This window comes from Taudactylus pleione, unplaced genomic scaffold, assembly GCF_031769625.1.
Source record: "Taudactylus pleione unplaced genomic scaffold, aTauple2 ptg000555l, whole genome shotgun sequence".
NCBI lineage: Eukaryota > Metazoa > Chordata > Amphibia > Anura > Myobatrachidae > Taudactylus > Taudactylus pleione.
Window position 1 is genome coordinate 2,668,358 of NW_028284957.1, and position 139,143 is coordinate 2,807,500.

The 139,143-nt window shown below is 47.1% G+C and overlaps 2 protein-coding genes across 3 annotated transcripts; both read right to left on the reverse strand.

Annotated features, from left to right (window-relative positions):
• Positions 1-1,417: 1,417 nt before the first annotated feature.
• Positions 1,418-64,358, reverse strand: SYT13 (synaptotagmin 13). 2 transcript variants are annotated; one of them, XM_088452648.1, is made up of 6 exons: positions 64,054-64,358; positions 39,481-39,682; positions 26,014-26,148; positions 23,312-23,625; positions 3,846-3,972; positions 1,418-3,174 (listed from the first exon to the last, which is right to left on the reverse strand). In XM_088452648.1, exons 1-6 carry the CDS (start codon positions 64,225-64,227, stop codon positions 2,867-2,869), a joined length of 1,260 nt encoding a protein of 419 aa, XP_088308774.1. In that variant the 5' UTR covers positions 64,228-64,358; the 3' UTR covers positions 1,418-2,866. The 2 variants fall into 2 exon arrangements, with proteins under 2 accessions (XP_088308774.1, XP_088308773.1); XM_088452647.1 differs by having other exon boundaries at positions 3,846-3,987.
• A 6,939-nt stretch (positions 64,359-71,297) lies between these two features.
• LOC148482043 (embryonic protein UVS.2-like) lies at positions 71,298-91,387 on the reverse strand. The gene is made up of 9 exons (XM_088452649.1): positions 91,378-91,387; positions 88,963-89,103; positions 83,038-83,155; positions 81,205-81,383; positions 77,267-77,348; positions 76,525-76,652; positions 75,244-75,359; positions 73,642-73,867; positions 71,298-71,374 (listed from the first exon to the last, which is right to left on the reverse strand). The coding sequence occupies exons 1-9, from the start codon at positions 91,385-91,387 to the stop codon at positions 71,370-71,372; spliced, it is 1,005 nt and encodes a 334-aa protein (XP_088308775.1). The 3' UTR covers positions 71,298-71,369.
• Between the last annotated feature and the right edge of the window lie 47,756 nt (positions 91,388-139,143).

Genomic DNA, 139,143 nt, shown 5'->3' on the forward strand with positions numbered 1-139,143 from the left:
ACGGGTTTTGGGCCATTGGGGCCTGGTACTGCATACACAATTTTTCTGCCCTATCTGACAGATATAGCCGCCCCAGGCTGAGAATCGCATAGTGTGAACCCATCTTAAGGGGTCTATTTACTAAGCAGTGTTAGGAGAAAAGTGGTAAGAAAGTGATAAGGTACCAGCCAATTAGCTCCCAACTGTCATCTCACAGGCTGTGTTTGAAAAATGACAGTTGGGAGCTGATTGGCTGGCACCTTATCACTTTTCACTGTCTCCTAACACTGCTTAGTAACTAGACCCCTAAGTTTGCTACAAACGATGACTAGGAAATCTGGAAAATTCCTTATGCCAAGCGCATTCTGGTCAATAGATTCCATACCTGATATTTTAATCAGAAATTTGACCGTTAATGTTTAGTTTTATTTTAGTCCAAGGACCATCACTAAAGTAGAATAGGACAGAGCAGATGACAGGTAAGAACATTAGGTAAACGGAGGCTACACATGACCGCGATGTCAGCCCTGCAGACAGACCGCTGCGTTTGGTGAGAAAAGATAAGTATGAGGGATTGAACTAAACAATTGGTCAGCGTTTCTATAACTGTCAGGGTTTTGGAGCTGTAAATCAGTTCACGGAAGTCTAGCTGTAAATAAAATTTGTCTCACGCTTTTAAAGTACAGTACGTGCGCGGTACAAAAATAACAAAGTGACATCAGAAGTGACCATTTATACCCCTTAAAATTCATATTCAGACAATGGGGTTTTTTTTGTGCACCCAGTAATTAGATTTGTGACTGGACTTTCTGATAAAAATTAAACCATTAGCCCCATAACTGGGATCGCCCAGGGGACATGGATAAATCGAGCTGATAACTCTGAGCGCTTGATTTAGAGGTGCGCGCTTACTGCACGCACTGCCGATATGCACGCACTGCCGATATGCACGCAGTTGGCCGATGCTGAAGTACTGCAAGGGGGCCTATTTCTGAGTCAGTGCAAGTCTAAATCCAGGCCCATCCTGCGTTTATCGGCAGACTGCGTGCACTGCACTGTGCATACACTCTATAACGGAGGACACGAGCGGAAAGGTTGCTCCATGTGTGGCCACTTCTCTCCGCCTGTGAGATGAGCGTTTCTGGGTGGTTACTGTGCGGACAACACAGAACAGATCCATATCATGGGAGAGAGGTGGGTATGTAGCCTGATTAAGGTGCGTGTTCGAGGCACGGAGGTGGGACGCCTGTTTCAGATAGATTATTTGCATGATGTGGGTGCAAAAGCCGATACTGATGATGATAGCTGCGGACAGAAAAACAGTGGTCAAAGCCACAAGGACACCCACATCATAGGCAAACGCAGCGGGGTGGGGGGGGGGTTCTGGTTGCCTGGAAGCCCCCCTTCCCAGCCCACACCATAACCACAATAGAAATCGTAATATAATAGAATTTTACTAGTGCTGCATGTTCTTCTCAGTGTCACAAATGAAATTATTAGCACCACCTGTTGATCTTTTAACATGCGTCAGCCAGTATTAAATACACCTGTGCACCAACTAGGAGATCCGGAAAACATGCACTGTTAGGGGTGCATTGCTATAAACAAGTGGTTCTCAAACTCGGTCCTCAGGACCCCACACAGGTCACGTTTTCCAGGTCAACCAACAGGTGCACAGGTGTGTTCATTACTGGCTAATACATATTAAAAGATTCACAGGTGGGGCTAATTACGTTACTTGCGATTATGTGAGGAGACCTGGAAAACATGCACTGTGTGGGGTCCTGAGGACCGAGTTTGAGAACACGCGCTATAGAACATCAATAGGGTTAATTATTAATACTGTATAATACACTATTCAGTACATAAGGAGATCAATATGTACATATATGTCCAGGGCAGTGCTAGGTTCTTCTGCTGCGTCCCCAGACTCCCGGACTTGCTCCCATGCTCTGGAATGGTGCCCACATCTGACATAAATACATTCAGCTCAGGCTGGATGGCCCTACTGCCACATCTAATGGCTTACTGTGATCCTATATATGCTGGAATTATGACACACAATACACTCTGTATGACGCATATTAAGCAGGTTAAGTGCTACCTGTAATTATCTCTTTCATGGACTGGCCACACTCACTCTAAAATCAAGCATTTGGAAACCCCCTCAAAATCCTGCGTTTGCCACTGCAGATAGATACCTGCTTTAGCAATAACGCAGTTAATCTTGCAGCCGGGCTCAATCCAATTAGCCGCGATAATCTCGCAGATGCGAGTCATTGCGGCAACAGCTGCACTTTACGGCAGCCTGAACTCGTACAAAAGTGCTAACAGCCCGAAAGGGCTCAGAGCAAAAAATTGTGCAATTTTGAGCTCGGAGCGGGCTGCAATGTGTGCGAGTTCAGGTGCCTTTGCCGGCATTTTCATGCCGTGGCAACGGCAGCTCGCAGACCTTCGTGCATAATTGGATTGACCCGTTTGTGTCCAACATACACGTGAGAAACTGGAGTAGCCCATTAGTGTTGTCTGACAGGTCCAGGCTGGAGAAGATGGACTGTTCCCCAGCTGAAACCCGTGATCATCTTTAGTCTTCTCTAACTGCCTTAAAGTTGTCTGTGGACAAAATACTGATGACTTCTGGAATTTGTAGCCAACTTCTTGGTTGCCAGTCGCTGTGGACCATCTGACTCTAACTCCAGCTGGTTTCTCTGTCTCCATCTGAAGTTTTATGACATATGTTCTCTCGTTTCCTGATGGAACTTTTTTTTTTTTCTTTAGTAATGTGCTCCGAGGATCCATAAATAACTGACAGTGCTCTTAGCGGATGACCGTGACATAAACTGGTCCAGGTGTGCTCTGATGTTGCACACAAAGACATTGGCGCATCTCATGGGAGCAAGTGGTGCCACATTGCTGTTTGCCTCCTGGAATTATTGATCATTTCTTGCCAATGACTCTTTCCTGAACCAGTCCGATCAGACCCCAGGTAGCATGAACCTAGAACGTGACCTGGGCCCCCAGTCGGCTCTTGATACAGCATCTCTATCTGCATGCCGACATCTCGCAGTAGCTCTGGTGGCACCTCGAACATGATCATCTCATTCCAAACTGGGTTAATTTTGTGTTTTGCCCGTTTGCTTTGTTTCTTCTTGAGCCTCTGTGCCTGGTGCCGGAGCGTGACTTTCACGTAGAGATCTACCAAAAGGACACAAGTATTAATACATACTGTATAGTGCACACATACAATATACTGCACACAAAGGACGTGTAACTGTCATTATTTGCCAAATTTAAAACCTGGTCCCCATTATCACTGCAAAAGACAGCGAGGGCCGTATTAAGTCCAATTAATGGTTTTAGTAAGAGTTCCAGGTTTGCTTTCTTTAGCAAAAGTGCCAGGTTAGCCCCCATAAATGCCACCTGTCTATCAGCAAGAGGACCCCGCAGATTGTAGACCCAGAAGAGATGTCCAAGCAGGTCTCATGGACGACTAGGAAGCCCATGGGTCCTGGGTTGTTATAGCGTCTCACAGTTAAAACTCCTGTGATGTTTGGTCTTCCAATGATACAATAATGACTGAGGTGCTGATGTGATATCCATGTTCCAATGTTCTTCCTCCATTTCACTCCACCCAGTATTGCCAGGATCTCCAACTCAAAAGTGGCTAATGCCAGCGCTGCACAGAGCTACATGACCATGATAAGCAGGCATTAAAAATATTAACTATGAGGGTAGAGATAAATTTATTGCAGGAAAATGACCGAAAATGGATACTTTAGGGCAAGGAGTGATTGAGTTCATGGCCTCTTCAAAAACATTTCCATAGCTCCCACTAATTTCTAGTTAGGCCCCTGTAGAAAACATACCTTTCCCCAGAAGATCATTTCTTCCATCAGAATGTATATTTCTGGCTTTGATCAAGACCACGATGAGACGATTAGCAGCTGGGAGATAACTCATGGATAGGAGGACCTCAGCCGTGGAGTCTGCGTCCTGTGAACAATAAAACTAACTCTCGTAAGTTAATTACAACCTGGTCTTGGCCAGTTTATCACTGAATATTACTGCAAAAAAAAAAAACCCTACTATTGGTAATCTATTTTTGAAATTTTTATATTGTTGTTCTCGATTAAATGTTTTTGTCATAAAAAAAAAACATTTTCTAGTGAAAAAAAAACACCAAAATTATTTTAAAAGGACCCTTTTAAAGTTTTTAAGTCATTTTGGTAAATTGTTTATAACGATATAACTCACAAATACATCAAATATTTTGCCTGTTTTCTTTATAAAGTTGCTAAACCTACATACGACGGAGGCGGACATTTTATAGACTGAATTTATATTCACGAGAACGTAGTGTGTTAATGCATTAGGAACCGGTTCTTCAGGACGATTAATCATACAGGGCCTCAGCAGTGTCCGTGGTTTCCAGACAGTACATGAATAAGCTGCATTCAATTGCGTATAGGCCACAAGTGCTCTTTATAGGCCGTGTTTCACATATATAAATACTGTAAACCCGATGGTTTACGTACATATCCGCGCATGACCTGTTCTGTGCATGTGCAGAACGGTTCCTACGATCATGTTCGCAGTGCCCCCTGAGCTGTAGCCCAATTGACACTCTGCGACCGTTTTGGGGATGGGGCGGTGTTGGGCTGCGTTCCTGGAAACGGGGGCTCTACCAGTCCTATGACAGGTGCAGATTTTCCATCTGAGGACCCCATTTAATAATGAACCTAAACGCCAGTGGCATATTTTGTTTTGTATCACAGTGATACAAATGAATTAGGGGTGTGCACCGGCCACTTTTCGTGTTTTGTGTTTTGGTTTTGGATCTGGATCTTTCTTCGTGTTTTGGATCTGGATTGGTTTTGCCAAAACCACCCTTCCGTGTTTTGGGTTCTGGGTTTTGTGTTTTGGATCTGTATTTTTTTTAAAAAAAGCATAAAAACAGCTAAAATCACAGAATTTGTAGGTTTTTCTGCTCCTATGCTATTATTAACCTCAATAACCTTAATTTCCACTCATTTCCAGTCTATTCTGAACACCTCACACCTCACAATAGTGTTTTTATGTCCAAAACGTTGCACCGAGGTAGCTGGATGACTATGCTAAGCGACACGAGTGGGCGGCACAAACACGTGACCCATCTAGGCGTGAAACTGCAGTGGCAGACAGGATGGCAGTTTGAAAAACTAGGCCCCAAACTGTACATAATGCAAAGAAAAAAAAGAGGTGCAAGATGGAATTGTCCTTGGGCCCTCCCACCCACCCTTATGTTGTATAAACAGGACATGCACACTTTAACAAACCAATCATTTCAGCGCCAGGGTCTGCCACACAACTGTGGCTGAAATGATTGGTTCGTTTGGGCCCCCACAAAACAAGCTGGCAATTAATGTGTCCCTGCACAAACTGGCTCTATGGAGGCAAGATGTCAACCTCATCCTCCTCATCCACCGATTCCTCACCCTCTTCAGTGTGTACATCCTCATCCTCACAAAGTATTAACTCGTCCCCACTTGAATCCACCACCACAGGTCCCTCTGTACCTTCTGGAGGCTGGTCTCCCTGGAAGAGCTGATAATTCATTTTGATGAACATCATCTTCTCCACATTCTGTGGAAGCAACCTCCTACGCCTTTCGCTGACAAGGTTCCCGGCTGCACTAAACACTCTTTCGGAGTACACACTGGAGGGGGGGCAACTCAGGTAAAATAGAGCCAGTTTGTACAGGGGCCTCCAAATTGCCTCTTTTTCCTGCCAGTACAGGTATGGACTGTCTGCCATGCCTACTTGGATGCTGTAACCGATGTAATCCTCCACCATTCTGTCAATGGTGACAGTATCATATGCAGTGACAGTAGACATGTCAGAAATTGTTGCCAGGTCCTTCAGTCCGGACCAAATGCCCAAACTTGGTCCTGCCTGCCCTGCATCACCGCCAGCGGGTTGCTTAGGATACCTAAGTTTTTTCCTGGCAGCCCCAGTTGCAGGAGAAAATGAAGAAGGAGCCGTTGACGTGTCACGTTCCGCTTCAGCTGACAGTGTGTTCACCAGCAGGTCTTTGCACCTCTGCAGGCTTGTGTCGGCCGGAAAGAGAGACACCACATAGGCTTTAAACCTAGGATCGAGCACGGTGGCCAAAACGTAGTGGTCTGATTTCAACAGATTGACCACCCTGGAATCCTGGCAAAGCGAATGAAGGGCTTCATCCACAAGTCCCACATGCCGAGCGGAATCGCTCCGTCTTAGCTCCTCCTTCACTTTCTCCAGCTGCTTCTGCAAAAGCCTGATGAGGGGAATGACCTGACTCAAGCTGGCAGTGTCTGAACTGACTTCACGTGTGGCAAGTTCGAAGGGCTGGAGAACCTTGCACAACACGGAAATCATTCTCCACTGCGCTTGAGTCAGGTGCATACCCCCTCCTTTGCCTATGTCATAGGTGGATGTATAGGCTTGTATGGCCTTTTGCTGCTCCTCCATCCTCTGAAGCATATAGAGGGTTGAGTTCCACCGCGTCACAACCTCTTGCTTCAGGTGATGGCGGGGTAGGTTCAAGAGTGTTTGCTGGCGCTCCAGTCTTCGGCACGCAGTCGCTGAATGGCGAAAGTGGCCAGAAATTTTTCGGGCCACCCAAAGCGTCTCCTGCACGCCCCTGTCGCTTTTCAGAAAATTCTGCACCACCAAGTTTATTGTGTGAGCAAAACATGGGACGTGCTGGAATTTGCCCAGATGTAATGCCCGCACAATATTGGTGGCGTTGTCAGATATCACAAATCCCCAGGAGAGTCTAAGTGGGGTAAGCCACTGGGCGATGATTTCCCTCAGTTTCTCTAAGAGGTTGTCGGCGGTGTGCCTCTTACTGAAACCGGTGATACACAGCGTAGCCTGCCTTGTAACGAGCTGGCATTTCTGAGATGCTGCTACTGGTGACGCTGCTGCTGTTGCTGCGTAAGGTGATACATCTACCCAGTGGGCTGTCACAGTCATATAGTCCTTAGTCTGCCCTGTTCCACTTGTCCACATGTCCGTGGTTAAGTGGACATTGCGTACAACGGCATTTTTCAGGACACTGAGGACACTTTTTCTGACGTTTCTGTACAGTCTCGGTATCGCCTGCCTAGTGAAGTGGAATCTAGACGGGATTTGGAACCGGGGACACACTACCTCCATCAATTGTCTAAATCCCACTGCACTAATGGCGGATACCGGACGCACGTCTAACACCAACATAGCAGTCAAGGCCTCAGTTATACGTTTTGCTTCAGGATGACTGCTGTCGTACTTCATCCTCCTCGCTAAGGACTGTTGGAGGGTCAATTGTTTAGTAAAAGTAGTGGTGTTCCTACTTCCTCTCTGGGATGATGAACGACTCCCAGCAGCAGCAACAGCAGCAGCGGCAGCAGTAGGCGTAGCAATGCAGGATCCTCCAGAGGAATCCCGGATAGGAGAGTCAGTCATGCCAGTGACATGGCCTGCAGGACTACTTCCGATCCTGACTAAGGAGGAAATTGACGAGGAGGGAGTTGACGGTGTGGTTTGCAGGCGCTTGGATACAACAGGAAAACGGGATTTAGGTGTCCCTGGACTGCTTACGGTCTTAGCCAAAGTTTCTGAACTTGACAGTAACTTTTTATGAACGCGCTGCAGGTGCCGTATAAGGGAGGATGTTCCTAGGTGGTTGACGTCCCTACCCCTACTTATTTCACCTTTACATATGGTACATATGGCAAGACAGTTGTTGTCCGGATTTGGATAGAAATATTGCCAGACCAAAGAGGTGGAATGTTTGGTCTTCTGCCCAGGCATGACCGTGATGGGCTTTTTCATCCCACGGACAACAACTGTCTCCCCCGGAGCCTGATTTAAACAAACCACATCACCATCAGAATCCTCCTCGCCAACTTCCTCCTCAGCGCCAGCTACACCAGTATCCTCATCCTGTTGTACTTCAACAGTGACATCTTCAATTTGCATATCAGCAAGTGGACTGTGGGTGCTCCTTTCAGCACTTGCAGGGGGCGTGCAAATGGTGGAAAGAGCCACCTCTTCCCGTCCAGTGCTGGGAAGGTCAGGCATCGCAACCACCACCACACTTGGACTCTCCTTGGGGATTTGTGATATCTTCTTAGAAAGCACAGTTCTTCGCTGTGCTTTTGCCAGCTTAACTCTTTTGATTTTTTTAGTGGGAGGAGGGCTTCCATCGTCATGTGAAGCTGAACCACTAGTCATGAACATACTAGGGATCGACCTTAGCCGTTCCTTGCCACTCCGTGTCGTAAATGGCATATTGGCAAGTTTACGTTTCTCTTCAGCTGATTTAAATGTCTTTTTCAAGGTCATTTTCCTGAACTTTGCCATTTGGGATTGTATGTGCCCTCTACTATGACATTGGGCATCGGCCTTGGCAGACGACGTTGATGGCATGTTATCGTCTATGTCATGACTAGTGGCAGCAGCTTCAGCACTAGGAGGAAGTGGTTCTTGATCTTTCTCTATTTTATTTTTATCGGAGAAAGTTTGGTCCTCCATTTATGTTATATCGATTTGATATATACGTGCGGCTAAACACAGAAAATAATTTTTTTTTTGGTTTGGACTGGAGTGTACTTTCGGGGGTTACAGCACCCTTAACGGTCAAGCCAGCCGGCCCTTTACTTATGACACAGGCGCACGCTTGGCACTACTTTGTTGATGCACGTGCGGCTACTGCGCACACAATTCACAAACACAGAAAATAATTTTTTTTTTGGTTTGGACTGGAGTGTACTTTCGGAGGTTACAGCACCCTTAACGGTCAAGCCAGTCGGCCCTTTACTTATGACACAGGCGCACGCTTGGCACTACTTTGTTGATGCACGTGCGGCTACTGCGCACACAATTCACAAACACAGAAAATAATTTTTTTTTGGTTTGGACTGGAGTGTACTTTCGGGGGTTACAGCACCCTTTAACGGTCAAGCCAGCCGGCCCTTTACTTATGACACAGGCGCACGCTTGGCACTACTTTGTTGATGCACGTGCGGCTACTGCGCACACAATTCACAAACACAGAAAATAATTTTTTTTTGGTTTGGACTGGAGTGTACTTTCGGGGGTTACAGCACCCTTTAACGGTCAAGCCAGCCGGCCCTTTACTTATGACACAGGCGCACGCTTGGCACTACTTTGTTGATGCACGTGCGGCTACTGCGCACACAATTCACAAACACAGAAAATAATTTTTTTTTGGTTTGGACTGGAGTGTACTTTCGGGGGTTACAGCACCCTTAACGGTCAAGCCAGCCGGCCCTTTACTTATGACACAGGCGCACGCTTGGCACTACTTTGTTGATGCACGTGCGGCTACTGCGCACACAATTCACAAACACAGAAAATAATTTTTTTTTGGTTTGGACTGGAGTGTACTTTCGGGGGTTACAGCACCCTTTAACGGTCAAGCCAGCCGGCCCTTTACTTATGACACAGGCGCACGCTTGGCACTACTTTGTTGATGCACGTGCGGCTACTGCGCACACAATTCACAAACACAGAAAATAATTTTTTTTTGGTTTGGACTGGAGTGTACTTTCGGGGTTACAGCACCCTTTAACGGTCAAGCCAGCCGGCCCTTTACTTATGACACAGGCGCACGCTTGGCACTACTTTGTTGATGCACGTGCGGCTACTGCGCACACAATTCACAAACACAGAAAATTATTTTTTTTTGGTTTGGACTGGAGTGTACTTTCGGGGGTTACAGCACCCTTAACGGTCAAGCCAGCCGGCCCTTTACTTATGACACAGGCGCACGCTTGGCACTACTTTGTTGATGCACGTGCGGCTACTGCGCACACAATTCACAAACACAGAAAATAATTTTTTTTTGGTTTGGACTGGAGTGTACTTTCGGGGGTTACAGCACCCTTTAACGGTCAAGCCAGCCGGCCCTTTACTTATGACACAGGCGCACGCTTGGCACTACTTTGTTGATGCACGTGCGGCTACTGCGCACACAATTCACAAACACAGAAAATAATTTTTTTTTGGTTTGGACTGGAGTGTACTTTCGGGGTTACAGCACCCTTTAACGGTCAAGCCAGCCGGCCCTTTACTTATGACACAGGCGCACGCTTGGCACTACTTTGTTGATGCACGTGCGGCTACTGCGCACACAATTCACAAACACAGAAAATAATTTTTTTTTTGGTTTGGACTGGAGTGTACTTTGGGGGTTACAGCACCCTTTAACGGTCAAGCCAGCCGGCCCTTTACTTATGACACAGGCGCACGCTTGGCACTACTTTGTTGATGCACGTGCGGCTACTGCGCACACAATTCACAAACACAGAAAATAATTTTTTTTTTGGTTTGGACTGGAGTGTACTTTCTGGGGTTACAGCACCCTTAACGGTCAAGCCAGCCGGCCCTTTACTTATGACACAGGCGCACGCTTGGCACTACTTTGTTGATGCACGTGCGGCTACTGCGCACACAATTCACAAACACAGAAAATAATTTTTTTTTTGGTTTGGACTGGAGTGTACTTTTGGGGGTTACAGCACCCTTAACGGTCAAGCCAGTCGGCCCTTTACTTATGACACAGGCGCACGTTTGGCACTACTTTGTTGATGCACGTGCGGCTACTGCGCACACAATTCACAAACACAGAAAATAATTTTTTTTTGGTTTGGACTGGAGTGTACTTTCGGGGGTTACAGCACCCTTTAACGGTCAAGCCAGCCGGCCCTTTACTTATGACACAGGCGCACGCTTGGCACTACTTTGTTGATGCACGTGCGGCTACTGCGCACACAATTCACAAACACAGAAAATATATTATATTTTTAGCACTTGGGGGGAGCACCCCTGATGGACAGAGCACCCCCTGGACAACACTACAGCACCTCTTTAGGACTGGGACACTGCACAGGACTTTGGAGTGGACACAGCCCCTATGGAGAACTGACTGCACAACACAGTCCAGCCAGCCCCTATGGACTTTGAAGTAGTGGACACAGCCCCTATTAACAACAGCAGCACAGCACAACACAGCCAGCCCCTATGGACTTTGAAGTAGTGGACAACAGCAGCACTACACTACACTACACTACACAGCCCTAACTCCCACCCTCCCTCTTCACTGTCCAAAGCCGAGTGAGAAAATGGCGCCGACGTGGGTACCTTATATAGGATCCAAAGCCCGCGAGACTCGGAAGGCGGGAAGATGACGTTTTGCCTCGATTTCAGAATCCGAGTCAGGCGGGAAAAGTCGAGCCTGACTCGGATCGGACTCGGATCGGGGGGGCTCGGGGGGGTTCGGATTTCAGAAATCCGAACCCGCTCACCCCTAAAATGAATATGCTACTGATATACTTACCGCTTCGGCGAGGAACAGCGTCGTCCCCCTAGTCAACGGCGCACTCCGCTCAGCTGCTGGCTCCACTGTCTGCACGTGTACATGACTGTCTAAACCAGCGGGGACTTGGCCGTGCGTGGAAGGCTTTGCTGAAGCCGGAATGGGTGCTGCTGCCGGGTACCCATTGCCAGCAATAGGGGCTGTATTGCTCTCGAGAGCGATGCAGTGATATATTATATTATATTTATTATATTACTGTTGTTTGTTAAACATTGAAAGGAGGACATAACCCCTTTAGCGAGTTGTGAAATAAGGCCCTGAGTATGGCTTCCAATGTGAATGAGGAAGTGCCTGAGTATGTAAACACTTCAGTGACACGCCCATTACACGCCCATTACACGCCCATAAGATGGACCATCTCCATCCGTCATAATAGCCAGGGCCGCCATCAGGGGGGGGGGACTGCCGGGACTCCTCTACTGGGCCCGGAGAGGGAGGGGGCATGGCTGACAGCGGCGAGGAATGCACCGGGCGGTAGCAGGCAGGGAGAAAGCATCAGCGCTGGGGCATTTCAACTATGAACTGGAGCCGGCCGCGAGCTGTGATTGGCTCACGGAACGGCAGCCAATCACCAGCAGCAGCTCCTGATCAGCCAATCTGGAGCGTCTGCTCATGATTGACTGCCGTTCCACGAGCAGTGATTGGCTCGTGGACGGCTCCATAGTTCAAATACTGCAGCGCCGCTGATGCTCACGGCCGGCTCCAGTCCTCAATTGAATGCCACAGCGCTGATGCGCTTTCTTTCTCCCTGCCTGCCGCCCGGTGCATTCCTTGCCGCTGCCAGCCGGGCCCCATCTCTCTCAGGACAGGAGAACAATGAAGAAAGCAGGTCTGCTGACCCTGCCCTGTGCCCCCCTCTCTTGTCCAGCCAGCCTTCCCTGCACCCCAACCAGCCAGCTTTCCCTGACCATCTCCCAGTCCAGGCAGTCTTCCCTGCGCCCCCTCCTAATCCAGCCAGCTAGCCTGTCTTCCCTGCCCCAGTCCAGCCAGCCTTCCCTGCGTGCCCCCACCATGTCCAGCCAGCGTGCTTCTCTTCTCTGCCCCTCTCCTACCTCCCTTTGCCCCCCCAACCAGCCTTCCATGCCCTTTGCCACCCCAGTCCACACTTCCCAGCCCAGTGCCCCCCCCTTGTGCCACCCCCCATCCCCATACCTAGCCATTCCTGGTTTACGCACCAGTTGAGGCAACACCCCTGATATAGCTCCACCCACATTATCCACAGCTCCGCCCAGCTCTGCCCTATAACCAGTGGGGGTGGGCCCTGCCTATTTTGTTAGTACCAGGCCCCAGAATTTCTGATGGCAGCCCTGATAATAGCCACTTCCCAGTCACCGCCCAGGAACTTTTCCAAGACATTATTGATACCGTATGCCTGAATCACAGCTACACCTGTGTGCATGCGCCATACACATTTTTAGGGATTTTCCCTTACGCCCAGTAGCAAAAACTCTCTGAACTCCGTGAACAGGAGGGCGGGGTGCAGCCATCAAGCCCAGGGACTACGGTCTTCACTGGGGAAGCGTACGGATCCAAGAGGCTGGTGTTCTCTCTAGGGAGTCCGGGAGAGTGCTCCAAAATTCAGGAGTCTCCCCACCATCCCGAGAGAATAGGCAAGTACAAGTAGGGAGGATGATGAGTAAAAATATATGTGTGATTGGACAAATAATTATATTAGCATCATTAATATTTATATACAGTAGCAGGCTTCATTGCACTTTACAATTGGGAGCCGTACATAAAGATTAATGTGCGCTCTGCTTGTGGGAATGATACACGTATGTAGAGTGATCAGTAATGACGCAATATTCCTCTCCCCCCCCCCCCCCGCCTCCCGCTTACGCCTGATTCTTGCATCCAGGCCGTGCAGGAATAATTCTAAACATCTTTATGGAACAATATCTATCATTTTGTTTCCCTGCTCAGATTAGCTGCAATGTGGATAAATACAGGTGAGCTCGGCATTGGAATGCAGGATGTTACATCCTATCTGCAAAATCTCTGACACCAGGATATATAAATTGGGGAGGGACCTGGGGATGGCAGTGACAGCATGTGAGCAGTAACTATAAATAGTGACAGGAACCCCCCCCCCCCCCTTCCGTGTACAAGTGAATCAGGGATGCTCTGCACCAGCCGATTCCTCCAGAGTCCTTTATGACGCAGGCAGACATCTCTGTTCTAAACTAGGGCATGCAGCTATGGGGAGGCAGCCTGAGATCTGGGTTCAGTAACCGGTGACTGTATGCAGCCTTTATTACACACTCTGTCTATCATAGCTGCCCTGACATAACTGCTAATCACAAAGCGACCGCATGTTACATATCGGAGGCTTTTAACCTTTTTCACTCAATAGTCAGTAATAGGCAAACTGGTAATTTCGGGCCGTCTGTGTGGAACCCCCGAACCTTCAAATGGGTAGCACGTTCCCCTTCATCTCTGCAGTAAGCAGTGATAAGAGAGCTCCCTCTCAACCTTATCCCCATCGCGGGACGGTGGGGCAGTGCCCAAAAACGGGTCTGTCCCAGCAAAAATGGGATGATGGGTGGTATGTTTTTAATCAGTGGCTGAACTAGCCAGCGCTGGGCCTAGGTGCAAAAATATGCTTTGGGGTCCCGCATCTATTACCTCCTGACTATCACCTCACCAAAGCCATCTCTGAACTAAGGATGGCATTGACCATCGATAGTTAACAAACATCGATGGGTTACTACTGATGGTTGATGGTTTTGCCATCGATGGCAGAAATCCAATGGTTCACTGCCATCTTTGGCAAACCCGTACCCAATGCTTTTTTAAATTTCTGTCGGCATGGAGCTCAGGGGGCCCGCTGAGTCCCTTATTCTGATTGGCCCACGGCCCACCGTGACCCCAGCAGCGGTGGCTAGTGAGAGATGCAGACCATCAATGGTTTAGTGCCACTGTTGAACCATCAATGGCCATCTCTACATCGAACTCTGGGCCTGATTCAGACCTGCTCGCAAGCGCTATGCGCTCGCGAGCGGGTCGATGTTTGGCCACTGCACATGTGCACGCTCCGACGTGCGCATGCGCAAGACCCGGCTAGCGACGGGTCGGCTCCAACGTGCGCATGCGCAAGACCCGGCTAGCGACGGGCGCTCCGTCGCTCCGGGTCTCGCACCAAAAGGGGGCAGCTGTCAATTTTGATTGACAGCTGGCCCCGTTTTGGAGGTGGGCCGGGGGGCTGGATTGCCAAACGGAGGCGTTCCCGAATGAACGCCTGCCGTTTGGGGGCGGCCTCACTGACATCACGAGTGATGTCAGTGGGTGAGCTTCCGGCTCTAATAGAGCCGAAAGCTCACTGGGGCTTGCGGGAACGAGACCCTACCACAAGGGTCTCGTCGCAAGCCCTGATGGTTGCGATGGTCGAGACCATTGCGACCATCACCTGGCCGCTCACAACAGCTGTGGGTGGTCACCCATAGCTATGCGAGCAGCCCGGAGGCTGCACAAAAAAAAACAGAAAAACGCCCTGATTCAGAGCGAGCGCTCTTTCAGAGCGTCCAGCTCTGAATCAGGCCCCCTGGGCCTGATTCAGCAAGCAACGCACAGAAGAGAACGCATGCACTTGGCCAATAGTTTTGTACAGCACATGCTTATGCATCGCACAGCACGTGCGCAAACTAGCCAGTGCGGTCGGGTAAGTGTACGCAGAGTACACGCAGCATGCACGCAGACCCCTTCCGATATTGATTGACAGGAAGTGCTGTTTGTGGGTGGTGACGGAGGGTGGTCGGGTGAACGCAGGCGTGCCTCTGCGTTGGGATGCCGGTTTAGGGGTGTGCATAAATTAGCCACTGCTGTGCCGCACGCAATGATGAGACTCCGTGCACACAGGAAGTTGCCAAGATCCTGCGCTAGGTCTGGTCAACCACTATTATGCAAATGTGGTTGATGGTTCTCGATGTTACCGATGTGTACGCTATCTTGCGTGCTGATCAGGCTGTGAGTAAAGGGAGATGGGTGGTGTAATATGGGGCTGGGCGTCTGCATCTTGTGCTGTGGTCTCCGTGCGTATGCATTGATTAGCATATTCCCGCAGCGGCCGGGTGCGTGCGTCTGCTAGCGTGCGTTCCTTGCTGAATCAGGCCCTCTGTGCAGCAACTCCCCCTTTGATGAGTTAGATCGCAGCAATGTAGAGATCAGTCCGTCAGTAGGGGGGTTTCTCCTCCCGCTGGACCACCGGCTCCTTCTTCATCACAACCCGCGGCCGGCAGCAGAGTACTGTGAAATCAGTCAGTCTGACTCATTATCAGTACTGCTGATAATGACGCTGGCTGTAGGTCCCTTCATTGCCGCGCATCGGCTGCACCGCCAGTCATTTCCCAGCTGCTTTTAATGCTATATATGCAAGTGTTACAAGCTGTACCAAATAAACCTGACAGTGACCCAGATTCAAAGGTGGACACAATGCAGATGTTTGTGGAGTTGAGCGATTATTTTTGTACTCCGCACACGTCCCATTGGATTACCGACGGCGGATGCTGTGAGGATTTGGATGCAGAGTTATTGACCATCAACATTTATTATAGGTAATGTGGGTGGGGGGGTTAGTCAAATACAGGGGTGTCAGAGCAGGGGCCCCCTTCTCTCTCTGTGCGGGGCCCCCTTCTCTCTCCCCGGTGGCTGGCAGCCGACTGACGCGGCTGGCCAGCCACCAAAGTGTGATACCCCATAAGGACCCCCAAATTCTTGGACTTTTATATGCTGCCCAGTGCTGGGGAATGTTCTGGAAGTGCAATAAGCAGGGACTCTAGACCCAGGAGACCGGGCAGTGTGTGCTTAGTGCAGAGCTGAAAGTGAAACTAGGATATAGAGGCTGGAGGCAGGAGACCGGGCAGTGTGAGAGAGCTGCAGGAACGTGGTCTGTAGCTATCAGCAGCTGAGTGAGGAGGCTTTGAGCTGGGACACCTTGCAAAGGGACAGACTAGGGAGCTGCACTGCTAGTACCTGGGGTAAGCCAGGAGAGAGGCACAGTGAGCGCCAGTCTGTGATAGACAGCCCAGATAGATCTAGTCCAGCCATCTATAATAAGAAGTGCAACATATCTGTGGTGAGATCTGAACCCCAGCACTCTGCTTTGTTACAAGACAGCACTCAGTGATGATATAGCATTGGTCCCCTATAGTACATGGACATACTGCCCCATTACCACTCTGTGTAGTTGACATTTCACAAGTTAAATTGCCAACATGGTATCACTTGAACATTCTCTCAAGTAAGGAGGATTACAGTGTGCTTACATCTCAGTGTATGACAATTCCTTCAGTCTCCTTATACCACATGTGCACCAACGACAGCCTGCACAGGACGAATAGGAACATTGGCCCTCATTCAGAGCCGTACGCTCTGAGCAGAGCGCACGCTCTGAATGAGGGCCGCCCCCCCAAAAAAATGGAGCGTCCTCCTGGACGCTCGTATAGCTGTGGGTCACCACCCACAGCCTATACGAGCGTGCATTTTGATGGCCGCGATGGTCGTGACCATCGCGACCATCGAAACTGCGAGCCGGAGCCTGCGGTTGAGGTTTTCAACCGCAAGCTCCGGAGTGATTTTGGCTCTATCAGAGCCAAAATCACTCCCACTGACATCACTAGTGATGTCAGTGGGCCGGCTTCTGACGGAGGCGTTCCCGTGGGAACGCCCCCGTCAGGGAGGCATGCCCCCGGCACGCCCACCAAAGGGGGCGTGCTGTCAATCAACATCGACAGCACGCCCCCTTTGATCAGACACAACGAGCGAAGGACTTTCCTTCGCTCGTCGCGTCTGGCGCATGCGCACGACGGAGCTCCCTCCGTCGTGCGCATGCTCAGTGAAGAACATCGACCCACTTGCGAGCGGACAGCCGCTCGCGAGTGGGTCTGAATCAGGCCCATTGTGCTCTATAGTGATAATTTGCAAATAATGCTATATACTGAAACACTTGTGTGTGAGACATATTGCCATGCATAGAAAGTTTATTTGTTAGTTGACTTTAAGGTACTTATTTATCATTTAGTAAACGAGAAGCAAGTATTGTAATATATTACTGTGATGACTATAGTATGCATTCATGAGTGTTTGAAGACAATTCTAGTTAGTATGTAATGGTTATTGAATGATTCGTGCATGTCCAAACTTATTCACTACCAGTGTGACAAAGTGTTCCTGCACAATAAAACTAACTTCATTTTCAAAGTGTGTGATTACTGTGCTGGGTTCTGGGGGTCTCCTGTCTCTCTGCTAAGATAGGAGGAGCCTGAAAGAGGAACTGCACTGATCCATGCCCAAGCAGGTTCCAGAAGAAAACCAGGTACGATCCACTCAGTGACATCCCACCAAATTGGGGGTGTTACAAAAGCATTAGTAGACTCCGGGCACTAGAGTGTGTCCGAAGTCTACTGCGCATGCGCAGAACACCGGCAAAATGGCCACGGCCGCCATTTTCCGATGTTCTGCACACACGCACAGTAGACTGCGGGTACACTCCAGTGCCCGGAGTCCACTGCGCATGGCAGAACACCGGAAATATGGCCACGGCGGCCATTTTGCCAGTGTTCTGAACAGCAGTGACACCCGAGCCGGGACCACGGACAGGTAAGTTTAAAAAAAATATGGGTGCAGTGTGTGCGGTGCGGGGCCCCCTTGGACCCAGGGGCCCGTGTGCCCCGCACACGCTGCAACCATTATAGATATGCCACTGTGCCAGAGGATCAATGTGCTACCAATGGTACGTATTTGTACGCAAGCTGTGGATTAGAGATGCCACTGATGGGCGTCTCTGTACACGTCCCCGGAGCGAGCGCAGCGCAAAGGCACACAAGAAACGCCTGTAAAACGAACTCGCCTTCAACTCCGCATTGGCCCCAATATAACACCCCCCTGTTTCTGGGAACACAGGCCAGCAGCACCCCCTCCTCGACCCCAAGCTACCACAGCATGTCAATCATGCTGCAGCTTGGGTGCACTGTACGCTAACACGCAGGTCTCGTTCTTGCATGCGCAGGTCAGGTATATTATGCGAAAAACAAAAAGGAAAACAAATTTAGTGAAAAATACCCCGAGAAATGCGGGGAGAGGATTCGCAGGGACAGAGCATCCTCGCAAGCTCTGCCCACGCATACGATATTTGATACATCCTTGCAATGTATTCAAATATCGCATTGCGAATCCTGGCGATTTTATCCCATCCAATGTCATAAATAAGGCCCTAAAACACTTTGATTCGAAAGGGAAATTCATCCCACCCACATTTAATGGCAGCCTAATTTTTCTGGTGTGTCCCCTGCGTTAAGCATCCCTTGGACTATTCTCCTTTCAGAACTCACCAAACCGTGTCTAGATTTACAGAATGGATTGCAGGCAGCACAGCAGGACGGATAGAAATAGCAGGGCCAGTGCTTGGAGTGAGCAGATGGGTTGTGACGTCAGATACTATATATAGCCGGCATCAAATGAGATTATTTTTTCATGAGTTTTTCGTTTATATAGAATTCCATTTTCATTACAGCACGGAATTGTCAGCTCTCCCTCATCCGTGATCATTACGCACAGCGTGCCGTAGGCATTTAGCACAGAACAGCATTCGTCATCCCAGCCATACGATGGTGTTACATGGTAACACATACTACAGAGAAAACGTGAAAAATAAAGGGCCTGATTCAACAAGGATCGCGGTTGCAGTCGCGTACACAAGCCTGCTGCGAGAGTATGCTAAAGCTTGCAATCGCAAAGCACTCGCACGGACAGCATGCAGACACCCACTTCCCCTCTCGCACATCCGTAATACCTTGGAATCCAGCCATAACATCGGTAACATCGAGTAACATCTGAGCCACTCGCACAAGTTGCTAAAAAGTCGCACGGAAAATGCGTCCCACGGCGTGAGCGTACAGAGTCACAGGACCAATTGAGATGCACGGTCTCAGAGGTATATGGGAATTGTATTGGGCATTCCTGGGTGGCGGTTATGGGTCGCATAATTGTAAACTTAGAAGCCTAATTGCCTACGATGGCGGCCAGATTCTAACGCAGATTCTGAACCTAGCATGGCGCTGGTGCAAGTTTCGATGTTGCACCTAAAGAGGCGCTGTAGCGTCTAAAGATGCAGGAAGTGGGCGTCTTAGTCTGTGCATAGTCAGACGCATGCGTGTAAGTCCACGGGGGGTGATGGGAGGGATCTGATTGGATCCCTCTCAGAAAAGGCGTCCCGAAAATGAAGCCCATAGGCTTCTATTGGGTAACGACACCTGAAGATGGCGTAACCCATCGGGGTATGCGGTAAATCCCCGAAAACTGCATTTTTGAGAATTTTAGCGAATTTTCCCCTTTAGTACACCATGCCCTTTGTGAGGTTAAATTGGGTATTGAATTAACAAAATGGGGTATAAGGTTAGGGCAGTAGTTTCCAAACTCGGTCATCAATGCACCATAACAGTCCAGGTTTTAAGGCTATCCATGGCTGAGCACAGATGGTTAAATCAAATTGACTGAGGCACTAATTTATACAGTTTTTCCACATAAGTCCAAGATCTGACCCGAGATTTGGAACACAGGGCCTGATTCAGAGCAGGCTTGCCGACATTTAGCTCCCTCCTTCCGGGAGGGAGCTGTCGGGCTTTCAGGGCTGGGGGCGTGACGCGGCCAAAGGGGGCGGGGCCCGGCACATGACGTTGCGTTAGGGCTGGAGCATGGGGCATGATAGCGCAATCGCGTCATTGTGGCTCCGCCCCCTCTTCACAATGCCGTGATTAATGGCATTGTGCAGCCGGGGGCGGAGCCACGATGACGCGATTCAGCGCGAATTGCGTCACCGGCCCCCCTGCTGCCGGGGATTTTACGCGGGGGAGTGCGGACACTTCGCCGGGGCCGGGAGGATTACCTGCCTTCCCGGGAGGTTGGGAGCGAGAGACTCCCGACCAAATCGGGAGGGTAGGCAAGTATGATTCAGAGCGAGCGCTCTGTCAGAACGTCCGGCTCTGAATCGGCCACAGTACCAAAACGGGTCAGACCCTGTAAATACTCCTTTTCCCCTGCGGCACCGATCCAGGTTAGTCCCGGATCGGTGGCGTTCACACTGCACATAGGTGCAATGGAACACTTCTCCGACTGCTTGGAGATGACATCATCTACAAGCGCCGAAAAAACCCGGAAGACCCCATGCAGTAAACGGGACCCGGATTACCCACTTACACTGCAGGGTTTCACGGGTCGTTCCCATGTTAAATAAACCCTGCAAGTCACTCGGGGTGGATTGCAGGGTCACTCGACACAAGAACCAACCCTGGACCCTTTTACACCTAGCAGCAACCCGGCTGATGCCTGCAATAACCCAAGCGTAAAAGGGGTATTAGTCACCTGTGGCCAAGCATTGTTATCCTTAAAACCTGTACTGTTAGGGTGCCTCAAGGACCGAGTTTGGGAACCTCTGTGTTAGGATTCTCACATGTCCCTATTTTTCCAGTGAAGTCCCATTTTTTATGCTTAATCAGACAAGCACTTTCATGATATTTTCTCCTCTTAGCAAAATTCCATAAAATCAACATTTTGCTTTGCCTTGCGGTTACCACGTGTCACTAACCACAGACAGCAGGTGCGTGTGCAGAGATCAATGATCCCTCAGCCTGCAGGTCGCTTCAGAGCACTTTTCTGGCTATGGCCCTCATTCAGAGCCGTACGCTCTGAGCAGAGCGCACGCTCTGCATGAGGCCGGGCTCCATTTTCATGGAGCGTCCTCCTGGACGCTCGTATAGCTGTGGGTCACCACCCACAGGCTATACGAGCGTGCCTTTTGATGGCCGCGATGGTCGTGACCATCGCGACCATCGAAATTGCGAGCCGGAGCCTGCGGTTGAGGTTTTCAACCGCAAGCTCCGGAGTGATTTTGGCTCTATCAGAGCCAAAATCACTCCCACTGACATCACTAGTGATGTCAGTGGGCCGGCTTCTGACGGGAGGCGTTCCCGTGGGAACGCCCCCGTCAGGGAGGCACGCCCCCGGCACGCCCACCAAAGGGGGCGTGCTGTCAATCAACATTGACAGCACGCCCCCTTTGATCGGACACAACGAGCGAAGGAAAGTCCTTCGCTCGTCGTGTCTGGCGCATGCGCACGACGGAGCTCCCTCCGTCGTGCGCATGCTCAGTGCAGACCATCGACCCACTTGCGAGCGGACAGCCGCTCGCGAGTGGGTCTGAATCAGGCCCTATGTGCCTTATCTGGGGTTTAGGGTGAGAGAACAGTTTGCAGGTGCCCGGTACACAGTGATTGCCCTATAATCCAGCCTATTTATCCTGCAAGTCTTTCAGCTCAATGAAGTCAACTCCATTGTCTCAGTCGTTAATTTTCCTGCCTGTGATTCATTCCATTCACCCCCTGCCCCAGAAAGAAAGCAAATCCTCCTGTATTGTCTGTACACCGGGCACAGCCTCCAGACTCTATCAGCTGGGGTCTGGCAAAGCTCTGTACTTGGCCCTGCTGCTGTTCTCTCTTTACTTCTTCTCTTGCTAAACTAAAGTGCTGCTTTGTCTGCCACTATTACCTCTGTGCTGACAACTTACAAATCTGTCACCCCCTTATCTTCCTCAGGGGGAGATGTATCAAACCTTGGAGAGTGATAAAGTGGAGAGAATTAAAGTACCAACCAATCAGCTCCAAACTGTAATTTTTCAAACACAGTCTGTAAAGTGAGGGCAGCTGATTGGTTGGTACTTTATCTCTCTCCAAGTCCACTGGGGGGCCTATGTATCAAAGCTTGAGGTGAGATAAAAGTGTGAGATATATATCACCAACCAATCAGCTTCTAACTTACATTTTGCAGGCTGTTAGACTGAAATGATAGTTTGGAGCTGATTGGTTGTTGATATATAGCTCACAATTTTATCTCACAGCAACAGTGCTCCACCCAATCAGCTCCTGTTATTTTTCAATCACATGACAGTTAGAGAGCTAATTGGTTGGAGCACCATTTAAGATTAGTATCCCACAGCTGTTTCTCCCCCATCCCAATGTTACCTCAGCTGAACATGTCCAAACTGAGCTAATCATCTTCTTTCCTCCTAGTGTCACTAATCACTACTCACCATTGGTGACATCAACCTCTCCCCATTTCCCCCATGCCTTGGTGTCGTCATTGACCCTGCTCTCAGTTCAGTCTCTCACATTGACATGTCTCCTCCATTTTATGAACTTTGCCAGAATACACACCTTTCCCTAACGCAAGACGTTACCAAAACCCCTATCTACTCTCTCATTATCTACTGCCTGACTACTTCAGCCTCCCCGTATCTGGCCTTTCCCCACACCCATCTACCTCCGCTATTGTCCACCCTGCCCCACTTTTTGAGTACAACCATTCTAAAGACTGATCTTCCTCTCTTGCCACTTCACTAGTCCCTACACTGGCTCCCCATAGCCTCCAGAATACAATTCAGGCTGCCCATCCTCAAAGCCCTCGCCAACATACGTCTCTGACATTAACATGGGATATTCTCTCTCACAACACCTTAGATCGGTCACTGAGCTGTATCTTGCCTCATCTCTCATGACCACATTTCACCTTCACTGACCAGACTTCTCCCGTGCTGCCCCCCATTCCCTGCCTGACCAGACTCTCCCAACCTCCTTTCATATGCTCCTATATATAGCTTATATTGTTAGCATTGCCCATTCCCTTGCAAGGCCATTCCTTACCCTCCGTTTCATGTCTGTACCTTCTACGTCAACCTCTTGTGGACTATTTTTATATTTGTGTGACTTGTCATACCCATTGTCAGGTGCTTCATAGTTTTGCTATGTATTATACTTTATTTTATATTATAACTCTTGTTGGAGCTACATTATATGTTACCTTTATACATTTTTGCTGTTCCTGCCCCTGGAACTTGTGCTCAAAAAAAGGGTGATTTACTGTAAGCAATGATCTAGTACCCACCTTTTCAGGAGCCCTGAGATCTACCCAACGTGCTGTGCCAAAAGGAATGCCAACATTGGCCAGGCTCAGGGTGATATCTCCAGCCACCTGGTGACGGGAGAAGCGGTCACAGTTTCGCAGAGTGAGGGTCAGCGTGGCCTCGGCTCTATCCGCTTCCTGCAGGGGGAACAACAGAGCTTCCTCCCATACCGTGTGCGCTGTCCTCTTTGTCAGCGCTGTTTGCGCCTCCGTCTGGCCATGGTGAGTATTTAGTGTGCCCAGGACATAGCAGTGGCTCCCAGTGTCCTCCTCACCCAGCAGCGTGACACCTACAGCTTAATTAGAGAAATAAACTTTGATCACTCATCAGTCCACGTCAAGCATCTTGTAGGGGCGGTCTCACCCTAGAATGAGAAGCCCTCCTGGAGGCAGATAAATATTTCAATGCTTATGATAGGATCTGTAAAAGATATTGCTTGGAGAAAAACTGTAGGGGCCTCTCTCATCCCTTATACAGTCTACTACAAACATTTGATTATGAGATATGAGCACATAAAACAACGTATTGTACTATTCTACCAGCAAGGTAAATATAGGGGTAAATTTACTAAAGTGAGAGTTTTTAGAAGTGAGTTTTAAAAGTGATGTTGCCCATAGCAACCAATCAGATTCTACTTAACATTTAAATAGCACCTTCTAGAAGATAGCTAGAATCTGATTGGTCGCTATGGGCAACGTCACTTTTAAAACTCACTTCTAAAAACTCTCACTTTAGTAAATCTACCACCAATAATTTAGACTTTCGCACTAAAAAAAATATTTTATACCAATTCACTCCGTTTTCGAAGCCCTGAAAAAAACTTTCAGCGTGTCTTGGGCACGGCGCGCATCTAGAATCCCTCTTCCTTTGCCCACACTCCTTGAGATAATAGGGGTGGTCAGTGGTCCTGATTTATTACGGATCGCTGTTGCGATCTCAGCTGCAATTACACCCGCAGGTCTGCTGCCAAAATATGGTAATGACTGCGATAGCAAAGCTATTAGAAAGACGCCCAAAGCCAGCATAGAGACGCCCACTACCGCTATCTCACATCCGTAATACAAAGTTGCAGCAGTGCGTATACATCGGGAATGTCGAGTAACATCGGCCCCTCACGCACAAATACAACAGGTCTGATCTTACTCAGAAATTGCATAACCTCGTCGCACGCAGTGAGCACTCATGCTGTGTATGCCGTCGCAGTGGCTAATTTATGCACGCCCATGCCACGGCGTTCAAACGGACAGACACGCCTGCGTTTCTCTTACCACTCCCCTTGTCACCACCCCCAAAGCCGACGCCTCTGTCCCTCTTCTGCGATGGGTTTGTATCTGCGTGAGTGATCGCAGAGCAATCGCAATGCTAACTCGTGCATGTGAAGTATGCAACAATCGGCCTTCTGCGTGCGTAATCGCAATAGCGATCCGTAATGAACTAGGCCCAATGTTAGGATATTTCCTGCTTCCTGGCAGCTATATGGCCATCAGCGCGCTTTGAGCCTATGAACAGTGACGTTCGAGTTGGTCGCATGTCTGCTTATTCTGCGTAAGATACAGGTGGACTTACTGCGCATACGCACCAAGCTTGTACCCGTCCATAGAGAGAAGCTTTTCATTCACTTGTGTCTTCTTAAGCCTGAATATGTGAAATTCCGATGGACAAGGGTGCGCAAGCGTAGGCAGAAACCACTAAGGGCGTGATCATGTGATCCAATTAGATGAACACATATCAGCGACTTACCTCCAATCTCCGCTCTACTAATCCCAGTCCCAAAAAATTCAGGGGGCGATTCAGACCCGGACGCTAAGCTGCGCTCTCTCGCAGCTAAAAGGGGCCAGGTATGCAAATTCCACGATCGCCCTGTCTGGTGTAAGGACGCCCTCTATGTTTTAGAGAGCGACGGCAGACCAAACGCACGCCGGTATAAAGACGACCACTTTTCTTTCTTAACACACGCCATCTCCAGGAAGTGTATGATTAATCAGTAACATCGAGAGCCATCGGAGCTGCACGCAACCCTTGAGGTCGACCCTACCCCACCGCAAGCACTGCGATCACAACAGACTGAAATACAACCAAGAGACGTGTACAATGACGCTACTTTGCTAATTATGCACACCCATAAGATGCTGTTTTGACGCCCACACACGCCTGCGTTCGCAGAACCACTCCCACGTTCACAAGCACCTTCCCCTGTTACCACCCGCAAACGGCGCTATCTGTCACTCAAAATAGCGTCCAGTCTGTGTACTACGAGCGCACGATTCCCGGACTCAATGAGTGGTTCGCGCGTGTGCATTTTGACGCATGCGCAGACGGGCGACAATCGTCCATAGCGTGCATCCGCGGCTTAGCGTCCGTGTCTGAATCAGGCCCTTAGTGTTGTGAAATGAATCTAGGGGGAATGGGAGGAGAAGTGCAGGGAGTGGGAGCACCTAATCAGTGACGCCCCCCCCTGTGCTTGATACCGCAATACACAGCCCAGCAATGTAGGGGGAGAGGGACCAAATGACACCATTTGCCAGCCCCCCCACTGTGGCCATCGCCATCTCTCCTCCGGAAGAATGAAATGTTGGCAAGCATGACTAGATATTAATTATGTGTAAAGACATCCATCCATCTCTCATGTTTCTTAACGTACATATAAGTAAGTAATGCACATGAGATTATTACTGAGATTTACCTTCAAGGAAAGATACACACAGCTCCGCTGTCTGGCGGTCATACCCCAGGGAGTAGCGCAGTTTCGGAACCTGATGCGAACTGTTCAGTTTTTCCATATCTTCATTATTAGATGGAGGCTCGTTCACAAACTGATCTGTTAATGATGTCCAAAATACTCAGTAGAACAGACAGGTAGATACAGACATCGGTATGTATCAATTAACTGCCATTTTCATAGGTTTATCGCAATACATGTTTCCCCAAATGTATTAAAATGGTGTGCAGCAGAAATTAGAGATATCCACCACTGCAGACCACCGGCACAGCAGTCCCTGTAGACTACTATGGGGCTACGATGTGCCTAGAATTATATGCATCAAGCTGCAGACAGAGTAACTTTCTGGAGCTTGTGCCCTATACTCAGGAGCAGCACAGTCATAAACCCAAAGTCAGTACTTTGTCGGGTCAGCTCTACATCGGAAGAGCTGTCTCGGACGATAAGAAATCATGCATAGGAGTATGCATACCAAACTCTGGTATGCATACCATGCACACCAAACTCTGGTATGCATATCATGCATACCAAACTCTGGTATGCATGTGGTAGGGGCTAGATGTATTGCATAGTATATGTGATACTTGTTACATCCTGCTCAGATAGAAAGAGTTAGGGGTGGGACATCGAAAGAAAACATTGGCCATAAAACATTATGTACTCCTAAGAACTGATTCAGGAACAACAATGTTTTTTTTTACTTGTTTAAAGTAAACTAGCTACTTAATAACTCTCCAAGCAAGGGATTTGAACACCAAACTTCCTATACCATAGTCATAAACTTAACTTGTGAGCTCTAAGTAATAGTGTGATTGATATCTACTTTGTCATTCAGGTAAACCCCTCTGTGTTTAAATCACATATCGCTCAGCATGAAGTGCAGGGGACTTGAACATGCATCCTCATGTACCGCAGTCAGACACGTAACACATGGAGCTATTTGCTCCTACGTATGACGCTCTGCAACTCTGGAGTTGGCCATACACCTAAAGATGATCTTTCCAACAATCCAACTAGTTCTCTGGTTGGAAAGAATATCTGGTAATGTATGGGAGCAAATAGCTATCAACCATTTTCTCCCCAACTCTGGAAAACAGATGTCAATGGTCGTTCAGACAAATTGATTAAATCCATTTGATTTAATCAGTTTGTCTGAACTACCATTTTTATTCGTTTTCTGGTGCTTTGGAGCAAACGGCCGATTGTTGGCTGGTTGGAATGATAATCTTTAGATTTGTGACCAGCTGTAGTGTGCCCAGGACTGGATTTAAGAAGCAATGGCCCTCATTCAGAGCCGGACGCAATAGGGGTGGCTATTCAAATGAACCGTTCGCTGTTTGCGGTCTGTTCACGCCTCTAGGTCTGAGCGAGCGAACAAAACTTGCGGTAGTTTTTTGGGAAACTACGCCCCCTGGCCGCTCGCATCCTACGTCATGTCCGCTATTTATTAGATTAATCGAGTACATCGAACAGGGTATGAACTGCTCGCTATTCTTGTGGTCGGTTTTTGCTACCACAATTTTGCGAGCAGTTCTGGCTATAAAATAAACCCAGTGACGTGGTCAATGACGCTGCTGTTTTAATTATGCACACCCATAAAACGCCCGTTTTGACCTTTAAGCACGCCTGCGTTCTGATTTCCACTCCCCGTTTTCAAGCACCTTCCCCTGTTACCACCCACATACGCCTCATTCTGTCACTCAAATTATCAGGCATTCGCTATTTTGCGAGCACATGAATTTTGACCGCACTGACTGGTTCGCGCATGCGTATAACGATCCGTATGCATGCGCAGTTGGCCAAACATCGCTCGGAGCGAACGAGCTGCTGCTTACGAGTGGCTCTGAATCAGGCCCAATGTTTTTAACCATTGCAGCTACTGTAGGCAGAAGCATGTTGTGTGCAGAGATAGATAGATGTGAGCTAGATAGACAGATAGACATCCTTGATTAGATCCCCAAAAATAAATATCTTTAGTATCTTTTTTTATGGAAGATCAAATTTGTATATAATTGAGGAAAGATAAGATTGCTGGTTTCTGCTGGGTGTTTGTGTTGATGACAGCCTTGTTGCTGGGTAAATGTGTGCATGTCAGTTGGTGGGATTATCCTATTGGATTTGTTGGAAGGAGGAGCTAAATTGGGTCTATTTAAAGGCTGCCAGAGCTCAGCCCAGTCTCTTTGTAGTGGATCTTCTTAATAGCTAAGTATCGTATGCTGTTGTAGTTTTTCATTTCTGTGCATATCACTGCTATTCCTTTTCCCATTGATTTAGCATGTCTCGTCCACGTCACGAAGCTCTCCCACCCCGCAGGCTGTTGGAGTTTGCCTGCCCGCTGCGGGCGTCCCAGCCCGTCCTTTATCTCCCATCCCCCCGTCCTCCCCACTCATTTTGTCCCCGGGTAGACCCATCTCCCCCCTTGCAGTTCCCCAGCGGTCACGTACTCTGCTTACACAGGGGCACTCGCTCCCTTCCCAGGCGTTCTCCCCTCCGGACTTGCCCCCCCTTTACCTTCTCCTGATTCCTATCATACCGTCACTCCTATTGTGTGACAGTTCCCGTCTCCCTGCACCGCTGTTCCCCACCCCGCTACTCACAGTTCCCCTTCCGTCCAGGCGCCTGCCCCGCTTCACCAGGGGATTCCCCCGCTCCCGACTCATCAAGCTTCCCCACCTCAGCGTGTGGGAGCCGCTAGCCCGGGCTGAACGGCTGCTCCGTCCACCTCCGGGGGTACAGGTCACATGACGGCAGCCTCCTCCTGGCCTTACGCTGGGTCGGAGGTTGTGTTTGCAATCCCGCTCTCCTTGTCCTCTGCTGCATTGGTTCAGGGTGGTCCCGTCAGCCTGGCTCATGCGGCGGGCCCGGTGGCCATCTCACAACAAGCGGCCATTTTAGGGGCCGGATCTCCCTATTTCTCGGGCGCTCATAGTCAGGTTCACAGGGGTTTAGCTCCACCCATAGTAACTCTTACCTGGCACTCTTCCCAGAATGCAGGGGTTCCTTTAAGTTACATGGCACCAGCTGCTATTCAGCCCCCATGTTACACATCAGCCAGCAGCCATGCGAGCACATTTAATACGCCAGCACCCCTGTCAATGGCCGGCCCGACTTGGTGTCAGACATCATGGAGCTCAGGCGTGGCGCCGCCTGTTTTAGCTTCATCTGCGGTGGTCCCTTCTGCCCCCTTTTATTCTCCCCATTTCGCGTCCTCTGCCATTTCCTATTCTCCCGCTTTTCACCATCCTCAATTCCAGTACCCTTACCTTCCGCCGTGGCAATTTTACTCCCCCAGCCACTTCGGCAACCCCGCCTCAACCCCCGGCTCCAATTCATAACACGCACATTGTTCCATTGACCTCGGCTGCCCCTGAGATCAGCCGGGCATTGCCTACTAAGTCCCCGCCCACTCCACCATCAATTGTTGCCCCGGCTCCTCCTCCCTGGCTGCTGTTTCTATGACCAATTTGGCGGCACCTCACCCGTCTTCTATAGTTACAGGTTCCAATGTTGCGGGTGGTAGTGGTGTAGAAGTTTCGGTAGTCCCCTCGATTCCTGTTCCAGGACAAGAAGAATTGGACTCTGCAATTGGGACAGCGTTGTCGTCAAAAGAAAAGCCTGGCGAGTCTGCTCATGTCCCTTCCGGTGCCGGTGAGTATGATACTGCAATGTCTTCTTCTTCTGATTCCTCTTCTGGCTCCTCACTCTTCTGGTTCCCCTGCACGTCCCTGAAAGATTGCTAAAATGGTGGTGCGGCGTCTGGCTAAAAAGTAAAGTAGCACTGTTAGGAAGGATGATGAGACAGGGGTTAAGGCGTAGGGAGCATTGGCAGACACTGTACACTGTGCGAGTACTGCTGTACTTTGCGGTTTGCGTAAAAGTGTCAAGGGCAGGATTCATAGGGGTAAATTTGTAGACATGTTCTCGCTCACTGATGAAATGAAAAAAGGTCTAGCTCAGGCTAAGAAGTCGGGGGGCATTGGTGAAGATGCCTTTTGCAACTTTAATACATGGTTGAAGGGCATGCTCATATTCGCGACATGTTATTTGGAGACCAGGGCGGTAGAGCATGTAAACATTATCAGATATTTATTTTTGGTTCTTGACATGTTCGTTCGGTCTCGTAATTTGGCGTGGCGCGAATAAGACTCGCAATTCAGGAAAAAACATGACGGTGCTCTTGTCATTCCTTTTGGGGTTAAAGATGTAGAGGTATGGCTGGAAGTATCCCAGCAGCGTCGTCCTCCTTTGGACGGGATGCCTCCTCGTAAGAACTATGCGACCAACAGGCAAGGGACGGCAGGAGGGGGGAAAGGTAAATGTTTCACCTATAATGACTCCAAGTGTACGAGGGGGTCTGGCTGTCATTTTCGCCACTCCTGTCGTCTCTGCGAGGGTGAACACCCTGCCAAGGAAGGTCGACATGGAGCAGGAAACGTTTCCCAGGATAGAGGCGAGGGCCGCAAGGGAATTGGTTAACGCTAGTTCTCCAGTATGTTTGACTTCTCTTACTAGATGGTTAAGGTTATATCTATGAAGGGAAGATGCTTTGTTTTTGTTAGAAGGTTTTTCAGTTCGTTTTCGTTTACCTATAATCGGGCCATTGCTTATTAGGTCATCGCAGAACTTGCGCTCCGCCAGGGATTTTCCGGGGAAGTTGAAGGATAAAGTTGATGCGGAGGTTTTGCGGGGGAGGATGGCGGGTCCCTTTCCCTGTCCTCCTTTACATAACCTTTGTATATCCCCGGTGGGAGTGGTCCCTAAGAAAGTCCCGGGTAAGTTCCGTTTGATACAACATCTCTCCTATCCTCAGGGCAGTTCCGTAAACGACGCCATACCTGAGAGTTGTTGCAGGGTTGTGTATCAATATTTTGATGATACTTTAGGCTTAGTTCGCAGTTTTGGGCGTGGCGCTTTGATGGCGAAGCTAGACATAGAATCTGCATTTCGTTTGTTGCCGATGCATCCCGAAGCGATGTAATTCATCGGTTTTCGGCTGGATTCAGGTTACTTTGTAGATAAATGTTTGCCTATGGGTTGCGCGGTTTCCTGTGCCTATTTTGAGAAATTCAGCTCCTTTCTTCAATGGTGTCTTCATGCCGGTACAGGTCAGAAGGGCATTGCACACTATCTGGATGATTTTCTGTTCATAGGCCCAGGAGAGAGCGAGGTTTGTTCTGATCTCCTTTTTTCTGCGCAGGCGTTGTTTAAAGTTTTAGGAGTTCCTATTGCCCAAGAGAAGACGGAGGGTCCGGTATCTTGTTTATCATATTTAGGAATCGAGATAGACACGGCGGCAGGTTGATGTAGACTACCACGTGGCAAGGTTGAAAAATTGCTGGAACTTATTGCAGTTTGCTTAGCAGCGGACTCAGGTTACGCAGAGTTCAATCACTTCTAGGTTCCTTAAATTTTGCTTGTCGGATCATTCCCATGGGTTGAGTGTTTTGCAGAAAATTGGAGAGGTCCACGGTCGGGTCAACACGGCCGCATCAGCATGTTCACCTGTCAGCTGAGATCAAGGAGGACCTTCGAAATTGGAGCAGGTTTTTGTTACACTTCAATGGCGAACGTATTTGGCCATCACCTCCTTTGACAAACAGCATACTGCAACTTTTTACCGATGCGGCTGGGTCGTCCGGTTTTGGGGCCTTTTTCAATGGGGAATGGTGTGCTGCTCCATGGCCACTTGATTGGTGCGAGGAAGGCTTGATGAGCAACTTGCTGTTGTTGGAACTGTTCCCAATTGTCATAGCGGTTGAACTCTGGTTCGTGCGACTGAGTAATTGCCATGTAGTATTTTGGTGCGACAATCTGGGTGTGGTTCACGCCATCAACAACCAGTGTTCATCCTTACCTTTTGTGTTGCGTTTGTTTCGGAATTTAGTTTTGCGCTGCCTCGAGGCTAATATCAGATTTAGAGCTAGGCATGTACCAGGTATATTTAATGAGATTGCTGATGCTTTGTCTCGCTTTCAATTTGCGCGCTTCCGAGCGATTGTCCGTCGGCTTCTGACGTTGGTTTGGTGTGCCCCTCATTTGTGTGGCAGATCATCAGGCCGGCTTAGAGGGTTTGGCATTACAATCGCTTGCCCCATCGACTTTCAAGGCTTACTCGGCCGCTTGGCGGGATTGGTGCACACATGGTGCACTTCTAGAGAAGGAGGGTAATTGGCTGGATGAGTTGATTTCTTCCTTTGTTTGGGAAAGATATCAACAGGGTAGGTCCAGGGCCTCCATGGGGTCTGCGCTTGCCGGGGTTTCCTTTTTTTGCAGACTAAAGGGTTTACACGACACTACCAGGTCTTTTGTACTAGTGAAGGCTATGAGGGGTTGGCTAAGGGGTTGCCCGCTCGCGCTGATTCCCGTCGAATGGTAGATTTGCAGATTTTGTCAGGTTTGTTAACTGTTATGGGGAAGGTAGCTTCCTATAGGTTTGAGGCTTCTCTGTTTCGCCTCGCCTTTGCAGCGGCGTTCTTTGGAGCGTTTAGGGTTAGTGAGTTGGTAGCTTCTAGTAAAGCATCTAGTTCCTCTGGGCTTTTGTTAAAGGACATCGTTTTTAGGGACTCGGCTGTACTTTGCAAGCTTCAATTCTCCAAAACCGGTCAAACTGGCAGGGGCAAGTGGGTTACTTTAAATCAGCAGCAGGACGAGATTATTTGTCCTGTTCATTTAGCTTCACAGTACATGAAGTTATGCCCTCCTGGGGGATCACAATGGTTTCTACATGCGGACCACACACCCCTCACTAAGTACCAATTTGCAGCGGTCTTTAAGAAAGGCTTACTGGAGTTAGGGTCAAATCCTGCAGAGTATGGTGCCCATTCATTTCGCATTGGTGCTGCTACTTGCGCTGCTCTATCAGGGGCGTCTGCGGAATCTATTCAGCAAGTAGGGCGCTGCAAGTCGGCTGATTTCAAGAAATCCGTGTGTTGCGAGAAGTTATAGATGCGCACCTTGCGTTAACCTGAAAATGTTGCTTTCCCGCCAATTGTTCAACAGCTAGTGTTGAGCAATTGGGGATGTTAAGGGATTTTTTAATTTTTCCTCCCGTTAGCCATGATCTGGCCCAATTTGGTTCACGGGTAGGTTTTTTGGGTTTTCTTCTTCACTCGGGTTCCTGTTTTCCCACATATATGTATCCCTGCTAGTTAGGTGCTATGTGTTGGTTAAGTTGTGTTGTTGGATTTGGGTATGGTGCGGTTCTCACGGTTAAGGTTTTCTCTTATTTCACAGAATTGGCAAAGGAAGATGGATAGGTGTGGCTTGTGGGCCACTCTTATATCTTTTGGGCGGAAAAACATGTGTTGTCTGAGAGTCAGGCCTTGTGGCCTAGTGGTTTTAGTATTCAATGGATAGGTGTGAGAGGTTTGCGGGTTGAGTCGGCATTGGTATTGATTGTGTCATCAGTGTTGAAATGGGGAATACCAAAATTCTTGGTGTTGCATGTTCGAGGGAATGATGTGGGTCAGTTGAAAGGGGTCGAGCTGATTGTGAGGCTTTGTGAAGTTTTGGATGAGATTTGTTTAAAATGGCCGTCTGTTCGGATTGTATGGTCGGAAATGATGCCGTGTTTGAAATGGAGAGGGGTGCGTAAACATGGTGCGTTGGAGAGGGCTCGGAAGAAAGTGAATGTAGTGGTTACAAGGCATGTTGAGTCCATTGATGGAGTGGTGATTAGTCATGGTTTCCTTGTAGGTGAGCTTGGACTAGTTTTTCTTTGGGTGGCGGGCCAGTCTCTCTTAGGGCCTGGCTTTGGCGGGCGTACACTGCAACTCAGTGGCTTTAGGGGCGTAAGACAACTTTGTGGGGGCACTGACCTTCGTTACCCCAGGCGAATTTGTCCTTCTCTGCGCGGGAGAACCCAGGTGCTGGCTGTATGGTAGCACCTCGGATTGGCCCAAGAGGGAAGTGAGACTCTCACATCGTTAGTACGTCTAGAGGGGGGACTTTTAAGTCGTCCTCCGAGTATTTGATCAAGGTGAAAGCTAGAACTGAGTTTGCAACGTCTCTTGGCCACCCTGGTTAGGTTGATTGATTAATTTATAAATAAAAAGCTGTGACCTTTTTAGCCAAGCTCTGGTGTCCGTGTCTTTATTTATTTATATATTAAGTTAAGTAAGCTATTAAGGTGATAAGGTATATTGAAAGATCAAATTTGTATAGAATTGAGGAAAGATAAGATTGCTGGTTTCTGCTGGGTGTTTGGTTGATGACAGCCTTGTTGCTGGGTAAATGTGTGTATGTCAGTTGGTGGGATTATCCTATTGGATTTGTTGGAAGGAGGAGCTAGATTGGGTCTATTTAAGGGCTGCCAGAGCTCAGCCCAGTCTCTTTGTAGTGGATCTTCTTAACCCACCATCCCACCCATTTTGTTACGTTGTGTACACTCATTTTTCTTTTCCCAATTCAGGAGAGGCACAGCATGGCGGGAGTATGCTGCAACTCAGTGGCTTTAGGGGCGTAAGACAACTTTGTGGGGGCATTGACCATCGTTGCCCCCGGCGAATTTGTCCTTCTCTGCACGGGGGGGACCCAGGTGCTGGCTAGGGGGACTTTTAAGTCGTCCTCTGAGTATTTGATCAATGTGAAAGCTAGAACTGAGTTTGCAGCGTCTCTTGGCCACCCTGGTTAGGTTGATTGATTCATTTATAAATAAATAGCTGTGACCTTTTTAGCCAAGCTCTGGTGTCCGTGTCATTATTTATTTATATATTAAGTTAAGTAAGCTATCAAGATGATAAGGTATATTGAAGCAGTAAACCAATGTAGATCTTATGATTGAATTAGGTCAATAATATCTATTTATAACTTATCCAACACAAATTTCTAAAAAAAATAAAATATAAATAATATATATATATATGTTTTAAGTTTATAACAAGCAATAATATTGATGTTAATATCGACCAGCAATATATCGGACCATTGATGTTCAGGTCATCACGACATTGCAGCTTTGCATTTTCCCGCTACTACTCCTCTCTGCAGCCGCCAGGCAAGTGGTTAAGAAGATTCAATCCACTTTCCTTACAGCATGAGCTGACACAGTGGTCTAGTGCAATGTTTCCCAAACTCAGTCCTCAGGGAGTACTAACAGTGCATGTTTTTCAGGTCTCCTCACTTAGTCAATTAGCTCCACCTGTGGATCTTTTAAAATGTGTCAGTCAGTAATGAATACACCTGTGCACCCAATAGGAACAACGGAGACCATGCACTGTAAGTGCTCCCTGAGGAATGAGTTTGGGAGACACTGGTGTATAGCATTACTATAAACTGTTAATTGAGGAATCTATGGTTTGAACCCCATGGGAAGCTGTTTTTTTTTATTACACTGGATTTTGGACCTGGATGATTGATGACACTTAGACACTGGAGTAAAGCCTAAGATGGCTTCATCAACTAGAAACCATGGGGTCTACCGGAAGTGCTGCTAGAGGTATTTGTTCAGAAGTCACGTAGTGGCCTTAGATGATGCACAAGGTTGGTTGTTGAATGTGATATAAATATTTCCTCTTGCATAAAGAATAAGGTGGCCCCTGCTTCCTTTCTCATCAGAGATGGTGGTGAGCGTGGCTTGGGTCACTGACAGTTATGGTTGGGGTCTTGGTGCTTTGCTTAATGACATCGACAACATGTTTGACGATTGTCAAGAACCTGCTCTAGCTTAATGGTCTAATGGTCAGTGGCGCTCTGCTCACAGTCACGTAGCGGGCCTTGGTTTGAACCCCAGGCATTACTGCTTTTAGTAATTAGGAAGCTGGTTGATGAAATGAAAAGTCTCCCTTCTTACCTAAGTTATGAGCTGTCAGAGTGGTACAGTGGAGTAGTAGGCTGGCAGTGTTGTTGGAGACCATGGTTTGAATCCCAAGGCAGGGAGTGTCACAGTGGCTGGCAGTGTTGTTGGCAACCATGGTTTGAATCCCAAGGCACGGAGTGGCACAGTGGCTGGCAGTGTTGTTGGAGACCATAGTTTGAATTTCAAGGCAGGTTTCTTTTATTGTATATTGTCTGCACAAGGATGATTGATAATATTGAGAAAAATATTTTAGCCTTTTGTAGGACTATTGAGGCTCAGTCAGTAAATGACTAGTGATGTTGATGTTTTGGGTTCAAGTAGCCTGATTGCCTTTTGTTTAGGACCTTGACCTTTTGTTTAGGACCTTGATGTTGTCTTTAGAAAGGTTACTTTTTCGCATTTAGAATGTGGAGTAGTTTGGAGGGTGGTTCCACACTGTAACTGGAAATCTTAGGTTGGTGGGGTTTCATTTTGGGTTCCGATGTGATGATTGTTGAGGGGAGGGGGAGGTTTCTTGATGGCATGGTCATCATTTGGCTGGCTTCTGCTGGCCTGATCTGGTGTTTGCTGTTGGTGGGGATTCTTTTCTTGGTGACATTGAGTGGTAGGTTGCAAAATGTTGGGTGCTGTGAAGGACCTATCTATGGATTTGAAACTGGGCCTCTGCCTATTGGTGCATCTGTCATGTGGTCCAATAGGCCAACTGTGGTTTTAGATGTGGTACTTTTCCTCAATTGTATAAACGAGCCTCGTGCAACAACCAAGGCACTAAAAGAAGCCTAATGAACCTAGTTAATCGAAGCAAGACCTCCACCACAACTTCCATTAGCGTACTGAGCCAGTTTTGCTGTGCTGGAAGCTGGCAGGTATTTCAGAATGTCCTTAATCAGCCTAGTTTAATATTCAAATTACTATAAGGGAACCTGGGATTCAAACCCAGACCTGTACCATCCCTGTCTGCTGAAGCCATTGTTACTAGTTGCTGGTACCAGCCCATTTGCTGCTTAAGAGGAGAAGATTTTTAATAGTATCACCACACAGCCTTGAGCAACATCCAAGTTACTAAAAACAAGGAATCCTAACAGGCCATGTGAGCCAGGACTCCCAGATACACTGTAGAGTAAAGCGGTTTATTAGGCAACAAAGCCAATTTACCCATTAGGTGGGAATGAAAGTGTTCTCAATGCCAACAATCAACATGGTGCTACATGATGACGGGATCCTACAAAGATGGTTGGTGCTGTATTTGAACCAGGACACGCACTACTGTTACTACCAGAGAAGAGAGCACACAGAGTTCATGGTTTGAATCCTAAGTCAAGATTATTTTATTGTATATTGGAATCTGCACAAGGATGATTGATAACACTGAGACAAATATTTTAGCTTTCTGAAGGTCTATTGTGGCTCAATCAGTAAATGACCTGTGTGTAATGCTGGTGTCTTGGGTTCAAGCCATCTAGTTCCCATTCGTTTAGGATCATGATGTTGACCTTCAAGAAAAGTTGAATTTCTCATTTAAATTGTGGGGTAGCCTGGTGGGTGGTGGAGATATTGGGTTGGTGGGGTTTCTTCTGGGTGCCTTGGGCTGTGCACCAGGCTGATTGTTGATAATTGGGGAGAGGGGTTTCTTGGTGGCATGGTCATCTTGTGGCTGGTTTCTGCTCTGGTTAGGGGTGCTGTGGTCTGCTTTGGGGTTTGCTGTTGGTGGGGAGTCTGCTTTCTTGTGTGTGGTGGTTTGGGAAAATGGGGATTCTTTTCTTGGTGATATTGGGTGGTGGGTTGCAAAATCCTGGATGCACTGGACCTGTTTGTGGATTTGAACTTGGGCTTCTGCCTAGTGGTGCATCTGGACCAACTGAGGGTTCAGAAAGCTGTGGTACTTTTTCTTAATTTTATCAAAACATCTGGTGCAATATCCAAGGAGCTAAAAGAAGCCTAATGTACCCAGGTATTCGATGCAAGACCTCCACCACAACATCCATTATTAGAGTATATACTAAGAGAATATAATTAGGGCAGGCAGGGGTGTCCATAGCTGCCACAGGCCTTGGTACTGAGGGGTGTTGCCAAATCCTATGGAGGCATGACCACACCCCTCAAAATAAAAGAAATAAAAAGTTTCCCCAGCGCCGATGGTTGCACAGGTGGAAGGGGAGGGGGGGTGCACCAGTAGCCACCTAGGGGGATAATGTCCTCTATAGCAGCTGTGTCAGGCCCCTCCAACAAGTCACTGCCTGGGTAATGAGTACCTTCCCCACCCCCCTCTCAGTGCCCCTGAGGGCAGGCACTGAAGTCAATGATTAAGCATTGTCTGTAAACCACTGTGCAATATGTTGGCGCTATCTAAATAGAAGATAAATAAATAATTATAGGAAACATTTATTACAGAAGACAGAAATCCCAGTAAAGGACTTATAGACCAAGGTCTACTTATCAAAAGGTGAAAAACAGAGCTAGGTGTGGAGATGCATTGTGCCATGATTACAGGGACCGGCGCGTGCCTTTTGCACTCTGACAAGGCCAGACAAGATTGTCTGCAGTCAGACTGTTCTATGTTTGCCCACACTTCGGAAACTTTAGTGGCAGGGGCCCTCGTAAAATGATCTGTCCTTGAGTCCCCACTATTGTTAGTCTTGCCTTGGATTTGGAGCATGCTGACTATTCTGTATGAGGATAAAGAATCAGAGAAGCTTTCTCATACAGCATGCCTGTGACTGCGACTCTACAAGGAACAAGTTATTCTGGTTTAGCCTTTTAAAATGTAAAACATCCTGATTCCTGCGGCTCCTCAGGGCAATGCCTGGTCATACATGTGCAAGGGTAGAAAAGTTTAATTGAGTCATACACAATGCTATCCAAGTCATCTGAGCAGGAATGTTGGATATAACTTTCCTTTCTCGCAATGGGCCTGATTTAGAGATTTATGCTACTCTGTTATTTACGCACTGAAGTGATAATTGGCAAACGTTGCGTGCATCAAGGTACATTATCGTAGACACTCACAGCAACTTTCCCTGCAGTGTGATTAACAGGTGGGAAGTGTTTGGGGGAGGTAACGCACAGTGGCAGCATATGGGCTTCTTTCCGGGATGCATATGAACTTCTTTCCAGGACCAGCCCCAGAGAGGGATCCCTCTCCTTCCCCCCGCGACTTACGCAGCATGTATGCGCAATAGGACACCAAGGCCATAAACACGGAATTCAAAACTTCATCAGGGCAGCTTTATAATCAGAAGAGCTGTCCCGCGAGGTAAGTATTCACGCATACCGGAGTTATTAAACGTTGATAAGCAAATGCGAGAGGAAGCAGATTGTGTGGTCTAGTATATACTGTACTCGATTCATCCCGCACAGCGTGTGTTGCACCATGGGGACATACCAATTGAGTTACACTATGTTACTCATTCAAGGTAACCAATCAGCTCCTGTTACAGGTTGTGTTTAAAAAATGACAGTTAGGAGCTGATTGGTTAGTACTTCATCTATCCAGTTTATCTGTCTGCATGGGTTAGTACATCGCCGACTTTATCTCTCTCCACTTTATCTCTCTTCAAGATTTGATACAAAGGCACAGTGGCACCAGTCGCTGTTGGATTAGCATAGTATAATAAATAGAAGTGAAGACATAGTACCTGAGACCAACCCTCCTGAGATTGTGTCCACAGGCGTGCGTTCTGCGGCCTCATCTGCATTCTTCTGATCGCTCTCTGTCGCCTTCAAAGCATGGTCTTTGTAATTAACGATCTCCAGAGACATCTGCTTGGTGGGCATGATGTGATGGAAGCGAAACTCAGCCTGCGGCTTGACCGGTTCAGTAAATTTGTAAACGTTCATCTATGGGAGAAATTGGAGGAAGGATGAGGAACGGACGTTAGATAATAGTAAGATAATATGAAGTTATGAATAACAAAGTGCCCTCTTACAGAGGACATGAAACATTATGATGTATATTGGTCAAGCCAATCACAATCAGAATTCATCTATTTTCCTCCAGTTTTACAGTAAGTGGGAAGATTTTTGAGAACCTTGAGGAATAAGAATCTAGGTTGAGTTGATCTTAAAGATGTCTATTAAGCTAAACTGTAAGTATAATAGGGATCATTGAAAGATTTCCACCAACGGGGCCAAGGATGACATTTAAGGCCTGATATATACGTTTTCACACATTATATATTTTTCTGGGCTATTTTTTACAGTGGAGCTATCAGCTAAAGTAGTTTTATGTCAGAATCTTGGGAGGTCCAGACCATTTGGAATAACAATCCATATGAGGCAAACCTAGTGTCTTTGTCCCGGTACATTGATGATGTATTTTTTATTTAGAAAGGTGGGAAGGAGCTTTTAGAGGTTTTCTGCAATTTTAAAAACAATAACTATAAAAATAGTAAATTCATTTTTGATATTCTAAAAGAAAGTATTAATTTTCTTGATTTGACGATTTATGTTGAAGGTGGGGCTATACAGACTAAAACCTACCAAAAACCTACACACTCCAAAATGTATATCCACCTAGATAGTTGCCATCATACAAAATGGCTGAATTCTGTACCAGGCTGTCAATTTAAGAGGCTTAGGAGGAATTGTAGTGATTTAAAGGTTTTTAATGAACAGTTCTTAGAAATTAGAGCATCTTTTTTTGGCCTGCGGCTATAAAAAAGAGAGAATTATGGAAGATCTAGATACTGTTTGTAAAGCAGATAGAAGTAAATTACTCAAACCTAAATCAAAAGCTCCAAAATTTTTTTAATTTCAGTGGGTATTTATTTCCAATTCAGTTCATAACATAAAGGCATAGAATCCATTTTAAATAAACACTGGCTAAATCTACAGAGGGATCCATTTATAGGGAAAGTTATCCCCATAGATGTGGGCTTTGTATTGGATGTAAAAACATAAAGAAGAGTTTCAATACAAAAAAAATGGAAGTGTTGAACATCAATGGTAAAAAATTTAAAATACAGGCGTTTATAACATGCAACATGAAAAATTTGATTTATGCAGTGGAATGTAGTTGTGGGAAACATTATAGTGGAAGGACAACTACAAATCTAAAAATATGTATTGGGAAACATCTCAACTTTCGAAAGGGTCTGTAATCCCACTCACTTTCAGCAGACTTCAGCAATACATAATTGCTCAACCAAGGAGATAAAGATTTTTTAAGGGATTAAAGCAGTAACATTTTCTGAAATATGTAATGACAATTTATTTTGAGTCTATTAGCAAGGGAATAAATTAAATTTATTTTTAATTCCGAAACTCTAGTTCCTACGGGTCTAAACTCAGATTCTGAACTTAAGTGGTTTTAATAAATTCCTTTTATCCTTTACAACAACTTTTTATCTTTGTAATTCTAGATTTATTATTACATATACAGTACATACTATATATAATTTTCCACTTCTTTTAGGCTCCCACAATCTATTACCTTGTTTTACTGTTGTATTTTTATTGTTTATTTATTTGATATATTTATATTATTAGTGTATGGATTGTTAATCCATATCATTTATGAAAGACCATTTAATTCCAATTTGACCAAAACACTTTTGAAGGACACAAATAAGAATTTATTTTTGGACTACCGGGATGCTTTGTTGAATCTGTAACCACGGAAATGTGGCCTTCAAAGCAAAGGAGGTTACCTCCAGGGAAAACTCATAGAAGATGGAAAAAGCATCCCATGTAACCATGGAGATAGAAGACGCTATATGCATATCACTTCCAAAATTCGGGGTCTGTCCAGGGATTACATCACTTCTGGTAGCGGACCGGAAGTCGCTGCACGGACTTGTTAGCTACCAGGGTAATGAGGGAGTATATCATGTGTTGTGGAAAGGGCGGTTTATTAGATGGCAATTAAGACCTCATTAAGAGTGGTATATATAGAAGAGACCTAATGTCATCCCCTGTACCCTGATAAAGATTTTAAGAAATCGAAACACATCAGAGAAGGGGATACAGATTCTTCTGGATGTAATTTTTCCGGACTTTCATGGACAATTATACACGGAAACCTCTACGTGTTTATTCCTTTCCACTATATTGTGAGTGGGCTACCTTTCTTTAGGCTTTTATACAGAAACACTAATATTAAATATAAATACTGTATCTGTGTGAGGTTCTGGTTTTGTTGTGGGCCCGGGGTGGTGATAGGAGCAGACACTGAAGCAGATTTACATGAAAATGTGGAATTTATAATGAGAGTTTTGATAGACATGAATATGACAAAAGCTAAAGTCCAGATATAGCACTAAGTGCACTTGGGAGCTGTGGTTAAGCAATGGGAGAAAGTCCAGTTAGTGACCGGAAATGGAAAATGTCCAGATAGTGACTGGTTAATAGAGAATGTTCAGGTAGTGGCAGGCAGGGGAAATCAGGTGTAGTGGTTGAAATGAAGAGTGCAGGCTTAGGAAGAATCATCCAGCAGAGTGTCAGTGGAGGCAAGGTGCAGGGTGAACAGCAGACTCAGGTACTCAGGTGAGGGGAAGGTAATGGAGGATGCAGGGTAGTCTAGCGGGGTTGGAGTAGACAAGCAGGCAGGCAGGTAGCGTTTCACAGGAACAGGTGGTGAGCACAGGGAACTCTCTTTCAGCTGTGCTGAGAAACACGTTGCACTGGCAATGAAGTGAGGCTCTGAACCTCCCTAAATACCAAGTGCTGTGCCGTGACTGGCCAGAGAGAGCATGTGACAACCTAGGATTGGGCGATTAGGTCACGTGACCGGAGGCAAGATGGCGGCGCCCATGCCGGAGCGGAACGGAAGCACCACCAGGCCTCACCAGCCCAAAGTGACAACATGCCCGCACAGAACCATGCACAGCCAACGCCCCTAGCCAAACACCAGCGCCACCGCCAGACGCCCCCCGCCATAGTGACCTCACTGGTAATACCCGTCGACCACCATGCCGAGAAACTCTGGTCATGACAATCTGCCTCTGTTTCTTCTTTTTTATGGTCTGTTTTATACATATGAATTTGGGAAGAACTGTCGTCTAATATAGAATTGGAGGAGGATTAAGGACCTCATTCAGAGGCTGTCGCTCGGGAGCGATAGGTCGCACCCAAAGTGATCGAGAATATGCAAAACGAGCGCTCAGTCGCAACGCACATCATAAGCGCAGAAACACCCACAACAATGAAAGCACACCTCCTATCTCTAAGGCCTAATTCAGAGTCGGTCGCAGGTGGCAACCTACGTCAGCACGATTAACACCTGTTACATTGTTAATTGCCTACAAACATCGGTTGAGGCAGAAACCATCGCCTGCACTCATAATGCTTAAGGTAGACCCTGGGCTACCCTTAGCTCTGCGAGCAGTAGCGTCGTTATTGCAACGTGATGACGCGTGTGATGACTCGCTCAGTAATATATGCACGCCCTTAAAACACCCTTTTTAAGGTCAACCACGCCTGCGTCCGCACCACCACACCCCCGTTCACAAGCACCTTCCCCCGTCACCACCCACAGACGGCACGAAATGTGAATCACAGCTACGACCTCGTAGTGACTAGCGAGCAAGAGGACTGCAGTTGGGAAGACAGGCTTGCGCACGCGCAGTGCCATGTACACGCATGCGCAGTTGAAAAAAACATCGCTCGCTACAACAAATCGCTCCGTGCGAACGCCTCTGAATGAGGTCCAAATACTGTTTCAGAATATTGGATATCGGTTTTTAAAGGATGGAGGGCTCTATTTATTAACATTATTTTTACTAAAATAATGTGAAAAAAGGTGTTTTCACAGTCTTTTCACATTATTTTAGTATCACCTACAGTTACTAAAGGGCAATTGGAGTAGAATTCGTAAAATTCTACTCCAACCCCTAAGTATCACTTATTTTTAGTAATCAGATCGCATAATTGTAATGGAAATGTGATCTGTGTGCAAGTTACTAAGGGTTCTATTTACTACAATCCGCATATTGAATGCAGATTGTAGTGTGATATTACCGACTGAATTCCCATTGCGAATTCAGGCAATATCACAGGCATTTACTACAAATCCCTTGCAGGGACAGAGCTTGCGATAAAGCTCTGTCCCTGCGAATCCCCTCCGGAGCCTTATCACGGTGTTTTCGCAAAAAATACAGTGACAAGTGCCCCGCGCATGCGCTGACCGGCCGCCGCTGCTACCCCCCCGGCGCTAAGGTAATATCACACTACAATCTGCATTCAATATGCGGATTGTAGTAAATAGAGCCCTAAGTATTTTCATATTTTATCTATTATTAATTATTTATTACTATTTTCTTATATAGCACAACATATTCCTGTTGCTCTTCACAATTGGAAACCTTAATAGAACAAAACTGGGAAATAATAACAGACAGACATAGAGGTAGGAAGGCCCTGCTTGCAAACTTATAATCTACAATCTATTTATATAAACTAATATTACCAGCGCCATCTCACTCCCAGGGGTTTTTGTGTACTTAAGTAACTGATCTGTGCGCTGCCTGAGTAAGAGGCACGATTAGTGCGGCAGGTGAACGATTTTTACTTAGCTGCAAAATTAATGTGTTATTATATTGCAGAAAAACCGTTACATGATAGAGCTATTCAGGCAACAGTTGGTGCACATTAGTGAAGTAACGTGCACCGACAAAATTTAGCATCGCCATGTTACAGCAAAAAATTAGTATAACATATATGTATAGGTATCATGAAAATAAAGTATAGCAAAGAAAATACCATAAATGCCCTATCGGCAGATGTCAGATTGAATTTCCACAATTGCGGTACACGACTTAACCACTAAAAATATATAACTAAAATAACATATTTTATTTAAAGCTTCACATTATCTAATGGTGGCAGAAAGAACGGCGAGTAATAGGGTCTCCACACTTGCAGGGCCAATTTTCCTTCTTAACGAGAATTAAATAGGGTCTCTAATACCCAAATCAATACACCATATGCCACCCAGCCTGTCACCCGTTGCTGCTGACCCCAGTAGGGTAAATACAGCCTACCCAGCGTATTTAAGTGCAGCGCACCCAGATATAATTTCAGTAAAACAGCCTAGCACGAGAGTAAAAACAGAACTCCCCCCCCTCAAATACTTCTCCAACCCTACTATAGGCTAGACAAAAACACAACAGATTAACCCATAAGTTACCTGTCACTAAGTTTATGTACCTTCCTGTACATAAAGCGCAGTCTCTCCTCCTGTACATCCAGGGTTGGACTGGCCCACAGGGGAACAGGGGAAATCCCCGGTGGGCCACACTGCCTGAGGGCCCACCCCCTCCTCTAGGTGTCAGGTTCCAGACCTCAAATCATCCATTGTCACTTTTAGATGGTCAGTTACCTGGTGGAGTAGTACCACTGATCAACATGGGTTAGCCAAGTGTCTGAGTGGGTGGCCACACCCCCTCTGGTGGCTGGCCACACCCTTTAAGCATGGGCCACTACCACTGCATTCCCCCGGTGGGCCGATCATGCCCCAGACCGACACTGTGTACATCAGACATAACCGCCCCTTGCAGCTCTGTAACTACAACTGTGGCAGCCCATCTGGATATTGTAGGGCGTAGTGGAGCCTGGCAATATGTATAGGTCATTACTTTGTTCTCTTGAGCACGTGCTGGATGCCAAGCTCAGAAGAGGAGAGCGGGGGTACTTGAAGCTTTAAGAAAATACACATTGCTTGTCCCCATATGGGGCCTGGTGGCTGCAAGTTATACCCCTTGGCCATTCATGAGTCTCCAGATAGTCTCCCAGTAGGATAAGGCAAATTCCAGTAGTCATCCAATTCGTTCCTGTCTCTCCTTCAGAGTGTGTGGACATGGGGTGATAGGGGGTAGGAACGAACACAGACTAAATGGCTTCCCAATATCACCCCAAAAAATGCTAATAAGAGAGGCTGACTGTGGGCCTGATTCAGAGCCGCTCGTAAGCGGCCGCTCGTTCGCTCTGAGCGATGTTCGCACAACTGCGCATGCGCAAACCAGTCATTGCGGTCGGAAATCGAGCGCTCGCAAAACAGGGAGGGGCTGCTAATTTGATTGACAGAATGTACCATTTGTGTGTGGTAACAGGGGAAGGTGCTTGAAAACGTGGGAGTGGAGATCCGAACGCAGTCGTGCCTAACGGACAAAAGGGTGTTTAATGAGTGTGCATAATTAGCAAAGCAGCGTCATCGACCACGTCACTTGGTTGTCTTTTAGCCTGACCTGCTTGCAGTGATAGCGGTAAGAAAATCCTACCACAACCACTGCGAGCAGTTCAGATGCCTTTCGATGTTCCCGATTAATCTAATAAATACCGGAGATGACGTGTGATGCGAATGGCAAAGGGGCGTCTTTACAAAATAGCGAGCGCATTTTTTGAACGCTCGCTCAGACATAGAGGCGTCAATACACCGCAAAGAGCGAGCGCTCAATTTAAATATCCGGCTCCTTTTTTAGAACGACCGTCCGCAAATAGCATCTGGCTCTGAATCAGGTCCTGTGTCCATTGTAAGAGAGTTGTAGAAAATGGAACAAAACTGTCAGTCTTGATGGAACGGTGAGAGCATGCAGGTAAGTAGTAATGTAGTGCCTCATGCCTCACTGTTCTAGTGAATTGATAGGTTCCATTCTGTTATTGCTCCAACAGGAGTGATTCCAGACACAGCTTATCCTACATGCCTCCAGTTATCGCTTCCTTATGCAGAGTAAACTGATTTTATGGTAGAGAAGTGCGCAGATCCCCGTGTTTTGGTTTTAGCAAAATCACCATCAAATGTTATGGTTTAGGTTTTGGCAAAACCATCCTCAAGTGTTTAGGTTCAATTTTGGCTTTGGATTTCTTTAAAAATGATAAAAAAAAAATTGCTAAAACATGTAATTGGGACCTATTTACAATTGACATGCAAGATACTAAGTTACGGGTATACCCGAGCTGGGACTCAGGGCCTGATTCAGAGCCGCTCGTAAGCGGCCGCTCGTTCGCTCTGAGCGATGTTTGCACAACTGCGCATGCGTATGGGTCGTAATGCGCATGCGCAAACCAGTCATTGCGGTCGGAAATCAAGCGCTCGCAAAACAGCGAGGGGCTGCTAATTTGAGTGACAGGATGAGGCGTTTGTGGGTGGTAACAGGGGAAGGTGCTTGAAAACGGGGAGTGGGTATCCGAACACAGGCGTGCCTAACGGTCAAAATGGGTGTTTAATGGGAGTGCATAATTAACAAAGCAGCGTCATCGACCACGTCACCTGGTTGTCTTTTAGCCTGAACTGCTCGCAGTGATTGCGGTAGGAAAAAGCTACCACAAGCACTGCGAGCAGTTCAGATGCCTTTCGATGTTCCCGATTAATCAAATAAATACCGGAGATGACGTAGGATGCGAATGGTAAAGGGGCGTCTTTACAAAATAGTGAGCGCATTTTTCGTTCACTCACTCAGATATAGAGGCGTCAACAAACCGCAATGAGCGAGCGCACAATTTAAATAGCTGGCCCCTTTATTTGAACGACCGTCTGCATATAGCGTCCGGGTCTGAATCAGGCCCTCAGTTCTACTCGGAACCCCAAAAGTGACCTGGGCTGGGACTCGGTTGGACTTAAACCCCCAAAGTTTGGGGGTGTTCGTTTTTCAATAAAAACCGAACCGTTCATCTTTATTTTATTGCAGTTAATATGAAACTGGTCTGTAAGTGACATTTTAGGATTGCACCTTCTGATAGCTTAACAGATCCACAAACTTGTGCGGTCTAATCACTTTCACCTCACACGGACTCCTCTACTCTCTCACAACTTAATCTGCGCTCTTATCTATTCTAACTAGGGGTGAGCGGGTTCAGATTTCTGAAATCCGAACCCCCCCGAGCCCCCCCGATCCGAGTCCGATCCGAATCAGGCTCGACTTTTCCCACCTGACTCGGATCTGAAATCGAGGCAAAACGTCATCATCCCGCCTTCCGAGTCTCGCGGGTTTTGGATCCTATATAAGGTACCCGCGTCGGCGCCATTTTCTCACTCGGCTGTGGACAGTGAAGAGGGAGGGTGGGAGTTAGGGCTGTGTAGTGTAGTGTAGTGTAGTGCTGCTGTTGTCCACTACTTCAAAGTCCATAGGGGCTGGCTGTGTTGTGCTGTGCTGCTGTTGTTAATAGGGGCTGTGTCCACTACTTCAAAGTCCATATGGGCTGGCTGGACTGTGTTGTGCAGTCAGTTCTCCATAGGGGCTGTGTCCACTCCAAAGTCCTGTGCAGTGTCCCAGTCCTAAAGGGGTGCTGTAGTGTTGTCCAGGGGGTGCTCTGTCCATCAGGGGTGCTCCCCCCAAGTGCTAAAAAAATAATATATTTTCTGTGTTTGTGAATTGTGTGCGCAGTAGCCGCACGTGCATCAACAAAGTAGTGCCAAGCGTGCGCCTGTGTCATAAGTAAAGGGCCGGCTGGCTTGACCATTAAAGGGTGCCGTAACCCCTGAAAGTACACTCCAGTCCAAACCAAAAAAAAAATAATTTTCTGTGTTTGTGAATTGTGTGCGCAGTAGCCGCACGTGCAGCAACAAAGTAGTGCCAAGCGTGCGCCTGTGTCATAAGTAAAGGGCCGGCTGGCTTGACCGTTAAAGGGTGCTGTAACCCCCAAAGTACACTCCAGTCCAAACCAAAAAAAAAATGATTTTCTGTGTTTGTGAATTGTGTGCGCAGTAGCCGCACGTGCATCAACAAAGTAGTGCCAAGCGTGCGCCTGTGTCATAAGTAAAGGGCCGGCTGGCTTGACCGTTAAAGGGTGCTGTAACCCCCGAAAGTACACTCCAGTCCAAACCAAAAAAAAAATTATTTTCTGTGTTTGTGAATTGTGTGCGCAGTAGCCGCACGTGCATCAACAAAGTAGTGCCAAGCGTGCGCCTGTGTCATAAGTAAAGGGCCGGCTGGCTTGACCGTTAAAGGGTGCTGTAACCCCCAAAGTACACTCCAGTCCAAACCAAAAAAAAAATAATTTTTTGTGTTTGTGAATTGTGTGCGCAGTAGCTGCACGTGCATCAACAAAGTAGTGCCAAGCGTGCGCCTGTGTCATAAGTAAAGGGCCGGCTGGCTTGACCGTTAAAGGGTGCTGTAACCGCCGAAAGTACACTCCAGTCCAAACCAAAGAAAAAATTATTTTCTGTGTTTGTGAATTGTGTGCGCAGTAGCCGCACGTGCATCAACAAAGTAGTGCCAAGCGTGCGCCTGTGTCATAAGTAAAGGGCCGGCTGGCTTGACCGTTAAAGGGTGCTGTAACCCCCGAAAGTACACTCCAGTCCAAACCAAAAAAAAAATTATTTTCTGTGTTTGTGAATTGTGTGCGCAGTAGCCGTACGTGCATCAACAAAGTAGTGCCAAGCGTGCGCCTGTGTCATAAGTAAAGGGCCGGCTGGCTTGACCGTTAAAGGGTGCTGTAACCCCCAAAGTACACTCCAGTCCAAACCAAAAAAAAAATTATTTTCTGTGTTTGTGAATTGTGTGCGCAGTAGCCGCACATGCATCAACAAAGTAGTGCCAAGCGTGCGCCTGTGTCATAAGTAAAGGGCCGGCTGGCTTGACCGTTAAAGGGTTCTGTAACCCCCAAAGTACACTCCAAACCAAAAAAATATATATTTTCTGTGTTTGTGACTTGTGTGCACTGTGGCTGCACGTGCATCAACAAAGGAGCAGCTCCAAGCGTGCGCCTGTGTCCCATAAGTAAAGAGCCGGCTGGCTCATTTCTTAAAGGGTGGTGTAACCCACAAAGTGCACTACTCTCCAGCAAAAATAAAAAAATATTTTCTGTGTTTGTGTGCGCTTTAGCCGCACGTATATATCAATATAACATAAATGGAGGACCAAACTTTCTCCGATAAAAATAAAATAGGGAAAGATCAAGAACCACTTCCTCCTAGTGCTGTTGCTGCTGCTGGGAGTTGTTCATCATCCCAGAGAGGAAGTAGGAACATCACTACTTTTACTAAACAATTGACCCTCCAACAGTCCCTAGCGATGAGGATGAAGTACGACAGCAGTCATCCTGAAGCAAAACGTATAACTGAGGCCTTGACTGCTATGTTGGTGTTAGACGTGCGTCCGGTATCCGCCATTAGTGCAGTGGGATTTAGACAATTGATGGAGGTAGTGTGTCCTCGGTTCCAAATCCCATCTAGATTCCACCTGCATCCTCAAAGCAGCAGCGACAAGCATGCATCTGTCAGTTAAAGGGTGGTGACACCCTCAAAGTGTGCTACACAAACAATTAAAATATTGTTCTTTTTTTTTCTGTCTTTGTGAATTGTGTGGGCTGTAGCCGCACTTGCATCCTCAAAGCAGCAGCGACAAGCGTGCGTCTGTCAGTTAAAGGGTGTTGTAACTCTCAAAGTGCTCCAAAAAATATATATATTTTTTTAATGTGTTTGTGACTTGTGTGCGATGTAGCCGCACTTGCATCCTCAAAGCAGCAGCGACAAGCGTGCGTCTGTCTGTTAAAGGGTGTTGTAACTCTCAAAGTGCTCCAAAAAATAATTTTTTTTTTTAATGTGTTTGTGACTTGTGTGCGATGTAGCCGCACTTGGATCCTCAAAGCAGCAGCGACAAACGTGCGTCTGTCTGTTAAAGGGTGGTGACACCCTCAAAGTGTGCTACACAAACAATAAAAATATTCTTCTTCTTTTTTCTGTCTTTGTGAATTGTGTGGGCTGTAGCCGCACCTGCATCCTTAAAGCAGCAGCAACAAGCGTGCGTCTGTCTGTTAAAGGGTGGTGACACCCTCAAAGTGTGCTACACAAACAATAAAAATATTCTTCTTTTTTCTGTCTTTGTGAATTGTGTGGGCTGTAGCCGCACCTGCATCCTTAAAGCAGCAGCGACGAGCGTGCGTCTGTCTGTTAAAGGTTGGTGACACCCTCAAAGTGTGCTACACAAACAATAAAAATATTCTTCTTTTTTCTGTCTTTGTGAATTGTGTGGGCTGTAGCCGCACCTGCATCCTTAAAGCAGCAGCGACAAGCGTGCGTCTGTCTGTTAAAGGGTGGTGACACCCTCAAAGTGTGCTACACAAACAAATAAAATATTGTTCTTTTTTTTTCGGTCTTTGTGAAATGTGTGGGCTGTAGCCGCACCTGCATCCTTAAAGCAGCAGCGACAAGCGTGCGTCTGTCTGTTAAAGGGTGGTGTAACTCTCAAAGTGCTCCAAAAAATAAAAAACTATTTTTTTAATGTGTTTGTGACTTGTGTGCGATGTAACTGCACTTGCATCCTCAAAGCAGCAGCGACAAGCGTGCGTCTGTCTGTTAAAGGGTGGTGACACCCTCAAAGTGTGCTACACAAACAATAAAAATATTCTTCTTCTTTTTTCTGTCTTTGTGAATTGTGTGGGCTGTAGCCGCACCTGCATCCTTAAAGCAGCAGCAACAAGCGTGCGTCTGTCTGTTAAAGGGTGGTGACACCCTCAAAGTGTGCTACACAAACAATAAAAATATTCTTCTTTTTTCTGTCTTTGTGAATTGTGTGGGCTGTAGCCACACCTGCATCCTTAAAGCAGCAGCGACGAGCGTGCGTCTGTCTGTTAAAGGGTGGTGACACCCTCAAAGTGTGCTACACAAACAATAAAAATATTCTTCTTTTTTCTGTCTTTGTGAATTGTGTGGGCTGTAGCCGCACCTGCATCCTTAAAGCAGCAGCGACAAGCGCGCGTCTGTCTGTTAAAGGGTGGTGACACCCTCAAAGTGTGCTACACAAACAATTTAAATATTGTTCTTTTTTTTTCTGTCTTTGTGAATTGTGTGGGCTGTAGCCGCACTTGCATCCTCAAAGCAGCAGCGACAAGCGTGCATCTGTCTGTTAAAGGGTGTTGTAACTCTCAAAGTGCTCCAAAAAATAAAAAATTTTTTTTAATGTGTTTGTGACTTGTGTGCGATGTAGCCGCACTTGCATCCTCAAAGCAGCAGCGACAAGCGTGCGTCTGTCTGTTAAAGGGTGGTGACACCCTCAAAGTGTGCTACACAAACAATAAAAATATTCTTCTTCTTTTTTCTGTCTTTGTGAATTGTGTGGGCTGTAGCCGCACCTGCATCCTTAAAGCAGCAGCGACGAGCGTGCGTCTGTCTGTTAAAGGGTGGTGACACCCTCAAAGTGTGCTACACAAACAATAAAAATATTCTTCTTTTTTCTGTCTTTGTGAATTGTGTGGGCTGTAGCCGCACCTGCATCCTTAAAGCAGCAGCGACAAGCGTGCGTCTGTCTGTTAAAGGGTGGTGACACCCTCAAAGTGTGCTACACAAACAATTAAAATATTGTTCTTTTTTTTTCGGTCTTTGTGAAATGTGTGGGCTGTAGCCGCAGCTGCATCCTTAAAGCAGCAGCGACAAGCGTGCGTCTGTCTGTTAAAGGGTGGTGTAACTCTCAAAGTGCTCCAAAAAATAAAAAACTATTTTTTTAATGTGTTTGTGACTTGTGTGCGATGTAGCCGCACTTGCATCCTCAAAGCAGCAGCGACAAGCGTGCGTCTGTCTGTTAAAGGGTGGTGACACCCTCAAAGTGTGCTACACAAACAATAAAAATATTCTTCTTTTTTCTGTCTTTGTGAATTGTGTGGGCTGTAGCCGCACCTGCATCCTTAAAGCAGCAGCAACAAGCGTGCGTCTGTCTGTTAAAAGGTGGTGACACCCTCAAAGTGTGCTACACAAACAATAAAAATATTCTTCTTCTTTTTTCTGTCTTTGTGAATTGTGTGGGCTGTAGCCGCACCTGCATCCTTAAAGCAGCAGCGACGAGCGTGCGTCTGTCTGTTAAAGGGTGGTGACACCCTCAAAGTGTGCTACACAAACAATAAAAATATTCTTCTTTTTTCTGTCTTTGTGAATTGTGTGGGCTGTAGCCGCACCTGCATCCTTAAAGCAGCAGCGACAAGCGTGCGTCTGTCTGTTAAAGGGTGGTGACACCCTCAAAGTGTGCTACACAAACAATTAAAATATTGTTCTTTTTTTTTCGGTCTTTGTGAAATGTGTGGGCTGTAGCCGCAGCTGCATCCTTAAAGCAGCAGCGACAAGCGTGCGTCTGTCTGTTAAAGGGTGGTGTAACTCTCAAAGTGCTCCAAAAAATAAAAAACTATTTTTTTAATGTGTTTGTGACTTGTGTGCGATGTAGCCGCACTTGCATCCTCAAAGCAGCAGCGACAAGCGTGCGTCTGTCTGTTAAAGGGTGGTGACACCCTCAAAGTGTGCTACACAAACAATAAAAATATTCTTCTTTTTTCTGTCTTTGTGAATTGTGTGGGCTGTAGCCGCACCTGCATCCTTAAAGCAGCAGCGACAAGCGTGCGTCTGTCTGTTAAAGGGTGGTGACACCCTCAAAGTGTGCTACACAAACAATTAAAATATTGTTCTTTTTTTTTCGGTCTTTGTGAATTGTGTGGGCTGTAGCCGCACTTGCATCCTCAAAGCAGCAGCGACAAGCGTGCGTCTGTCTCTTAAAGGGTGGTGTAACCCTCAAAGTGCGCTCCACAAACAATAAAAATATATATATTTTTTTCTGTCTTTGTGAATTGTGTGGGCTGTAGTCGCACTTGCATCCTCAAAGCAGCAGCGACAAGCGTGCGTCTGTCTGTTAAAGGATTACATCGGTGACAGCATCCAAGTAGGCATGTCAGACAGTCCGTACCTGTACTGGCTGGAAAAAGAAGCAATTTGGAGGTCCCTGTACAAACTGGCTCTATTTTACCTGAGTTGCCCCCCCTCCAGTGTGTACTCCGAAAGAGTGTTTAGTGCAGCCGGGAACCTTGTCAGCGAAAGGCGTAGGAGGTTGCTTCCACAAAATGTGGAGAAGATGATGTTCATAAAATGAATTATCAACTCTTCCAGGGAGACCAGCCTCCAGAACGTACAGAGGGACCTGTGGTTCCAGCAGGGATGAATTAATACTCTGTGAGGATGAGGATGTACACACTGAAGAGGGTGAGGAATCGGTGGATGAGGAGGATGAGGATGACATCTTGCCTCCGTAGAGCCAGTTTGTGCAGGGACAGATTAATTGCCAGCTTGTTTTGTGGGGGCCCAAACGAACCAATCATTTCAGCCACAGTTGTGTGGCAGACCCTGGCGCTGAAATGATTGGTTTGTTAAAGTGTGCATGTCCTGTTTATACAACATAAGGGTGGGTGGGAGGGCCCAAGGACAATTCCATCTTGCACCTCTTTTTTTTCTTTGCATTATGTACAGTTTGGGGCCTAGTTTTTCTAACTGCCATCCTGTCTGCCACTGCAGTTTCACGCCTAGATGGGTCACGTGTTTGTGCCGCCCACTCGTGTCGCTTAGCATAGTCATCCAGCTACCTCGGTGCAACCTTTTGGACATAAAAACACTATTGTGAGGTGTGAGGTATTCAGAATAGACTGGAAATGAGTGGAAATTAAGGTTATTGAGGTTAATAATAGCATAGGAGCAGAAAAACCTACAAATTCTGTGATTTTAGCTGTTTTTATGCTTTTTTTCAAAAAAATCCAGATCCAAAACACAAAACCCAGAACCCAAAACACGGAAGGGTGGTTTTGGCAAAACCAATCCAGATCCAAAACACGAAGAAAGATCCAGATCCAAAACCAAAACACAAAACACGAAAAGTGGCCGGTGCACACCCCTAATTCTAACTATGCAGCTTAAAGAGGACATCTGATTGGGCTGCTGCATACACGGTTTTCCTGTCGCAATTCAGAGCGCTACCCCTTGTGACCAGCTGGAACGTGGCTGCAGATGTCTGGACATAAAAATGTGTTCAACTTCAGATATGTAATAATTGATTATAAAGCTATAAGGGGTTTATGTAACTGGCGCACCGCATACAGCCGAGAGATGTCGGCGATTTAGCTGGTAGATTTAAAGCCGCAGAAAACCAGGATGATTTTGCCTGTAAGAAATTGAAGCTTTAAATTTAGCCGCTAAATCGCCGACAACTTGTGGCTGTCTGAAACTCTCAGGTTATTACATATACCCATAAGACTTTGCTTTACCTTGTGATTTACTCATGTAACAATGAATAACATCCTTCATATAACAGTGGTCATGGGATGTAAACACCTTGGTTCTTCTGTACAGTTCCGTGTACTTATTTTTGTTTGCAGAATATATATATATATGTCTGCATTGAGATTACAAGGGTGGTTCAATAAATAAGGGTTCAAGACCTCTCATTGCGTAAATGTATTCAACTTGTAGATATTTGTGTGATCGCAGTCACTACGCAGACCCATCACAGAGTAACTGATAGGAAGTGCCATTTGTGGGTGGTAACGGGGGGGACGGGGTAGTTGGACAAATGCAGGCCAGTGTGTTTGGAATGCCGTTATGGGAGCGTGCATAAATTAGCCACTGCGATGCCATTCGCAGCCTGAGGCTTCTTAGCGTGCGGGGAAGTTAGCAATTTCTGAGTAAGGTCAGAGCTTGTGCAAGTGTGCGTGAGGCTGCGATGGTACTCGATGCTACCGATGGTTTCGCAGTCTTGCTAAGGATTATGGATGTGTGTAAGGTAAGGTGGGCGTCCTTATATGTAGTGCAGAGGCGGCATTACGATCGCAATGATATAACATACTATCGCAGTTTAACTGCGTGCGTATTCGCTATTGCATTCGCAGTTGCGTTCCGTAGTGAATCAGGCCCTTTTTACAGCTTATTTTCCCACATACTGTAGTCCCATACTTGTCTAAGTATTTGTCCCAATGCTACACCAAGGCATCTATCACGGTATAGAAGAAATCAATGTCAAGTGCCTGAAGCCAAGACATGACGACTGCTGAACTTCACCGTTAGTTGCCCATTTCAATGGGATCAAAGAGATGGAAATCACGGTACTTCCGTATCTTTGCGGCCCCTAGTTACGTTACTTGCGTATCTTCACTATTCAGTGAAGATACGGAAGTAGCGTAAACTTCAGGAAATACTATTCGGACACTTGCGGGCACGGTGGCTCGCTTTGCTCGCCACATGGATTTATTCCCCCTCCATGCCCACTTGGATGGTAGGGAATGACGTTGGACACTAGCTTATAAGCTTGTGTCAAACGTCATTCCCTACCATCCAAGTGGGCATGTAGGGGGAATAAATCCATGTGGCGAGCGAAGCGAGCCACCGTGCCCGCAGCGTGGCAAGCGCAGCGTGCCCGCAAGGGTCTGAATAGTATTTCCTGAAGTTTATGCTACTTCTGTATCTTCAACACACATCCAGCAGGGGGCTGCAAAGATACGGAAGGACCGAAATCACTTGGTGCCAGGTCCGGTGCTGCAGGGAGTATGGTCCGGTACATCCCAATGTTGGTGCCGACACAAACCCACGAGTGCAGTTAGGGGTGTCGGAATGATTTTATGTCGGGGGCAACATAAAATCATTCCCGCGCCCGTCCCCCCCTCCTCTCTTTTATGTGATCAGCAGCCTTGGACGGTCAGGGGCTGTGTTTTATAGCAATAAGCTATTGCTGTCCGCTGCTTCTTTCACATGTTTGGGGGGGGGGTGTGTGTGCCGCCCCCTTGCCCCCCCCATTCCGAATGCCGTTATCAAAGGCAGTGCCCCAAACCTGTTTCCGTGACGTTATCACAGTACTCCTCAACAAATTGGTGATGAATTTCAGCTGCCGATGTGAGTTTTAGACGCAGAAATCTGATCGCACTACACACCTCAATGTTTGAACATGTTTCCGTCAGCCCGGCCATCTTACAGCTGATGTTAGGACAGTTTGACTGATATGAGGCGCAGTCTAATGGCCGTGAGCGGAATCGGTGGTCTACCTGCTCTGGCCTGGTGGGAAATTAGAATGAAATAGAGATCATTACACAAGTGAGAGGTCCTGTTACCTCACTTATTGTACCACCCTCGTACATACACTTAAGTTTCTATGCAGGGTCGGCCTCATCTTCCACTCACACCTATATACGCGCAGAGGTGCGGAATGGGGAGAGAAGGGGCGGGCAAGCAAACGGCATGTACTGTACATTGAGGGGTTACTTCAAATAGCATGTGCCATTGTGATCGCGTATGAATGCCGGCAATGGAAACCAAAATCGCCTTACAACACCACTTAGATGGCATCCCAAAAAGGAGTGCGTATTAAAATGTACAAATTAAGCCTCCCATGTATTTCTGCGCAGGGCACCAGGGACTTTCCCGTGGAGCAGCCACTCAGGGGCACCACCCCATAACGGACACTGGGCCTGATTCAGAGTCGGACGCTATTTGCACTCGCTCGTTCAGAAAAAGGGGCCGGCTATTTAAATTGAGCGCTCGCTCTTTGCGGTCTGTTGACGCCTCTATGTCTGAGTGAGCGAACGAAACATGCGCTCGCTATTTTGTAAAGACGCCCCCTGGCCGCTCGCATCCTACGTCATCTCCGCTATTTATTTGATTAATCGAGTACATCGAAAGGCGTCTGAACTGCTCGCAGTGCTTGTGGTTGGATTTTCCTACCGCAATCATGCGAACAGTTCAGGCTAAGAGACAACCAAGTGACGTGGTCGATGACGCTGCTTTGTTAATTATGCACACCCTTAAAACGCCCGTTTTGACCATTGGCACGCCTGCGTTCGGATCTCCACTCCCCGTTTTCAAGCACCTTCCCCTGTTACCACCCACAAACGCCTCATCCTGTCACTCAAATTAGCAGGCACTTGCTATTTTGCGAGCGCTCGATTTCCGACCGCACTGCCTGGTTGGCACATGCGCATTACGACCCATACGCATGCGCAGATGTGCAAACATCGCTCAGAGCGAACGAGTGGCCGCTTACGAGCGGCTCTGAATCAGGCCCACAGTGTGGCGGCAGCCCCTACACTAAACCTTCTGGCTCGGGCAGTGCTGGATTCATCTTTTGGCTCAGACACTGCCTGTGCCATGACCCTTATTTGGCGCCGCGGCTGAGTAACATCATGGAGGTGACGCAGCCCATTGACAGCAGGCAGGAAGTTCGAGAGGGACGACGAGTACACACAGTGAAGGACTGCCTGAGTGTCCCCCCCTTTACATCACATACCTCAGCATCTCATGCTGTACAGCTCTGGCAGACTCCAGCCCACCCCCTGAGACTGTGCACTCGGAGAGGAGCAGCAGGAAGTAGCAGTGAGTAGAGCTGGCCATCGGTATGGTTACCATCGGTGGCAAAATAGCAGTTGGCAATCGATGGTAACCAACTATGCAATGGATGACCATCGATGTCTTCACCAAACCGATGGGGCGTGGATTTGTGGGTGGGTGTCAGGAAGTGAAGCTATGCTCAGTGTTCTGATACCTTGCAAAAAAAAAAAAAAAGAATCAGTTATGTTCTTCCATCGATGGAGGGAAACCATCTGGTTCTCCTCCATTGATGGGAAAAACATTCGACATCGGCCATGAACCATCGATGATTATGAATCATCAGTGGTCAATAGCCATCCCTAGCAGTGAGGGTGTAAAGAAACTAGAGGTGAGTCAGCGAATGGGAGTGTGATAAATCTGCGTATTATTAAAAAAAAAAATGTTGTGGTTTCTACAACAAATGTTTTGTTCTGCATTTATTAAAGATTTTCTTTATCATTTACCTCCTACTTTAAAAGGCTTAAGGGACTATTTATTAAGCTTCGTTTCCATAAAATTGGATATAAACTGCAGACCCAGACACAGTCCCCATTAACATCAATGGGTACTACTGTCTGACCCCTAGGTACCAAACTCCGAAAAGCAAAACTTCTTTGAGTTTGGCCCTGTCGGATTACGCCATCCGCAGATGGAGCAAACCGATTTATGCCTATGGAGGCATTCCCACAGAAGAGGGATATTATGATCCGTCTCCTGTGGCCTCCGGCCGGCTCTTGTATGTGACATAGGGCCTTATTCAGCTTTGGGAATAGAGGGCCTGATTCAGCAAGGAACGCACGCTAGCAGAGGAACGCACACGTCCGCTGCGAGAATATGCTAATCAATGCATACGCACAGAGACTGCAGCACAAGATGAAGACAGGCCCAGGCCCAGATTAAGCTACCCATCTCCCTTTACTCACAGCCTGATAAGCACGCAAGATAGCGTAAAGATCGGTAACATCGAGAACCGTCAGACCTATTAGCACAATAGTGGGTGGCCTGACCTGCCGCAGGATTTTGGCCGCTTTCTGTATGGCTTAAGCTATGACTGTGTATGCCAGTGCACTGCCTTAATGATGCACGCCCCTATAACGCCGTAATAACACCTGCGTTCGCCTGACCACTCCCCGTCACCACCCACAAACTGCACTACCTGTCAATCAATATCAGAGAGGTCTGCGTACACACTGAGGGCCTGATTCAGACCCGCTCGCGAGCGCTGAGCGCTCGCAAGCGGGTCGATGTTGCCCAAGTGCGCATGTGCACGAGGGAGCCGGCTCCGTCGTGCGCATACGCGAGACCCGGATAGCGACGGGCAAGCCGTCGCTCCGGGTCTTGTACCAAAGGGGACGTGCTGCCGATGCTGAGTGACAGCACGCCCCCTTTGGTGGGTGGGCTGGGGGCGTGGCTGCCCAGACGGAGACGTTCCCATGGGAACGCCTACCGTCTGGGGCCAGCCCCACTGACATCACAAGTGCTGTCAGTGGGAGTGCTTTCGGCTCTGATAGAGCCAAAAGCACTCCAGGTCTTGCGGCAGCGAGACCCTACCGCAGGGTCTCGTCGCAAGCCCGATGGTCGCGTTGGTCTTCACCATCGCGACCATCATTTTGGACGCTCGCTATAGCTGTGGGTGGTCACCCACAGCTATTCGAGCGGCCAGGAGACTGCTCCAAAAAGTAGCAGGGACGGCCCTGATTCAGAGCGAGCGCTCTGTCAAAGATGGGAAAACGGCATCCGCACCATTTTCCTGGTGACTTACGTGTGCGCTGTAGCCTCTGGGCACAGACTAGTGCCCAGAGTTTACTGCTCTGTGGTGATGCGGTTGGCTGCCGGGGAGAGAGGAGGGGGCCCCAAATGGGGAAAGCACACGGGCCCCATCCTCTCGTAAGGCGCCTCTGGCAGGTTCCCAGTTACTTGCTATATCTTACTCTATTCCCAAAGCTGAATGGTAATGGGCTGGCAGTTTGTCTCCCATTTAGAAGGTCGGTGTGAGTATACAGTTGCAGATCTTGCATTGTGGGGATGTTCTGCGTCACCATACTGTACTTTGTCTGTCTTTCTTCTTCTATTAGTTATTTCAGTTACATATAAAATAGGATATCCAGACTATAGATAGACAGTTAAAAGGTCGATAAAGTCTAGATAGACACCAGATGTTAGACAGGCAATAGGTCGACAGGTACAAATGGTCGAACCGAAAATGGTCGGCACACAAATGTCGACATTTAGTGTATCAACCTTTTGTCCCAGTCGATCTATTGCGTGCTTTGCAGTGGATTACCCTGGACCTCGCACACAGTGATACCTCTACTTCCCACAGGTATAACTAAAACTTTACTTTCACGTTCTAGATTATAGACGCTGCCGACTGTAGAGTACATAGTGATCTGTATACTGGATGCAATTCTCAGTGTCTGTCCTTATCTATTCTTACTCTCTGTACGTGGACACCTGTACAGTATTGCTTATGCATTGTATTTTAATACGAAGGAGATCACTTACAACGTGCAACACGCCAAGATGTGCATAAGACGTCACGAGTTTCGATTTGTATTGGTGCACTAAAGCTGCCCACACACATAGCGATATTTTACCCGATCTGGCCGATTCCGACACATTGGAACGACAGATCGTGTAAAATATGGCCAAATCCTGAGTAAATCGTCCCCACTCACGATCACGATGCGATGCTCGTCCCATCTGGTCGCACATCGCATCGTCAGATCTGCCGTGCAGTAGGGCAGATCTGACAATCTAGGACACGATGCACTGGAAAAAGTCTGGATGCAGGAGAGATCGTATGAAGATTGGACACCAAATCGTTTGCAGATCGTGTGCAGAGCTTTCGGGGAGTGTTTCAAGGGAAATCGTACACATCGGCTGATCGTGAACACGTCGCTAAGTCTGTGGGCACCTTTAGATTTATGGAAAAACTTGCAGGAGTGTGCCAAGCAAGATGGTGAGGTTTTTCTAAAAGCAGCAGCTTGCACTGGCCACTGGGAGGAGATGGGTGATGGGATGGCATGTTTTGCAGGGTAAGGGGTAGGTGCATAGAAAGGGGTGAATCAGTGAAGCCCCATAGCAAGATTTGGGCCCTGATTCGGAGCCGCTCGTAAGCGGCCGCTCGTTCGCTCCGAGCGATGTTTGCCCAACTGCGCATGCGTATGGATCGTTATACACATGCGCGAACCCGTCAGTGCGGTTGAAATTCATGTGCTCGCAAAATAGCGAATGCCTGATAATTTGAGTGACAGGAGTAGGCGTATGTGGGTGGTAACGGGGGAAGGTGCTTGAAAACGGGGAGTGGAGATCCGAACGCAGGCGTGCTTAAAGGTCAAAACGGGCGTTTTATGGGTGTGCATAATTAAAACAGCAGCGTCATTGACCACGTCACTGGGTTATTTTATAGCCAGAACTGCTCGCAAAATTGTGGTAGCAAAATCCAACCCCAAGAATAGCGAGCAGTTCATACCCTGGTCGATGTACTCAATTAATCTAATAAATAGCGGACATGACGTAGGATGCGAGCGGCCAGGGGGTGTATTTCTTCAAAAAACGACCGCAAGTTTTGTTCGCTCGTTCATACCTAGAGGCGTGAACAGACCGCAAAGAGCGAACGGTTGATTTGAATAGCCACCCCTATTTTCTGGACGAGCGAGCGCTAAATGCGTCCGGCTCTGAATCAGGCCCTTGGTTAGGAGCCCAGCAATGCTCTGCTGAATATGCATGACCAGGCAAGTGCATAGCAGGAGATCTGGGAGAGGAGGATGGCATCAGACATAAGGGGGCTCCCCATCTTCGGTCCAGGGACGTCTTAGGAGAGGAGGATGGCATCAGACATAGGGGGGCTCCCCTCATCTTCAGTCTCTGTAACAGTCACATCTCCTCCACTCCTGTAGTTCCCCCCACTGTGCAGTTATACATAGTTTGTGAAGCAGCGCAACAACAAGATCTCATTTTGTAAAACAAGATTCTGTAAGTGAGATGGGGCTGTTGGGGGGGGGGAGGTTCTACCCTGTGTTGATTACAAAATAGTATTCTACCAGCTCTGAGCTGATGGATATTGGTTAATGGGTTTGTGAAGGATTAACAGGCTCAGACTTGGGAGTACCCACATTTTCTTTAATGAAAGAATAATGCAGAACATGTGTCACTTAAGTAACAGGGCCGTAACTAAGGTGGTGCGGCTGATGCCTTGGCACAGGGCACCGCCGGTCAGGGGGCGCTGTTTGGGCCTGTCAATTTTTTGTTTATTAACATTATCACTTGTAGCTTCCTCTTATTTCATCCCCAGCATCTCCTGGCCTCTCCTATCTCTTCCCTGGCCCTTCCCCATGAGGCCATTCCCCTTTTTTAGGTGCATTATGTCCCTTTGAAAAATGGGTGGGGGCACCAATGCTCTTTCTGGCACAGGGCACCAAAAAGTCTAGTTACGGCTCTGTTAAGTAACAATACGATTTTCCAATATAATATAGACCTAATATTGTTGTGATATCTATTTCACACCCAGGAGGAGCTGTTAATCGGACCCAATAGCAATAAACAAGAGACATTGGACCTCATTCAGACCCGCTCGCAAACGGGTCGATGTTTAGGCCCTGCGCACGCGCAGCGGCCGCGCTGCGCGTGCGCAAAACCCGGAGCGAGAGAGAAATTCTCTCGCTCCGAAGCTCACTACAAAAGGGGCGGCTGTCGATGTTGATCAACAGCTCGCCCCGTTTTGTAGGTGTGGCGGAGGGGTGGTTTCACAAGCGGAGGGATTTCTTAAGAAACGCCTGCCGTTTTGTGGGCGGCCGCACTGACATCAGCAGGGCTTGCGACGAGACCCTAAGGTTGGATCCCGGCAAACGCAAGCCCCGATGGTCGCGATGGTCTTGACCATCGCGACCATCAACATGGTCGGTCGCTAAAGCTGTGTGTGGTAACCCACAGCTTAGCTAGCGACCAGTAGGCCGCACTTGAAAAGACAAGCGCCCGCCCTCATTCAGAGCGAGCGCTACACAAGGAGGACAGTGTAAAGATTTTCTTGCAAAAAAACCAACAACTTTATTTTTAAGCTTGATAATGCTTGACGGTTATTGTATCCAAGAGGTTCTGTAGCAGCCGAAAGCATTTTGTGCAAGAAAACAGGGGCCCTAATCTCTGCATAACCCACAAGAATGTTGATTTCTAAGCTGATAAAAGCAACACAAAGATTCTGACTGTTTTTTTTTTTTTACCTTATCCCTGACAGGGAAGCAGCACAGGAATAAGATGTAATAAATTCTTCTTGCAGAGAACCATAATAACCGTGCCTCAGATCAACAGATTATTACCTCAGCATAAAGAACGTAGCCTATCGCTCATTTCATGTGGTGCCCAGAGACTTGCTCTCGTATCCATAACAATGTGTCAGACTGTATTTCCATCCAATTGTAGAAATCTTTTACTATCATTCTATAATTATTATGGTCATTATTTCTTGCTACACCTGCTGAAAGTCGTTACACCTGCTGAAATTATCGTTTTGCAGCCCTAATACCATTGCCACCTGCATTCTCATTCTGCAACCAAGACCTGCTGTCATTTGACCCAAAGACCCCCCCACCCCCGCTTTTCCTATTTTTTTGCTCAGGAATCTAATTTATATCTGACAGACATCTTAATTCAGTCATTATAACTTCCTTCTTAGGACTGTTGTCTACAAAAGAATGATATTATTAAATATAAATTGTGACATTGCAAAATAATAATCCAAAATAATAAGATGGAAAAAGAAAACGGTTGAGGGGCGATTAGGGTGTTGGCGAGTGGGTGTCGGGGATCCACTGTAAGTGGCTCAGTGACCATGAGGTTAGGAACCTCTGGCAAAGCAGGGTACTCACTAAACGATTGTGTACCCAGCGATGCCACCCACGATCCCAGAGCCGACGGGCCGACATATCGGGTGGTCCGCACACACTGGGCGATCTGGTGCCCGTCCGCCTGATATGCCGGCCCCCGCCGCATAGCGCTGCATGGGATCACCAGTCGCATTGCCTCATCTTCCTGCATGTGCAAAAGATCAGGCGCTGCGGCTGACGACCCCATGGGAGCGCGCACTACACAACATCGTTCCGATGCGTCGGAATCGGCCAAATCGTTAGCAATATCGTGCAGTGTGTCGGGGCTTTAACACCTGTGACAAAAGTATACTTACCACTTGCCCGGCTGGGAGGACACTAGCCATGGTCACCGGCGTTCCTTCCCCGCTGTCTGATGCCATCTTCTTCCTGTGTATGTATTTGCACAAGCACAGAAGTCCGCACAGGGCAGCGATGCCGCTGGCAGTGCCCAGGGTGGCCCCCAGGGCTGTGAGAGGCACTGGGAGCATCTTGTGATCTGGGGAGTGCCTCAGGCTTGGCAGAGCAGTGTCTGTGTGGTCATGTCAGTCCATTCTGGTGGGGGTCCTGCCTGCCCCAGCGTAAATGAAGAGCTTGATGCTACAGTAGTTCCTCGAGTCCCGTTGTACGATCACTGGCAGCTTCTCTTACGGAGCTGGGCTCTCCAGGGAAGAGGGAGGAACTCTCTCACACACGTCACGCTGTAACTTGGTGTATGGGTAATTCAGCATTCCCTGCTGCCCCTCAGGCTGTCAACTTCCAGCTCTGCTTGTAACACCACTGTGCACAGAAGGAGTCAGTTTCTCTCAGACATTCTGCAGATTATCAGGCATTTTAGGATCAAAACAATCCGAGCTGCATTATGGAACAGCCGCCGCCTGATACAACTAAATCCAGCAACTGTATTCCAGTTTAAAAAATAAAAATTAAAAGAATCTCTCTCTCTCTCTGGACCTCATTCAGAGCCGCTCATAAGCGGCCGCTCGTTCGTTCCGAGCGATGTTCGCACATCTGCGCATGCGTACGGGTTGTAATACGCATGCGCCAACCAGTCAGTGCGGCCGAAAATCGTGTGCTCGCAAAATAGCGAATGCCTGCTAATATGAGTGACAGAATGAGGCGTTTGTGGGTGGTAACAGGGGAAGGTGCTTGAAAACGGGGAGTGGTGATCCAAACGCAGGCGTGCCAAACGGTCAAAATGGGCGTTTTAAGGGTGTGCATAATTAACAAAGCAGCGTCATCGACCACGTCAGTTGGGTGTCTTTTAGCCAGAACTGCTGGCATGATTGCGGTAGGAAAATGCAACCACAAGAATAGCGAGCAGTTCATTCGCATTTCGATGTACTCGATTAATCTAATAAATAGCGGAGATGACGTATGATGCGAGCGGCCAGGGGGCGTTTTTTCAAAATTAAGACCGCATGTTTTGTTCGCTCATTCAGACATGGAGGCGTCAACAGACCGCAAAGAGCGAACGGTCAATTTAAATAGCCAGCCCCTTTTTATGAACGAGCGAGCGCAAATAGCGTCCGGCTCTGAATCAGACCCTCTCTCTCTCTCTCTCTCTCTCTCTGTCTCTCTCTGTCTCTCTCTCTCTCTTTGTCTCTCTCTCTCTCTCTGGGTGGGATGTACTAAGGTGTAAAATGCGGTAAAACTAAATACAGGCATGTCACGACCATTTCGGGGATGTGTTGCAGCCAGCGACTGCATCCAGGGGAAAATGCAGGATTTTTCCAGGGGAATTTGCACACACACATACATTACACTTACCTTGCAGCAGCTGCGGGGACAAGACCTGACAGGCTGGCACCATGTCATTAGACCCCCCCTAGCAGCAAAATGCCGCGATTTGCAGGTCAATCGAGAGGGGGTGGAGCCAAATGATGAGATTCTAATAGAATTGTGTCATATTGGCTCCGCCCCCTCCTTATTAACCCACGTATCGCTGCATTTTGCCACGAGGGGGGTGGTGCTTAATAACATGGTGTCTGCTCTCGAGGCTGTCAGGGGGGGTGGTTCTGGGTAGTCATAAACCCCCCCTGCGTGCACTACTGGCATCCTTGCCTGCAGTGGTACTACTGGCTCCAGCGTCTTCGTTCCGACGGACATTCTGACCACCCATAGGATTGCTCTGAGGATCGAGGCTGCAGCATATGTGCGACCGATGGTGAATCTTTGTATGGAAGCGGCGGATAAAAGACACAACCGATGGGCGCCTCTGTACAAATCCCTGTGGCCGCGACATTAGCGTTTATCTTCCCAACTGCGGCCAACTCGGGGTCTGATTTGTGTCGGAAGCATCCACTCAGCCGCGGCAGCCTACTTACATTCTTAGGCTAATGCGAGAGTCCACCCATGTATACTAAAAAAGCTGTGTGTCTGCATGTTGAAGCCCATCACGCCCACTGTTCTTATGTCCACAGCCATCATTTTTAGTATCTGTACTTGCACCCGCCCCATGCTGGGTGCAAGAGATCCCCCTGATACAGGCGTCTAATTTCCGTCCGCACGCTACGATTGAGCAAGGTAGTCGCCTACATGCCCGCGGCCCTACCATGCCACCCCTACGAGATGTAATAGCTTCATGTGAATGGTCCCCACCCAGAAATGCCCACTTTACTGATAGTGTGCTCCATTCGCACGAGCGAATGCCCTCGGTGCGCATATACCTCATTCTGCGCAAAGGCTGATATCTATCTTTGGCTCTTGCAGAGTATCACTCTAATAGCTGAATACAGTGAAAGATGAGACTGGTTTGTTTTTTAACCAGGTAGAACAACAGGTACCAAGAGACACAGGGATGAACGGGGCAGCACAGACGGTGTAATGGTAGCATTACTGCCTCACAGCACTGAGGTCATTGGTTCGATACCCACTACGGCCCTAACTGTGTGGAGTTTGTATATTCTCCCTGTGCTTGCGTGGGTTTCCCCCGGGTACTCCGGTTTCCTCCCACACTCCAAAAATATACTGGTAGGTTAATTGGCTCCTAACAAAATTACCCCTAGTGTGTGTGTGCGCATGTGGTAGGGAATATAGAGTGTAAGCTCCACTGGGGCAGGGACTGATGTGAATGGCCGAATATTCTCTGTAAAGCGCTGCGGAATATGTGTGCGCTATATAAATAACTGGTAATAAATAATAATAACTGTATGGATCAGCCTGGAGTGTAAGCAGGGCCGGCGGTTCCATTAAGCAGCTTTAGGCAGGGGTGGATTGGGCCACAGAGAACAAGGGACATTCACCTGGGATGGCTTAGTGGTGCCCTAGGACACCCTCTCTCACAGGGTGGGGACGCCCGTGTTGCAGATCGGACCACCAAAGCGGACCAGACCGGAGAAAATAAAAAAATAAAGACAGAAGTATTTCAGCAGATGTAGAAGAAAAGCTGAGTACAGAAAGAATCGGCATCGGAGGTGCAGGAAAGAAAAAAGAGGGAGAGAGGTGCTCAGACATTCAATATATATTTAAGGAGCAGGGGTGTGGTCATTAAAAAAAAATGTGGTCCTATCTTATATAAATATATATATATATAGAATGTAGGCAGGGTCTGGCTCTCCCTTAATTGATATACTCGGCCGAACCCCCGCAAAAAATTGGAACAGTCTTACTTGAAGAGCGGCACTCCTGGCACAAACATAGGGGCATATTCAATTGTGTGCGAGAATAGCAAAAGACCCATACCTGCCATTTTCCCGGCGTTCTGCACATGCGCAGTAGACTCTGGGCACACTCTAGTGCCCGGAGTCTACTGATGCTCCGGTGGCTGGCCAGCCGCGTCAGTTGGCTGCCAGCCACCAGGGAGAGAGGAGGGGGCCCAACACGAGGAGTGCACACGGGCCCCCTCCTCTCTTAAAACTACCCTGCTGCCTGGGCTAATTTTCTGTCACAAATACTGGAAGCATTATTTCTGTCAGGAGTTGGAAGCCATAGCTGATGCAGACTCTTGCCTGCCATCTGTTGAATTTTGTCCTCCAAGCAGATGAGAGCTAGATTAAACATTGCATCATCAGTGTACTGTAAGCTTAGCTCAGGATTGGCTCGTCTTGCTTCATAATGAATGTCTTCACTCATATAATCTCTAAAGTCAAGCCCGGGTTGACTTAGTAACTGTCAGTGCAGGTGCAGTGTGACAGTTGATCCTCCGACTCACTGCTCTTCCGTTGGAGCTCTGACTGCCCCCCACTGGTACATATCAGCCTGTGCCTTCAGATCAGTGCAGTTTTAGGCACTGGAAGACATCCTGAGTGAACTTGCTTACACCACAATTTCAGATCAGAGACTTCACTGCCTACTTGGTGGGCACCATGTAGACCTCCATGGTCCTGACGAACTTCAAATATAGCCAAAAACCTAATCCTGGTCAAACTACACCACTATGCCAAATTTGCTGGAGCTAGGAACAAAACTCTGGTCGTGCAAAAAGGACAATCAGACACACACACACACTTTCTAGCTTATTATTATATAGATATTATTTTGCTTAGAGCTTGTGTATACCTTATAAAACATCAGATTTGTTCTAAGCATGAAGTTTCTGATGACCACATTAAATATCGACCCATGAATAGGCTAAGATATAATTTATTGTAGTATAAAATGTTTGTTTATTTCCCCCCTCATAGAATTATAGCGCCATCTTGTGCTTCATTGTGATAATACATGTAATGCTTGTACAGTAGTTGTAGACTATAGAGGCAAACTTTTCAAACCCATCATTTTAGCCCAGATACAGCAAATGTAATTTCTTATTCTAACAATAATAAATGATTATTAATAATTTTTTATCAATATTATTAATAAATTATTTTTTGCCCGTAATCATCAAGATTTTCTTGCAGGGACACATGCTCCGATAGGCACCCATCCCTACGTAGTCTTACGTGATCACTATACTTCCGGATTCAGACCTGGCAGAGCTACTGCACATGAGCGACCATTGAGGAAGAATTGCAATATTGTAGCTTACAGTGCACCCGTAAAGTATTTACAGATCTTTTTCCACATTTTGTTATGTTACAGCCCTACTGTATTCCAAAATTGAATAAATTAAGTTTGTCCTCAAAATTCTACACACAATACCCCATAATGATAACGTGTAAAAAGTTTAAGGCTGTAACATAACAAAATGTGGAAAAAGTGAAGCGCTGTGAATACTTTCCGGATACTGTACAGTATATGCTTCAATGGCTTACACTATCTAAAGACGGTGTTAGTTATCGGTAGCCAAGGTCTGGGAAGCTAAGATTTTTGCAACTTGATACATTTGGCAATATTGCAGTCCCCATAGACATCTATAGGGACTGCCCTGGATTTCAAAATTAAAGGTAGATCAGTGCTAGTTTAACAACAGGGTAGACTTGGCGGTCGCCTAAGGGCCCCCACACACCAACAAGTCCCCTCACATAACTACATCACCAGCATGGGGGGCACTGTGACATAATGTGAACTGGGGTTTCTGTGTGGCATAATGTGAGCTGGGGTTTCTGTGTGGCATAATGTGAGCTGGAGGCACTACAGTGTGCTTAACACATTTGTGGTAATGGGAGTATGTACACACTAGACTTATTAATAGCATCACCAAAACATATCAAAATGTAGACAGTTACATTGTTGACATTCATTATGTCGACACCACAATGTCAGCAATTATTATGCGGGTGCGACCGTGTCAGCCTAAGCCCAGCTGGCTTTAGTCACATACCATGCGACCATGCCAGGTCAGTGGTTAAGCCTCAAATGTAAAATAGCAATGAGTTTAATAGCAAAATACGGCATGTTTTGCCATCTAAATCATTGCTGTTTTATATCTGGGGCTCAAACACTCAGAGTAGTGGAGGCTTTTGAACTAGTAAAACCATCCCTACCATACAATATATATGTTACTTACACAAACAATGTAGCATAACTTCAGAACAGTTACAAAGTCATATAAAACACAACGTGAACTCACAATTTAGATTTGAAGTTAGATGCTTTACATGGGTTACAATACACTAGAACGAAGGGAAAATAGGAAATTGCAGTAGGGTTATAAGTGTCATGTAGGAACGGATAGTGGCCCTGATTCAGAGCCGGACGCTCTTTCTGAATCAGGGCAACATTTTTTTTTTTAACCGGCCTCCTGGCCGCTCGCTAAGCTGTGGGTGACCACCCACAGCTTTTGCTAGCAGCCAGGTGATGGTCGCGACCATCGGGCTTGCGACGAGACCCTTGTGGTAGGGTCTCGTCCATCGCAAGCCCCAGTGAGCTTCCGGCTCTAATAGAGCCGGAAGCTTACTACTGAGGCCGCCCCCAAACGGCAGGAACGCCTCTGTTTGGCCAGCCACCCCCCCTGCCCGCCTCCAAAACGGGGGGAGCTGTCAATCATAATCGAAAGCCACCCCGTTTTGGTGCGAGACCCGTAGCGACGGAGCGCATGTCGCTGCCGGGTTTGGCGCATGCACACGCCGGAGCTGGCCCCGGCGCGCGCATGCGCATTGTGGGACCATCGACCCGCTTGCGAGCACTGTGCGCTCGCGAGCGGGTCTGAATCAAGCCCAGTGTTTGATGAGATTTCATAGTAGATACAGCTCTCACAGCCTTCTATCCAGACATTATAAATACTGTACAAACAACAGGGGTAAGGTCAAATACATTTTAATGAAATACCAGTTTTAGAATAACAATATAGCCCAAGTTGGATGTAAGCAAAGGCAAATAGATTATAAATAACATCAATAGTAATTATAGTTATTACATGATGTAACGGTGTCTATTAATTTGGTGATAATGGCACATATCCTGCGATGACGGCAAATAATCAAATTGCAGCTTTCATCGGCATAATACAAAGTGGACCAATGAAGGTAAACATCTGATTGGTTGATATCGGCCACAGCTCAGTCGCTTTCTTGAACCATCGGCCTGATCCAGAGAAGTACGCTATGCCGTTGTTTTCACATTTTGAGTGACTATCTGTAAACTGCATCTGCATCAAAGTACTTTAGCGTAGACATTCGCTGCAACTTTTTGCTCGCAGTGTCATTGACAGGCCAGCAGCATCTGTGGGAGGTAACGGGGAGTGGCGGAAAAAACGCAGGCGTGTCGCTGCCTGCATCTGCAAACCCGTACGCAAGAAACATGGCTCCGGCATCTCACTTTGCACGCCCATCTTTCAGGCCCACGGACTTACTCAGGACTGCGACAATCGAATGATTTGCAACCGATGCTGCGACTTTTTACGCAGATGCTGGGATTTGCAAAGCTGCAGGTGGGCGTCTCAACGCATCTCCCAGCGTCTGCGACATTTGCAAGTTTTCGCATAGCATCTGCGTACACAGACGCATCTGCAACGCCATTAGCGCACTTCTCTGAATCAGGCTCCGTGTTTAAAAATTCTAGTTTACATTCTAATTATAAAAGAGCATTACTTTGCTTCCCTGTCGTTCCCGTTATTCATACTCACAGATTAAATAATAAAAAATGATGTTGATTGATTATTAGAACGTGACTGTAAATGAAACATTCAGCTATAGGCGGCGGGTAGTAATGATGTTTAGTCTGTTGTTTGATTGTAGTATATACGCTCTGTAGCGTGTGTGCGAGGTTTCCCGGCTCAGTGTGCTGAGTGTTACACGTTGTTATTGGTACACTACACTGCAACAGAAGACATGGGAAATAGTTATTGCCAAACATACGTCATTGCCCACATTAAAAATAAGGAGAGTAATGATACACAGTGAAATATACGGCTGCCAGGAAGGTACTGTATGCTGGCCATACGCAGACTGATTAGTCTGATGGTCAGATCTATATCAGATGCGGCCATACATGTAGCTACACGTGTTTGCTCAGGCTGAATGGCTGGATCAGAGAAGACACATAATCATGGTCGCACAATTATCACATTCACCATCTGACTCATTTTATCATCACTCCGACTAACATGTGATCCGACACCACCAGGTGGACAGAATTTGTTTTCCGTTTGACGTTTTATAAAGGTTTCCAAATATTATTTGATTTCAGAATATGAGTGAGCTTGGAAAATTGTAAATGGCTCAGAATCACTGGGATGTGGCAACTTCATCCCAAAATTTCAAAGAGGTGTTTAATGTATGAGCAGTATGAAAGAGGTTAGACATAAATGCAAATTAAGGGGACGGAATGGCTGGGGTGGGGGGGCTCGGTTGGAGGAGGCGCTGCGGGTTATTAGATAAAAGGAGGGGGCAGTGAGCAGGGCCGTAGCTAGGGTAGTGCGGCCGGTGCCAACGCTCAGGGCACCACAGGTCAGGGGACGCTGTTTGGACCTGTCAAATTTCTGTTTATTATCATTCTTGCTTGTAGCTTCCTCTTATTTCATCCCCATCACCTCCTGGCCTCCCCTATCTCTTCCCTGGCCCTTCCCCATGAGGCAATGGCCCTTTTTTGGGTGCATTATGTCCCTTTGAAAAATGAGGGGGGCGCCAATGCTCTTTCTGGCACAGGGCACCAAAAAGTCTAGTTACGGCTCTGGCAGGGAGTACTGGTTTCCTCTCTCCTCTAGCAGGTAGAGTATTTAGCCAGAGGCTGGGTATGGGATGTCGGCGGTTCGGGATCCCGACAGGGTTAGGATTAGAGATGTGCGGTTCGGTTTTACTCGGTTTTACTCGAATATGTTTGGATCTCAAAGTCGGCATCATGTTGGCTATCCGGCTGTCACGTGTTTTTGGATAGCCAATAAGAGAAATCTTAACTAATCCGAACTTGTGATAATTTGGTGATAAGAACCGAATAGAACCAAACCCGCACATCTCTAATTAGGATACTGATACCTGTCAGTCGGTATCCTAATCCTCCCCCTCTCCCTAACCCTCCCTCGCCGATGCCTAAACCTAACCTCCCCCCTAGTGCATAAAAATAACCTCCACCTACCCGCACCCCAAACCTAACCCTCCCCCTTTGTTGCTAAACCCTAAACCTAACACTCCCCCTAACCTCGCTACTTACCTTTTGGATTCCGGCGCTGTGATTTTGATGCCGGAATCCTCTGCGCCGGGATATTGAATGTATCCCTTTATCCAGGGGCAACCCTCAAGCCCCTTTTCCACATACTGAGCAAGTGACTGAGATTGTCGCACCCACTCATCCCCTTACAGTAGCTAGAGCTACATAGGCAGTAGGGTCAGTGGGCAGTCGTGCTGTCGCCAGCTACGCTCATCGGCCATTCAGCAACAGAGGTCACTACACTCAGAATTCGCTCTTTTTATTCCCCTTTTCCACGGAATACTCATATTTTCCTACAGGCCAATGGAAGGTGGTTTATGGATCATGAGTCAAACAGGTTGGCGTAAGGGTGGCTGTTGGAAAGGCGGCATCTTTTTGATGTGTTTTCGCACCATCGTTACATGCCTTGCCATGCTATATAACCATCGATTGTTAGCCATTCAATGGTTACCATCGATGGTATGCTAGTGTGCATGTACTATGGTGGCTGCTGATGTTCCTCTTGCTGTGTACATAGAGTTTCTCCTTTGTGGTGTACACAGCACGAGGGACATCACCAGCCACGGGAAAGCAGCCAATCAGAAAGACGCAGACTACAGTGCAACCATTGCCTTGAATAGCAAAAGCATTGCCATTGGATTGAGAGCATCGATGATGGCTAACCATTGGCTTCCGATTGTCGTGACTATGTTGGTGTGTGTTTGAGCAGTTAGTGGGTGTTTTTGGGTGGACAGACTGGTGTCCTGATTTTTAGCAGTAAATGTTGGCGGGTGATATCTTTCAGTACTACGAAACATCTGCTAGTGGGAAAATATAGTATCCAATGAAAGTTTTGCTAAAACATCTTATTAACTAAGGTTACAGTAATGTATACAGGCCGGGTTATAGAGGATGGTTATGGAGAACAGACATTTTTCACTGCAGATTTGCTGTTATACCTGAGCTATATGATGCCTTGAAGCCCGTTGCAGTAACAGAGCCATCGCTGACAAATTCCACCAGCATTACTGTGCCCGATGACGTCAGGGAGGGTAGTTGTCCTGTTCCACATGAGCGGTCCAGCAGCAGAGGGGACATCCTGCTTGGTCCATCAAACACTCTAATGTAATCTGCGACACAGCCAGCAGAGGGCTGCACATCGAAGGCCACAAACTTCAAGGCCACCTGAAAAATAGCAGTATAGTAGGTGCAGCAAATGGGAATTGGATATGATTATTAGATTGCATAAACACATCCTTCAGGGTTGAGTGTGAACTGTGACATCACAATCCAGCACCACACTCCCAGCTTATCCCCATCATGGGAGAGTAGCTGACAGAGCTTCACAAGTAAGATGCAGTTGGTTGAAGGATGTGAGTTTTGCCAAACTGTCCAGTTAAATGAAGGAATCAAGAGTTGGACAGTTCCCTGAAATCTGATTGGACAGGATGGTCGAAACCTGCCTTATCAATGCTGATGGACTGTTACACATAATAAATAGCCTACGGGGGAAATCTCCATGGGCTGCCTTAGAATACATTTTTGAGAAGCTGTAATAAACCATTTTTTTGGCACAAACACAGAGAAAGAAGGTTACCGTCGCTTCATACATTTGCCCCTAAGCCCTTTCATTGACTCATAACAAGCGGCTGGACTGTAACACAGGGTATGGTATGATACGTCGACAGTTCAAATGTCAACAGTCAGAATACCGACACCAGAATATCGAAATATTCTGAATGTTGACAGTGATGGCGACATGTAACATGTCAACCTAGAGAAATGTCGACAGGTTCATTATGCCAACACGTTCATTATGCCGACAGTCAAAATGTTGACGTACCATTTTTTTAAACTATTTTAACCTAACCCTAGCATTAAAATGCTATTTTGACATTTTTAACTGCCGACCTGCACAATGTCATCGTAACGAACATGTCGTCATTTCCGTTATGTCGATATTTTATATGTCGACACTCAGGACATGTAAATATTCTGGTGCAGTCATTCTGACCGTTACACCCGCAATGTATAAATACTATCAGAGCATTAATGAGCATGATCATAATAAAATAATAGGTAAAAAAAACAAACTGTTTCCTAATGATTTATTTTGCAAAGTTCATAGGTTTTTCCAGTTGTATATTGTACGCAGCGAGAAAAAGAAAAAATCACCGGTGAAAACACACGTTTTTGTCAGCCATGGGGCTTTCCCACATTTGATAAATATGTCTCTTAGTAACTTACAGAACATGGCTGAGACGTACAGTAAGAAGTGAAAGTATAGAATCATTTGCATTTAGTTAAAGTTGCAGGACCCCGCTGGATTCATCCGTAGGTAGCAAACACCTTTAAGAAATCTGGGTGCTGTAGGTAAGCTCTGTGCACAATCTTATCCCAGCCCTTCTGGTCTTAGCTGTGAATGTGCCTCAGTCTGCTCATCCCCCTCCCCGCATTCCCCAATCTCCTGGCTGATGTAATCTATAAAACAGTCTCACACAGTAAGTAGCCGAGAGTGTGATGTGGGTTCCCCAGACTGACTGTAGATTATCCATAAATACCTTGTTTCTTGGAATACGAATGAGCCAGGTACAGTTATAGTTATTTGGATAATTGGATGGGTTTGATGCAGAGAAGAAGACACCTTGGAAAGTGGAGAGAACCGAGGAGCAGACATCTGGGAGGAAGAGAATGGAGAACAGCGTCAGAGATGAGTCTGGGGGGGTGTATATCTCTTAAAATAAAAGTATGGAGCACAAAGCAGGAACATTTTTGTTGTCAATTCTTTCAGAGAAGTGATAACTTGGTGCGGGGGTTCCAGATCAAAGGTCGGCCTGTAACAAGGTCGGCAAGCAATAGGTCGACACCAGAGGGTCGACAGTTAATAGATCGGCAAGTATGAAAGATCGTCACACAAAAGGCCGACATAGGTTTAGGACAACAGGTACAAAAGGTTGACAGGTAACAAAACAAAAAGGTCAACATGGGAATGGTCGACACACAAATGGTCAACACATTTTTTTATAAAAATAAACATTTTAGGGTTAGGCACTAGGAGGGACAGTTAGGGTTAGGCACCAAGAAGAGGGTTAAGGTGCATACACACTAGACGATATGCTCCCTGAGCGATATCGTCTAGTGTGTCCCCGGCAGGCTGTGCTCAATATCGTTCATGACATTGAGCACAGCCGCTGAACGATATCATTAGCGATATCGTTCAGCGCCGGGCTCTCTCACCCATTCCCTGACATGCAGCAACCTGACGAGGTCGTCAGGTTGGCCTGCATGTCAGCCCGATGAACGAGGATGACGAACGACCCGCGGGAACGCGCGTCGTCGTCATCGTTCATCTTTTTTGTGTTAAAAATGGACGATAAAGTGGACGACTGAACGATAACGATATCGTTATCGTTCAGTCGTCCACTTTAATCGCCCAGTGTGTACGCACCATTAGGGTGAAGATTAGGATTAGAAAACAAAAGACAGTCAACCTTCTGTACCTGTCAACCTTTTGTCCCTGTCGACCTATTGACTGTTGACCATTTGGTGTTGACCTTTTGATTGTTGATCTAATGATCGACATTCCTTGGTGTGGCCATTAATCCATGTGAATATGAATGAATGAGTGAAGGCTGAATGAATGAATGAAAGGATGGATGGATGAATGAATGAATAAATGGTTGGATGGATGGATGAATGAATGAATGGTTGGATGGATGAATGAATGGATGGTTGGATGGATGAATGAATGAATGAATGAATGATTAGTATTGGTTCAGCCTCTGCTGAGTGTAGGATACGGGTACAATATAAGTGCATGATGATCCCCGAGATACACTTACTGCAGTTGTATAGTCTATTAATCTTGGCTACATCCAGGTTGCTCAGTCCTATTCTCTGCCCAATAATTACCGCAGGGTTGGGAATGGGCAGGATGGTTTGTTTCGTGTAATCCTTGGTGAATGAAAATCTATATAGTAGAGACAAAGGAAAAGCAGGACGGTCACAGGCAGGGCCCTACATTTTCTCACAAATACAGATGAAGCAGATTTTATTGCACAGAACAAAATGTTTTATGGAAATTAGCTAAAATATCCAGAGATAATTGCTTCTAAACTAATCTGAGATCTGTCGCAAGTGGCAGGAATTAGCTACTATTCATTACTACAATAAATGCTACTCTACCTGTAGCTCACTTATGTCTAAGAAATTCCCCAGCTTCCTCAATGTTACGGCCATTTCCCTGGGCCACCTCGCACGGTAATGGGAATATTGATGCTAATGAGGTTCACCCACAGATAGAGCACAGTACCTGCTTTTTTCCATTATCTTATATATATAATCTTATATATATATTTTATTTTCATGTTTACAATGTACCCAAGAGCAAATCTGTCTGTATGATATAAAGTGTTACTGAAAAGCACAGACGTATGTAGGCCAGGAGGATAATGTAATGTATTTAGCAAACATTGCAGGAGGGCAACTACAAGTCACCAATTAAATCTGTCTGAAGCATGAAGATAACCTGCATCCTTTAAGGAGAAATAAATCTCCCCCTTTCTGTAAGTCAGTGACACTTACTTATCATAATGCATCACAGAAGAATAATCGTATTCCAGGCCAAGGTTGTTAGTGTTGGTTTTGAGAAAACTTGAGGTGTATTCTGTGTCGGGAAGAAAGAAAATCAGTGATATATCAGAGTAACGAATGAATAGACGGCGCGATTCAGACCCGGTCGTAAGCAGGCGTTCACTCACTGCCGATGTTTAAGTACTATGCATGCGTAAGGTACTCGTGCGCAAACCTATCACAGCGATCGGGAAGCAATTGCTCGTAGCACACCAAAGGCCCGCAAGCTTGAGTGACATTAGATGCCGTCAAGGGATGTTGACAGGGGAGTGGTTGTGTGAACGCAGGCGTGTCAGAGCGTCCGAACGCCGTTTCATGGGCGTTCATAATTAACACGCATCATCAGCATTCATGTCACAGTAATTAGCACTCGCAGTGCTTGCGGTAGCCTCAGGTCTACCTTAGCAGTGCGAAAGGGTCCGATGGTGCACAATGGTACTGATATTCCCCATATGTAGCGGCGTCTCACCGTCGTTCGCAGAGGGAAGTGGGTGGACTTTAAAAGCGGATGGGCATCTGCATGTTTGTACAGCGAGTGCCTCTGCGATTGTATATTTTGCATACACATGCTACGTCACGCACCGATCGATCGCTTGTTTGCGAGCGGGTCTGAATCGCCCCCAGAGGCCGCAGTGTGGAGAGAGCCTGGGGGCAGACTAGCAGCTCTGGGAGTGCCCACCATACACACTAGAGTGATGAGAAAATGACCTATACTCATTATTTATGCGCTTTCCTAAATGTTGGAGAGATATTGTTGAATGTAACATAGTGTCATATTTACAGCATACTTGCCTACTCTCCCGATTTGGTCGGGAGCCTCCCGAAAATCGGGTGCCGCTCCCGGCCTCCCGGAAAGGTAGGCAAGCCTCCCGGTCCCCGGCGATCTATCTGTCCCCCCCGCGAATACAGTATAATCCCCGGGGGGGCGGGGGGGCTGAATCGCGTCATCGTGGCCCCGCCCCCTGCTTCACAATGCCATTTATCTTGGCATTGTGAAGAGGGGGCGGGGCCGCGATGACGTGATCGCGCTGTCACGCCCATGCCCCGCCCCCATTGTTGAGTAATTTTTCTGGGCCACGCCCCCTTTTGATGTGGCACGCCCCCCTGCTGAGGACGCCCGACAGCTCCCTCCCGGAACGAGGGAGCTAGAAGTCGGCAAGTGTGATTTACAGCAACCCACCGAAGCCAAACTATAGAGCTAATGCCATACTTGCCTACTCTCCCAGAGGCCAGGAGAAAACCGGGCGGTGCTTTCGGCAGCCTGGAAGAGTGGGCATGTCCCACCCACACCATCTTCGCCACCATCCTGCCCCCACACCCTGCCCTCTGCTGCACGATGCCGGTAATCTCGTCATTATGTAGCAGTGGCGGGGCCGCGATGATGCAATCACGTAGACACGCCCCCTCTCCACCACCAATCAGGTGGCACCCCTCACCGCACCCTTCACCCCACTGTGCCGAACTGGCTGCCTCCTCCAGAAGCTTAGCGTTCAAATATGTTCTCATTGTGTGTGGATTACTTCCTGTTTGACTTGTTCTATATAAACCCAGGTGTAACATCCTCCACTTCCCTGGGAAGCAAGATGCAGAAGTGAGGGCAAAACACATAGGAGGGGAGCATAACAACAGCTACATGCCAAGTATACTTGAGAAGCTGTATAGGAGGGACAGTAGGTGGCGCTGTATCAAAAGTTGTCACTGTGTAGTCTCACTTTGTTATGACAGTGTACTGTATAGCAGAATGTTTCTGGCAGTCTTCTGTGCTATGGGCCTGATTGAGCATGGATCGCAGCTGCTAATACGCACACAATTGGCCGATTGTTGCATTCTGTGCATGCATATGCATCGCAGTGCGTATGTGCGATCTAGCGATTACAATCGGGACTGCGAATGCAGAGGCTACGCAGACCAATAGCAGAGTGACTGACAGGAAGCACCATTTGTGGGTGGTGACGAGGGATTGGTCGGGCGAACACAAGCATGCCAGTGAATTGCAATGCCGTTGCAGGGGCGTGCAGTTTTAGGCACTGCGATGCCATACACAGCCATAGCACTGATAGTGGCTTAGCAATTTCTGAGTAAGGTCTGGGCTTGTGCAAGTGTGCCTATGGGCCTGATGTTACTCGATGTTACCGATTGTTTCGCTATATTGGTATGTATTATGGATGTGAGACAAAGGAAAGTGGGCGTCCTTATGTGAGGCTGCAATCGCAATGTTATACTGCGATCGCAATGCATTTGCATATCACTGCTGATATTAGCAACTGTGGGCCTGATTCAGAGCCGGACGCTATTTGCGCTCGCTCGGTCAGAAAAAGGGGTCGGCTATTTAAATTGAGCGCTCGCTCTTTGCGGTCTGTTGACGCCTCTATGTCTGAGCGAGCGAACGAAACATGTGCTCGCTATTTTGTAAAGACGCCCCCTGGCCGCTCGCATCATACGTCATCTCCGCTATTTATTTGATTAATCGAGTACATCGAAAGGCATCTGAACTGCTCACAGTGCTTGTGGTAGGTTTATCCTACCGCAATCATGCGAAAAGTTCAGGCTAAGAGACAACCAAGTGACGTGGTCGATGACGCTGCTTTGTTAATTATGCACACCCTTAAAACGCCCGTTTTGACCGTTTGGCATGCCTGCGTTCGGATCTCCACTCCCCATTTTCAAGCACCTTCCCCTGTTACCACCCACAAACGCCTCATCCTGTCACTCAAATTAGCAGGCACTCGCTATTTGGCGAGCGCTCGATTTCCGATCGCACTGACTGGTTGGCACATGCGCATTACGACCCATACACATGCGCAGTTGTGCGAACATCGCTCGGAGCGAACGAGCGGCCGCTTACGAGCGGCTCTGAATCAGGCCCTGTGTTGCGTGCGCATTAAACTCATCATTTATTTTATAGAAAGAATGGTCGGCAATGCTATGCTCACAGCTGCTTATAGCAGCAGGAGCAGGTTTGTGATATGAAAGGTACAAGGTGCGGTTTCAGTTTGGTTCGGATTTTCCCGCCATTTTTGGATCTCAAAACATCATCTTTTATGGACAAATATCAACTTTCATGGCCAAAATGTCACGTTTTGTCCATGAAAGATGACGTTTTGCCTGGTTCTCCTGAGATCCAAAAATGGCGGGAAAATCCGAACCGAACTCAGGGCCTGATTCAGACCTATGCGCTCGCAAGTGGGTCGATGGTGGCCCAGTGCGCATGTGCACGACGGAGCTGGCTCCGTCGTGCGCATGCGCGAGACCTGGATAGCGACGGGCAAGCCGTCGCTCCAGGTCTTGTACCAAAGGGGGCGTGCTGTCAATGCTGAGTGACAGCACGCCCCCTTTGGTGGGCGGGCCGGGGGCGTGGCTGCCCAGACGGAGACGTTCCCATGGGAACGCCTACCGTCTGGGGCCGGCCCCACTGACATCACAAGTGCTGTCAGTGGGAGTGCTTTCAGCTCTGTTAGAGCCGAAAGCACTCTAGGGCTTGCGGCAACGAGACCCTACCACAAGGGTCTCATCGCAAGCCTGATGGTCGTGATGGTCTTGACCATTGTGACCATCTTCCTGGCCGCTCGCTATAGCTGTGGGTGGACACCCACAGCTATGCGAGCGGCCAGGAGGCCGCTCTACAAAAACAGACGGCCGCCCCATATTCAGAGCGAGCGCTCTGTCAGAGTGTCCGGCTCTGAATCAGGCCCTCAAGCCGCACATCTCTACTTCAAAGTTAATGACTGAGCAAAAGGTGGAGACGTCTATGCAGAATCTAATTGTTCATTTTTTAATATAAACTATAATAAATGATCTTTTTAGGTAAGCGTGTGGCTGTAGTCTCCCTACACGGCAGGGGGGCAACACTCTGCTACCACTGCCCCGGCCATTATTTATAGGCATCGCACCGGGAATAATGTTTTGCCACAGAATGTTGATGTAGGAGTCCCGGTCACTTCGGCTGTGCTCATGCTCGAATCCCAGCGCGTGGTTGAGTTCGTGTTGTATGACCCCGTGTAAGATACAGCCGTTGGTCTCCAAGGACACGTCCTGCGGACCCCCCGTGCGGCCCATAGATGACCAACAACTGAAACAAGTAAAAAGCGCTTTGTGAATTCGATGAAGGCACATAGCAATAGCCATATTATGCAGTTAATTTTTGGAACGTGTTTTTTAAAATCATGAGGGGGAAATGTATCAAGCCTTGGAGAGAGAGAAACTGGAGAAGCTGGCCAAAGCATCCAATCAGCTTCTAACTGACATTTCAAAGACTGTGCTAGATAAATGACAGTTAGAAGCTGATTGGTTACTCGATCTCTCTCCAAGGGTTGGTACATCTCCCAATTAGAATGTTAAAGCTGCGATTCTCCCAGTACAGAGAAACTAAGTGGTCTATGTACTAAGCCTTGGAGAGAGATAAAGTGGATGGAGATAAAGTACCAACCAATCAGCTCCTAAATGCCACATTACAGACATTGGGCCAGAGGTACTAAGCTCTGCTAAGTGATTAACTGGAGAGTGATAAGGTGCCAGCCAATCAGCTCCCAACTGTCATTTTTCAAACACTGCCTGTAACATGACAGTTGGGAGCTGATTGGCTGGTAGTTTATCACTCTCCAGTTTATCACTTTTCAGAGCTTAGTACATCTCCTGTTCGAAAATTGACAGTCAGGAGCTGATTGGTTGGTACTTTTATCTGCAGCCACTTTATCTCTCTCCAAGGCTTAGTACAATAGTACAGTAGAATTAATACAGTAGCTAAGGGGTATACAATATTGCTTGGGGCCCCAGTTAGCAGGGGACATTAAAAAATAGCCTATTCCCTGTACTCCCGTTTCCCCTCTATAGTCCTCTTATTGCATCCTGCTTCTCTTTATCTAAACTGAAGGCTGATAACCGCAGACTCTAACACAGGGGTCTTCAACCTTGGCCCTCCAGCTGCTGTGGAACTACACATCCCAGCATGCACTGCCATAGTTTTAGCATGCTGTTATATCAATAAGGTGTCCACAGCAGCTGGAGGGCCAAGGTTGAAGACCCCTGCTCTAACACATGTACGGTTACATGGACGCTCATGCATGCAATAGAGGCCTACATGTTTCTCCTTTTTTAGAGGCTCCAGAGGTGGGGCTGCAGCACAGTCCAAATTTCAAACAGGGGAACCACACCAACTGCCACCCCAAATGCTGCCAGGCATCGCCAGCCAGGACTCGCTGGCAGTTGGTGTGGCTCCCCCTATTTGAATTTTGGACCGAGCCCAACTCTGGATCCGCTACGGGGCCTGATCCACCCCATACAGCCAACCCTCTAATGTCATTGCTATGAACGAGTCCTATATCTGAAAACCCCACTATATATTATCACTATGCCACATACCAGTGGAAATAATTGATAAATGTAATTTAAGGTTTAATTGGTTAAATGTTTATATATAAATATATTAAATAATGGCTATAAAAATAAAGGCGTTGCTTCAATGTGCCGCGAGGTTGCACCGCGCAATACGTTTATGAGCGCATTATTGGCAATACGACAATCAAACGTTGCTAATTCTTGTTCGCACACCTATGAAGTGCAGTATGAGCAAAAAAATGTGCGGAGATCATTGCCTAAACCTCCCGCCGGAAACACAACGCTACTAGCGGAACCTTGCGGCTAATTAAATCGGCCCCATCTTGACATGCACAATGGTTAGACTGTAGCGCCCCACGTGGAACATTCCTCATGCGCAATATCCTCACCCAAAATCGGCGATAATATTCAGGTAGTCCGCCTCGGTAGTGCGCTGAACAAAACGGATGCAGGTTAACGTGGAAAATTCCAGCATAGCCCTCTCTATGACTGATCTGTGGTCAGCAGCTGGGTACATAGCGGGAAAAATTTAGAAACATTAAAATGCGTGGTCCATTTCATTAACATTTCATATGTAATTGGCTAATATGCATTAATTATGCATCCCTGATTGCCCCCCCCCACAATAATTAAGCATCCACCCGTTAGTTTCAGCGGCGGTTACTAAAGTATTGGAGCAAATGCTCTGGTTGCAGAATCCACATCGGGCCACTAATGATGAAGGGGCCCATTATCTAAAACTACTGTATTACTTGTGTAACAGACCCTAAGACACAGGAGAAATAATGGCGTGCGTAAGATAAACAGACAGGAACCTCAGCATAATGTGATGGGGGACATTTATTCTAACTGATTTATGGGTCATTATTACACACAACGTTCTGTCATTTGTAGCGATCAGACATTTACTTTTGGTTTCTAAATTGTAATAGAAAAATCATTTGCTCCCTCTATTCACAGATGCCCCCAATGTAGTTATATTATTTTATTTGACTAAATTGTAGTGGATCCAACAGCACAAATTGAAGTTTTATGTTTTGCTGTTGATAAATAGAAGCATAAATTAGAACACGCGTGCGCTATAGGTTTTTGATGACCCAATCATAATCAGATCTTTAACTATTGTATTAAGTGCCAATTGGAATAGACATTATGGCCCTGATTCAGAGCCGGACGCTCTGACCAGAGCGCTCGCTCTGAATCAGGGCCCACCTCCATTAATATGGAGCGTCCTCCTGGACGCTCGTATAGCTGTGGGTCACCACCCACAGCATATACGAGCGTGCAGGATGATGGTCGCGATGGTCTTGACCATCGCGACCATCGAAACTGCGAGCAAAAGCCTGCGGTTGAGTTTTTCAACCGCAAGGCCAGGAGTGATTTTGGCTCTATCAGAGCCAAAATCACTCCCACTGACATCACTAGTGATGTCAGTGGGGCCGGCTTCAGACGGTAGGCGTTCCCTTGGGAACGCCTCCGTCTGGCAGGCACGCCCCCGGCACGCCCACCAAAGGGGGCGTGCTGTCAGTCAACATCGACAGCACGCCCCCTTTGATGAGACACTCCAAGCGAAGGAAAGTCCTTCGCTCGTCCGGTCTCGCGCATGCGCACGACGGAGCTCCCTCCGTCGTGCGCATGTGCAGTGCAGACCATCGACCCACTTGCGAGCGGACAGCCGCTCGTGAGTGGGTCTGAATGAGGGCCTATGTTTGGACCCATCTGACCGTGCAAGTTGTCATAGTCCCAGAGTGGAGGGCTGAGGGCCTTATTCAGCAAGGAACGCACGCTAGCAGACGCACGCAGCCAGCCGCTGTGAGAATATGCTAATCAATGCATATGCACGGAGAGCGCAGCACAAGAAGCAGACACCCAGCAAAACATAAAGTCGCCCTCCTATGCCGTGATTGACAGGGTAAACATCAGGAACATCGAGTGCCATCGAAGCTGCGTATAAGCTAAGGGTAGACCTGACCCTGCCGCAGGACTTGAGAGATTCCAACACGCAGAGAGGCGCAAGGCTGCGTGCAGCGCCGCTGATATTAATTTATGCATGCCCCTGTAATGGCGTGCGAACGCACAGGCACGCCTGCCTTTGGCCGACCACCCCCCTGTCACCACCCACAAATGGCACTTCCTGTCAGTCAACATGGAAGGTCTCTGTCGGCTCCCTGCATACTCTGAGAGAGCCCTTACCGTACTCAGCAACCTGTTCGCGAACTCGCAGTGTGATGCATACGCATGCACAGAGCAAAAACATCGGCCAAGTGTGTGCGTTCTCTCCTGTGCGTTCCTTGCGGAATCAGGCCCTGAATCCAGTAGTTTGGCCTGAGCAAAGTATTATTGTATTTCTCAAACTATGGGGCAAAAAAACAGAGGGGCAGGAGGAAAAGAGAGGGGCAGAACTGAATGAGAGGGTCAGGAGGGAAAGAGAGGGTCAGGAGGGAAAGAGAGGGGCAGGAGGGAAAGATAGGGGCATGACTGAAAGAGAGGGGCAGGAGAAAAAGAGATGGCCAGGACTGAAAGAGAGGGTCAGGAGGGAAAGAGATGGGCAGGACTGAAAGAGAGGGTCAGGAGGGAAAGAGAGGGGCAGTAGGGAAAGAGAGGGGCAGGACTGAAAGAGAGGGGCAGGACTGAAAGAGAGGGGCAGGAGGAAAAGAGAGGGTCAGGACTGAAAGAGAGGGTCAGGAGGGAAAGAGAGGGTCAGGAGGGAAAGAGAGGATCAGGAGGGAAAGAGAGGGGCAGGAGGGAAAGAGAGGGGCATGACTGAAAGAGAGGGGCAGGAGGAAAAGAGAGGGTCAGGAGGGAAAGAGAGGGGCAGGACTGAAAGAGAGGGTCAGGAGGAAAAGAGAGGGGCAGGACTGAAAGAGAGGGTCAGGAGGGAAAGAGAGGGTCAGGAGGAAAAGAGAGGGGCAGGACTGAAAGAGAGGGTCAGGAGGGAAAGAGAGGGGCAGGACTGAAAGAAAAGGGCAGGAGGAAAAGAGATGGCCAGGACTGAAAGAGAGGGTCAGGACTGAAAGAGAGGGTCAGGAGGGAAAGAGAGAGTCAGGAGGGAAAGAGAGGGGCAGGAGGGAAATAGAGTGGCAGGACTGAAAGAGAGGGTCAGGAGGAAAAGAGAGGGGAAGGACTGAAAGAGAGGGGCAGGAGGAAAAGAGATGGCCAGGACTGAAAGAGAGGGTCAGGAGGGAAAGAGAGGTTCAGGAGGAAAAGAGAGGGGCAGAACTGAAAGAGAGGGGCAGGATTAAAAGAGATGGCCAGGACTGAAAGAGAGGGTCAGGAGGGAAATAGAGTTGCAGGACTGAAAGAGAGGGTCAGGAGGGAGAGAGAGGGGCAGGACTGAAAGAGAGGGGCAGGAGGAAAAGAGAGGGTCAGGACTGAAAGAGAGGGTCAGGAGGGAAAGAGAGAGTCAGGAGGGAAAGAGAGGGGCAGGAGGGAAATAGAGTGGCAGGACTGAAAGAGAGGGTCAGGAGGAAAAGAGAGGGGAAGGACTGAAAGAGAGGGGCAGGAGGAAAAGAGATGGCCAGGACTGAAAGAGAGGGTCAGGAGGGAAAGAGAGGTTCAGGAGGAAAAGAGAGGGGCAGAACTGAAAGAGAGGGGCAGGATTAAAAGAGATGGCCTGGACTGAAAGAGAGGGTCAGGAGGGAAAGAGAGGGTCAGGAGGAAAAGAGAGGGGCAGAACTGAAAGAGAGGGGCAGGATTAAAAGAGATGGCCAGGACTGAAAGAGAGGGTCAGGAGGGAAATAGAGTTGCAGGACTGAAAGAGAGGGTCAGGAGGGAGAGAGAGGGGCAGGACTGAAAGAGAGGGGCAGGAGGAAAAGAGAGGGTCAGGACTGAAAGAGAGGGTCAGGAGGGAAAGAGAGAGTCAGGAGGGAAAGAGAGGGGCAGGAGGGAAATAGAGTGGCAGGACTGAAAGAGAGGGTCAGGAGGAAAAGAGAGGGGAAGGACTGAAAGAGAGGGGCAGGAGGAAAAGAGATGGCCAGGACTGAAAGAGAGGGTCAGGAGGGAAAGAGAGGTTCAGGAGGAAAAGAGAGGGGCAGAACTGAAAGAGAGGGGCAGGATTAAAAGAGATGGCCAGGACTGAAAGAGAGGGTCAGGAGGGAAAGAGAGGGTCAGGAGGAAAAGAGAGGGGCAGAACTGAAAGAGAGGGGCAGAAGGGAAATAGAGTGGCAGGACTGAAAGAGAGGGTCTGGAGGGAGAGAGAGGGGCAGGACTGAAAGAGAGGGGCAGGAGGAAAGGAGAGGGTCAGGAGGGAAAGAGAGGGTCAGGAGGGAAAGAGAGGGGCAGGAGGGAAATAGAGTGGCAGGACTGAAAGAGAGGGTCAGGAGGGAAAGAGAGGGGCAGGACTGAAAGAGAGGGTCAGGAGGAAAAGAGAGGGGCAGGACTGAAAGAGAGGGTCAGGAGGGAAAGAGAGGGTCAGGAGAAAAAAAAGAGGTGCAGAACTGAAAGAGAGGGTCAGGAGGGAAAAAGAGGGGCAGAAGGGAAAGAGAGGGGCAGGACTGAAAGAGAGGGTCAGGAGGGAAAGAGAGGGTCAGGACTGAAAGAGAGGGTCAGGAGGGAAAGAGAGGGGCAGTAGGGAAAGAGAGGGGCAGGACTGAAAGAGAGGGGCAGGACTGAAACAGAGGGGCAGGAGGAAAAGAGAGGGTCAGGACTGAAAGAGAAGGTCAGGAGAGAAAAGGAGGGCGAGGAGGGAAAGAGAGGGTCAGGAGGGAAAGAGAGGGGCAGAAGGGAAATAGAGTGGCAGGACTGAAAGAGAGGGTCAGGACTGAAAGAGAGTCAGGAGGAAAAGAGAGGGTGAGGACTGAAAGAGAGGGTCAGGAGGGAAAGAGAGGGTCAGACGGAAAAGAGAGGGGCAGAACTGAAAGAGAGGGTCAGGAGGGAAAGAGAGGGGCAGGACTGAAAGAGAGGGTCAGGACCGAAAGAGAGGGTCAGGAGGGAAAGAGAGGGGCAGGACTGAAAGAGAGGGGCAGGAGGAAAAGAGAGGGGCAGGACTGAAAGAGAGGGTCCAGAGGAAAAGAGAGGGGCAGGAGGGAAAGAGAGGGTCAGGAGGAAAAGAGAGGGGCAGAACTAAAAGAGAGGGTCAGGAGGGAAAGAGAGGGTCAGGAGGGAAAGAGAGGGGCAGAAGGGAAAGAGAGTGGCAGTACTGAAAGAGAGGGTCAGGAGGGAAAGAGAGGGGCAGAAGGGAAAGAGAGTGGCAGGACTGAAATAGAGTGTCAGGAGGGAAATAGAGGGTCAGGAGGGAAAGAGAGGGGCAGAAGGGAAAGAGAGTGGCAGGACTGAAGAGAGTGTCAAGAGGGAAAGAGAGGGGCAGAAGGGAAAGAGAGTTGCAAGAGGGAAAGGGGCTGATGGGCAGGTGGGAAAGAGAGGGTCAGGAGGGACAGAGAGGGGCAGGAGGGAAAGGGACTGATGGTCAGGCGGGACAGAAAGGGGCAGGAGGGAAAGAGAGGGGCAGGACTGAAAGAGAGGGGAAGGAGGGAAAGAGAGGGTCAGGAAGGAAAGAGAGGGGCAGGACTGAAAGAGAGGGGCAGGAGGGAAAGAGAGGGGCAGAAGGGAAAGAGAGTGGCAGGACTGAAAGAGAGGGTGAGGAGGGAAAGAGAGGGTCAGGAGGGAAAGAGAGGGGCAGAAGGGAAAGAGAGTGGCAGGACTGAAGAGAGTGTTAAGAGGGAAAAAGAGGGGCAGAAGGGAAAGAGTGTGGCAAGAGAGAAAGGGGCTGATGGGCAGGTGGGACAGAGAGGGGCAGGAGGGAAAGGGACTGATTGGCAGGAGGGAAAGAGACTGATGGGCAGGTGGGACAGAGAGGGGCAGGAGGGAAAGGGACTGATTGGCAGGAGGGAAAGAGACTGATGGGCAGGTGGGACAGAGAGGGACAGGAGGGAAAGGGACTGATGGGCAGATGGGACAGGAAAAACAGCAAGACAAAGGAGGTGAAGAGAGGCAAAAATAGAGGAATGTAAAAAGGGTAGAGAAAACAGGGGAAAACAGGGAGAAAGTATCAGAGGGATATAGAGAAACTGACATACGGCGAGGATGAGACAGACATGAGAAAGAGATAGAGCTGGAAGAGAGATTTAGTAAGAGGGGAAGAGAAAGAGGAGGAGAAAAAACGTGGTGAGGAAGAGGGCTGAAGACAGAAAGGAAAAAAAAAAACACAGAAGGAAACAGAAAGCAAACGCCCCCCATTTAGGTCTGACACGTTTGAGACCGTCAAGGTTCTTTCTTACCTATACCAGCATGGACTATACTGAATAAATAAATGATACCTTCCTTGAGCAATTTGTACAAAGTACATGGTCCTATGAACCCTTACAGAGACCACTCACAGAATTGGGAATCCAACGTATACGGTACAGGAACAAAGCCATTGGCAGACTTGGTCCAGAAACAATTTCCGGCGGGACAGCTGATGGCGCTGCGCCCCCCTTTTACCGCAATGTCCCCATGGCGCAGCATCTTTGAACTTCCTGAATAAGGGACAGAAGACAGCAGTGTGGTTAGATCTGGTGTTCCGGTGATTTTCAATCTATTGGTGCAGCTGTAGTGATACCGGCCCGTGGCACCGCTATGGGGATCAGTACCTGTGTAAGATCGCTTAGGGTATAACTAGAGCATTACCCCAGAGAGAAAGGCTCTAGACTTGGCGAATGTGCATGATTAGTAAGTGAGGAGTATACACTAGTAGCATTTTGAAGTAATTTTCTGTTTATTATCATCTTTTATATGGCGCCTCAAGGGTTCCGAAGCACCTTACAGGATAATGCAGGGACGTCGAGAGGAGGGGAGCGGGTACTTATTACCTGGGCCCGGGCTTGTTGGAGGGTCCCAGTAGGGGCCTGGGTCCAATGAAGCTCCCCTACCTCTTACCTGTCAGCGGCCCAGCACATGCTGCTGTGTTCTGGGCTGCAGTGGGAGACTGCTTGCTGCTACTAAGCAGCAGCAGCAGTCTCCTCTCCACTGCCTGTGGGGGAGAGCGTTCACATGGATCACGCCCCCCCTTGTGCCGGGCTGAAGGGTTCACAGCGCCTCTCTCCCCAGCCCGCAGTGCTGCACTTAGGGTTTTTATTTTTTTATCTTAGGGCTGTGGCCACGCCCCATGATTAGGTCACGCCTGCTTCCCCGGATCGGCTCCCTACGGCCCTGGTAGAATGCACTCTCATACTTGGTTTCCCCCTGGTAAAATAGGACCTATCAAGGTCTGGGTGTGGCTAAACAGATCAGGGAAGTAGATTTTAAAATCTAATTATCAGTAAAAATTGTTAATGCTTGGAAAACACTGACAGACCGACAGACACTTTGGGGGTAGAGGTACTAAACCTTGGAGTGAGATAAAGTGGAGAGCCAATCAGATCCTGATTGCAATTTTTCAAACACAGCCTGTAAACTGACAGTTAGGAGCTGATTGGTTGGTACTTTATCTCTCTCCAAGGCTTAGGGCCATATTCAATTAGAGGTGAAAAGTCCATTATCAGCGATAATTTATCGCCGATGATGTCATTTTTGTCAGTTTCACTTATCCCCATGTTCAATTACAAAGACCTTTTGCATGTGTGAAAAAAAAAGCAGAATTGGGGTTTTGGGGTGCAGAAAAAAATAAATAGCCTGAGCCTTGGGAATGTCCCCTTAATGTAAACTGTGTAAAAAAAAAATAAAAAACAAATCCTCAGGACACCCCAAAAAAGGTACTTTCATTTTTGGGGCAAAAAAAAAATGTTGGGGAACAAACTTAAAAAACTAGCGAAATAGCCTCAGAGGGGGTCCCCATGTATGCGGCAGGTGTTTTCTAGAATGCGGGTGGTTGCGGCTGGTGCATTTTTGAAGAATTTTTAAAAATCATTTTAGGGACTTAAAAATATGCTTGCACCCATTTTCATGTACCCCAAATTTGATGTGACTATTTATTTCCCCCCCCCCAAAAAAAAGATAAATGCTATTCTTCACCACTTCTTCACAGGCGCATTTATGCACCTGCCGTCGCCGTCGTGCGCATGCTCTGTGGGGGGCCATCTACCCGGTCCCAGCGCATCGGCGCTAACAACCGGGTCTGAATGACCCCCTTTATCTCAAGATTTGATAATCTCCCCTACTGTGAGATATATCACAGTGTATGGCCACAATATCTGGCTTCCTCCCCAGGGGTGGAGACATTCCTCCGTTCCTCCACTGTGAAGAAACAGGGGAACAGTCAAACGGCCAGCTGCGGCAATGCATTCGTACACTGCCAGATGCTGACGACTTGCAACTCCCAAAATATACCATCGGACAGACATGCTGGATGATTCAGTATGTCCCACCCATGGATATTTTGTGATCCGTCACGCAATTACACAGTACAACTATCTGTGTGATTTGGGCGATAACAGGAAGATCGCCCGGATAATTGTATCATGAGTGCCCAGCGTGTCTGATACTCCTTGCAACTGACAGTATGAAAGTGTCCGCTGAAAGCCTCCCTAAATTGTAATTGGTAAAATGCAGTAGCAGGACCGACTCTCGGTGCCCAATGCTGGCTGAGGGGGTGACGATCCATATCGTCCAAATAAATAACAGAAATGGTTATAAATAGTGGTCAGTTGCATAAATAGAGAAAATCCATCTGGTCTGAAATGTTTATAAATATCTCCCACAGAATAATTAGTAATGTTTGCAGAACAGACGCAGGATCAGAGAATTGTTATATGACTAATTAACTCCACAGATATTGTAAGCTTTTGGGACGCAGCAGTCCCTATGTCAGTTACCTTTGTTCATCCTCTCTATGGTGCTCAAAACATTCTCATCCGGTGCAGTATGATTTGTGGGCGTTGGATCTATAGAGAAAAGAAAAACTGCATTCAATTTAATGCATATAATATATAGAAGAAAGTATAAAGTGAAAGCCAAAATATCAACCGAAAATCTCATCTTATTTTCTCTTTAAAAAGCAAGTTAAGTGCATTTTCTACTCTTCCCCATCTTCCTTCAAATCGTTGTTTCATTTCAAAATGTCCCTGGAGGGTAAACCAGCATGGCTGCCAGCACAGACTGGATCAGCCTGCTAAACAGACACTCTCAGCATGTCGTGTGATATCGTAGTGGTGAAGAGAAGGGGAGAGGATGTCACATTGAAAACACAGCACAGAGAGGAATTCCAAAGCCTCTCCGCTCATGTGACTGTGGTTTCCATGGTACTCCATAACATTGTGCAGAACTATCAATCATTAATAGCAGGCTGGAGAATCAATCTGAGTTAAAAAAAGAAAACTACCAAGCTGCTTTTTATAGCTTGCAGTAATGTATCATGGGATTGTTGCTTTCAATGCAGACAATAAATTATTATGCATGAGCAATTTTAAAAGTTATAGACAAATGATTCGGCGAAATACATAAATAGCGATGGAAAAGCATTTTACAGACTCTGCCAACATTCTACAGCAAATTGTTTTACCAGCATGTTTGACGTTATAATGCTGACACTGGTGAAATGCTGTCAATCGCATCAGCATGTCAACATAGCAAGGCACAACCTAACAGTGTCCCTGCTCTGAGTGTCAACCTTTTAACTGTCTAAGGCCCTGATTCAGAGCCGGACGCTCTGACCAGAGCGCTCGCTCTGAATCAGGGCCCACCTCCATTAATATGGAGCGTCCTCCTGGACGCTCGTATAGCTGTGGGTCACCACCCACAGCATATACGAGCATACAGGATGATGGTCGCGATGGTCTTGACCATCGCGACCATCGAAACTGCGAGCAAAAGCCTGCGGTTGGGTTTTTCAACCACAAGGCCAGGAGTGATTTTGGCTCTATCAGAGCCAAAATCACTCCCACTGACATCACTAGTGATGTCAGTGGGGCCGGCTTCAGACGGTAGGCGTTCCCATGGGAACGCCTCCATCTGGCAGCCACGCCCCCGGCACGCCCACCAAAGGGGGCGTGCTGTCAGTCACCATCGACAGCACGCCCCCTTTGATGAGACACTCAGAGCGAAGGAAAGTCCTTCGCTCGTCGGGTCTCGCGCATGCGCACGACGGAGCTCCCTCCGTCGTGCGCATGCGCAGTGGGGACCATCGCCCCACTTGTGAGCGGACAGCCGCTCACGAGTGGGTCTGAATGAGGGCCTAAATCCCATAACCCATGTGGGCTATGTATTGTATGTGTGCTATACTGTATATGGGGGAGATGTATCAAACATTGGGGAGAGATAAAGTAGAGAGAAATAGAGTACCAACCAATCAGCTCCTAACTGTCGCTTAACATGTTGTGTTTGAAAAATGACAATTAGGAGCTGATTGGTTGGTACTTTCTCTACTGTATCTCTCTCCAAGCTTTGATACATCTCCTCCTATGTGAGCTATATAGTATATGTGAGCTATATATGTGTGCAATAAGGGTATATGTGAGCTATACATGTGTGTTATTCACATGAGCTATACATGTGTGCTTTGCATGTTATTTTTTTTTAATTGAAGTACAAATAATTGTATAGATCATGTACTTGGGAGCGTGTTGTGTTGGAATTTGCCGTATGTTCTGTGTTATCCATCTATAGGGCAAGAAAGAGTCCAGAAACTCCAGTTATAACCAATCTAGGCGTCTAATTGTGTTTCCTGTTCTCACCTTGTAATTCTTCAAGGCCCAGGAGATCCGCTGGTAGCTGAAACAGAGCAACCAATTATTATAAAGAGCTTCTAGACATAGAGCGAGATAGCAGCAGTATCTATGAATATTCATGCCCAGCAGTAATTCGCCACTACTTTAATCAGAACAAGACCTGTCATACAGAAAGTACGTGGTTATAGCTTATAGCAGCGCACAGGGCTATGACTTGGAACCGTGAGCCGTACCTGCTTCATCCCATCATAACACCTTAATAATGAGCCCTGCAAATCCCTAGGAGGAATCAGACTCTAGGAAGAACAGTCTTACTGTACCTGCAAAGGGCCTGCTTGCACTGGGATAAGGTGACAGAACATCAATGGGTACAGCCACCATTCTGTCATTGTGCTCCCGCTGTACTTGTGGTCCTCTCGTCTTGTAGAGAAGCTGTTTCTGCTGTGTCTCCTTTATATACAACATTCTGGGCGGATGCTGACCTAGGAAATTTCACAGTTTCCTCCCTGGAACTAAACCTTATACCTGCACCCTTGTTACAAGCATGCTTCTGGGGAATGAGGATTATGTGAATTAACCTTTGGGATATGTAACTGATCCTCCACAATGTGATGAATATTAAGTTGTTGATTATTCTGATCAATTAATTAATTATTTTTTTTTTTTTTAGCCCAATGGGCACTGAAGAGTTTTATTTCCTAAAAGTTATTATAATACTTTCAAACATATTTTGAAAGCACTATAATAACTTTTTCGGAATTATATATATAATACACCTTGGATGCTCGAAACGGCTATGTATCCTTTCTCGAACCGTTTCGACAAATCAGTGCAAAAACTTGCCAGAAATTCTAAAAAAAATTTGAAACAATTTATTTTTTTTAATTGTTAAAATACTTTTCAATGATATAAAAATCTGATTAAAACTGTTTTTTTTTTTAGAAATAAAACCTTTAAAAAATAAATTAAAAAAACTCTTTTTAATGTGATTAGTGAACTTGAACTGGGAACGTAGAATGTGAGCTGCTAATTTAGATTTTCACAAATTCACGGGCAATAAACCACTGAAAATGGAACTAAATTTCGAACCGCTTTAAAATTTTCGAGCATCACCGCCAAAATAAAAAAATAAAAATAAAATAAAATAAAAAAAATAATTATATATATATACTTTTTTAATGAACCAATACTATTAATTATAACTCTAGTATCATTTTAGCAATTTCCCACGCCCCCTATGACTTGATACAATAGCGGACAGAGGTTGTCTGATAAATGGTGTGTGCGGCTTTACCTGCAGCCAAACATTTATGCCTGTAGAAACAATATTGGCACTTAAAGGGACTTGTCCTGGGCCAGACCTGGTACAGGAACTACACTGGCCCGATTCAGGGATTGACGGTAATGCAATTGAAACTGTATTCTCTCATGGATCGCAGTTGCTAAAATATGCTAATGTCTTCCAAAGCACAGCCGGGCATAGGGACGCCCACTGCTGCCTTCTTATATCCGTCTAATGACGTACAACAGCTTAAACATCGGTACCATCGACGCACACCGGGCTGCCACGAAACATGTAAGTCAAGTCTGACCAGCCGCAATCACTGCAGCTCTCCTGACACGCAGTGAGCTGTTAAGGCAATCGCAACCCCCGTCTCCTCTAATGAACCAGTTCTTATTGGGATCCAATTCAGGTGAGTTCTCTTTCAATTGTGTAGGAGGGAAAACCCACAGCGCAAATGCCTCATTGTGCTTTTATTTAGCAGGACAGTATTATTTGGAAACAGCCAAGGAGAAGACGGGAGGAGGTGGTAGAGGGGATCTATTTAGGGGAAGGTTTCCTGCTCTGCTGGAAGTCACACATCCTGACTAATTAGATGCTTTCTCCATCACCTCTCAGTTGCACTTTTGCAATAAAAAAAAAAAAGATATTTCTAGGTGCACGGCCGATCGCTTCATTTCCTCTCCCCAAAATGGGCATAAAATATTTGAAAAAAAAAGGTGCACACAAATGTAGCATATTTCCACACGTGTGCAGAGCCGTACACTTTCCTAACAAGTGTACATGCGTGTTTCTGTCTGTGCTGTATTTCACCGGGTTGGGGACGAGATCCCAGGGACTGATGGTCAGAATACCGACAGCAGCATCACGACGGTCAAAATCCTGATGGATTTTGGTAAATATTCTAACCCCAAACCTAACCCACCCCTCCTGGAGCCTAACTCCCTCTTGCAGCCTAACCCTCACCGTCCCCTCCCGCAGTCTGAACCCCTAGTGCCTATCCCTAATACCCACTGTCGGGATTGTGACCATCCCATTTCACTGTACTCAGCCTATGCTAGACTTTGCCAGATCCTGGTAATGGAGCATTTCATTATGGTACTCAGGAGGTGTGTGGTCAGGGGTGAAGCTAGAGATATTTTTTGGAGGAAAATTGAGGAATATCCCAACTCTGATTCCAACGATTCCAGCTTTAAGAAACGCGCAGCTAAATTCTGCAAAGTATTATTCCTCTTCCCGCAATATACTGCAGGATATTAATCAATATATTTTTAATATAGATACATTTCTGTAAATGTAGAATACTGTACAAGATTGTATTATATATATTTACAAACAACCACAATCAGCCAGCACAAGTGAAGGTTGATTGTAGCCAGCGAAAGTGCACATTTGGAATTAAACACCTTAATTTCCTTTAGTTCAACTTTCCAGCACCATTTATGGCTGCATTTTACATTTTATCATGTTCCAGATAGGTGGAACTAGCTGGTTGTTGTATAGCGCATTTCATCAATTTCTTATACTTTGAGACTGTTTTGGATTTTCTCAATTAAGAACTGAAGTTTCCCAACTACTGTACTCTATGCCAAACATTGGGGAGTGGAAGGTCCTCTGTAACCACCCTTAGCTATGTCCGTGGTGGAAGGTCCTCTGTAACCACCCTTAGCTATTTCCCTGGTGGAAGGTCCTCTGTAACCACCCTTAGCTATGTCCCTGGTGGAAGGTCCTCTGTAACCACCCTTAGCTATGTCCCTGGTGGAAGGTCCTCTGTAACCACCCTTAGCTATGTCCGTGGTGGAAGGTCCTCTGTAACCACCCTTAGCTATGTCCCTGGTGGAAGGTCCTCTGTAACCACCCTTAGCTTTGTCCCTGGAGGAAGGTCCTCTGTAACCACCCTTAGCTATGTCCCTGGTGGAAGGTCCTCTGTAACCACCCTTAGCTATGTCTCTGGTGGAAGGTCCTCTGTAACCACCCTTAGCTATGTCCCTGGTGGAAGGTCCTCTGTAACCACCCTTAGCTATGTCCCTGGTGGAAGGTCCTCTGTAACCACCCTTAGCTATGTCCCTGGTGGAAGGTCCTCTGTAACCACCCTTAGCTATGTCCCTGGGCTTGACTTGGCATTGTGGGGGCATGGCAACACTCCCCAGCACTCCCAGTTCACCCTCTCTGGGCAGCCCTGGCTGTGAAGATGGCGGATGGGACTGAAGCAGCAACTCTATGTCTTGTGCAATCGCGGTGTGTATGCAGATGCCCCACCAGCCTGTCTTAAGATGCCCACTAATGCACGTCATCTCCAGGAAGTGTATGTAACCATCTGTAACATGGAATATCAATGTGATTGCAGCACTTGTACTATGATGCTGCATCTTAATTATGCACGCCTCTGAAATGGCGTTAAGACGCTCAGGCACACCTGCGTTCGCACCACCACTCCCCCGTTTCCATCGACCATTCCCTGTCACCACCCACAAATGGCTTCTCCTTTCACTCATTCAGGCGAGCAGTCTCTGCGCAACAAGCAAACGCTACCCGATCGCATGGACTACTTCACGCACACGCACTGCATTGCGTACGTATGCGCAGATTGCAAACGTCGGTTGACTGCATGCAAACGCAGCCTAGCGAGCGGGTCTGAATCAGGCCCAGAGGCAAGAAGAAAGGCACGAGGGATAGAGATGTGGTGCTGAAAGAGGGACCCTCTCATTATAAAAGGAAACAGTTCATGGGTACGGATGAAGAAATGTATCTTCTGTGCGCTTCTATATTTTCTATATGAGGGTGCAGGAGCCACTTCAGACTGTTATAGTATCATTCTGTACAGGTGGCAACAGGTGTTCTGAGAAACCAGTTGACTTTGTATTTGTCTAATGGACTTAATCTGCTAATTGCATGTTGATCTAAAAGACGTTTATCATGCTACTCCCAGCAAATGAAAGGTTTGATATGTAACACAGACTTCAAACTTTCCTGAGGCGTAAAAATATATCATACAGGTGTCCAGGGATTATATCCCGGCCAACAGGCGCGATTTCTGGCCAATGGGAACATTTATATGAATCAGCCGTCTAAACTATTATAAACAAATACAAATATATTTTAAAATTCGAATGGAGAAGACTCAAAGTTGAGCGATATATATATAAAACATATGCTATAAGAATCAGCCATCTAAACTATTATAAACAAATACAAATATAATTTCAAATTTCAATGGAGAAGACTCAAAGTTGAGCAATATATATATAAAACATATGCAATAATAATTTGTTGCACATATAATAAAACAAAACGTAACAAACTTTGGGCCTGATTCACTACAGATCGCAATACTGCGTATGCACGCAGCCGGCCAATTGTTGCGTTCTGGGCATGTGTATGCATCGCAGTGCGTGAACTAGCCATTGTGATCAGGACTATGCAGACCCTTCGCAGAGTGACTGACAGGAAGTGCCATTTGTGGGTGGTGCCAGGGGGTGGTCGGCGAAACGCAGACGTGCCAGTGCGTTCGACCGCCGTTGCAGGGGCGTGCATAAATTATCCACTGCGATGCCATGTGCAGCTCGAGTACTCAGTGCGTGCGATGAAGTTAGCAATTTCTGAGTAAGGTCAGACCTTGTGCAAGTGTGCGCAGTCTTGCTAAACAATACGAATGTGAGTAAGGTAAGGTGGGTGTCCCTATGTAGTGCTGCGATGGCATAGCGATCGCAATGGATTAGCATACTGTCGCAGTGAGACTGCGTGCATATTATCTGACCAGAAATTCAAACGTCTACAATTCTCTACGCAAATTTTACATTTCTGATATGTTTCCTTTTTTAATTACCTGATCTGTATTAATTGGTATTAAAAGAAAATAAATAAACTTCATGGAGAGAATAACTTTATCCCAGGATACTGTTGTTTCTGCTCTGGTACAGAGATTGTTTTATCTTTTATTAATTATTGAATGTGTTTCAGACCCTCCAACATGACCCCTTCCACCTGGTACAAAATTCTCTGCTCCTGGATTTCTCCCTTAATTGATGATTGCAGCCACCTGTGGTGAAACACCTGTCTCATCTATTAACTATCTCAACACAGGTGACTGCAATCATTAATTAGGTGGGAAGTCCAGGAGCAGAGCATTGTGTACCGGGTGGAAGGGACCATGTTGGCGGGTAGGGTGTTTGTCTCTCTTAAAACAAATTGATTAAAACATTGGGGCAGGTGAGATACAAGTATTTCTGTGTGGTGTAACCAGATGCATTTGCTACTACAGTGTTACTGAACAGCATGAAATTGAGGCTATGTTTATAAACACAAATCGCACCTGAAATTTGGTGTCGGTCAACTGTCGGTTGGAAATTTGGTGTCGGTCAACTGTGCATCAGCTCCTACGAGAATACTGTACTGTATGATTTAATTAAGCAGTGGTTACCAGACTTTGGGCCTGATACAGAGCTGAATGGTTTTACACAGCCACACAGAAACAAATCCGTCAATCTCAGATGCAAATGCAGAAGGTGATTGCGATAACTGTTCCTTCGGTCAGGCTGAGGGAGTTGAAGTTTCCTGCAGCCTGGCCGGTGCCTGGTAACACAAGAAGCCAGGAATCTACATTTGCTGACGTAGACCCTGGCCTCATCCATCCCAGAAAATGGAGGAGATACTCATCCTCTCCACCATCACCCCTCCCTTGCACCCTGATCACACCCTCTCCATCATCCTTCCTCCCTCACACCCTGGTCGCATCCTCTCCACCATCACCCCTCCCTCGCACCCTGATTACACCATCTCCTTCATCATCCTTCGTCCCTCATGGCCGGGTCACATCCTCTCCATCATCCTTCCTCCCTCACACCCTGGTCACATCCTGTACTCCATCATCCTCCTTGCCTCACACCCTGCTCACATCCTCTACTCCATCATCCTCCTTCCCTCACACCCTGAGCACATCCTCTCCTCCATCATCCTCCTTCCCTCACACCCTGAGCACATCTTCTCCTCCATCATCCTCCTTCCCTCACACCCTGAGCATATCCTCTCCTCAATCATTCTCCTTCCCTCACACCCTGCTCACATCCTCTCCTCCATCATCCTCCTTCCCTCACACCATGCTCACATCCTCTCCTCCATCATCCTCCTTCCCTCACACCCTGCTCACATCCTCTCCTCCATCATCCTCCTTCCCTCACACCCTGCTCACATCCTCTACTCCATCATCTTCCTTCCCTCACACCCTGCTCAAATGTTCTCCTCCATCATCCTCCTTCCCTCACACCCTGGGCACATCCTCTCCTCCATCATCCTCCTTCCCTCACACCCTGCTCACATCTTCTCTTCCATCATCCTCCTTCCCTCACACCCTGGGCACATCCTCTCATCTATTATCCTCCTTCCCTCACACCCTGCTCACATCCTCTCCTCCATCATCCTTCCCTCACACCCTGGGCACATCCTCTCTTCCATCATCCTCCTTCCCTCACACCCTGCTCAGATCTTCTCCTCCATCATCCTCCTTCCCTCACACCCTGCTCAGATCTTCTCCTCCATCATCCTCCTTCCCTCACACCCTGCTCACATCCTCTCCTCCATCATCCTCCTTCCCTCACACCCTGCTCAGATCAACTCCTCCATCATCCTCCTTCAATCACACCCTGCTCACATCCTCTCCTCAATCATCCTCCTTCAATCACACCCTGGGCACATCCTCTCCTCCATCGTCCACCTTCCCTCACAGCCTGGGCACATCCTCTCCTCCATCATCCTCCTTCCCTCACACCCTGCTCACATCTTCTCCTCCATCATCCTCCTTCCCTCACACCCTGGGCACATCCTCTCCTCCATCATCCTCCTTCCCTCACACCCTGCTCACATCCTTTCCTCCATCATCCTCCTTCCCTCACACCCTGCTCACATCCTCTCCTCCATCATCCTCCTTCCCTCACACCCTGCTCACATCCTCTCCTCCATCATCCTCCTTCCCTCACACCCTGCTTACATCCTCTCCTCCATCATCCTCCTTCCCTCACACCCTGGGCACATCCTCTCCTCCATCATCCTCCTTCCCTCACACCCTGCTCACATCTTCTCCTCCATCATCCTCCTTCCCTCACACCCTGGGCACATCCTCTCCTCCATCATCCTCCTTCCCTCACACCCTGCTCACATCCTCTCCTCCATCATCCTCCTTCCCTCACACCCTGGGCACATCCTCTCCTCCATCATCCTCCTTCCCTCACACCCTGCTCACATCCTCTCCTCCATCATCCTCCTTCCCTCACACCCTGCTCACATCCTCTCCTCCATCATCCTCCTTCCCTCACAATCTGCTCACATCCTCTCCTCCATCATCCTCCTTCCCTCACACCTTGAGCACATCCTCTCCTCCATCATCCTCCTTCCCTCACACCCTGCTCACATCCTCTCCTCCATCATCCTCCTTCCCTCACACCCTGCTCACATCCTCTCCTCCATCATCCTCCTTCCCTCACACCCTGGGCACATCCTCTCCTCCATCATCCTCCTTCCCTCACACCCTGCTCACATCCTCTCCTCCATCATCCTCCTTCCCTCACACCTTGAGCACATCCTCTCCTCCATCATCCTCCTTCCCTCACACCCTGCTCACATCCTCTCCTCCATCATCCTCCTTCCCTCACACCCTGCTCACATCCTCTCCTCCATCATCCCCCTTCCCTAACACCCTGCTCACATTCTCTCCTCCATCATCCTCCTTCCCTCACACCCTGCTCACATCCTCTCCTCCATCATCCTCCTTCCCTCACACCCTGCTCACATCCTCTCCTCCATCATCCTCCTTCCCTCACACCCTGGGCACATCCTCTCCTCCATCATCCTCCTTCCCTCACACCCTGCTCACATCTTCTCCTCCATCATCCTCCTTCCCTCACACCCTGGGCACATCCTCTCCTCCATCATCCTCCTTCCCTCACACCCTGCTCACATCCTCTCCTCCATCATCCTCCTTCCTTCACACCCTGGGCACATCCTCTCCTCCATCATCCTCCTTCCCTCACACCCTGCTCACATCCTCTCCTCCATCATCCTCCTTCCCTCACACCCTGCTCACATCCTCTCCTCCATCATCCTCCTTCCCTCACACCCTGCTCACATCCTCTCCTCCATCATCCTCCTTCCCTCACAGCTTGAGCACATCCTCTCCTCCATCATCCTCCTTCCCTCACACCCTGCTCACATCCTCTCCTCCATCATCCTCCTTTCCTCACACCCTGCTCACATCCTCTCCTCCATCATCCTCCTTCCCTTACACCCTGCTCACAGCCTCTCCTCCATCATCCTCCTTCCCTCACACCCTGCTCACATCTTCTCCTCCATCATCCTCCTTCCCTCACACCCTGGGCACATCCTCTCCTCTATTATCCTCCTTCCCTCACACCTTGCTCACATCCTCTCCTCCATCATCCTCCTTCCCTCACACCCTGGGCACATCCTCTCCTCCATCCTCCTCCTTCCCTCACACCCTGCTCACATCCTCTCCTCCATCATCCTCCTTCCCTCACACCCTGAGCACATCCTCTCCTCCATCATCCTCCTTTCCTCACACTCTGAGCACATCCTCTCCTCCATCATCCTCCTTTCCTCACACTCTGCTCACATCCTCTCCTCCATCATCTTCCTTCCCTCACACCCTGCTCACATCTTCTCCTCCATCATCCTCATTCCCTCACACCCTGGGCACATCCTCTCCTCCATCATTTTCCTTCCCTAACACCCTGCTCACATCCTCTCCTCCATCATCCTCTTTCCCTCCCACCTAGGCCACATTCTCTTCTCCATCACCCCGCATCCCGACTGGGTTATAATGCCGACACCTACCAGTAAGTAGGCTAACCTTACCCCTACCCCTAAACCTAACTCTCCACCCGCAGCCTGAACCTAACTCTCCCTCTGCAACCTAAACCTAATGCAGTCTACCCTCCACTTAGCATCTAACCCTCCCCCTAACCCCAGTACTTACCATTGGGATGCTGGCACCGGGATTCCGAGTGGTGTCTGGTACCGGCATTCTGAGTCCCGCCATCCAGACCGCAGGAATCATAACTACATCCCAGAGCTGTCCTGGCGAGATGTTCTGATTTTATGACACGAGAGTCCTACTGCACATGCCTGGCCCTCGGGGTCTTGTTGTGTAAAGAGCCCATAGGCTTATAAGAGCAATGGCATCTATAGATGGCGTTTGTTATCGGACGCATGATCTTGCTGCATATGGGCACACCGCAACCCTGATGTCTATAAAATTGCCGATATCTGCTGCTGACCTTTTAAATACATACAATACAGTATGCTACGCCATATTCATTGCGGTAACCTCCGAGAATATCAGTTTTCTGAGATTTAACAGAATTTAACTAATGATACCAGGGGCTAATGATACCAGGGGGTAATGATAGCAGGGACTAATGATACCAGGGGGTAATGATACCAGGGACTAATGATACCAGGGGCTAATGATACCAGGGGGTAATGATAGCAGGGACTAATAATACCAGGGGGTAATGATACCAGGGACTAATGATACCAGGGGGTAATGATACCAGGAGGTAATGATACCAGGGGCTAATGATACCAGGGCTAATGATACCAGGGGGTAATGATAGCAGGGACTAATGATACCAGGGGGTAATGATACCAGGGACTAATGATACCAGGGGGTAATGATACCAGGGGCTAATGATACCAGGGGCTAATGATACCAGGGGGTAATGATACCAGGAAGCAATGATACCAGGGGCTAATGATACCAGGGGCTAATGATACCAGGAAGTAATGATACCAGGGGCTAATGATACCAGGGGCTAATGATACCAGGAGGTAATGATACCAAGGGCTACTGATACCAGGGACTAATGATACCAGGGGCTAATGATACCAGGGACTAATGATAACAGGGACTAATGATACCAGGGACTAATGATAACAGGGACTAATGATACCAGGGGCTAATGATACCAGGGGCTAATGATACCAGGGGCTAATGATACCAGGGGGTAATGATACCAGGGGCTAATGATACCAGGGGTAATGATACCAGGAGGTAATGATACCAGGGGCTAATGATACCAGGGACTAATGATACCAGGGGGTAATGATACCAGGGGCTAATGATACCAGGGGGTAATGATAGCAGGGGCTAATGATACCAGGGGCTAATGATACCAGGGGGTAATGATACCAAGGGCTAATGATACCAGGGGGTAATGATACCAGGAGGTAATGATACCAAGGGCTACTGATACCAGGGACTAATGATACCAGGGGCTAATGATACGAGGGGGTAATGATACCAGGAGGTAATGATACCAGGGGCTAATGATACGAGGGGGTAATGATACCAGGGACTAATGATACCAGGGGTAATGATACCAGGGGCTAATGGTACCAGGGACTAATGATACCAGGGGGTAATGATACCAGGAGGTAATGATACCAGGGGGTAATGATACCAGGGGCTAATGATACCAGGGGGTAATGATAGCAGGGGCTAATTATACCAGGAGGTAATGATACCAGGGGCTAATGATACCAGGGGGTAATGATACCAGGAAGTAATGATACCAGGGGGTAATGATACCAGGGACTAATGATACCAGGGGGTAATGATACCAGCGGGTAATTATAATTGATGGATGGAAGCCATTGGCTATGACACTATTTAAACATCTTGCCTGTGAGCTACCTGCAATAGCCTTCTGAAGAAACCATTACACGTTTATAATGGAGAAACCGGTTAAGGACTTATCAGCAGGCTTGCCCACTATTGCCACAGATATTGGTGATTTATATGAGAACAATTGGGACCCCGTAGATAGAAGCAATTTGGATCTACTCCATCTGCGTCTCTCTCACTAAAACCCCCGGCCGATGATGTGTTGCTCCTGCTGACACAGCTCCATCTTCAACATCAGCTGGTTACGTATACATCTCACGGGGAGTGTAATTCATTGAGGTATTGCCCCCCACCGCTGCTACTACGGGACTGAGTACTGGGGATCGAGATCTGCAAGCTGGTGAGGTTGATTCACGGTAAGGAGGTTGACCTTGAAAAGCCAGCATTTGGGCTTATTGATCCTTATATTGTATAGCTCAGAGGTCCTTAAACTCGGTCCTCAGGACCCCACACAGTTCGCGTTTTCAAGGTCACCCAGCAGGTACACAGGTGTAGTCATTACTCACTGACACATTTTAAAAGCTCCATAGGTGGAGTTATTTATTTCACGCGATTCTGTGAGGAGACCTGGAAAACATGCACTGTTTGGGGTCCTGAGGACCGAGTTTGAGAACCTGTGGTATACCTGGATAAATGTACATGTTAATTCACAAAGTGGATCCCTGCATTCTAAACAGATTCTAAAGGCATAGTGGACTTTATATATTTGTTCTTCTTAAGGCTACCTTGCCCTATTTTATACTAGTTTTTATTTATTTAAATGATCTTTGGCCATATTAAGTGGTTTTATTATATATAAGGTGTATAATATATTCTAGCAATCATGCTATATTAACCGAATTTGTAACTTTTTATTATAGCGCTCCCTTGTGTGTATTTTTTTCTGTTGTGTATTTAGGGGCCTATTCATCAACACTAAAATAACGTTTTTAAGGACATTTTCCTTAAATAACGTTATTTTGGTATTCATGTAGCCACTTAGCACAGGAGATATCACAGATATCTCCTTACTAAGTCCCCCTGCGTTAATTTCCACACTCCCCATACATTAGTATGGGGATGTGGAAATTATGGTATTCATCAAATTCCGAAAATTATAAATTTTCGGAATTTGATGCAGTTACTATTTGCCACTGTGAGGTGGCGAATAGCAGGTGAAACTTACCTGTATCCGCGTGTGCAGGTCCCCCGACGAGTCCCTCCGGCGCTCTGCTCCGTCCTCAGGCTCCGGAGGCTGGTCGGACATGTGTGCTCCCCAGCAGAGCACAAGAAAGTTTAGACAAAGAAAAAAAAGTTTTTTTTTTTTTTCTAATCTGTCATGTGGTCTGCTGGGGAGCACACATGTCCGACCAGCAGGACGGAGCCGGAGGCTGCTGCACGGACAGGTAAGTCGGGGGGGGGGGAGGTGAGTGGAGGGGGGGTGGGGGGGTCGGGGGGGGTACACAAACCTAACGCATCTGTAGGCAGTGCTGCGCATGCGCTGGTTTTACAGATGTAACAGCGCATGCGCAGCACTGTTTCCAGATGCGATAAGGTAGTGTAGGCAGGGAAAAGTATCTATTTCCCGAAAAGCTGTCATCGCAAAAATGACAGTTTTTCGGAATAGATACTTATGGAGAGGTGGAATGATGAATTCCACCTATAATTAGCTAGAACTCCATGCGAGTTCTAAAGCTAATTATCTCCAGAGAATTTTTAGGTTTAATGAATAGGCCCCTTAGTGTTTCTAGAACCTTTTTGGGAGCTGCAATACGGGTAACAATTCATTATTATTATATATACATTTTTGCGCCTGCTGTAGATATTTAGCTATATCAGTGTTCTAATTTCCTACTGCACATTCCCGGCCCACGGGCTCTTGATGGGTAAAGAGACCACAGGCTTAGAAGGACAATGGCATCTATAGATGGCGTTTCTTACCGGACGCTTGATCTAGCTGCATATGGACACATCGCAACCCTGCTTACTGTGTCGCAGACCCCCAGCAGATGTCTGTAATATCGCCGATGTCTGTAATATCGCCGCTATCTGTAATATCGCCGATATCTGCTGCCGACCTTTTTAATACATACAGTATGCCACGCCAAATTTATTCCTGTACCCTCTGAGAACATCAGTTTTCTGAGGTTTAAAAGCATTTAACTAATGATATCAGGGGGCTAATGATAGGGGGCTAATGATACCAGGGGGTATTTGAAGTGCCCATACTATAGCAAAAGCTTGTAAGGGCCTCTATGCACCATCTAATGGTGAAAATGTATATAACACATGTAACTTTGCCAAGGATGATGGGGCCCCCCTAAGCTCTGGGCCCCATAGCAGCTGCACCCCTATAGGGCTATTGGCAGACACAATGGAGGGCAGAGGGCAGAGGTAAGAGGAGGGGCTGGGCCATAATGACACATTTCATTGCATCAGACCTAAAGGAACACGTTATAAATAGTTTAGGCAAGTGCCCCCTTGGTTCTCATTCATGCAAACTCAGCCAAGAGAAATAGGTGAAAACTGTTCCCTATGAGCAAGACAAAAATCTAAGCTTAAAGCAGCAATTTGGGCATCCTCTGACCACTTCTTGGTGCTGGAGAGGAATAATTCTTCAGCTGTAGATGTAATTAGACACCACTGTTTTATAGCCAGCAGTAACACAGAACTGCCACATGGTGGCAGCGCAGCACCGCTGATATGTTCTCCTTTCCTATGCTTTCTATTTCTCATGATACCACATAGATTTTTTTTTTTTGCAATATTTTGTAACTTAAAATTAAAGGGCCATTTCTGTCATTATTATTTTTGTAATTTTTTGCTAGAAATGTAGGCAATACTTGGGGTGAGATTTATCAAATCTTGGTGAGAGATAAAAAGTTGCTTATATCAGCTTCTGACAGCCCAGCCTGTAAAATAACAGTTAGAGGTTGACTGGTTGCTATGGGTAACTCCACACAACCTCTCTCCAAGATTTGATAAATCACCCCCTTAGATTCTCTATGATTTGAGAACACTATATCACAGGACATATATAGTTTTCTCTAGCCTCACCACCCCCTAGCCTGATAATACATTACAGATGCATTATAAATGACCTTTTTATGATCTGTCTCCTGCTTCCAGCAACCGACCCTTTCAAAGGAAATAACCAAACGTGGAAATAATAGAACATATGTACATCCTGTACTAAGCACAAAAATGCAGTAAAACCCCAGAAAATTCATTTTTTTCAGGGTTTTACCGCATACCCCATATGTACAAAGCAGCTTCGTCCTGGTGGGTAACGACATCTTCAGGTGGCGTTACCCAATAGAAGCCTATGGGCTTCTTTCCGGGAACTTCCCCTTGAGGGGGATCCAATCATATCCCTTATATAGTCAAAAGGTTGACATGGACATAAATTGTACTGCATCATATGATAGTCAAAAGGTTGACATAGTCAAAAGGTTGACACCAGAAGGTCGACATAGTCAAAAGGTCGACATGGCCATAAAATCTACAGCGTCATATGATAGTCAAAAGGTTGACATAGTCAAAAGGTCGACACCAGAAGGTCGAAAGTCAAAAGGTCGACATGGACATAAAATCTGCAGCGTCATATGATAGCTAGTCAAAAGGTCGACATAGTCAAAAGGTCGACATGGACATAAAATGTACAACGTCATATGATACATAGACTGAAGGTCGACATGGTCAAAAGAAAAACCTAGTAGCAGGGTTATCCTCACTTGATAACTCGATGTTACAGTAAAACAGAACCTAGGAAATTGGTAGAACAATGAATAATAGAATAGAAAAGAGAGGCATATACAGTGTAGTTATTAAAACATAAATATTAATAAGGTAATGCAGCAATCCCATAAAAAAAGTGTGTGTTGCTGAAACATAACTGTGACAGACTAAAAGAAGATGCTTGGTACAGTAATTACCATTTTCCTTTGTTTACTCAGGCTGCTATGATTTATTTATAATTCAGCACAGCAGCATGTGGCTACCATGGCAACTACAGTCACATGGCAGATATGTAGTGATCAGAGAGGCTTTGGAATGCCTCTCTGAGTTCTGTCTGCTCTGTAAAACCCTCCCCTTCTTCCTCCCGCCTCTGACTTCTCATAACATGCCAAGAGCTCTGAGCCTGTGTAACTGACTGACAAAGTTTCTAACTTCCAGAGAGATTTTGAAAAAGAGATTCTGACTATAGAAGGGAGACAGCCCAACTTTAGCATTTCACTCAAAGGCTGTTTGTTGGCCATCAGGGAGCTGTAGGGACTTCGATAATCGATCTACCCAAAAAACGTTTTTGGCATGCATAGTTATACTTTATTCTCCACCCACTAAATTAATATCTTTTGGGGCTTTTGGGATGTTGGAAGGTCCACTTGTGTAAGACTGTCCATGCTATAGTCCAGGTATAAAATGGTACTTATGAAAAATATAGATTGAAAGCTGACCTCTGGCAGCTCTGAGTTGGTGCAAAGTCTTTACCCGATGTGGGAATAGCAATGCTTGAACTGCCACGAAAACTCCCCCCCATATTTTATTACAATTATCTCACTCCACTAAATGAAATCAAATTTAAACTTCATTAATTGACCAGTTGAGGTGCACCAGTGCTCAGCTCGCATTTACGTCTACCCACTGCCAAATAATAATTTTCATCTGCAAACTTCCCACCCTGGCAAAAATCTAGGCTAATGGCGGGACCAACCCTGCGGCGGCCATTTTGTGCTTAGAAAGTGAGCTTCCAGTGCAGCCAGCTATTTATGTAGAATTAATATTAATGAGGATGTGGCCTATCAAAATGCTAGGAATCCGTACTCACTGGCCCATTTTAAAGAGCCGTTTCTAATCGCGCACCGCGGACCCACAAATAGTCGCTATTACAAAGCTTTGAGTAAAAAACATGTTTCTTCAAGCTGCCTGTAAGTGTTCCAAACTGCGGGCCTGATTCAGAGCCGCACGTAAGCGGCCGCTCGTTCGTTCCGAGCGATGTTTGCCCAACTGCGCATGCGTACGGATTTTAATACGCATGCGCGAACCAGTCAGTGTGGCCGAAAATCGTTTGTTCGCTAAATAGCGAATGCCTGCTATTTTGAGTGACAGGAGGAGGCGTATGTGGGTGGTAACAAACAGGGGAAGGTGCTTGAAAACGGGGAGTGGAGATCCGAACGCAGGCGTGCTTAAAGGTCAAAACGGGCGTTTTATGGGTGTGCATATTTAATACAGCAGCGTCATTGACCACGTCCCTGGGTTATTTTATAGTCAGAACTGCTCGCAGGATTGCGGTAGAAAAAACCAACCACAAGAATAGCGAGCAGTTCATACGCTAGTCGATGTACTCGATTAATCTAATAAATAGTGGACATGACGTAGGATGCGAGCGGCCAGGGGGCGTAGTTATGCAAAAAACGACCGCAAGTTTTGTTCGCTCGTTCAGACATGGAGGCGTCAACAGACCGCAAAGAGCGAACGGTTCATTTGAATAGCCACCCCTTTTCCTGAAGGACCGTCCGCAAATAGCGTCCGGCTCTGAATCAGGCCCAGTGTTAGCACAACAATGCTGCGTACCTGATCCTTTCAGCTCTCTATGACATATAATTAGATTATTATAGAGGAGGGCAGTTTGATTTGTATACAGTAAAACTACTGAGTGCTTATTTACATATATCACTACCCAGAATGCTCCCTGCTAACCTGTTTTACATTGCGCGGCTCTCCCCGAGGCGTCACTGTGCGCATAGAAGGATTCTCAATGTGTTTAGTTTGACAAACTGTTATTCAGCTGCTCAATTGTGAAACAATTGACAAAAAAGGCTAATGATCTAGTGTAACATATGCTGCGCTATAAGTAACAGGCAAGGAGGTAATAGAACAAGTCTAGCACGATGAACAATCAGGTTCTGTTATTCTATAGACCTTCTCAGATGGTAAGACGTACAGCATATGTTTCATTTGTGTGATGTGATTGTCATCACCAAAAAGGATACTAATAGTTACAATGCAGGATAATAGGCTGATTTATCAAGCTCGACATTGGAAGTCTTGTCGTTGTCTTGTTGGAATACGTAGTCGTTACTTATTGGATTGCAGATAACCCAGAGGCCTAGGGGGCACCAAAAAGCAGCTATTTTATTTATTTCTCCCATTGCGCACGCAGTGTACAGGACGTGGGGCAAATTGGGGTTACGGAGCTCTGTGGAGATGGGTACGGGGGAGAGGTTTAGATGCAGCATAACATTCAAACGTGGCCTGGTTCTAACTTCACACTTCAAATTGCTTTTATACTGAGGGAGAGATGTATCAAGCCTTGAAGAGGGATAAAGTGGTACCTAAAGCATCCAATCAGCTTCTGTCATCTATCTAGCATTACCTTTGAAATGACAGCGGATTGGGTGCTTTGCGCAACTTCTCTATCTTTCTCCAAAGTTTGATACATCTCCCCCTGTACTGTATCTCTTCTTCAGCAGGTGTGGTCAATGATCCAACCAAAGCCATTTTACCTCTCACCTCCTGGAGGCCCCTACTCAGGGGCGTTTCTAGAGAGGAGGGGGCCCGTGTGCAGGCTCCGTCACGGTCCCCTCCTTTCCGTCCAGCGCCACACTTATAGACTCTGGGCACTAGAGTGTGCCCAGAGTCTATAGCGCATGCACAGGTCACTGGGAAAATGGCGCGGCGGCCATTTTACCTGTGCCGCATACGTGCAAATGACGAATAAATGGACATTTTCCAGCTGTTTTAACAGTGCAGACATTGGTACCAACATGGAACTTCAGAGAGGTAAGTATAATATGGGTGCAGGGTGTGCGGTGCGGGCCCCCCTGGACCCAGGGGCCCATGTGCCCCGCACCCATTATAAATACATCCCTGCCCCTACTCACCTCATCACATGCAGCCCTGCTGCTCTCAATTTCCGAATCACAGGAGTGGACAGATCAATTCCTCCCACATGGTCCTGGGTCAATGTATTAATCCTGACATGCTCTGTGCTGCCGCTGTTAATACTATAATGTACTGATTAGCTACAGGCCATTAAAACTTTGCACCCCTCACCTCGGGAAGGTTTGTGTAAATAGTTTGGAAGAGTTAATATACAGTAGCTGGTGCTCTGACCCTCTGACTCTGGCTGACAGCTAAATTAGAGGCAGCCCCCCCCCCCAAAAAAAAAAACATGGCTATCAGTCACACTCTTGCAGCTACAGTATATTTCTTATACAGATTAGAAAATGCACCACCCTGCACTACCTGTGCAGCAGTTTCATAGGCTGTTTCAGAGAGGAGGGGGCCTGTGTGGAGTCTCCGTGTACCACCCCCTCCAGCACCAGTCTGCAGTGCCTATCGCCAGGAAAATGTTGCCGTGTCCATTTTCCCTGGTGATTTCTGCAGCATTGGCGGAAAAGTAAGTATAGACTGTGGGTGCAGGTTCAGCGCTGTGTGGCCCCTATTGACTCAGGGGCCAGTGTACACTGAACACCATGCACCTATTGGGTTCCAGATGAAAGATCAACAATAAAAAGGTTGACAATGAATAGGTTGACACCACATGGTCAACAGTAAATAGGTCAACAGGGACAAAAGGTTGGCACAAATGGTTGACATGGATGTATGTCGACATGTACAAAGGGTCAAAAGATCGACATGGGAATGGTCAACACCAAAATTGTCAACTTTTCTTTTGTTCTTTTTAGGGTTAGGGTTAGGCACTAGGAGGGAGGGTTCGGTGTAGGCACCAAGGAGAGGGATAGGTTTAGGGTGAAGATTAGGGTTAGAAAAAACAAACGTGTAGACCATTCCCTTACCGACCCTTTGACCCTGTCAACCCTCAACCATGTCGACCTTTTGTATGTCAACCTTTCGTACCTTTCGACCAACAGACTGTCGACCCTTTGGTGTCAACCTATATATGGTCGACCTTTTTATTGTCAATCTATTGAACCACACCAACACCCAATACAGATACGCCCCTGATCAGTGGGTCTCATTCAGAGCCGCTCGTAAGCGGCCGTTCGCTCGTTCCGAGCGATGTTCACACATCTGGGCATGCGTACGGTTTGTAATACGCATGCGCGAACCAGTCAGTGCGGCCGAAAATCGTTTGTTCGCTAAATAGCGAATGCCTGCTATTTTGAGTGACAGAATGAGGCCTATGTGGGTGGTAACAGGGGAAGGTGCTTGAAAACGAGGAGTGGAATTCAGAACGCGGGCATGCTTAAAGGTCAAAACGGGCGTTTTAAGTAGGGGTGTGCACCGGCCACTTTTCGTGTTTTGTGTTTTGGTTTTGGATCTGGATCTTTCTTCGTGTTTTGGATCTGGATTGGTTTTGCCAAAACCACCCTTCCGTGTTTTGGGTTCTGGGTTTTGTGTTTTGGATCTGTATTTTTTTTAAAAAAAGCATAAAAACAGCTAAAATCACAGAATTTGTAGGTTTTTCTGCTCCTATGCTATTATTAACCTCAATAACCTTAATTTCCACTCATTTCCAGTCTATTCTGAATACCTCACACCTCACAATAGTGTTTTTATGTCCAAAAGGTTGCACCGAGGTAGCTGGATGACTATGCTAAGCGACACGAGTGGGCGGCACAAACACGTGACCCATCTAGGCGTGACACTGCAGTGGCAGACAGGATGGCATTGAAAAACTAGGCCCCAAACTGTACATAATGCAAAGAAAAAAAAGAGGTGCAAGATGGAATTGTCCTTGGGCCCTCCCACCCACCCTTATGTTGTATAAACAGGACATGCACACTTTAACAAACCAATCATTTCAGCGCCAGGATCTGCCACACAACTGTGGCTGAAATGATTGGTTCGTTTGGGCCCCCACAAAACAAGCTGGCAATTTATCTGTCCCTGCACAAACTGGCTCTACGGAGGCAAGATGTCATCCTCATCCTCCTCATCCACCGATTCCTCACCCTCTTCAGTGTGTACATCCTCATCCTCACAGAGTATTAATTCGTCCCTGCTGGAACCACAGGTCCCTCTGTACGTTCTGGAGGCTGGTCTCCCTGGAAGAGTTGATAATTCATTTTATGAACATCATCTTCTCCACATTTTGTGGAAGCAACCTCCTACGCCTTTCGCTGACAAGGTTCCCGGCTGCACTAAACACTCTTTCGGAGTACACACTGGAGGGGGGGCAACTCAGGTAAAATAGAGCCAGTTTGTACAGGGACCTCCAAATTGCTTCTTTTTCCTGCCAGTACAGGTACGGACTGTCTGACATGCCTACTTGGATGCTGTCACCGATGTAATCCTTTAACAGACAGACGCACACGCTTGTCGCTGCTGCTTTGAGGATTCAAGTGCGGCTACAGCCCACACAATTCACAAAGACAGAAAAAAAAAAAGAATATTTTTATTGTTTGTGGAGCACACTTTGAGGGTTACACCACCCTTTAACAGACAGACGCACGCTTGTCGCTGCTGCTTTAAGGATGCAAGTGCGGCTACAGCCCACACAATTCACAAAGACAGAAAAAAGAAGAATATTTTTATTGTTTGTGTAGCACACTTTGAGGGTGTCACCACCCTTTAACAGACAGACGCACGCTTGTCGCTGCTGCTTTGAGGATGCAAGTGCGGCTACATCGCACACAAGTCACAAACACATTAAAAAAATAGTTTTTTATTTTTTGGAGCACTTTGAGAGTTACACCACCCTTTAACAGACAGACGCACGCTTGTCGCTGCTGCTTTAAGGATGCAGGTGCGGCTACAGCCAACACATTTCACAAAGACCGAAAAAAAAGAACAATATTTTAATTGTTTGTGTAGAACACTTTGAGGTGTCACCACCCTTTAACAGACAGACGCACGCTTGTCGCTGCTGCTTTAAGGATGCAGGTGCGGCTACAGCCCACACAATTCACATAGACAGAAAAAAGAAGAAGAATATTTTTATTGTTTGTGTAGCACACTTTGAGGGTCTCACCACCCTTTAACAGACAGACGCACGCTTGTCACTGCTGCTTTAAGGATGCAGGTGCGGCTACAGCCCACACAATTCACATAGACAGAAAAAAGAAGATGAATATTTTTATTGTTTGTGTAGCACACTTTGAGGGTGTCACCACCCTTTAACAGACAGACGCACGCTTGTCGCTGCTGCTTTGAGGATGCAAGTGCAGCTACATCGCACACAAGTCACAAACACATTAAAAAATAGTTTTTTTATTTTTTGGAGCACTTTGAGAGTTACACCACCCTTTAACAGACAGACGCACGCTTGTCGCTGCTGCTTTAAGGATGCAGGTGCGGCTACAGCCCACACAATTCACAAAGACAGAAAAAAAAAGAACAATATTTTAATTGTTTGTGTAGCACACTTTGAGGGTGTCACCACCCTTTAACAGACAGACGCACGCTTGTCGCTGCTGCTTTGAGGATGCAGGTGGAATCTAGACGGGATTTGGAACCGAGGACACACTACCTCCATCAATTGTCTAAATCCCACTGCACTAATGTCGGATACCGGACGCACGTCTAACACCAACATAGCAGTCAAGGCCTCAGTTATACGTTTTGCTTCAGGATGACTGCTGTCGTACTTCATCCTCATCGCTAGGGACTGTTGGAGGGTCAATTGTTTAGTAAAAGTAGTGATGTTCCTACTTCCTCTCTGGGATGATGAACAACTCCCAGCAGCAGCAACAGCACTAGGAGGAAGTGGTTCTTGATCTTTCCCTATTTTATTTTTATCGGAGAAAGTTTGGTCCTCCATTTATGTTATATTGATATATATACGTGCGGCTAAAGCGCACACAAACACAGAAAATATTTTTTTATTTTTGCTGGAGAGTAGTGCACTTTGTGGGTTACACCACCCTTTAAGAAATGAGCCAGACGGCTCTTTACTTATGGGACACAGGCACACGCTTGGCGCTGCTCCTTTGTTGATGCACGTGCAGCCACAGTGCACACAAGTCACAAACACAGAAAATATATATTTTTTTGGTTTGGAGTGTACTTTGGGGGTTACAGAACCCTTTAACGGTCAAGCCAGCCGGCCCTTTACTTATGACACAGGCACACGCTTGGCACTACTTTGTTGATGCACGTGCGGCTACTGCGCACACAATTCACAAACACAGAAAATAATTTTTTTTTTGGTTTGGACTGGAGTGTACTTTCGGGGGTTACAGCACCCTTTAACGGTCTAGCCAGCCGGCCCTTTACTTATGACACAGGCGCACGCTTGGCACTACTTTGTTGATGCACGTGCGGCTACTGCGCACACAATTCACAAACACAGAAAATAATTTTTTTTTTGGTTTGGACTGGAGTGTTCTTTGGGGGTTACAGCACCCTTTAACGGTCAAGCCAGCCGGCCCTTTACTTATGACACAGGCGCACGCTTGGCACTACTTTGTTGATGCACATGCGGCTACTGCGCACACAATTCACAAACACAGAAAATAATTTTTTTTTTGGTTTGGACTGGAGTGTACTTTCGGGGGTTACAGCACCCTTAACGGTCAAGCCAGCCGGCCCTTTACTTATGACACAGGCGCACGCTTGGCACTACTTTGTTGATGCACGTGCGGCTACTGCGCACACAATTCACAAACACAGAAAATAATTTTTTTTTGGGTTTGGACTGGAGTGTACTTTCGGGGGTTACAGCACCCTTAACGGTCAAGCCAGCCGGCCCTTTACTTATGACACAGGCGCACGCTTGGCACTACTTTGTTGATGCACGTGCGGCTACTGCGCACACAATTCACAAACACAGAAAATAATTTTTTTTTTGGTTTGGACTGGAGTGTACTTTGGGGGTTACAGCACCCTTTAACGGTCAAGCCAGCCGGCCCTTTACTTATGACACAGGCGCACGCTTGGCACTACTTTGTTGATGCACATGCGGCTACTGCGCACACAATTCACAAACACAGAAAATAATTTTTTTTGGGGTTTGGACTGGAGTGTACTTTCGGGGGTTACAGCACCCTTAACGGTCAAGCCAGCCGGCCCTTTACTTATGACACAGGCGCACGCTTGGCACTACTTTGTTGATGCACGTGCGGCTACTGCGCACACAATTCACAAACACAGAAAATAATTTTTTTTTTGGTTTGGACTGGAGTGTACTTTCGGGGGTTACAGCACCCTTAACGGTCAAGCCAGCCGGCCCTTTACTTATGACACAGGCGCACGCTTGGCACTACTTTGTTGATGCACGTGCGGCTACTGCGCACACAATTCAGAAACACAGAAAATAATTTTTTTTTTGGTTTGGACTGGAGTGTACTTTCGGGGGTTACAGCACCCTTAACGGTCAAGCCAGCCGGCCCTTTACTTATGACACAGGCGCACGCTTGGCACTACTTTGTTGATGCACGTGCGGCTACTGCGCACACAATTCACAAACATAGAAAATAATTTTTTTTTTGGTTTGGACTGGAGTGTACTTTCGGGGGTTACAGCACCCTTAACGGTCAAGCCAGCCGGCCCTTTACTTATGACACAGGCGCACGCTTGGCACTACTTTGTTGATGCACGTGCGGCTACTGCGCACACAATTCACAAACACAGAAAATAATTTTTTTTTTGGTTTGGACTGGAGTGTACTTTCGGGGGTTACAGCACCCTTAACGGTCAAGCCAGCCGGCCCTTTACTTATGACACAGGCGCATGCTTGGCACTACTTTGTTGATGCACGTGCGGCTACTGCGCACACAATTCACAAACAGAAAATATATTATTTTTTTAGCACTTGGGGGGAGCACCCCTGATGGACAGAGCACCCCCTGGACAACACTACAGCACCCCTTTAGGACTGGGACACTGCACAGGACTTTGGAGTGGACACAGCCCCTATGGAGAACTGACTGCACAACACAGTCCAGCCAGCCCCTATGGACTTTGAAGTAGTGGACACAGCCCCTATTAACAACAGCAGCACAGCACAACACAGCCAGCCCCTAAGGACTTTGAAGTAGTGGACAACAGCAGCACTACACTACACTACACTACACTACACAGCCCTAACTCCCACCCTCCCTCTTCACTGTCCACAGCCGAGTGAGAAAATGGCGCCGACGCGGGTACCTTATATAGGATCCAAAACCCGCGAGACTCGGAAGGCGGGATGATGACGTTTTGCCTCGATTTCAGATCCGAGTCAGGCGGGAAAAGTCGAGCCTGATTCGGATCGGACTCGGATCGGGGGGGCTCGGGGGGGTTCGGATTTCAGAAATCCGAACCCGCTCACCCCTAGTTTTAAGGGTGTGCATAATTAAAACAGCAGCGTCATTGACCACGTCACTTGGTTGATTTATAGTCAGAACTGCTCGCAAGATAGCGGTAGGAAAAACCAACCACAAGAATAGCGAGCAGTTCATACGCTGTTCGATGTACTCGATTAATCTAATAAATAGCGGACATGACGTATGGTGCGAGCGGCCAGGGGGCGTATTTTTCAAAATTACGACCGCAAGTTTTGTTTGCTCGTTCAGACATAGAGGCGTCAACAGACCGCAAAGAGCGAACGGTTAATTTGAATAGCCACCCCTTTTTTCTGAACAAACGACCGCAAATAGCGTCCGGCTCTGAATCAGGGCCAGTGTTCATAACAAAACACCTGCAAACATTTGAGATCACTGAAGCAGGACACTGCCATGGCTCCTCCGAAAGGGGGAATGTTTGCATCAAGTTACGGACCATGTCCATGTTAAAATAAGAGTAACCGCACTCCTGGGGTGTGTCTAAAGCTCTTGAAGCACAAGGACATCCTCAATCCTTCCCCTAAAAAAAATTCACGCCGTACCTCCCCATCCAAAAACACTCATGGTTGCTGGGGCGCCGTTTCCAGCAAGATAGACACACTCCTGACTGTGGGATAGTGGAACATTCCCCTCCAATCAGAACATTTGGTTAACTGTATCCCAAGATACATTTTTTTAATTTTATACTGGGGTAAAACACAGCTACACCCGGGTTTTCTTCCGAAATCACAACAATTATCCTACATTTTGTTTATGGAAATTTGATTTTACCCGTCCATTCATACGGCAGATCTGAAAAATGAAAATAAATAAGGTTTCAGCAAATGTATTCATGCCCATTTTGTTCCACTGAGCAACTGTTGAAAAATAGTAATGGTGAAAATAAATCTAAATAAAAATAAGTTATTTTGGGATGAAAGGGAAGATACTCGGGATAGGAACAACAAGCTTTCACCTGGTAAGCAGCTATGGCTTGTATATAACTTGGTAACCACCGAGCTGCAAGATTTGCATACACATTACAAAGCTGTCATAAGTGATACTTCCAGCCACCTCTTCATGAATGTTTAATGCTCAGTTCCTGTAAGAAACATCTTACAGTATCGCTAAACGGCTCTGTTTATAAACATTGAATGCCCTGGGAGTAAATGCAACGTTGGGCCTCATTCAGACCCACTCGCAAGCGGCTGTCCGCTCACAAGTGGGTCGATGGTGTGCACTGCGCCATGCGCACGACGGAGGGAGCTCCGTCGTGTGCATGCGCCAGATGCGACGAGCGAAGGACTTTCCTTCGCTCGTTGTGTCTGATCAAAGGGGGCGTGCTGTCGATGTTGATTGACAGCACGCCCCCTTTGGTGGGCGTGCCAGGGGCGTGCCTGCCAGACGGAGGCGTTCCCAAGGGAACGCCTACCGTCAGAAGCCGGCCCCACTGACATCACTAGTGATGTCAGTGGGAGTGATTTTGGCTCTGATAGAGCCAAAATCACTCCTGGGCTTGTGGTCGAAAAACCCGACCACAGGCTTCTGGTCGCACTGGCGATGGTCGCGATGGTCAAGACCATCGCAACCATCATCCTGCACGCTCGTATGTGCTGTGGGTGGTGACCCACAGCTATACGAGCGTGCAGGAGGACGCTCCATTTTTATGGAGGACGGCCCTCATTCAGAGCGAGCGCTCTGGTCAGAGCGTCCGGCTCTGAATGAGGGCCGTTGTTCCAAACACCTGCCCATTTTCCGGTGCTCAGTTCGAAGGTTATGACGTTTTATTTATACCTAGATTACAAAGATTACAAAGATTATTTATACCTAGATTACAAAGTGTCACTGAACCAACGTTGTTTTGTACATATATTTATTTTAAGAGCCAATTAAGTTAATGCACAGCCATGGGCAATGTTGGTTTGAAATAATGTTTGGTTTTTTGAACACCGTGACCTAATTTTGTAGAAAATCTGTTGCTAGGAAATTCTCTCCAGATTCCCGGTAATTATGCAAGTCAAGGTTACTGAGAGTTTAAGGAATTGTCCTCAGTTGCCTTGGTCAACACTGTAGTTCACCCCAGGTAAACGTTGTTTTAGTGCCTCACGTTGCAGAAATATGTCCAAAATGTTTGGACTCTAGAACGATGATCCAACTGTAGACAATCAAACATGGGATTGTACTGATCACTATCTGGACTTCCTCAGTGGAAATAACCTAGACGCCACAATGTTTAATTTACACACCTTGATCCCTGTGCTCGTCCTGAGAATGTGGTCTCCAATGGATTTGTATTACAGTTACAGTTCTGCCCAACAGATTTCTTAGCACCTTGTCTCTTTCGTATTCATCAAAGATTTGGTTACTCCAAGTGGGGCCAGGGACAGATAGTAGACACAGGTGCAGGTTGGATGGTAGCTGATATACAGTAGGTGCAAATATAGGGCAGCCCTATTGGTGGAATGTTGACTGAAGCGGATTCAGAGGATACTGACAAAATGCTGGTACAATGCGGCACACACCATCAATACAGACACTGATCGGGAGTTATTAATGGAATGCACTTGTCAATGCTAGGTGCTTGATGGTGGACAGTGTCACATGAGCGTGGCTGCAGTGATCCGGTAGTCACATGAACAATTCCATGCTCCTTCACCACTGGTACTACAAGGAGGGATTTGCCAGACTCACACGGAGATGTGCCAGCCTAGGTTTCAGAAATGCCAGGCGCGACCAGGGGGGCATAGATGGCCATGACATGACACCACCGGACCCGGCAACGACTAACGAACACTGATGCGCAACATTCGGGTTATTACTTCTTAATGGCTTTTTGCATAGAATTTTGTTTCCTCCAACTGTTGATTCAAGGAGATGTCCTGTGAAGTGTATGCATTACATTCCCAGGTAACTCATTGGAAATTCCTGTAACCGGTTGCATATGTACAGCTCAGCGGCTAGCACATGCGCTGGAACCTGCCAGCAACTGGACGCAAGACTGAGGCTCTACCTTGATCCAAGTGGCTACTGCACAATTACACCTCCCCCCGCCTCCGGACGATGGGAGCTGTAACTCTGAAAGAGTCAGGGCATTGTCTGGTCGTGATATCAGGGCCTGATTCAGAGCCGCTTGTAAGCGGCCGCTCGTTCGCTCCGAGCGATGTTTGCCCAACTGCGCATGCGTACGGATCGTAATACGCATGTGCGAACCAGTCAGTGCGGCCGAAAATCGTTTGTTCACTAAATAGCGAATGCCTGCTAATATGAGTGACAGGAGGAGGCGTATGTGGGTGGTAACAGGGGAAGGTGCTTGAAAACGGGGAGTGGAGATCAGAACGCAGGCGTGCTTAAAGGTCAAAACGGGCGTTTTATGGGTGTGCATAATTAATACAGCAGCGTCACTGACCACGTCACTGGGTTATTTTATAGCCAGAACTGCTCGCAAATTTGTGGTAGCAAAAACCAACCACAAGAATAGCGAGCAGTTCATGCGCCTTTCGATGTACTCGATTAATCTAATAAATAGTGGACATGACGTAGGATGCGAGCGGCCAGGGGGCGTATTTTTCAAAAAAACGACCGCAAGTTTGGTTCGCTCGTTCAGACATAGAGGTGTGAACAGACCGCAAAGAGCGAACGGTTCATTTGAATAGCCACCCCTATTTTCTGGACGAGCGAGCGCTAATTGCGTCCGGCTCTGAATCAGGCCCTCAGTCCAAAGTTCTGCACAAGCTATACTGTAGGGAACAGGTTAATAACATATGGGAATTCCGTGACCATTTAAAGGCACAAGTGCTTGCAAACATGACGCAGGCCTCCGAAGCGACGTACGATATCGGCAATAATTGACAGTAGATGGCGAATGACTGTATTTCTTATATAAAACACATTTTCCTATTGGATGTTGAAATGACGACCCTAGGACTCACCGATTATCCATCACAGTTTATGCAGGTGTTATTTAAGGGAGCGCCTACTGTACATATATTAGCATCGCTTGCGTGTTATATTATACTAAAGCACCCCCATGATGATAACACATTACAATACCGGGATATTATTCTAAGATGAAGAAAGGTAGCGTTTTGTGACATTTGAATTATAGTAGAGAGCGGTTAAAAAGCCATATTATGCACAATATTTGTGGCCACTACAGCAAATGATTCTGGCTTAAGCATCATTAATTCCCCAGGATAGGGTCATTAGCAGGGTCCCCTTACTGTGCCTGTCCCATCCCTAATTCCGTTGCGATTACCAGGATAGATGATATCGGCCCATTTTTTTGCTTCCGTTACAATTTTTCTTCTTGGAAGAAATGCCATGAAATATTAATGTCCGCCAGGTTCTGTGAGACGCGGGACCCTTACTGGCTGGCGGGGAAGTTTTACAGCTGGGGGAGAGATTTATGGTCCACATTACCTTTCTGAAATTGTGGGCTGACGTGCGGACGCCATACACAGGCAGAGCCGCTTCTGGATGAAGGTGGACACAGACAAGAGGTGATTTCTACCCTCAGTAAATCCTGACGTTTCTCCAAAAGCACTTTTGTTTCTCAAATATTTTAAACTCCGTTTATGATGGGACCTGGATATTCTGGTCATGTATAATCAGCGCTGCAGGATATTACATTACATTACTCCTAAAAAAATAAATTTTTAGGAGTATTTGAATAGAGAGAGCGCTTGCTGCCTTTATAGCTGTACGTCTTCAGTACCAGTCCTAAATGTTACAAGCTGGTCCCCCTAGTGGCCTCTGACTGATGCTACCATCAGCCCCAGATGTCTGATGAAAGAGCAAGAAGAATCACCGAGCCCTGGGGAACACACTTAGGGCCTGATTCAGAGCCGAACGCTCTGACCAGAGCGCTCGCTCTGAATCAGGGCCCTCCTCCATGAAAATGGAGCATCCTCCTGGACGCTCGCATAGCTGTGGGTGACCACCTACAGCTTATGCGAGCGTCCATGATGATGGTCGCGATGGTCAAGACCATCGCGACCATCGGGCTTGCGACGGAGACCCTGTGGTAGGGTCTCGCTGCCGCAAGCCCTGGAGTGATTTTGGCTCTATCAGAGCCAAAATCACTCCCACTGACATCACTAGTGATGTCAGTGGGGCCGGCTTCAGACGGTAGGCATTCCCATGGGAACACCTCTGTCTGGCCGCCACGTCCCCGGTACGCCCACCAAAGGGGGCGTGCTGTCAATCAACATCAACAGCACGCCCCCTTTGGTGCGAGACCCGGAGCGACGGAAAGCCCATCGCTCCCCGGGTCTCGCGCATGCGCACGACGGAGCTCCCTCCGTCGTGCGCATGCGCAGTGGGGCAACATCGACCACTTGCGAGCGTCGTGCACTCACGAGCGGGTCTGAATCACCCCCTTAGATCTGGCCCTGAGTCCGGGTGAATCAGCAGGTTAGTAAAATTTAGGTGGAAACGCAACTTTAAAACTGTATCACCCCAGTATTTTGATTCAAATGTATTTCTTAATGAACACCTGAAAACTTTTTATTTTTGTTCCAAAATAATCCGTATGGGAAATAATAAAAAAAAACAAAATAAAAAACAAATGGACGGAATGGACTGCTGACACGGATGTCGATCTCCAGGGGTGTGGATCATTAGGTCTACATTGTCTAGATAGACAATGTTTAGGTAGACAATGGAAGACAAACAGGCAATAGGTCGACAGGGTCTGAAGGTTGACACACTAAAGGTCGACTAGTAACAAGGTCGACAGGTACTGAAGGTCGACATGGTCATTAGGTCGACACTCATATGGTCGACATGCAAATGGTCAACACTTTTTTTTCTGCCTAATATTTACCCTAATCCTAACCCTAACCCTCCCTTTGGTGCCTAACCCTAACCCTCCCTCCTGGTGCCTAACCCTAACCGTCAGGGTAAGTGCCTAGCCCTAACCCTCCCTCCTGTTGCCTAACCCTAACCCTCCGGTAAGTGCCTAACCCTAACTTTGACCCTAACAAAAACAAAAAAACCTTATGTGTCGACCATTTGCATGTCGACCTAATGACCATGTCGACCTTCAGTATCTGTCGACCTTGTTACTAGTCGGCATTTAGTGTGTCGACCTTCACACCCTGTCGACCTTCAGTCCCTGTCAACCTATTGCCTGTCTATCTAGACAATGTAGACGTAATGACCAGACACCATCCCCAGTGGGCCTGCCTACTTGACATCCGAGCAATTAATCCAGAGCAGCATCTTACACCCACAGTCGCAGCAGGGCGACCTGGGTTGGCACCTCCCACCCTCCCTCAGTATATGTGACATCAGGGCGTCACAGAACAGGGGAGCAGTAAGTCCTATGGACATGCCTTGCACCTTTCTAGGTAGCGGGGTGCCTCTCCAGGTACCACACAAGGTGCAATAAGAGACCGCTACTCATGAGTTACCAGACGAACATAAAACCAAGAAAAACAAGAAATTTTTTTTGTGCTCGTTTGGAAATTCCACTCGATGACTTTTGCTGTCATTGCAATTATGCTCCTCAACAGAAGTCTGGGCAAAAGTAATATGAAACGTACAAAGCAACAAACCAACTCCAATTATACAGTATTGTGCTGATGCATTGTTGGAAGTAAATCGGACATACTGTACTTTACTCAAAAGCAATGTGTATTGAAAAAAAAATATATATATCTGGAGATGTGTCTGCGTTTCCAGGGGCAGTTTGTGCCAGGTTTGCTTCAAATCATCAGAATTTGCCCTGTACTAGATGCAGAAGATAGGTCTCCTAACAGGTGCACTTTAGCTCACTAGCTGTCTGCATGGACCACAGTTGCATGAACATGTCCCCACTGAACTGTGACTACAAGAGAACATACGTCAGACCCCAGATCGGCCTCATCATTCATAAAGTGCAATATGGCCAAATTGCATATTACTCATTTTCTGAGCATGTGCAGAGCAAATTCATGCAAGGTATACTACGCAAATGGGCAGGGGGAGACTGGCTATAGACCTTACTCTGTGTGCCATTGGCCTGATGGGGTCATCTGGTGGCTCACTGATGCCTCTTTGTACTTAATAATGTAGTATTTTTGTTTCTGTTTTTTTATTCTTTTAAATTTTTTCCTGATCAGCAGCCTGTGCCCATTGGGGCAGTCATGAGTGGGCGGTTCCATCCCCGTCTGTGATAATACCATGACCAGCAGCCTGTGCCCATTGGGGCAGTCATGAGTGGGCGGTTCCATCCCCGTCTGTGATAATACCATGACCAGCAGCCTGTGCCCATTGGGGCAGTCATGAGTGGCCGGCCCCACCCCCATCTGTGATAATACCATGAGCAACAGCCTGCGCTCATTGGGGCAGTCATGAGTGGCCGGCCCCACCCCCATCTGTGAAAATACCATGAGCAATAGCCTGTGCTCAATGGGGCAGTCATGAGTGGCTGGCCCCATCCCCGTCTGTGATAATCCCATGACCAGCAGCCTGTGCCCATTGGGGCAGTCATGAGTGGACGACCCCATCCTCTTCTGTGATAATACAAAAAAAAAATTGCAAAAAAAATGGTAGTTGCTCAGATCAGCTTAATTACATAACACAGGTGCTTGTAAAGGGCGGGGTTTACCCTGAACACAGAAAAAAAGAGATTTGCCCCCCAACACACTGCAGCAAAAACAATTCTTAAATCCTACATGATAATAGAGATTTAGAGGTATTATTTACACACATTTGCAAATATATGAATAAGCACCAGGCCAATCGTCAAGGCTCCTCTATACTGGCGTCCCTAGCATTAAGGGGCTCACGTCCGAGAAGCAAGGCACCCCAAAAAAATTCCAGCCAAGGGCCATCCCCAGGGCATCATACGAAAAAGGGAAAAAGGTGATAGTGAAGTATAAAGAAAAGATGTGTAAAGATAAATCAATAAGTGTTAATGAAATGATAAAGAATTAAAATGACATAAATAATGTACAAACAAATAGAGAAGTGATAAAAGTATTCTATGTGAATTAAGTGGTGATGCCATGAGAAAGGCCCAGTCAGAACCCCCCCGGGGGCCCTACTCCCAAACGCTCACCCCAAAATAATTATTGCTACATAATGGTAGCACCCACTCTGGGTCATATAATTACAATTGATGTACTGCATGATAACAGTACATATATAAGCTGAGAGCTAACTTACCTCGGAGGTACCCCAAAAAACCTCCACATGGCACTATAAGCATCAGCACCTCCTCCTAATGCTGACTGCCTTCATGCCTCTCCAAACATGGAAAAAAAAATGGTAGTTGCTCAGATCAGCTTAATTGCATAACACAGGTGCTTGTAAAGGGCGGGGTTTACTCTGAACACAGAAAAAAAGAGATTTGCCCCCAGCACACTGCAGCAAAAACAATACTTAATCCTACAATTTTTTTGGGGTGCATTGCTTCTCGGACGTGAGCCCCTTAATGCTAGGGACGCCAGTATAGAGGAGCCTTGACGATTGGCCTGGCGCTTATTCATATATTTGCAAATGTGTGCAACTAATACCTCTAAATCTCTATTATCATGTAGGATTTATGTGTTGTTTTTGCTGCAGTGTGCTGGGGGGCAAATCTCTTTTTTTCTGTCTTCTGTGATAATACCATGACCAGCAGCCTGTGCTCATTGGGGCAGTCATGAGTGGACGGCCCCATCCTCTTCTGTGATAATACCATGACCAGCAGCCTGTGCTCATTGGGGCAGTCATGAGTGGACGGCTCCACCCTCTTCTGTGATAATACCATGACCAGCAGCCTGTGCCCATTGGGGCAGTCATGAGTGGCCGGCTCCACCCTCTTCTGTGATAATACCATGACCAGCAGCCTGTGCCCATTGGGGCAGTCATGAGTGGCCGGCTCCACCCTCTTCTATGATAATACCATGACCAGCAGCCTGTGCTCATTGGGGCAGTCATGAGTGGGCGGCCCCATCCTCTTCTATGATAATCCCATGACCAGCAGCCTGTGCTCATTGGGGCAGTCATAAGTGGCCGGCTCCACCCTCTTCTGTGATAATACCATGACCAGCAGCCTGTACCCATTGGGGCAGTCATGAGTGGCCGGCTCCACCCTCTTCTGTGATAATACCATGACCAGCAGCCAGTGCCCATTGGGGCAGTCATGAGTGGCCGGCCCCATCCTCTTCTGTGATAAAACCATGAAACTATCAGTAGCACAGCATGAAACTAGAACCAGCAAAAGAGAAATGGCAAGGCAGTTATTTATACCACATAAATGGCAAGTACAGTATATTTTTTTATTAATTAGTTATATCAGTTCTATTTAAAATATTTTTTTTTGCAAAAAAAATACACCTAGGGGGTGTGGGCAACCCCCTAGCTCCTGTGCGCTCAGGTTGACAAAACGATCCCACCCCTTGTTATGCCCTTGATAAAAGCTGGGTTACTAATTAAGTAATCTTAATTACAGCCTGCTACTAATGCAAAATCAGCAGTGCCAGAGATACAACAGAGGGGAGAAGAGAAGCAGCCTGTATCATAGGCAACCGGCATAAGTGGCCCGACTCGGATAAAGAGCCACTTAGGCCTGGGGTGGCAAATGATCAGGGACCAATTGTGGGTAGAGGAGGAGGTGTGACCAGTGCCATGTGGGTGTGACCAGTGCTGAGTGGGTGTGGCCAGTGACATGTGGGTGTGACCAGTGCTGAGCGGGTGTGACCAGTGCCATGTGGGTGTGGCCAGCAGTGCTGAGTGGGTGTAGCCAGTGACATGTGGGTGTGGCCAGTGCTGAGTGGGTGTAGCCAGTGACATGTGGGTGTGTACACCCCCTACACTATCAGCCCCAATGTCTCCCTAAATACGTTAAATTTAAAAAAGTGCCCCATTTAGGGTGGGATGTAGCAAGCATCACATTTTGAATGCTACACATCCCTCCACTTAGTGCATGCCCGTATAATTGCAGTTACAATTGCAACAGACAGCTCTTCCGAAAATAGCTGCCCTTTGCGATCAGAGGACTTTCTGCTTTATAACCTGGGAATCCTTTTGCGCATGCACGACCGATGGCCAATGCATGCGCGAGCCATGGGGGGCCCCTGGGAGGGATCCTGTTGGATCCCTCTCGGGGAATGCCCTGAAAAGAAGCCCATAGACTTTCTTTAGATGGCGTTGTCTAACGGGTACAAGCTCTTTGAACTATCGCTTTCCGGAGCTTGATACATAAGGGAAATGCGCTCAAACCTCCGAAAAACTGAAGTTTTCGAAGTTTTGACCACATTTCAGTGTTAGTACTTCCTGCCCTTAGTGTAGAAAATTTAAATACAATTTTATTTCTTATGATTTACGGCTGATGTGTGGTTGGCTGGTAATCATGATTTCATGATGATGGCCCTATTTTTTACGTGGCACCCTGGAGCTGTAATCCCATCTGACCCATTGTTATTCCAACCCTGCAAGTGCCTGGCTGGTTCTAACACCACACAAACAACTCCTCGGCCGAATCTCAGAGTCCAAAACAACATGTAGACACTTTGATTGGGCAAAACATGGGTAGATCTCAATAACGTTATATAAAACCAGACCACATGCAACCAGTGGCTTGAACCAATATTTATGATAATGAGGTCTGTCAATCCACTAGGAACCAGTGATTTACGCTATTCCGATGTTCACCTAGTTGAGCGATTACCGGCCGTCTGAGTTGCATTACACATACCTCAAGGTACATTACTGTAGTCGCTCGCACCATCTTTTCATGTCATTTCTGATTGACAGTCAGGGGCTGTTTGGGGGAGCTAATAGGGAATGGTGGCAAGAAAACGCAGGTGTGTTCCGCCCATTTTTTGGGCGTGTCGTAGCCTGCACCTGCAGTTCAGGAACGGCCATTCTGCATCACCATAAGGCCACTCAAATGGACGATTATCAAACCATCTGCGATGGCGGCTGCATATATGTACGCAGTTGCTTGGAGCGGCGAAGGCATCGGTGGGCGACTCAATACATATCCCGGCGCCTGCGACATTTGCATATTTTTGCAAATCCGCTGCGTACAAGGTCGCAGCTGCGATTCTATTAGCGTACACAGGGCCGGCTCCAGGGTTGGAGCACCCTGTTCTGGCTCTCTAAAGTGCACCTTAACATCCTGTGCGGCTTCGACCAAAAATGGGGCGTGGCCTAATTAACATAGACCACGCACCCTATGTGACGTTATTTGGAGGCGTGCCCGCACGGCACGCCTCCAAATAACGTCAGGCTGGGGTTAAAGCCCAGCCCTCCGTCACTGGCTGGGCTTCCCCCAGCCCTCTCCCGTCACGGAATGGGTGTCGCGCGCAGCATCCATTCAGACTCTGGGATCTGGCACCGCCGCACAGCCTCACGATTTGAACACCCGTGGGCCACTTCGGCCCATGGGTGGAACAGCGGGACAGTACATTGTTAATCTAATAGATGGTCAGTTACCTGGTGGAGTAGTACCAACATGGGTGCTTGGTTTCTTTCTATAGGAACTACTGTACACCAAGATTTGCCTATTAGTTAGCTAAGCATCTGTGGTGACTGGCTACACCTTTTAAGCATGGGCCCCTACCACTGCATTCCCCCAGTGGGACCTTCATGCCACAGTCCGACATTGGTCCTGTGAACCAGGACATCGTGATTTTTTTCCTGGATCCGAAGCAATTTTAGACTTTTATGGGCCGAGAATCTGTCCATGGAAAAAAAAAAAAGAATTCTGTGTATTACTTTGAATAAAACTGCAAAGAACGACATAAATACACAATATTCCGATGTTTAAAGTGCCATGCGAGAGACTGATAGTGTGTGCTGACAGTACAGCTTTCCACTCAGTGCCGCCCCGGAGAGTCTCTGAGTGTCCTCTTTAAAATGACAGAGGACTGCAGTCCGACCGATTTGGAAATAATAGAAATATATAAAGCAGCTTATGTATGACCAGAGAGCCGTGCATAAATAATGACACTGAGTAACTGTATCAGCCGCATCGCACCAGGTTTAGCAGATGTGGCAGCCTAACAAGCAATCATTCCCTGCGCTTCATACAAGTTACATGTCCTAATATAGAGTCAGCAGGACTGTGATATGACACAGGATCTCCCCATAAATAGTCCTCACACAAGCCTGGCATTCATTATACTAATGAAACTAATGGAGACACCACAGCACGGGGTTCATGGGACTTTCGTGTCTGATGAGATCATTTTAAATACAAAAGTAACAGCCTAGCTGTTTTACATGAACACATGTGCAGTATATTTATAGCAAGACACATACAAAAAAAATATATGGGATACAGGTACAAAATAAAGTTTTAAAAGTGAACGTCTACAAGCGGGGAACAGAGGGCCTGATTCAGAGCTGAACGCTCTGACCAGAGCGCTCGCTCTGAATCAGGGCCCTCCTACCTGTTTTAGGAGCGTCCTCATGGACGCTTGCATAGCTGTGGGTTACCACCCACAGCTTATGCGAGCGTCCATGATGATGGTCGCGATGGTCAAGACCATCGCGACCATCGGGCTTGCGACGGAGACCCTGCGGTAGGGTCACGCTGCCGCAAGCCCTGGAGTGATTTTGGCTCTATCAGAGCCAAAATCACTCCCACTGACATCACTAGTGATGTCAGTGGGGCCGGCTTCAGACGTAGGCGTTCCCATGGGAACGCCTCCGTATGGCAGGCACGCCCCCGGCACGCCCACCAAAGGGGGCGTACTGTCAATCAACATCGACAGCACGCCCCCTTTGGTGCGAGACCCGGAGCGACGGAGAGCCCGTCGCTCGCCGGGTCTCGCGCATGCGCACGACGGAGCTCCCTCCGTCGTGCGCATGCGCAGTGGGGGAACATCAAACTGCTTGCGAGCGTACTGCCGCTCACGAGCGGGTCTGAATGACCCCCAGTGATGAAGGAAAAAAAAATTATATTTATGCTTTTACAGTTTGTGTGCTGTATATCAAGTTGGGTTTTCGTAAGCGCAATTACACTTTGCACAGGAGCGATGACTCTAGAAATATGGAGTGTGCTACATCATGAATGGATCTTACTTGAAGCATTCTACTTTACCAAGATGGCCGCTGTTTTGTCCTTTGTTCACACAGGGCGCCATCTTGTCATTATGTATGAGAGACGTAGTGGGACACAGACGTGTTCCACTTAACTCCAGGAATAAAACTCGTTGATAAATGGGCCCTTTGATTTGCTGTTCCGCCGAGTCTCTTAGTAAATTGCGACAATATAGCTTCTTTACTTGCCGTAAACCAGACATGATATTTACAGGGGTAAAAATGCTTTGATTTGTAAATAGGCCCTTTAGTACTTTACCAATCACCGGACTCTGAACAGTAACAATCACACGTGGGCAGTGCTACAGTGAACTTAGGGATCCATATAAGATTTTATTTGCCCAAAAACTAATATCTCTTATTGCCACTATTTGCAGTATCATTGTACCCATGATTTTGACAGCAGCAAATGGGAATTTGTGGTGATATCTGCTATATTGCCTGGGGTATCTGCTATACTCACCTCATTTACATGCAAGATATGTAATGGGCTCCATACACCTGTGATGGATTGCCGCGATCCCGTGATGCTGCAACTCAGCATCGCAGGATCGCAGAAATCCAACATGTTGGATTTTGACGATCGCGATCAAAAAATGTTCGCAACTGTCAAATCGTGGACATTTAACATGTTAAAAGTCTGCGATCTGGCGACGGATCACAGAACATCGATGGTGGGCAATCGGAAAATTCCGATGGTGATCGGAAATTTCCGATCGCATCCCTGCATCACGGCGATCTGTCGCAGATGTATGGGCACCTTTAGATATTCACACAGCTATTTCATGAGGAGCAATTTTAATATATAGACAAAGCCGTAGCGAGGTTATAATCTGCACAGTGCTGACCCCGTCCCTGAAAATGTGATGTCAATATCACCTCAAAATGATTTGACATCAGAACGGGGAAGTAACTGACCGTCCAGTGGCTCTCTAGGCTGCAGGACGCTGTTCAAATGCAGGTGTCACAGGGACGCCCCCTGGGCACTGGACGGCGACACTGCTCGCCCACCCAAGGTAATGGCCCTGTAATTAGACCCTAAGAAGTAGATGTACTAAGCCTTGTAGGGAGTTAAAGTACCAACCAATCAGTTCCTAACTGTCATTTTTCAAACACTGCCTGTAACATGACAGTTAGGAGCTGATTGTTGATACTTTGGGCTGTATTCAGAGGCGGACGTACGGTCTACGACTGCACGGCCGCCTCGATGATTGTCAAGTGCGCATGCGCACGAGGGAGCCGGCTCCTTCGTGCGCATGCGTGAGACCCGCTACGACCGATAGCGCTGGTCGTAGTGGGTCTCTTTCCAAAGGGGGCGAGCTGTCGATGTTGATTGACAGCTCGCCCCGTTTGGAAGGCGGGCCGGGGGGGTGGCAGCCCAAACGGAGGCGTTCCCATGGGAACACCTGCCGTTTGGGGGAGGCCCCACTGACATCACTAGTGATGTCAGTGGAGAGCTTCCGGCTCAGACAGAGCCAGAAGCTCTCCGGGGCTTACGACAAGTGAGACCCTACCCTAGGGTCTCGTTGTAAACCCTGATTGTCGCGATGGTCTCTGACCATCGTGACCATCACCCGAGCGGTCATTAGAGCTGTGGGTGTTAACCCACAGCCTAACGACCGCAACTGAGGCGGGCGGTCAGGATGCAAGCGGCCGCCCAGTTTCTGAGCGACCGCTTGCATCCTCCGACCGCCTCTGAATGAGGCCCTTTATCTTTCCCCAAGGCTTAATAAATCTCCAGACAAGTTGTGTTACCTTTGTATTCCTGTTGCCTACAGCGCTGTGCTAGAACCTTCTGTTTACTTGTGTTTATTGGGGATAACTGCAATCCTTCTTCCTGCATTGTTACAACATGTCATTTACCTGACCTGCATCCCCATGTTATTGCCATGGCCGATATGTGGCCCAGGATTATGACATCACGCCTTCTTAGTGATTGCACCTACCTCGTATTTAAGGCACCTGTTCTCAGCACTCGTATCATGAGCTGGGGGTATATTCTAAGCAGTCGCCCACCTACTGACTCTGCTTTCTCCAACCCCCATGTTGTCTAGTGACTGCTCTGATTTCAAATCCTGACCCAGCCTTGCGACCTTGATTATTCCACCTTCTCTGGTCCCCGACCCTGACTAGTGTGCTTGGCTTTTCTGCTGTCTGAATGTACTGAACTGACTGCATAACGTGACAGCACACTGACTGTCCCCAGGTCTACCTACATCGTGCCACACTCCTGTCAGACCTGGACGCAGCTCTGTGTTGCATTAAGAATTGCAGCAAACGAAGCCAATAAATAAAAGCTAGTACTGTACTCTGTAGGCATCATTCATAAATAAATGTGTAAAAGAAAATGTTTCTAAAGTTCCAATTAGAATCCCTGCAATGCTGCAGTGACACAGTGTAGCAACTACTTATGTTAATACTGAAACTCTCCATTTCGCTGAATATATTAAGCGCAACGTCGTCATAAATCCTGGCTTGCAATAAGATGTTCTAATAACAGTGGTGTGATTGTGTTCAAAAGGGAATCGGTATGTAATGCCAGCTGTCGGGATGCGTACTGTCAAAATACCGACAGCCAGGGCTGGCGCAAGGTTTCTGGGCACCCTGGGCAAGATTTTACCAACTGCCCCTGCTCCCTCCAATTCATGATATACCAAGCAGCAGTGTCCCAAAATAATATAATATAGAATATGCCACACAGCAGAGAACCAGAATCAGAATGTACCTCACAACACTGCCACAAATTCATTATATGCCACTCAGCCATGAATTATGCCATTCATTTTTTCTTTGTGGACTTGGTGGCCCCCTCCACTGGCCAACTCCCCTAGGCGGCTGCCTAAAGCTTCCTACTGGTAGCTCCGGCCCTGCCGACATCGGCATCTTGATGGTTGGTGTCCCGACAGGGGTCGGGTAAGTATGCTTACCCTCCCCCCCTTCTCCCCCTAACCCTCCCATATTGTAGCCTAACCCTAACACTCCCCATCCCACACCCTAACCCTCCCCGTTAGTGCCTAAACCTAAGTTTCCTCCCTTCGTGCCTAAACCTAACCCTCCCCCCCTTAGTGCCTAACCCTAACCCCACCCCAGTGGTTCTTGACCCTAACCCTCCCCCCTAGGGTGTCCCTAACCCTAACCTCCCCCCCAAAACCTAACCCCGCTATGCTTCCTAAACCTAACGGCTATCAGTAAGGGCGCACGGGTTTATCTTCATTCAGGCATGCGTCCTCCTGGATTTCGGCGTCGGGATTAAGATAGGCGTCGGTATTTCAACGCCTATCTTAAGTCCCTAGTCGGGCTTCCAGCGTCGGGATTGAGATTGGCAGCATCGCGGCCGCCAGTCTCTACATCCCATTCAAAAGGTGTTAGATTAGGACAGGGATGGATTAAGAAAGGAGGGGGCCTGTGTGCAGCCTTCGCGTCCCCCCTCTCTTGCCGGCGCGTACGCCGAAAACACTGGAAACATGGCGCTCACATTTTCCTGATGATCGCTCTACTGCTCAGGCACAGATCCCTGGGAAAATAGTTGATTTCTGCAGCGCAGACGGACAGTTCGGTATTGTCTATGGATGCAGGGTATGCTGTGTGTACCCTCCTGGACCCAGGGACCCGTGTGCATAAAAAGTCGAAATGTGAAATGTTGACATTCTGCACAGACCTGCAGCAGAGGTTTAGGTTTAGTCTGCGCGAGGGGAAGGTTGTGGTTAGGTACTAAGGAGTTAGGTTGCAGGAAGGGAGGGTTGTGGTTAGGCACTAAGGGGAGGGTTAGAGTTAGGTTGCAGGTGGGGAGGGTTAGGGTTAGGCACTAACTTAGCCACTAGGGGGAAGGTTATAGTTAGGCTGTGGGAGGGGAGGGATGGAGTTAGGCTGCAGGAGGGGAGGTATAGGCACTAACTTAGCCACTAGGGGGAAGGTTATAGTTAGGCTGTGGGAGGGGAGGGATGGAGTTAGGCTGCAGGAGGGGAGGTATAGGCACTAACTTAGCCACTAGGGGGAAGGTTATAGTTAGGCTGTGGGAGGGGAGGGATGGAGTTAGGCTGAGGGAGGGTTAGGGTTAGGCACTAGGGAGAGGGTTAGGATGCAGGTAGGGAGGGTTAAGGATAGGTAAAAAGGGATAGTTAGAGATAGGTTGCAGGAGGGGAGGGATAGCGTTAGGCTGCAGGAGGGGAGGGTTAGGGTTAGGCTACGGGAGAAGAGGATTAGGGATAGGCACTAGGAGGAGGGTTAGTGTTAGATAAAAAAGGGGGGATGGTTAGAGTTAGGCTGCGGGAGGGGAGGGTTAGGCTATGGGAGAAGAAGATTAGGGATAGGCACTAGGAGGAGGGTTAGGATACGGGAAGAAAGAATTAGGGTTAGGCTACGGGTTAGAGTTGGGCACTAGGAGAAAGTTAGGGTTAGTGGTTAGGGTGAATGATACTCTGCTGGATCAGCTCTCAGCTAAACGCAGGACCTGGAAGACATTGCTGGAGCCGCCAGTCACCAGTCAGTGTCGACTTGATGAATGTCAACAGAATTACCACTCCCATGTAAAATAACTTTTTTAGAATGAATAAATAATATAAAGCAGAGACACACAGTTAGGGTGAGCACTCCACCAAAAATGAAAGTCAAACCTAAAAATTCCCATGTGGTTAAAAAATTCCCATTCCCCCTCCAACCCCACCAACCCCCCCCCCCCCACACACACACACGCGCACACACACACACATACACGTGCCAGTGGGATGCAAAATCCACATTTATAATTTTATATCATATAAAGCAAAAGCATACAGTACCAATATATATATCAATAAATTGATCACCTAATAAGAGGAATGTATAATACTACCTCATAGGAATGTTTAATTAGTGCCAGTCTATATGGATTTTGTTAACATTTTTATCTATTCAGTAGCATCAGAATATCCCATTGCACTTTACAATTGGGATCAAAACTGTAATAAAACGAGACTGGGTAATAACAGACAGACAGGGTGCTCGGAGGGCCCTGCTCGCCAGGTTCTCTCTATAGGGAGGAGTCCTTCTTCATGTAAATGATATCTGGTGCAATGATCCAAGTTACTGCAGAAAAGTTATCACACCATAAATAACAGCTAAACAGAAACAACCCGCAGCGCAGTGGTCAGCGCAATAATGAATAACAATAAATGTACTGTGACTACGCTAATGTAAGAAATACATATTTATTAACAAACACATAATAGCAATGAAAAATACTAATAATAAAGTATAAAATATGCATATAAATGGATACAGAATAGGCCGCAGAATACCGAATGCACGGCATTTCCCAAGCATAAATATTTATAATGTCTTGAACGCTAGATAACCACCAGGATTAAAAATAGAGACGTCTCTCCTAAAGAGAAATTAATTAGAATTGATAATGGATTCCAGTGCTTCAGCTATATCCGATTCCTATTACACATATAATCTGGGAACATTACGGCATATGCATTGTATAGGGGCACTGATTATGGAAAAGTGACATAAAAGCCTAAACCTTCCATGATTCCTCATGTAATAATTCAAATACTGTATAGTGCACTTAAAATAAAATGGTTTTTTTTTTTTTTTTGTAAGATCTAATGAAAACGCTTTGTATCCAGAAGAAAATGATATGGTAGACGAATTATAGGTCCATTACATGAAACACGGATAAACATGGACAGCCTACCTGTGCCAACACGTGTGGTGCGGTACAGCTGCCATGTTTATATCACTTTGCAGTGTGGCACATGCTGGTTGGCTATATACAATCATTGTAACAAATGGGTTAATTAACAAAGTTTTAACTACTGTATAATTACGCGAGGGTACAGAACTATATAATATAATATATAACTGGATAATAACTGCAGCTGACACAGAGACACTAGGTGGAGCTCATGTTCCATGGAGAAATACAGTTTTTATTTCAGAACCCTCTCCAGCAACTCAGTATATGTTAGCTTTATCTATCTATCTATCTATCTATCTATCTATCTATCTATCTATCTATCTATCTATCTATCTATCTATCTATCTATCTATCTATCTATCTATCTATCTATCTATCTATCTATCTATGGTATCTCATATCTATCTATCTATCTATCTATCTATCTATCTATCTATCTATCTATCTATCTATCTATCTATCTATCTATCTATCTATATCTATCTATCTATCTATCAATCTATCTATCTATCTATCTATCTATCTATCTATCTATCCCCTATCTATCTATCTATCTATCTATCTATCTATCTATCTATCTATCTATCTATCTATCTATCTCATATCTATCTATCTCATCTCTATCTCATATCTATCTATCTATCTATCTATCTATCTATCTATCTATCTATCTCAGGGTTGCCTACCTTTAATATTCTCTTCCCGGGAGAAGCCCGGGTAAGAGAAGCAGCAGGGAGCAGACGGGGCGGGGCTTGACAATTCGCGTCATTAAGCCCCGCCTCCTCACGGTAAAATTGCCACGATTGGGCACAATTTACATAGGGGGCGGGGCCAAATGCTATGGTTCATGCAGAATCACAGCTTAAGCCCCGCCCCCTTCACGGAGACCCGCGATTGCCGCGGGTATTCTCCTAATTCTGCCCACTTCACTAGGAAGTGGGCAGAATGCGGGAGAAATGCCTACCCTTCCGGGGGTGCGGGGGGTTACCCGAAAAATCGGGAGCCTCCCGCGAAAACCGGGAGGGTAGGCATGTATGCTATCTATCTCATATCTATCTATCTCATATTTATCTATCTATCTCATATCTATCTATCTATCTATCTATCTATCTATCTATCTATCTATCTCATATCTGTCTATCTATCTATCTATCTATCTCATATCTATCTATCTATCTATCTATCTATCTATCTCATATCTATCTATCTATCTATCTATCTCATATCTATCTATCTATCTATCTATCTCATATCGATCAATCGATCTATCTATCTATCTATCTATCTATCTATCTATCTATCTATCTATCTATCTATCTATCTCATATCTATCTATCTTCTATCTATCTATCTATCTCATATCTATCTATCTCATATCTATCTATCTATCTATCTATCTATCTATCTATCTATCTATCTATCTATCTATCTATCTATCTATCTATCTATGGTATCTCATACCTATCTATCTATCTATCTATCTATCTATCTATCAATCTATCTATCTATCTATCTATCTATCTATCTCCTATCTATCTATCTCATATCTATCTCATATCTATCTATCTATCTATCTATCTATCTCAGGGTTGCCTACCTTTAATATTCTCTTCCCGGGAGAAGCCCGGGTAAGAGAAGCAGCAGGGGGCAGACGGGGGCGGGGCTTGACGATTCGCCTCATTAAGCCCCGCCTCCTCACGGTAAAATTGCCACGATTGGGCACAATTTACATAGGGGGCGGGGCCAAATGCTATGGTTCATGCAGAATCACAGCTTAAGCCCCGCCCCCTTCACGGAGACCCGCGATTGCCGCGGGTATTCTCCTAATTCTGCCCACTTCACTAGGAAGTGGGCAGAATGCGGGAGAAATGCCTACCCTTCCGGGGGTGCGGGGGGTTACCCGAAAAATCGGGAGCCTCCCGCGAAAACCGGGAGGGTAGGCATGTATGCTATCTATCTCATATCTATCTATCTCATATTTATCTATCTATCTCATATCTATCTATCTATCTATCTATCTATCTCATATCTGTCTATCTATCTATCTATCTATCTATCTCATATCTATCTATCTATCTATCTATCTATCTATCTCATATCGATCAATCTATCTATCTATCTATCTATCTATCTATCTATCTATCTATCTATCTATCTATCTATCTCATATCTATCTATCTTCTATCTATCTATCTATCTATCTATCTATCTCATATCTATCTATCTCATATCTATCTATCTATCTATCTATCTATCTATCTATCTCAGAGCCGTAACTAGACTTTTTGGTGCCCTGTGCCAGAAAGAGCATTGGTGCCACCCTCATTTTTCAAAGGGACATAATGCACCCTAAAATGGGCCATGGCTTCATGGGGAAGGGCCAGGGAAGAGATAGGGGTGGCCAGGAAATGCTGGGGATGAAATAAAAGGAAGCTACAAGCAAGAATGATAATAAACAGAAATTTGACAGGCCCAAACAGAGCCCCCTGACCTGTGGTGTCCTGTGCGAAGGCACCGGCCGCACTACCCTAGCTACGGCCCTGATCTATCTATCTATCTATCTATCTATTTATCTATCTATCTCATATCTATCTATATATCTATCTCAGATCTATCTATCTATCTATCTATCTATCTATTTATCTATCTATCTATCTCATATCTATCTATCTATCTATCTATCTATCTCACGTCTATCTATCTATCTATCTATCTATCTATCTATCTATCTATCTATCTATCTATCTATCTATCTATCTATCTCATATCTATCTATCTATCTATCTATCTATCTCATATCTATCTATCTATCTATCTATCTATCACTGGATTAAACCCTGTGGAGGCCCCTAGGCAGTGGAAATATCAGGGCCCCCTCGCAAGTGATCTCCTAATACGTATTTAGTTTTACCAAACAACAATTTTAATAAACCTGTATGTAGGGTGCACCAAACTGACTATCTAATCTATCTATCTATCTATCTATCTATCTATCTCATATCTATCTATCTATCTCATATCTATCTATCTATCTATCTATCTATCT

Coding starts and splice junctions, on each gene's coding strand:
- SYT13 (XM_088452647.1), bottom strand. CDS start 64,227: ATGCTCCCAGTGCCTCTCACAGCCCTGGGGGCCACCCTGGGCACTGCC. Junction 23,626..26,013: donor GTGTGTATCTTTCCTTGAAG/GTAAATCTCAGT, acceptor TCTCTAATTAAG/CTGTAGGTGTCACGCTGCTG. Junction 3,175..3,845: donor AAATGATCTTCTGGGGAAAG/GTATGTTTTCTA, acceptor TCCTTTTGGTAG/ATCTCTACGTGAAAGTCACG.
- LOC148482043 (XM_088452649.1), bottom strand. Junction 81,384..83,037: donor AATATTATCGCCGATTTTGG/GTGAGGATATTG, acceptor TACTTGTTTCAG/TTGTTGGTCATCTATGGGCC. Junction 76,653..77,266: donor TCTGTGATGCATTATGATAA/GTAAGTGTCACT, acceptor TCTACTATATAG/ATTTTCATTCACCAAGGATT.